The following is a 137,085-nucleotide window of genomic DNA, read 5'->3' as shown; positions in this document are numbered from 1 at the left end:
GTGTAAGGGGGCACAAAAAGGAGTGGAAGGAAGCTTTTCCTACCTAATGTTAATGTCATCCCTGGTAAGAGAGAAAAGAACAAAAGCTCAGAAGTGGAAAGGACTTCAGAGGACCTAGACCTGACCCAAACCTGTGTAGAAATCCCTTCTATAACATTTCCTAAAAAATGGTCATCTGGTCTCTTTTTGAAGAGCTCCAGGTCTGGAGATCTCACTACTTACAGAGGTAGCTCATTCCACTGTAGGACAGCTCCAATTGTTAGGAAGTTTTTCCTTTATACAGAGCCAAATTCTGCCTCTCTGGAATTTTCATCCATTTCAACCAAGAATGTTCTTGGTTCTGTCCCATGAAGCCAAGAAAAATATTTCCAATTCTAATTTCTCTCTCACATGAAGATTCTTTAGCTATTTGAAGACAGCTATCATGTTCTTCTAAAAAAAATCCCCCCACCCTTTTTTAATGGCCTAAATAGCTTTGGTTTTTTCACATAGAATGAAAATAGATGAGAAGGGGGGAAAGTCCTACATAAATAGAAAAGCATGAAACCCGGGAAAACAGCAAAACGGCTATTGAAGAGAATTGTTGATTGGAGCCATATTTGCTACAACTTTTACTTCAGATATGTTGTTTCTGAGATGTGATTCTTATTAAGCTTTTAATGTGTGTATGGGAGCATTTACAAAGTCTGACATGGCTTCTCAAAATTTGTTGCACAATGCGCAACCAGATTATTTGGCCAATGAAACAATAAGAAGACAAAATTTCCCAGTCCATTGTTAGAAATATACTTACATTGTCTAGGAATAAACAATACTCAATGGGAAGCCAGGGACATTTTAATTATAATTTACATTTATTCCCCCTGAATAAATGGGTACCTCCCCTGTACAGGGTACAGGAGAAAGTACAAAGGACTCAGATGGATGCCAATCCTTTTATAGACTCTCACTTTGAATCTCCCGCCAGGCTCTTCATTGGCCAAATACAACCCCTGACTGCCTAGTCATGCTCTCCTCAAATGGCTCATTTAAATCACACATACAAGCCTCTGACCTTTCACCCGACTGATCTGAGGCCTGGTTTCTGCTAAAGCTGGTGTGGGGGAGGGGGAAAGGGATACCTTTAATTCTGTGGAAACAAAACCCCTCCCCCCCACCCATTTCTTACAATTACTTCTTTCATGCCTTGATTTTTACATTCTGAAGTCCAAGTGAGTGCTGTATTTCCCCATGTATAAGACGCACCTTAATTTTGGGGCCCAAAATTTGAAAAAAAATGTATTACATAAAGTTATTGAACTCAAGTTTTATTCATCATAAAATTCATACAACTCCTCATCACTGTCAAAACTCCCATCCATTAGCTGGCCCTCCTCTGCGTTTGAGGACGAATCACCGTCTTCATATATTGCCTCATCCTCGGTTCCATCTATGGCATTTGAAATGCCACACTTCTTAAATGACTTGACAACGATCTCAATCTTGGTATCATCCCTGGATCTTTTCACCCGGGTACAAACTTCTCCTCTAGTTGGTTTCTTCACTCTTGCCTCTCACGGCCTTCTTCAGCCGTGGTGTTTTCAGTAAGGCTTCTTCTTCCCGTAGCCAGTCTCAGATTGTTTTCTCAGTTGGAGGAGGACCAAACTTTTGTTCAGCAGCATGATTTCCATTCACTTTTGCAAACTGGATCACTTTTAACTTGAATTCAACGCTGTACAAAAATCTTTTCTGAGCCGTTTCTGGGCAGAACATAGCAAAATGTAACCCAATATACCGGTAACAAATGAGAAACAATGAGCACAAAGACAAGCGCAAAAAGGCGGAAAATTCAAGTAAAAAAATCTACAATAGTACGTGCAAAAACAAGCGCAAAAAAGAGGAAAATTCAAGTAAAAAAATCTACAGCCACTGGATAAGACCCCAAATTTTTCAGAAAGGTTGGCAGGGGGGAAATATGGTAATTCTAAAGGACTACTACTAAGCTGCTCTGTTAACGTCTTTAGGACATACAACAAGGTTGAGTCTTTGTTGCACACGTATCACGTGCAAATCTAGTTTTAACAAAAACCCCTTTTATTTTGTTAGTTATCTAGCACTGCTTCTAATAGATCTATAATTGAATCCAGTACAATAGCTATAAGTACCCAACTTTCTTATTCTTGGAAGATGGTTGTTAATCCTCATTTATTAGATCTGTATGTGTGTGTTTGTGTTAATAACATTAAATGTTATGTTTTTAAATGAAGATTTATCTTCTCCCCCTTTCCCACTCTCATTGTGAAAACAAGAAAAGAAAAATCCCGTTACAAACATGCATAGTTAAACAAACAAATTTCCTCAATTGACCGTGTCCAACACGCACACACACATACACACACACACGCATACATACACAAAATTTTATATATACATATATATGTATATATACACACATTTATATATATATGTAAATTTTGAATGCTCAGACCATTATCAGGAACTGAGCAGTCTGTTTCATCATGAGTTCTCTGGATTTGTGGTTAGTCATTGTGTCGATCAGAATTCCCAAGACTTTCAGAGTTATTCATTTTCATATTCTGTTGTTATTGTAAAAATTGTTCTCCTGGTTGTACTTACTTCACTCTGCATCAGTTCATACACATCTTCCCAGGTTTTTCCTAAACCATCCCTTCAACATTTCTTACAATGCAATGGTATTCTACCACATTCATATACCGTTGTTCAGCCAGTCTTCAATAGGCACCCCCACAGATTCCAATTCTTTGCTATGGAAACAGAGCTTAGATGCATCTTTTATACCACATAATTCAGCACTATGTATGAGAAATGTAAACTACAAAAAATGAAAGAGAATTGAGATTAAATAATGTATTATTCTATGCAAAACTAAGGCACGTAGAGAATTTCATTTATCCAAATGTGAATTTTTAAAATCATTGGATAGGACTTATTGAAATTCTCTAATAATAATGTTTACATGCTGATTCATTCTGATATAGATTTATTAAAGGACAGCTCATTAAAGGGAGTACAGCAATTCCCAAGAATAAAGAGGAATGTTATCAATATAATTTTCTGTGGTATTTCATCTTTTTGGTCTTCTACTATTAATTTTATTCATTTTTCTCTCACAACAAACCAACACATGAAATAGATTGGTGGTCCTGCCCCCATTTTTACAAATATGAAAGATTGAGTTAATTGTGAATCATTTTTAGAAAGAAAGTTAGCATCACATCCCAAGAAACTAACATAGTAATTAATTCCATGAACTGTAATTCCTCCTGACGTAGACTTATAGATTATAGGTCCACAAACTATAATTACAGCAATATCTGAACAGCCTTCTGGATAGCTGTAAGGGCAAGCAAAGCGGGACTTTTTGCTGTTTTTTGTTTTGGAGCGCTTCTCAGCACTAAGGCAATCAAGTACCTTTGACTGAGTCTTGCCTTTGTTTGAATCAAGATTCTTTGATTGAATCCAGAGTCATTGATTGGAAACAGTACATGTACTCTGAGGTGAGGTTTTGCTTTGGGAGCGCATTCATTTGAAGAGTGTTCATGTGATGTAGCCGGATGAGACTCTGGGTAGCCATTAAGGAGCCTCCCCACCTCAGCTTTGAAAATCCAGATGATGGTGCTTCTCTCTCTCTCTGGTAACTATGTATGTATTGCTATGGTCAGACAGTTAGAAGCCTGTCTATTGATTTGTGTTATTTCCTCTGTTTGAAATTTCTGTTTGTATTTGCTCTTAAATTCAGGGTGCTCATTTTTTCCCCTGAACTAAATGAGTGATATCTGTATGTTTAATTAAAGCAAGATTGCTAACCCCTTACAGTTACTTTCCTTTAGAAAAGCAGGTCAAAGAACTTGTGCTAGCAGCCCTTCTATGTGCTGGTGTTATTGGCTTTACACCGGAACAGCAGCTGCTAGCAATATTGTTGTTAAAAATAGCTATGGCATGATCCTTTTTATAATGAATGTTTGTGCTTTAATGAATGAATGAACTTTGTGCTTTAAAAACCACTGGCTAGCTATTTTTTTTAATTAGATTTTTTTCAATCAGCAAAGTTTCATTTTCTCTTCCTCCCATATTCATCACAATTGAGAATGAGAGTAAAATTAAGCCCCAGTTATAAACATATATAGTCAAATAAAACAAATTTCTATATGTCTGAAATGGAAATGTCTGAAAGGAAGAAATTTTTTACACACACATATATAATCACTGTTCAAAAGACATATGCATTTATGCACATACATGTATATATGTGTATACTTATATTTATAGACTAGAAAGACTTGGAGTGCAGAATGAAACTATATATATATATATACATATATACTTATATACACACATATACATATCTCTAGATAGTCATAGATTGGAAATGAAAAAACTTACAGACTATGTATATGTGTGTATATATATATGTACATATATGTACATATATATATATATATATATATATATATATATATATATATATATATATATATATATATATATATATATTATTGTTGTTCGGTCATGTCCGGCTCCACATGATCCCATGAATTTTTGGCAGAGAACCTGGAGTGGTTTGCCATTTCCTTCTCCATTGTGTTTCCATTTTGCATATGAGGAACTGAAGTAGGGGTAAGTGACTTCCCCAGGGTCACATAGCTAGCAAGTGTCTGAGGCTGGATTTCAACTCAGATTTTCCTGATTCGAGGCCCAGTGCTCTATCCACTGAACCATCTAGCTGCCTCACATTATATACACACATTCTGCACATGCATACACATCCACACACCCACACCCACACGTACACATATGCACATTCTGCATTCTGAGTCCTCTGCCTCTCCATCAGGAGGTGAGTAGCATGTTTCATTGCTAGTCCTTTGGAGTCATGGTTGGTCATTACGCTGATCATAGTTCCTAAGCTTTCCAAAGTTCTCTTTTACAAGTATTGTTGTCCTTGTATAAATTGTTTCCCTGGTTCTGCTCACTTTCCTCTACATTAACTGATTTGAGCCTTTCTAGGCTTCTCTGAAGCCATCCCTTCATAATCCCTTACAGCATAACAGTATTTCACAGTATTTATATACCATAACTCACTCAGCCATTCCCTGATGGATGGACAGGTCCTCAGATTCTCATTCTTTGCCACATCAAAAAGGGCTATAAATATATTTGTATCTCTTTAGTTAAAGTTTGTTTTGCTTAGGACTAAACCCTCCCTAGAGCTACTCCCCCCCCCCCCCCGTTATATTCCCTTTTCTTTTCCATTTTCCTGTTGAGTGAAATGTATTTCTGTACTTGACTGTGTGTTTGTGTGCTCCTTCCTCCTTTGGCCAGTTTAGATGAGAGTTCAAGTATAAGCTGTTCCCCACCATTCCTCCTTGCTTGTATGTGTTTCTACCTGCACACCACAAATATGTGAGATATTTTTCCCTAACATTCCTTTCCCTTACCCCTAGTGTATTCCTCTTCCCCTCCCTTTCCATTCTTCTTAACACTATCAAGGCATAAAAGAACCACCACCAGGCCTTTTGTTTAATTTGACTCTATGGCCTATGATGATTATAGGGTTCAGAGGGGACACATGTATCATTTCCCCATATTTAAATGGAAGCAGCTTATCCTTGTTCAGTCCCTTATGACTAAACATGTTTATTTTTTATGTTTCTCTTAACTCATATTTGAGCTTCAAAGTTCCTATACCACTCTGGTCTTTTCATCAGGAATGATTGGAAGTCTTTTTAAAGGTTCCTCCCCTTCCCCTATTCCTCCATATGACTATTCTCATTTTTCCTGGGTAAGTTATTCTTGGCTGTAAGCCTACATCTTTTGACTTCTGTATTCCAAGCTCTCCTGTCACTTATGGTAGGATATTTTTCTCATTCTTCTTGCCTACTTTCTGACTTGCCGACTTTCTGAGCACTTGTGGAGAGAGGTCTAGGCAAGTCCTGTTGCTGCTTTCTTGGAGTGTTGAGTGTTGTATTATTGAGTTGTTGAGTGTTGGATCCCAGGAACTGCTCAATCTAGGTACTTGCGAACTATCAAGTGCTCCCAAAGTGTCTAATCCAGGGGCTAAGTCTAATTGCTGTCTCGTGATCTGAGCTCCTCAAGTTCCTGACCTTGGGTCTGAGCAGCAGAAGATTGCTGCTCAACTCAGACCCTGTTAACTAACTGTGAAACTCTGTTGGCTCAGTGACAAAACTACAGGCTCCTTCTGGGTTTGTTATTCCTCTGCAGGCTTCAGACTGAGATAAAGGTTGGAAATGAGACCTCACTCTACTCCTGGAGTCTGAGACACCTCTGCTACTTGTTTGTGAATTTAGTTCTTTATGGGTGTCACACTTAGGCCATTAAACTGCTCCTTACCCCAGGACACTACCCCTGGGTGCAGGTCCTCTCCTCAGAATTCCCTTGGATTTGTGACCCAGAACTGGGTAGTGAGCGACAAAGCTTCCAAATGGCATCTGCATGAGTCTGGGACCTCATCTTGGGCCAGCACACAACCTCTCCCTGTGCTGGAGCACTCTGTGTAGGCATGCTCCAGGTCACACCCATCTGGGGACCTCTTTCTCTATCTCCCTTTGCCAACTTGGTCCTTAAAAATGACTCACTGTGGTTTTCTTTACTTGAATTTCCCCATCAGGATTTGGTCTGCTATGTTTTTTAGATTTGTTTGGGAAAGTTTGGCTAAGGGTGGAGAGGCGGTAACCTTTACTGTACTTTTCCCTTATTACTCCACCATCTTGGCTCTGCCCTCCACAGATTAGCTATAAACTGTGGGCATAGGTTTTGATTACTGATTAATATCAATTGCCTATGAAAATGACATGAAACCAAATCCAAACAGGTTGAATAGTTACAAGGAGGATGTAGGTAATACAAACAGTCCTCTGCCATGCTCCATGTCCCAGAGTAGTCTGTCTATATGCCAAACCTGACTTTTAGGATTTAAGGCCAGACTGCAGGTCTAGGTATAGTCAGTTCTGCTAGAACACTTGTTTTGAAAATTCAATTTTTTTCCAGCACTATTGATATATTAGATAATGGTTTTGCATTTTCCATCACAACTTTCCATTTGATTTCAGGGAACCCTTCTTCCATTACTTCCCAATAACTCACAAGCATCAACCCTTACATGGCTCAATTCCACAAGCAAACTTCAGGTATTTTTCAAAGTAAAATGTGATATTTATTATCTGATACAGCGGGAACTATGAGCAGAGGAGGGCTGGTTCAAACCCATGCATCTTATCCCCCTACCCCACTCCTAGTTACATCTGCCTCACCCCCTCCCCATGGCCTGCTGGCCCAGGCTGTGGACTTTGCCAGCCTATCCTGGTAGGAACCAAGGCACAGGCCCAGCAGGAGCTCTGGGCCATGGAGGTGACCACTATTTGTTATGTCTTAATCACATAACAGGTATAAAACCGTACTACCATTTTCATTTGGTTCCTATCTTTTCTTACATGGCACTGACAAAGTTTTTGAGTGCTGTGCCTCTAATCTCATTTCTCCATAAGCCCTATGGTTTTCACTGTGTAATTCTGCATAGTGATTTTTAAGAAAGTATATTATAGCAGAATTGTCTATTCTCTGACCCTCTTAGTTCTTAGATGTAAACTATAAAGAAACCTTATCTTAAATCAGGCAAGATCTAGTCTGTCCTTTTATGTACACTAGAGATAGCAACAGCAAGTGTTTTGACCGTAGTAGGAGCAGAAAGCAAATTCAATAATATTTTCTTTTTCACCACTAAAATGCTTAGTATGAAAAAGTGATGAGGCGCTCTTTCCTATTTTTCCATCCAAAAATGTTTTCATTTTTTATTTCATGATCATCTTTAATCAAATTATAAGACCGTAGCTTCATAAATTTAGATGTAAGAGGGACCTTCGAGGCAATTATTAAAATTTTATCAAATAGTCTATAATCTGTTGTGCATTTCTCAATGTCAGGACATTAAATGAGAGCAGGAATATTTCTTTACACAGAGAGATATACTTAAGCTTTTAACAGAGTGGTAGGTAATGACTTTTTGCTGATTTTTATAAAGAATTTTGTCCATATTCATTTCTCTCTGAAAGTTCCTAGAGTTCCTTCAAGTCTTCAGAGCATTTGAATCAGCAAGCTAAGCATAACCCACTACCTGATTTTATTTACAGTGATGACAAATATCGCTGAACTTTATATATTTAGTATGATGCTGATGTGTGAATTACTTCATATATTGAACATTGTACATGAAAATCGTACGTGAAAAAAAAAAAACTATACCATACTCTAGGTCCTTTGACTGAATCCAGACTTCACAAAACAAATCCCCTTAATAAAATGATTTGTTCTATAAAATTTGGACTCAGTCAAAAGGCTGCACCCAAGGATCTAGAAGGCCACATGTGGCCTCAAGGGCACAGGTTACCTACCTGTGAGACCATATTTGGTGTGGCTACTCTCTCTTTTTGTACTTAATTTTAAAATGTAACAACTATTCTTTGCTTGTGGATATCCAAAAAAAATGTGGTGGGCAATATTCACTGATCTCTGTTCTAGATTTCAAGTTGAAATTCGTTTAAAAATTTTTTTTTCCAGAAAGTGTATTATGTAATCAATAGTGTATTTTACCATCAACCCTGATTCTCAAAGAAGTTCTAATCCATTTCATCCATTTAATATCATTGCTGTAGCAACAAATTAATTATCATAAAGTTTGAGTTGTAATGGAGCTGTGGTTTATTTGTATAGTATAAATGCATGTAGACCATGAAATGTTATCTTAAAAGGAACCAATAATTAAGTTCCAGAAAAGAAATAAAAATGCAATAAGAAATGTTCACTTGCGAAAAGCTTGGTTTTCATGAGGTTTAAAAAAAAAAAGGTATGACTGAGTACACCAAAATTAGTAGTATTTGGAAATACAGAAACCAGTGTTCTTGTTTCTATGACCTTCCCCAACAAGTACAATTACAAAACAGGAATGAGTTATATCCTTTATACAATGAGCAAATAGTAATTCAGGAAGTTAAGAGCATTACCAATCTGTATTGGCATCTAAGGAACCAGATCATTGTCCCACAGTCTCCTTACTCCTTGGTCCAGAGACCCATGTTGCTTGTCTTAACAAAACTCTCTCAAGGCTCATCACCATAAAAGTCATAGATTATCAGGGAGCAGTAGCATAGGTCCCGGAGCAGGAGGAGAAGAATGTCTCTGAATGTTGTTGCTAGTTTTGTCAGCTATTGCTCATTACCTGAAATTTACCTGAGTTTCTCCAGTTGTCACTAGAAGTTTGAAATCCTATCTGCTCTGCTTCATAAGAGTTTTTCAGGTGTGGTCACATAGTTTTTCAGTTGAATTGGGAACTCCAATATTCATAACAGAAAAGTGTATTAGTGTGCATTATTACTGATGCTAAAATTTGGGACTATGTACAAGTGCTTCTATCAGACAACCGAACTTGGAAAATTTTATGCACATATATATAATATATCAATATCATAAATGTTATATATTAATATTATAGCATACTGTATAATACATAATTTTATTATAATACAATTATTAAATATATTATTATATTTTCATATATTATACATAAAACAATTAGAACTGCTGCTATATCCATGAGGTTAGGACTCTGCACCCTGCAAGGGAACTATTTGCTATAGATTTTTGCATGTGATTGAGACTGAGTTTAGTTCTAGGGGAGCCTGACCACCTAAAGGAAGGGTCAAAGTCCCTTTCTTGCATGCTTTGGCTTATTAAATCCCCACTCCAGCACTCCATGGGAAAATTACTTAAAGTTTAGCTTTGGGCTAATGTCTAGGCGCAAGGGATTTCTCCAAAGTCGATATGAATCAGGTATGGAACAATTATTTGTTTCTTCTACACAGTGAAATGCTTGATACATACCAGACATACAGGCAAGCAATGACAAAAAGACTTAAAACAGAATTCAATAGCTTATGATTATTATTATGCTTTCCCAAGAGGTTAAGACTTAAACATCAGACTGTGAAGCAGACTGCTGGATAGATATTTTGTATTACACCTCATCTCTGAACTGTACAAATAATATCCTTCAAGTCTGTGTCTTCTGGAAGGCAGGGTTGAGCTCCTTCCACAGTCAGTGGTTTCCTTTCCAGTGCAGTAACTACTGCCAGTCATCTCTGAGTAAGGGACCCAGGATCTATAACTCTCTGTTATATATAACACTCTGCTGAGGGTTTCTATTCAATCACTTATACTTAAGAAAAAAGATCACAAAAAGCATAAAATATGCCTAGGCTCAATTCTGCTAACCAAGTACCTGCTCTGTCATCACATGGGAGCAGTCATTATGCGTGGCCTGGGTGGGGAGAAAGGCACCAAACACGGGAAAAGATCAAATAATCTTGATACAATCTGCAGCCACAAAAAGATCTTTTTTTTAAGGTGGGGAAGGCAAGGCAATTGTGGTTAAGTGACTTGCCCAAGGTCACATAGCTAGCAAATATGTCAAGTGTCTGAGGCTGGATTTGAACTCAGGTCTTCCTGAATCCAGGGCCAATGCTCTACTCATTGCACCACCTAGCTGCCCCTAAAAAGAGATCTTTCAAAGATCTTCCTGCTCAGCAGCCAAGAGGGGGATTGCTCAATCATCCACAAAACTTCACTACTGGCCAGAAGCAGGCAGGGCTGCTCTACATGGAACTCCATTACCACTCTTACATACAAAATGGCTGCAATTATGTAAATACAAACAATACTAAAAAGCATCCACACTCAAAGTTAAATGCAATGATTAATCTCGGTTCCAGAAGAGAGAAGATAAAATACACTTCACTCCTTTCCATAGAGGTGAGAGATTATGGGTACAGAATGTCACGTGCACTGTCAAACTGAACTCTCTCTATTAGCTGTTTTTATTAGTTTTATTTGTTGCAATGGGCACTCTACTAGAAGTGACTGATAATAATAAAAATTCTAATGATGATTATTTTGATGACAGCTAACATTTATAAAATATGCCAGGCAATGTGATAGGTGCTACACAATTATTATCTTATCCGATTTTCACAACACCTCTCTGAACCTGTCTGCTCATTTGAGGAATGAGGAAGTAGGCCTACATTCTATAGCTATCCCTTCCATATCACAACTTCCCCACCACAATTTCAATATATCATGGGTCGGCATAAGAAATTAAACGAGAATTTTCTGGGAGGTTTGCAGAAGCCACAGAAGACGTGGGAAGGCCAGCAGATAAAACAGAGCCTCTGACCAAAGAATTAACCCAAATTTTACAATAAAGCTCTGCAAATACCCCATAAAAGTAAAAGAAAAAAATTCAGACTTCATCTCTGGGTAGAAAGGCCAAAAAATTTTACGCCGATTTTCCAGATTGAGGGGATGCCATGCCCCTGACCCCTGAGATGTGAAAGGGATAACTATATGATTAATCAGATTTACTACCAAAGAAAGTGCCCTTGACCAAGACATTTAACTTCAGTGCGCCCCAGTTTTCTTCTATAGATTAAGGGCTGGGTTAGATGATCTAAAAGGTCCCTTCTGGCTCTAAATCTTTTGTTTTATTATTTTAAAAGGTAGTAGAGATGGACCATGTCATTCATTAACTGTTGATGCTTGTGATTGGGAAACTGAGTTTTTCAAAGTTATTACTGGTGACTGTTATATGATGGGTCTCAAGCCCCTCATCTACTACAGGGTTTATCCGCCACCTTGGTCAAAAAATTGTCATGACTCAGCAGTACAGGATAAGGTCAGTATATTACAAACAGCTTATCCTATCATATAAAAGTTTGATCCGCTTTGAAACAAACTGCTCATCTGCACCTCCAGGCACTTTACAAAACTTTTTGTAAAAAATGACTGTGATTTAAAATGACCACAATATTGACTCTAACTGTCCCTTTCTTTCTCTTCTTCTGCCCATCATTAATTCAATGAAGTCTTCCTACTCTTCTCTCTCTCGGTCTATTTCCATTTAAGCTTGCTAACTCTCTTGGATTCCTCAACAAACTCCATTGGAAATGCTATGCTAAAGCCAGCAGGTTGGCTGGGAGCAGCTTCCACACAGAATCACTGTGCCATCTTGTGGCTTTATCTCAGCACTTCATCATCTCCTCCAGAATCTCAGTGTCTGGGCTTGGGAGAAATCTGATCTGGAAGTCAGGAAACCAAATTTGTAGTCCTGGCTAAACCAGTGATTTACTGTGTGACCTTGAGCAAGCTAATTTAAGTCTCATTCTAAATTATTTGGTAAAGACTCTGTAAGTTGTAGAAGTTCAGAGGCTTTTCCCTCATTCTTTCAATAAAGAAGTTGAATCAAATTATTTCTTGGATCTGTGAACAAATGAAATCCAACTTCTACTGATGGCGCCACAATCTTCCGTATCACAGAGGCCAGAAAACCTCTGGGCTATATTTGACTCTCCCCTCTCCCATGTCCTTCATTCTCAGTAAGTTGCTAACACTTGCACATGTATAACTTATATTAAATTGCTTGCCTTCTCTATGGCGGAGGGGGAGAAGGAGAGGAAAGAAAGAATTTAGAACTCAAAATTTCTTTAAAACAAATGCTAAAAATTGTTTTTACATGTAATTGGGGAGGAAATAACACATTAAAAAATAAAAGCAGCAAGATAAATAAAAAATAGTTGCTAAAACCTGTCAATTCTACTTCAAAAATATTTCTGTTTGACCGTCCTACTATGTATAGTTCCTTATCACTTCTCACTTATTCTTTCATATTCCCATCCTTCATTCTTGTTGTTCATTCTTTTTCACTTGTGTCCAACTCTTTGTGACCCCATTTGGGGATAAGTGAAGACCTCTCATAAAATCTGAGCCTCAGCCTTTCTGTAAATTGAGTGGGATGAAGAGAGGTGTGGACTTTTCAGCATGGCTTCTGATTGACAGCTAGGCTTAAGTTTTGAATCACCTGATCTGCCTGAACTGTAGGAATCCAAAACTTAGAGCAGCCTGACCCGCCCCCCCCCCCCCCGCCCCAGCATAAGCCCTGCCAAATAAGGATAAAAAGATAATGGCGAATATACATTGGCTAGTTCTATATTTCCTTGTTCCTTGTAATGGGGGTAGATTCCCACGTGTAGAATGTAAGGCCAACCCTCCAGCCAATGGAGGTGAAGGTCAGTGGTGGGAGGGGGGTGCATTGTGCTAGGGTATATGATTATGCTCTGCTTCCTGTTCTGCGCCTCTCCTACTAGCTCGCTGTTGGTGATGATGATGCCCTTTTTTGCAAGATTGTAATAAAGTTTTCTGTTTCTACCTTGAGAGACCTCTGAGTCTTTTAATTAATTGCTAGTGGGTGGTCTCGTCTCACCCCACACAGGGTTTCTTGGCAAAGACACTGGAGTGGTTTGTCATTTCTTTCTCTAGCTCATTTTACACATGAGGAAACTGAGGCAAACAGAGTTAAGTGTTAAGAGTTAAGCCCAGGGTCACACAGCTCCTGAGTGTCTGAGGCAGGATTTGAGCTCATGAAGATGAGTCTTCCTGATTCTAGTCCCAATGATCTATCCATTATACCACCTATGTGCCATCATCCCATTTTAGAATGCATTAATTAGCTTTTACAAGGAGATATTTATTGAGACAATATAGTAAGAATCAAAGGATAAAAACATCCCCCAAAGCAGGGCAGAAGTTCCCTTTTCATTTTTGTCCCTGGAGAAAGCAGACTTACGCTTAAAGTGGTGATTATAAAACATTCTTTCTGAACCAGAGATGTTTTCTCTGCCACCTCAGGCTCTGAGAAAAGTGGGCTCAAATCTAAAGGGGTAACTACAAAGCATTCTTCCCACCAGGTTCACTTCTGGGTGTGGCATAGCCAATAGACGAGTGGCTGCCATGTAGTGTTTCAGTTGTCGGGTAAATCCACTGCTGGGCTGAGTCAAATAGGTCCCTTTTTGGGTTTGTGCTGGGCTGGACTCAGGTACTATGTCCATAACAACAGAAGTCTGCAATAGACTTCCCTCCCTGGACCTCTGTGGTCTCTTGCAATCTTTCAGTGCTTGTGATGTCATTTTGTCTCCATTACTCGTTCACCTGGGACTGGGGAAGAATAAACACAGCATAAACAGAAGAAACAAAAGTACTGTATGTTATAGGCCACACCCACCATGGCTCAGGTAGGAAGATAAGGCAGAGCTATTGGCAACACTGCTATTACTTCTCACCTTGAAGCTTCAAGCAGCTTTTGCTTTACTCACCACTAGGGAAGAAAGAGAGGTGGGGTTCCTCCATTGTGCTTTAACAGCTGGTTAAAATGCTTTTCTTCACCATGAAATACATGAACAGGAAATGGTCTTCAAAGTCAAAAGCAGGACCCTCCATCATGCACCATCATGAATTTCTAGAAGCAGGCTCCCCAAGCCCTCTTTTCAGTTGACACTAGGCAGAGCAGATTGCATATACTTGAAGAACTAGCCTTGTGTACGTAACATTTGGCACTCATAACCCTCCACTTCTTGAACTAAGAAAGGAAATATATTTCATTATCTGTTCTCTAGGGTAGACCAGATGTTTGGGGCATGAAGGGAAGACTAGCACCTCTGTCTGAGTGCTTGCGGAGCCTTTATCAGAGCTGTTCATCCACCTTTGGTGTCCAACCTAGCTCCTACCTGCGGCTCCAAGAAGTTGTAGCATGCACCGTGGCTACACTCTGGTCAATCTGTCGCCGCAGGTGGTCTAAACCAGGTTTAGAATGTTCAATTGGGCCTCGAACCCATTGGTGAGTTAGGGGGATGTCTACCCTGAATATGAGAAGATTTTCTGTGGAATGGGCAGACAAGAACAATTTATTACAACGATCGTGAAAACAGCTGAAGCAGGTACTGTGGAGTGCTTAGAGCGTGGTCAGACACTGAAGATGCCAAGGTCATCCACTTCAGCCTAGGCCATCACCAGTCATCCTGACTTTTGTCCTGCTGCCGGGCTTCAATGGCTCTGGAAGAGAGAGTAAGCCCGATGACTTTGTGCAGCTCTGACTCACTTAAATCCAATTCACATGCAAGTTAAGACATCTCCGGTGATCTCCTTGGTCCTCTGAAAACGAAGGACAAACAGCAATATAGGGTAGAAACTGGTCATGATAATTAGTCACCGTGCAGCTGCCTTCTACAGTTGTAGTCATTGCAAATTATACTCTCCTGGTTCTGCCTTCATTCTGAATCAGTTCTTACAAATTTTCCCATGTTCCTTTCAATTCCTCATTTGTCCTTCATTTCAACACAATCATGTTCCATGACATTGATCTACTAAAATTGGTCCAACTCTTCCCCAATCAATTAGTGCTCACTTTCCATTTTTTTGCTACCACAAAAAAGAACTGCCATATACATACATACATACACACATATGCTTCTGTGTGTGTGTGTCCTTTCTTTCCATATTGGACTTCCTTGGGGTATACACCCAGTAGTAGGTTTGCTGGATCAAAGGATATGACCATTTCAATGATCTTTCTCCCCAAATTTCAAATTATTTTGACACAAAATAGTCTTCCTAACATACAGATTTGCTCACATCATTCTTTTTTTTTTAACTTTTTTTTTTTTGCAGGTGGGAAGGCAGGGCAATTGGGGTTAAGTGACTTGCCCAGGTCACACAGCTAGTAAGTGTGTCAAGTGTCTGAGGTCAGATTTGAACTTAGGTCCTCTTGAATTCAGGGCTGATGCTCTACTCACTGTGCCACCTAGCTGCCCCTCACATCGTTCTTTTGCCCAAACCCTTCAGCGATTCTGCCTTTTCTATAGAATAAAATAAAAACGTTTTATCTTGGCATCCAAACGCCCACAGTCTCTGCAAGCTTCCTTGCCAGCTTCTTTCACATCATTCTCACTTGCGTACTTTACTTTCTAGCCAAACTGAGCAGTTCCCTATTTTGTTCTGCCCTCTCCTTACTGCTTACATTCACGCCATTTATATCCCCATAAAAGGGACAATTTCCCTCTTACAGCCAAAGCCTTCTTTTCCTTCAGGAAGCCCTTTCTAATTCCTTTCAGGTGAAAGTGACCTCTCCTACTTCACTCTCAGGTATTGGCTGATTTCTTCACCATTGTCATATTCTTTCACTATTTGTGTAAAATTCTATCCCTCTCTTAGAACATAAGTTCCTCAAGGATAGATGGTATTTCAGGATTTGTTTTTTCCCCTACATTTATAATCCTAGAATCTAGCAAGATATCTTGCACATAATAGATGCCTTAAAAAGTATTTGTTGAATTCAGTGAAATACTTTCATGACCCCTCCCCAAGCCAAAGGTGAAAGAGCCATAGGGCTACTAACAGAAACAACCACTCCTCTCCCTTCCCATCAAGTATGTTAAGAGAGTAGCATAGAATTACAAATAATACGTAGAATTTTGAATATGTTGTATTACTGTTAAATCATCACAGTCAGTCAACAAATACTAAGTACTCACTATGTGCTAGCCATTGTAGAAATGCTGGGGATACAAAAATAAGACAAGAACAAACAAAAAACCCATTTTCTGCTCTCAGGAGATCATAACCTAATGGAGGAGTCAACATGCAAACAACTATGTACAAAGAAGACTCAGAGAGTAAGGCTGGGAAAGGTTTCTTACAGAAGGTGGGATTTTACCCAGCATTTGAAGGAAGCCAGGGAGACCAGGAGGTGGAGCTCAGGAGGGAGAGAATTCTAGGTGTGGGAGCAAGTCAGTAAAAATGCTCAAAGTGGGGAGATGCAATGTCTTGTTGAAGAGCTGGTGAGGAGGCTGGCGTCGCTGGATTGCAACTATTGCAATAGTTCGGGCACGAGGTGATAAAGGCCTGAACGAAGGAAGTGGCAGTGTCAGAAGAGACATGGAGGAGTATATAAGAGACATTGTGGAGGTAAAAGCAATAGGACTTGGCAACAAATATAACATGGGGGGAAGGGGTGAGAAAGTGAAGAGCTGTAGGTTTCCAACATCACTGACTAGGACAATGGCAGTGCCATACACAGTAATAGGAAGATTAGGGAGAAGGGAAGGCTTGAATGAGTTCAGTTTTGGATATGAGTTTAAGATGTACCAGAGACATCTAGTTTGAGATATCCAAAAGGGAGTTGGTGATTCAAGACTATAAGTCAGGAACAATCATACATATAACATTCCCAACAAAAAAAACTATTGACTCAGTACCTGCTGAAGCTATCCTGAGGATATTTTGCTATGGGCATTTGAGATTTCAGAAAACCTTTTAAAACCTACTAAGTGCTAAGAACTAAATGGGATGGGACATGGTCTACTTTCTCACTGTACTTCTATTTTATTAGGGAAGTGTGACACATACATAGATAATTATAGGTCAAAATAACAGGACCATTGACTTAGCACTACAAGAGATCGTAAAGGTCATTTAGTCCAACTTTCTCCTTTTACAAATAAGGAAACTGATGGTAGAGTTGTGAACTGATCCAACCACTCTGGGGAACAATTTGGAACTATGCCCAAAGGGCTATAAAATTGTGCATACTTTTTTATCCATCACTACCACCACTGGGTTTATATCCCAAAGAGATCATTAAAAAGGGAAGAGGACCTACATGTGCAAAAATATATATAGCAGCTCTTGTTGTAGAAGCAAAGCATTGGAAACTGAGGGAACGCCCATCAATTAGGGAATGGCTGAACAAGTTGTGGTATATGAATGTAATGGAATACTATTGTTCTTATAAGAAATGATGAGCAAGAGGACTTCAGAAAAAACCTGGAAAGACTTACATGAACTGATGCTGAATGAAGTGAGCACACGGAGGATGCTATACACAGTAACAGCAACATTGTGTGATAATCAACCGTGATAGACTTAGCCCTCCTCAGCAACACAATGATGCAAGACACCTCCAAAAGACTCATGATAGAAAATGCTGTCCACATCCAGAGAAAGAACTGTGGAGTTTGAATGCAGATTGAAGCATACTATTTTCACTTTTTTGTTGGTTTTTTTTTTGGGTGGTTTTTCCTTTTTGTTCTGTTTCTTCTTCCACAACATGACTAATGTGGAAATACGTTTAACATATTTGCACATGTATAACCTTTATTGGATTGCTTGCCATCTTGGGGAGGGAGGGAGAAAAATTTGGAATTCAAAATCTCATAAAAAAATGAATGTTGAAAACTATCTTTACATATAATTTACATATAATTGGAAAAAATAAAATACTATTTACAAAAATAAAAACAAATCAGGAAACTGAAATCCAGATAGATAAATTAATTTGCTCAAAATCACATGTGTAATAACTGGCAATATATCACTAGAGAAGAGTGATCAAAGTTCTATATGACTTCAGAAGGAGGAAAGGTGTTTTAGTGATTCAGGGAGTTGGGCTTTAAAGAAGGATTATGAATTTAACAAGTGGAGAGAGTAGAGGAAGAAGGGATTTTCCAAGTAGAGAAGAGAGAAAGTGTATTTGGGGTACAGAGAACAGTCTAGTTTGGTGTGATCACAGAGAAAATTAGTCATGTTTTAGAGGTGAGTTAGTTGGTAAAGTTGGTAAGTTTATTGAGTAAGGCAAAAATCTTAAATGTCAAAATGACCCTTGACACATGGTCAATACAAGAATTTGTTTTGCTTGACATACTTGTTTCAAAAGTTTTCTTGTTTTGTTTTGTTTTTTCTTTTTTGGTGGAAGAGCAAGAGAGTGGGAAGAGAGAAAATAAAATCTTATTCATTGAAAAAATATATGTATACATTTTTAAAATTACCCTTGAACATACCATAAATTAGATGGCTTTGAATTCCTTTTTCCCAACATGTTGTCCTCCTTTGGCAGGGTGTTTGTATGGTGAATAGAGGTTGAAAACCTCTTCTAGGGTAAAGGGATTTGACCAGTTATACTCATGGGTGCCTTCTAACTGATTAGGTTTTAGAGACTGAGGCTGTCTCTTGATTTTGGGATGGCTCTGGTTCAAGGGACCAGACTCTCATCAGAAGAATCTCCTTTCCCCAGTGGTATATAAAGTCAAGCTGTGACAGCTTATCCCTTTTCCTGAACATTCCCTTCCTTGGAGTGTCAGACCAGAATGTAGAAAGTGCTCCCCCTGCTCCAAGAGCAGTAACAGCAATTTGCAGGTTAAATGGGCAAGCTGGAGAACAGTAGCTCCTGGACCTCTCAGTCTTAGCTACCTTCTTCTGTCTTCTGGTTTCCTTTTCTGGGCATAGGTTGGAGACAAGATTTCCTGAGATGCCCAGTACAGGGAGGAAGTCGAGGCATTGATAACAATCTCTACAGAAGCAGAAAGGTAAATGTGAGCTTGCATGTGACCTTAAGAGGAAAGATAGCGAGAGTAGACTTTCTCAGCTTTGTGGGTAATCCCAAATTTGAGAATTTCCAAATCTGAGAGTTTTCTGAGTTTGAGCATTCAGGCACCAGACCTTCTAGAGCATGGAGTTCTTTTTTTTTAAACTTAAAAAAAATTATGCTAGCTTTAAAAAAAGGAACTAGGGGTTTAGAACCTTTATTCTAGAAGGAAGAGATTCCCCAAAAATATGGTCCTTGGAGAAGTAAGAGGACTGACTATTGGTCTGTTGGGGAAAAAACCCAGGGATTCAGGGATCCCAAACCAAAGTTCCCAGGGCAAGGTCACCTGGAATGAATTCGCAGACCCAAGCAATCTTTAAGTCAAGTTTGCAAAAGTTTATTTTTGCTTTTGTCTCGGGTCTTTGCTAGTGGCGCTGAGTGGGAGATAATTCTTGTGAAGACTTCACAGAGACAGAAAATATAAAAATTACCTTTTTTTTATTTCTGGAATAAGCAGGGGCAATGAGAGGATGGAATGGACTCAGAGTTTGACCTTGTAGGAATGTGATTTCCTAACTCTCAGGAATTCGAGGCCTGGGGCAATAAGTGCCTATGGGTTGTTCCTTCCCTGCTCTAAGAAGCCCCTTCCCTCTTTCCTCATTCCTCCCCTTTACCTTAGCCATATTATTGCCACATCAGCAACTAGTTACTAAATAAGGAGATATGTTTCAGATTGGCTATACTCAATTTCCTGGTTCTTTGTCTAGCTTTTCGTGCCTAGATTGTGAGTCCACCTCCCAGCCAATGGAGAGGAAGGATAGTTGTGGGTGGGAGTTCTTTTGCGATAGGATACATGTTGGTGCTTTGCCTTGGTGATTAGCCTTCTTCCACTAGTCCGTCCTAGTGGAGATGATGCCCAAATCTTGCAAGATTTGTAAAATAAAAATTAGTAACTTTTCTGTCCCTACTTGAGAAGCCTCTGTGAATTATTGGGGTACTTGGGTGGTCTCGCCACCCCACACAGCGCCATGGGTCACCAGCAGCTCTACTGGAGTCACCCTTGCAAATTCGGCCAGGGGTCTCGGGTTGTGCCACATCTGTTCGAACTGGCATGGCCTGATCCGCAAGTATGGCCTGAACATATGCCGCCAGTGCTTCTGGCAATATGCAAAAGACATCAGCTTCATCAAGTTGGACTAAGTTATATTTACGGATCTCACTTCAGTGATTACACTGACCATCAGTGACTATACAATTTTACTGGATTCTGGATGCCTATTTGATCTATCCTCCTGATCCTGTTGTACATTCTATGCTAATTTGCATAAATGATTAAAAAGGTCATCCTCAGTTACTTTAAAAAAAAGTTTATTTTCATGCTTTACAGCAGGCAAGGGTTCTTAGGGAATCTGCAACCATAGAGGGGTGCAGGGGGAGTTTTTATGAAAGGTTTTAGGGGATTAAAGGGGGGAAACATGTAAGTTAGGTGTTTAGGGTGGGATTAGAGAGTAGTTAAGGCATGGCTAAGGAGTGGTTCTTAAAGGAACATGCACATTTTTTTTTTTATTTTAAACAAGAAGTTTATTTAAACAACAAGATGTTTGACTTGAAGGGAAAACTATCTAGGATCAATTTCTTTATAGTAATTATCCCTACTGAGAGACAGAGATTGCCCTACATGTAACAGCTACGTACAAAAAAGTTATAAAATCGTCCTTGGTTTTACAATGATAAAAGAAAAACATTGAAATTATCCAATCAAACAAGGTATGCAAGGATTTTTTTGTGGGTTTTTTTTGTTGTTGTTAAACAGTGAGAGCAAAATAACTTACTGGAATATAAAGATAAAAGTTGAATGAGCATGCCACTAATGGAGAAAAGGGGTATTTTCACAGAACCAGTTTGTTTTTTCCCCTCCCCATCTCCATTTGATGTTGATCAAAACATACCATCGGCCATTTAGTTTAAAAAAAAATGCATTATGCCTGTGCATATACACCAGTTACTTTATGTACAATAAAGGAATGGGGGAAGGGAATCAAAGAAGAGAGAAAACTATACTGCGGTAGTCATGATGTGGATGAACCAAATCTTGGTTTCTAATTGTGAATGTATTGCTTTTCTTGGGAGCATAGCTCTGGAGAAGAGTTGTAGATTCTTTTTAGTAAGCACCTCCTGTCTGCTGCTGGAATACATCAATTGTATTTTCATCCTCCATTTCCAACTGTGCAGGTGTGTCTGTTTCATTGATTGGTTGCCCATCAAATCGGAATCTGATCTGCCTCATTGACAAACCCTGTCGTTCACAATAGGCTTTCATTAGTTTACTAAGTGGTGTGTGCCTCTTAATCTTAAATTGCACCACTGAACCATCTTGCCCTGCCACCTTCAAATTAATGTGGTTGTTGTTTTCAGTCTTGACTCCTTCCTTCGGCTTTTCGTTGGCCATGGTGAGTCCCGCGGTCTCCTCAGCCGCCACCCCACAGAAGAGGCACCAGGATGTTCTGCTCCAAGGGAACGGGGGGAGAAGCAGCAGCGGCAGGAGCAGGAGCAGGAGGAGGAGAAGGAAGATGATAGTGATGATGGTGAGGAAGAGAAGGAGAAGAAAAAGCGGAACATGCACATTTAGTAACTACTGCGCTTGTGTATCACCCAGAGTTCTCTAGGAAATACCCCACAGGGGGGTCATTAGGGGTGTGGTTTTTACTGTGAAACATCACTAAGTTCACTACTGGTGGGGGCTAAAGGGAAATCTCTATATAGTTTCTTGTCTAAAGTCTTGTTAGACAAAATACTATGTCTAGGATACATGTCAGAAAGGTCAGCAAATAGTAAATATGGTTATGACTCAGTGTTTTTTTGTTTGTTTTTTTTTGCAGGGTAACTGGGATTAAGTGACTTGCCCAAGGTCACACAGCTAGCACATGTGTCAAGTGTCTGAGGTCAGATTTGAACTCAGATCCTCCTGATTCCAGGGCCGGTGCTCTAATCACTGCACCACCTAGCTGCCCCCTGTTATGACTCGGTTATCAGTCAATTATCAGCATCTGGAAATCAATCTATAGTTAGGCATGGCTGCTTGCTAAGGAAGAAGCAGAGATAAGTTGGGGAATGCTGCCCTTTAGCTAGAGAGGGACTGCCTGTGACAGAATACGTTTTGAGAAATGAGTGTGTTTTGGAATTGGGGTTCAGGGACAGGCACCCAAGCAGAGGCAATTAGAATTATGGTCGAAGTACAAGCATCTCATCAGGTCCTTACTGCTGCAGGACTGGAGCCATCTTGGGGGGCCAGGAGATTGAGATCTTGCCAAGGATTCATATTATTCCCATGAGTTTCTCAGGAAGCATAAGTCAATGTGAAGAAGAATCCTTGTTCAGCAGCCCATCCAAAGTGTGTTTACCTCGTTGGAAGGTGATGGAGGAGAGAGGGGGGAGTCTAACTAGTCAAATGGGCTGCTTGGGCACTTCATGTTTGTACATCTGTTTGTGGACTCGTGGTCCTCTCCATCTTATGAATTTTCTGTTGGAATGAAATAATGGTAATGGTGGAGATGATACTAATAATAATAAGTAGTAGTTATAGAGTGCTTTAAGGTTTGCAGAGCACTTTGTAAATACCTCATTTGATCCTCACAGCAGCTGTGGGAGATAGGTGCTATTATTATCCCCTTTTTACAGTTGAGAAAACTGAGGCAGATAGCATTTAAATGATTTGCCCAGGTTTGAGTGTTTGTGGACAGATTTGAACTTGTATCTTCCTAACTTCAGGTCCAGTGCCCTATCCTCTGCATCATCTAGATGTCCCATACCCAATACTCATATTGTACATCAAATGCCTGTTACCAGCTTTGAAGGGAACATAAACATAAGTCAATACCTGAAGTTTGGGTGTTATTTGGAGTTTTTTTGAGGTTTCGCCAGAGTGAAGCTCCAGGATAGAGGCAACAAGCCAAGAAGAAAAATTAGACCTCTTGGAGTCAGGCCCTCAGGATCAAACTTGATCCATGAGAACCTAGAGCTTTGGAAGGCCCTGAGCCACTGGTTCTACTAGCAACAGGTTGCCATAAATAAACACATTTATGCTTTCACTGTCTTCATCACATTTAACTAGCTAGAAATGCTGCTATATTTTTATTCAGAAGAAACCTAAATATAGAAGGAGATTTCCCCTCCAAAACTTACTGGCCACACTGGGGAGGATGGAGAGCTGAGCAAGGGGTTAAACCTTGGGGAAGACTTTCTCTGCAAAGCTTACTTTCCAAACAAATAGGAATCCCCTGGCCTTTACACCCCTGCCCAGAGGAAGGAAGCCATAAACCAACTCGAGGAGGACTTGGTTTCCTGGTTTGCTAGTGCCCTGGGTGGGCATTTGCCTTTTCCACCAAGTCTCCAGCTGAAGCTTCTACAACAGGAGATGCCCAAGGACGTGATGTGCCCAACTGCTTATAATCACATCTAGAGATGAGGGATTGGGGAAAAAGTTGTTACCAAAAAGAAAGGTTAAGGGGCTGTGGAATAGTAAGCCCCAGGAACTTTCATCGACAGTTTGGGTTTGAAGACATGAGCTCTTGTGCCCAGCTCACCTGGTTAGGCTCTGTTCAGCAGCCACAGCATTGGCAGGCAATTGGCTAGGGGAGACTGAACCCTGTTGAAATTAAATATGCATAACAGCAATATACCAAATGATAACAATAATAAGCAATAATAAATAAACAAATAAAAGATAGTGATAATAATAGCTAGGCAGCACAATGGATACAGTACAGGGCCTGAAGACTCCTCTTTCTAAGTATAAATCTGGTCTCAGACACTTACTAGTGGTGTGACCCTGGGTGTGTCACTTAACCCTCTTTGCCTCAGTTTCCTCATCTGTAAAATGAGCTGGAGAATGAAGTGACAAAGCACTCTAGTGTCTTTGCCAAGAAAACCCTAAATGGGGTCACAAAGAGTTGGACATGACTGAACAACAAAATGATAGCTAGCTTTAAGTTTTGCAAAGTGCTTTACGTGTATCATTTTACATATAATATTACATATATTATCTTACTGGATTTTTACAACATCCCAGTGAGATAGGTGCAATCATTTATCCCCATTTTATAGATGTGAAAACTAAGATAACATGAGATAAGGATGGAAAATCTGGGAAGCATGTAATTGTGAAGAGTCCTAAATGCCTGCCAGAACTCAGTAGCAGTAGGGAGCCACAAAAGATTATGAGTAGAGGAAATGACATCTGTATTTGACATTTGTATTTGTGTTGATGTGTTTTTATATTGCTATATTTAATTTCCTTTGTAATCCTATGCATTTTCTTTTCTCCATTTAAAAACATGATTTTGACAAGGAGTCAATGTTTCCCTAGATTGCCAAAGGAGTCCATGGCCCAGATGGATTTATAAGGAAAGGTCTGTTGGCAGTGTGAGGAGTTGTTTGTCAAATAGTAGTAAGATTTATTCTTTCTTAGAAATTTTCCTTCCCTAAGGTTGCTCCTACCAGGTCAGACTTGATCAGGTGTAATAGAACAGGGATTATTCACATGGACACAGATATAGAAAAGAATTTTTACACGTTATTATTGATTCGTTTTGTTTTGACTGAGCAGACACTTTAACAAGCCCACTTCCCAGTTCACATACGAAGTACACACCCAAAACAGTTAAAAAACCAAAACTACCTAACAGAGTTTGGAAACAGAAAGGAAGGATGTTTGTTTTGACTTTGATACCTTGGAACCAGCATTGCCTGTTTGATTATTTGATGTGAGTTTGGTTGCTTTTTAGTGTGGTCTTCATTTACATTGTTATCATCACTGGGTATATTGTTTTGGGGCTCTGCTTTCTTTACTCTTTGTCATAAAAAACATACCATCTTTCTATGACTCCTTCATATGTGTTTATCTCAGCTAAAGGCCCCAAGCAGATTAGAGATATAGATCAGAGATGTACCAACTGTCATTCCTCTAACAAAATGAACTCTGCCTCTCTTAAACCCTCTAGTGCAGGGGTTCTTAATCATCTTAGAGATCTTGGACTTGTTTGATAGTCTGGTAAAGACTCAGGAGTCATTCTCAGAATCATCTCCATTTAAAAAAAACAAGTAAAATACATAGGATTACAAAAAAAACCAAAATATATTAAAATGCAGTTATCAAAATAAAAAAATGAACTCATAGACCTCAGGTTAAGAACATTCTCCATTAGTATCAATTAATAAGTGTTTTTTTTTCCCTTTCAGTATACATGAAGGGGGTGCCAGATTTTACTCTATGGTATCTACTTCCTCTCCTTGACCAGGTGAGATCCAAAGCACAAGGTGAGATTTGATCAACTCACCTTACCTTAAGTAAGGTTGCCTTGCCAAGATTAACACTTTATTGACCAAGGTAACTAGATGCTATATTTATTTTGTCAATAATTTGGGCTTTTTAAGGGGAAAGTTAGCTCTTCTTCTGTCCCCTTGTTCCCAGCTGTACCTGGCTTTAGCCTTATGCCAGTGTTGTGAGGATATAGTTCCTTCCAGAAGGAGTGAACAATCTAATTGGGAAGAGGATACATGAAATAGTGGTGAAGAATGCAGTGAAATGCTAGATTGTTTGGTAGAGATTATTCTTTGTAGAAGTTCAGAGTGGGGGTGAATTATTGTAGTTAGTAGTTGCTTCATGAAAGGTGGTTAGGTGGTCCAATGGGTAGAACACTGGGCCTGGAGTCAGGAAGATCTGACCTCAGATACTTACTAGCTGTATGATCCTGGGCACGTCACTTAACCCCTATTTGCCTCATTTCTTCATCTGTAAAATGGGGACACACTAGAGAAGGAAATGGCAAACCACTGCAGTGTCTTTGCCAAGAAAAGTTCATGGCCATCGGTCACGTAGAGTCCTATTCGACTGAACAACAGTTGCTTTGTTAAAAGGAAAGTTCTTTGGGCATTTGTTCTCATTAACAAGTCAAAATTCAGTACAAAAAATTAAAGGGAGTTTATTAAAATATGTCAAGGTGTTGAGGTTTAGGGGTGCTGGTGATGAGATAGAAAAGAGTGCTTGAGGCAGTTGGAACAAGCAGGATGTGAGATAGCAGATAAGACCAGGTTGTGACCAGCCAAAAAGAGATCAAAGAAGACAATGACCTCCACCCCTTTTCTGAGAGATTTCTCCTACCTAGTGGTGGAGTGGGGAAAAAATTCGGATACAAATAGTGCCCTCGGGGTTCAAAATAATATTAAGGGTTGCTTTTCCAGTACTTTTTGAAGCCCCTAGTTGATTCTGTAACCTGAAGGTGCCCTAAAGTTTTTTCCCCCTTATCTTGAACCAAAAGAATTGTTTGTCTGCCTTATCTTGTGTTCCCTGGGTCCTTTAATTTTTAAACTGTATCCTCCTGCCCTGTCTTTAAATCTTTAAACCATAAAGAATTCCCTTTGTCTCCCTCATCCTATGTCATCCTGTCTTTAACCTCCATAAAAACCTATAAAACTACATCATCGTTCTGAAACATCTATATAAGCATAACTCCCCCAAATATTGGAATCTCACTTAGCTTTCTTGCTAAGGAGGCTCGTGGTGCTTTTGTGCATAAAATAAAAAGCTCCCATTGGCTAAAAGAGAAGGTCTAAGTGAATTCTTTTACACCTGAACCAGCTCTCCCAACTTTAAACCTCAACATTGGGGCCCAGAAATAGCAACACACGGGTCTTGCCCGAATGAATTCGACCAAACCTTCTTTCAGCCGAAGAAAAGCAAAGTTTATTAAAAGTCTGCAATATTGGACAGGCTCTTAAGGAATCTGAGCATTTGCAACACTAATATAAGTGGACCAGATTGAGTTTGAGCATTTTCATGGAAATCAGAGAGACTGTGGGAAGGATCTAGGGTCGGCCAAGTCGTCTGCGGTGAATTGGAAGAGGGGTCTAGGGAGGATCCTGAGGCAAGTGTCCAGTAGGCTAGAGTGACTGGATGTCTGATGCCCAGAACCAAGAGAATGAGATTAAGGGTGGAAGTAGCTGAAGGCTATCCGGAGATAACAGACCACGAAGGGCTAGGCTAGGTTAAGGGTAATGGAGAATTGAGCCTAGAGGTAATAAAAGGTTTGTAGCCTTAGGTGAAGGCCAGATCAAGTGGGGAAATTCAAGGAGAGTTCAAGGTGGGGTTTTCCAGGGCCTATAGACAAATGGGACCCAAATTCTTTTGGGGCAAAGGGCAAAGGTTTCTGCTTGGACCCATACCCATCAAAGGTCGTCCGACTGAGTTGCTCACTGGAGAGCAGCGAAGGATTCAAGATGGACAAAGTTTTTACTGATAACTTTCATAATGAGATAAAGACAATTTCTGAAAGGCATAGGTCAGCAAAAGGGGGTGGGCCATTGCATCTCAGTATCTCCCCAATTGCCAGCGTGTGAGTACTGTGCGATGTTTAATGGGTACAAAATGGTACAAGCAGGTAATGGGTGACTTGGTACAGGATAAATAGCAGGTAATAACAAAGCTGCACACTGGGTGACACCCCTCCCCCAACACTGATTGATAAGAAATATTGGGAACAATAGGTTCCTGAGTCAGCAAAACTTCAATAGATTCATAAAGTCACTCAGTCAACAAGAACTTGTTAAACACCTACAATGTGCCAGACACCACACCAAGTGCTGAAGATACTAAGAAAGGCAAAAACAAAACAAAACAAAAACCCACCACCAAAAAAGTCTCTGAAAGGACCTTACAGTTTAATGGGAGGAGACAACACGCATACAACTATGTAAAAATGAGATATGCAGGATAAGCTAGAGATCATATCAGAGAGAAACCGCTAACATTAAGGAGGCAAAGGAAAGGGTTATTGCTCAGTTTGGGACTTTAGCTAAGGCTTGAAGGAAGCTGGATAGAAATAAGAGGGAAGAGGAATGAGAGCAATTGTTGTTTGTTCTTTGTTCTCAAAGAGGTCATGACATCATGGAGGTGATGCCATGACATATTACTGAATTGGATTTAAATGAGGGAAGACTGTACAAAGTTACTAGCCTCACTTTCTCCTCTGGAGCCATCTGGCTCCAGTGGCAAGATATATCGATCAGAACCACAGAAGATGGCCCTGGGTGCAGTGGGAGACCTTAGCTTTTTCAAGCTAAGGTCTTTAACAGGTCTCAGTTTGACTGAGGCAATGCCCATTCAGTGATTAAGACTAGATAAGAAAGGAGGCAAAGAATGGCCTCTTTTACCTAGTTAAAAAAAATCCAGTGAAAACGAATTCTCAAGGAGGACCAATGACATCAGGAGGGTGATGTATTGACTTGCAAGTGAATTGGATTTAAGTGAGGCAGGACTGTGCAAAATCATCAGCCTCACTCTCTCCTCCAGAGTTATCTGAGTCCTGTGTGTCAGAAACGTGGTTTGGGGGATCACTGGACTTCCTAGGCAGGGCCAAAGTCCTGAGGAAGAACCCTGTGATAATCCCTAAGGAAGGTTGTGCAGACCACAGGACTCCCAGAGGAAGGCCAAGTGGTAGCCCCCCTTTATCTGTGGGGATCACAGGGCTTCTTAGGGTCAGACCCTAAGGAGGACCCAAGTGATGGCCCCTTAGAACAGCAGTAAGATCACAAGGCTCCCGAGAAAGGGCCGGAAGACCCAAGTGACGGCCCCTTAAGAAGGCTGTGTAGACCACAGGGTTCCCCAGGTAAATCCTAAGTGGTAACCCTCTTAACATTGCAGTGGGGATCACAGGATTCCCCAAGGCAGGGTCAGGAAGTTAGCCCGAGACATGCTTCTGCAGCTCATTGCTTTCCTGGTAACATAACCTTAGGAAGATCCATGTGATTTGACCATTCTCACCCAAAGAACTCAGGATCAGAATGGGCAGAGGAAGGCATTTATTACACTCCTCAAGAGAGCAAGTGCAGTGCTCACTAGGAACACTCACACTGACACAGCAGCAGGAGTGAGGGTAACCATCACCTCCACTCCTGTTTGAGTTATGGTTAGTTTACATTCTTTACTTTTAACATGGTTTTCTTAGATTATATAGTTTATATAGGTAGGATAATAAGGATACAGAAGCAGAAGGGAAGTTAATTAGTTCTCTCTTCCTTGTCTGATTTATGATTAATCGACATTCTTTATTTCCTCTACCTTCCCTCTTTAACATATGCAAATTATGCAAATTAGTAGACCTGGACCCTTGACCAAGACCAGACCCTTGAACTGACCTGATAAGCTTGAACTGGTTCAACTGGTTTGGCCTCTCTAGTTTCCCTGACACTAGGATGGCCATTGTCTTGACAAGTAAGTGTTAACTCAGCTACATGGATAGCTTCTGTGGGAGCAAAACCAGGTACCATACTATCTTTTCTTAATGTGGCAAGACATAGGTGAGGAGGACTGGTGATTGCCCAGCCCCTAGAGGTAATAGAGACCCACTTGTTGAGGAAGAGACCAGCCTCATTCTTCTTTAGGCTGTACTCCAAACTTTCTCTACCATCCAGAATCCTCACCAGCCTCAGATCTTCATTCTAAGGCCTCAGGCAGGCTCTGGAATTTACACATTTAAAGTAACCTTGCCTTGGGTCTCTTCCTCTGATTGGATTGATAGCCTCTCCTCTAAATTGAATTGATTTCACTAGGATCCCCAGGCCTCCCAGTCTCATTTCTCTCTAGGCTTTCCTCTGAATTTCCTGTATGGAGCTCCAACTCTTTGTCCTGAAACCTCAGCTCTCCAGCTCCCCTTAAAGTGTGGTCTTCCCCCATTAGAATATAAATTCCCTGAAGGTAGGGACTTTCTTTCTATTTGTATTTGTATTACCAGCACTTATCTGCAAGGTTTAATCAGCATATACAGTAAGTAACTGTTAAACCTGAAAGTTTAGTGGAAGGAGTTAAGCAAGCTAGGTGATAGAAAAATCCATGTTGTTTATTATTTTCCCTTAAAGCATAGCTAAGCTAGCTTACTTGTACATACAAGGAGTCAGAGCACAAGCTCTGGCTGTCTGAACAAAGGATTGAGAAAACTTATATATGTTATTTTAGCAGACCCAGCAAGCCTATGTTACCTCACTTTTATGACCCCCATGTATGTTTAACCATGATACAAGAAGAGGATTTTCTTTAATGGAATAGGTTTGTAAAGACAAGAGTGTTGACAAAGGTCAGTTAAAGTATATACCTGTAGAATATTAAGTGAGGTGGTCTTCTCGGGATTAGGGTCTCATGCTTTAATGGCTAACAGGGGAAAGAATATCCTTAGGTCAGTCTGCTCTGGCCTTGTTCAGAGAGGTAACCGGTATTTCCTGAGCAAACTTTTAGAGAACAAAGAAGCCCAGGTCCTGGATCTTCTTCCAGTTACTCATTAATTCAGGCTCTGGGTCTGGTTGAAATTAAAAATGATATAAAATGGTATAAAATGTTCCACACACTTAATGCTAGGTGAGGCAACTTTTAATTTAGTATAATTTTATTGTTTATAATGTATCTTTTTTGTTTTGTTTTATGGGTATGGATTTCTTGATTTTTCTCATGAAAGTTTTATGTTCCACTACGGATATCTTTCAAATATCTTGATTTGGCCTGTAATATTTCAAGTGCTTCTATGCATAAAATCTAAGAATGACAACAAAACAAAATTTTATGTGGTTTTAAACATACAGCACAATAGTTATTATTAGGCTTTTTAAACACTCAAATGAAAATCCTCTAGGTTGGGATATATTCTGCTCAGGGATGTGAAAGCACCTGAGTGGGATGGTGAAGCCCTCCCATGGAATCTGGATCTCCGCCTTTCGTGAGTTGAGTGGAACTAATGGGGGTGGGGACCTTTCAGCATGGCTCAGGGCTTCTGATTGACAGCTAGGCCTAAGTTCCCAGTTACTAAAAATCACCTGAACTGCGTCCTCACCAAATAAGGGAAAGATACTTTAAGAGTTTGGCATTGGCTAAATTGTACCTGAGAGTAAAAGACCAGTGGTGGTGGGGCAGGGGGCTTGTTTACATTAGAGTATAAGGCTGGGTTTTGCCCTCTGGGCCCCACCTCTCCCTACCCATCAGCTATTGATTTGAAGACCAGGCTTTCCTGCAGGACCATAATAAAGAAGGTTTTCTGTTTCTGAATTTGAGAGCCCTCTGATTTTTTTTAATTAATTGCTGGTGGGTGGTCTCACCCCATACACACCCTTTCCCAATACTTTTTTCAAAAGGCCCTCTTTAGACTACTATTTTGTTTCTCCAGAAAGAGACCATTCTGAAGTACCATTTAATATCTATTCTCTCAAGTAAAGTGGTTAACTAACCAGTATTTTATCTCAGATGTTGACTGTGACTCCTAAAAAATCTAGTAAGATAATATGGAGAGCCCAAATAACAAACCAATATCTTTTGATATTCCTGCTTAAGATCTTAGTATCATATAATTTAGAGTTGGAAAGGACCATCTATTTCAGACCCCTCATTTTATCTTCTTTGTAACATTATATCTGTGCTGGGAGTTTTTTTTAAATGTTATTCCCAATCCCCCAACACCTCTCCAGAAACAAAGAGAAAAAGTTAAGGAAAATTAAAAAAGGCAAAGAATTGGCATCTGAAGGGCTCTCCATCAATAAGGAAGTGACTAAGCAAGCTATGGTATATTAATGTGATGGAATACTGTCATGCTGTAAGGAATGATGATGGGGGTGGTTTGAGAAAATTACAGGAAGACTTGTGTGAACTGATGTCAAGTGAAGGGAGTAAAACTAGGAGAAAAACATACAACAAGAACAACATTGTAAAGACAAACAACTTCAAGAGACTTGGCATAACAACAATGTTACTTGCAGCTCCTGTGGCTGTGTAAGGCCAATAACACCAGCCCACAAAAGGGCTGCTAGCACAAGTTCTTTGATCTGCTTTTCTAAGGAAAGCAACTTTAAGGGGTTTACAATCTTATTTCAATTAAACATACATATATCATTCACTTAGTTCAGGGGGAAAAGTCAGTACCCTGAACTTCAGAGCAAATATAAACAGAAATTACAAACAGAGAAAAAAACACAAATCAATAGACAGGCTTCTGTCTGACCATAGCAATACATACATAGTTATCAGAGACAGAAGCACCAACATCTGGGTTTCCAAAGTGGGGTGGGAGGGGGCTCCTTAATGGCTACCCAGAGTCTCCTGTGGCCAAATCACAGGAACAGTTTTCCAATGAGTGAGCCCCCAAAGCAAAATGCTAACCTCAGAGTATATATACACTTCTTCAGGGTCAGAGGGTGTCACAACCATGTGACTCAAACTCATGTGACTTAGGCTTTCTTGTGACTTAAGCAGGTCATCAAAGACTCTTGATTCAATCAAAGGTTTTTGAATGAAACAAAGGTAAGACTCAATCAAAGGCACTTGATTGCCTTAGTGCTGAGAAGCATTCCAAAAGAAAAAACAGCAAAAAGTCCCGTCCTTCTTGGGACTTGGGAACTTTGGTTAACACTGTGACCAACAATAATTCCAGAGAATAAATGATAAAATAAGCTACCTACTTCCAAAGAGATTAATTTAAATTATTTTGTCCAGTGCAAGTGTGTGTGTGTGTGTGTGTGTGTGTGTGTGTGTGTGTGTGTGTGTGTGTGTTGGGGCAACTCAGGCTCCTCCAAACACATTTTAGAGAGGTCCAGCCATAAGAGACCCCCAGAGTTGTGTAGGTTTGAACCATTGCAATTTTAAGAGACCCTAAAAGTGTTCATTTTATGATGAGGGAGAGAGAGGGCAGGGAAACATAGGAACAAGCTAAGCTCTGGAGCAAGATCATTGTCTCCCTTCTATCAAGCCCTGTTCCTGCCTTTACTTTGTGTATGTGGCCTAAAACTTTCCAGGCTTTGAGCCCATACTGATAAGGAAATGTAGGTCCAAACTGAGGAAGGTGCCTTTGCCCAGGGTCATAAAGCTAGTATTTGACAAAATCGTAGCCATTTCAAAACGAAAACACGTCATATAATGAGCATATTCTTATTACTGACACACCCTTAACTACTGCCCAATTCAAAACATGAAATGTATCACACAGTTGAGATGTTCCTTTTTTTCTCTTTTTTAAGCAGATACCAAGATTCCCTTAGTGGGGTCTGTCATCAACTAATTCAGTTACCTAGAAAAATGGTATGGTCCAGAAGACCTGGGTTCAAATTCTACCTCACACATTTATTAGCTCTGTGTCTTGGATCAAATTATTTAGTTCTCTGAATTTCAGGAGATTCCACTGTAAAATGTGGACCATCATAGGGCCTGCTTGGCAGATTTGTCATTGTAGTATATCTATCAATCAACCAATAAACATTTATTAAGTGCTCATTATATATTAGGCACCAAATTAAGCAGAGGTTAATTGGAGACCCTCTGTTTTTGAGTTCCCACCAAAAAATGTAGATGAAATTTACAGGAAATAAGGAACAGGAAACAGAGACAATAAGATGTTGAACTTGGCTTTAATGACAGCATTCTCAGCTCAGGTTCCATATTGGGATAAAACGTGGCACTCAAAAGCTATCGAACAGTTAAGAAAAGGAGGTTTACGTTGTCCTAGCAAAGCAAGGTTATGCAACAAGGATACGATAGCATATAGCCTTTAGTATACAGCCCCCTTGTCTCCATATGCAAATGTGTCTGTAGGGCAGGACATGGTGTTAAAGGATGTGGTGACTCAAGCGGTCTTCAGAAATCTATCAAGTCATAGGGGTCCCAACTGCCTGCCCATGAGTGGGACTTTTTATGCCTTAAGTAGCCAGAATATGAGAGTATGGCCCTTTCGAATTCTTAGCGGTTCATTTTCACCTTGATAGGGTTCTTAATAAGAGGAATCTAATCCACTAGGACTAGCAGGAGTCTAGGTTCTAGGGCTTGCCAGACTCTAGACTCCCCTCTATTTCCTTTCGATTTCTGTCAAAGGAAGGGAGGAAGGAAGGAGTATGGACCTGGGCCTATAGCATGTTGTGGGTGGTGGGAAGAAGTTGTACCAAGGAAACCCTGTTAATATTATTCTGATCACAACCTATCTTTCCAAAACTGATTATTCCCATCCTTCGTCATCTTTGCCAATTTGCTGACCACATACAGAAATTTCTAAGCCACCATCTTGTGAATGGTTTTTCATATTAAAAAAATCTAAGAGGAGTAAAGGAAAGGAATTGTTAATATCTGTTTCCAAGATAATCCTTGAAAGAACATTCAGTCCATTAGTATACTTTTACCTAGAGCAATAAGTTTAAATTTCATGCAGCCACCTATCCATTGCCTATAATGAAACTATAGGCCTAGACCAGAAAAAACAAAATTGTAAAAAGTAATATTTAAAAGTTTCCCCTTCCTAACTGCATCCATCTTCATAGTTTAGACTTGCTTATGTTTGTCTACCCCTGTCTAGCTGTTTTTGATCATCCCCTCAATTCAATTCAACTTAATTTAAAACACTTATTGAGACCTAATATATACAGGGCATCATGCTAGGCACCAGGAATATACTATATAGCTAGGTCTTGGTTAGTATGAATAAGGAATTCAGTGAGACAGCTACATTATTTGAATTCTGAGCTGTAGATTTCTATTAAGCTGGAACCAATTACTGTATTTTACAGAAACAGTGTGAATTTGAATGTATGTGACCATTTCACACATTAATGGTCTAGCTGTAATGCAAAAAAGACATTACTCATGAGTTCATGGAACTTGAATAGACAAATACACAAGTAGCTATGATTATTTCAATGGTTTAAGGAAGTACCGAATCATCAGAAAATTATTAACTGCATAGTAGATGCTAAACGGTATGTAGCACATGATCTGTTTCAGGGGATTGGGCTCATTTCTAGCTGGGGAGATCAACTAGGCTTTGAAGAAGGAAAGAAACAGAAGAAGGAGTGAAATAGAGAAGGAATTTATTTCTGTCTTGGGAGATGATGACCTGTGCCAGTGCACGGGCAGTGGGAGCCAACAGGATCTGGATTAATCTGACTCCATCTGCCTTTCTAGGTTCTAGGGTACCCTGAAGAGTTTCAGGTGTCTCTACTCACCATGTTCCCTCACTGCTCACAATACCAGTGATTAGTGCTCCAGTTCCATTGAGCCACTTAAAATGAATTATCTTTTACAAAGCCAATAAATATTTATTAAGCTTCTACTGTGTGCCAGGCACCATGGTAAGTGCTGGGGATACAAACAAAGAGAAAAGACAGTCAGTCCCCGCTCCCCAGGAGCTCATGGTCTAATTGGAGAGATAAAATGTACATATTTATGTACAAACAAGCTATATACAGGATCAATTAAAAATAATCAACAGAAGGAAGGTACTAGAACTAAAGGTAAGTGGGGAAAGGTCTCCTGTAGAAGGTGGAATTTTATCTGGGACTCTTCTGAGATAGAACAAGAGCAAAGTACAAACATTTTCCCCCCAAACCTGGGGTCATACTCTCCCCTACGGCACTTTGGTTTCTAGAAGAAGTAGGCTCACCCTCACCTCATTTCCTACATAGCACTGGTCCTGCGAAGTTCATCTCCAAAGGTGGTATCATGGCCAGATGGGTCCTTATCTCAGCTACCACAGGGCCAGGGGTCCTCAGTCACTTCTGGAGGTCTTTTCTTATTCCTTGGGACAAAGATGGTGTGCTGGCTCTGGTGCCCTTCTGACCTTCCAAAACTCACAAAATCAGAGACTCTCCTCCTTTCACTTAAAACAGAAAAGAACAAATGCAGAGACCAAGAACCAAAGTCTTTTTCACAGGGTCATGTGGCCTCAGAGGCGAGAGGTTCCCAGGCCTTCATTGTCTCTGGCCAGACAGTGGAAGAGGGAGTCATCTAGATCTGCCAAGAGTGCAGTTGAAAAAAATAGACTAGAGGACCTAGACCAAGGCTCCCAGGTCTTTCTGGATGACTATGAAGCCAATCAAAGAGCCTCTTCACTACATGGTCAGCTGACCCGAATCAGATACAGAATGTCCATACATGATTCAACATACCTCTGGGGCATTTCCATTTCACCACAACTCATTTGGAATTAGTCAATCAGTAAACTTTTATTCAGTGCCTACAACGTGCCAGGTACTGTAGTACTGGGGATAGGATGTACAAAAGGGAATAAGGGTAAAAAAATGTAGATTGTAGCTAGACCATGGAGGATCTTGAATTCTGAGCTAATTTTCTTTTATTTGGTAGGCAATGGAAAACCACTGGAAGTTTTTGCTTAAAGTATTAATATGATTGGATCCAAGTAGAGTACTAATATGATTAGATCTAACAAAATATTAATACAATTAGATATGAGCATTAGGAAGATTTCTTTGGCAGTCGTTATACAAGGAGGGAATGAATGAATCAATCAAGTATTTATTAAGAGTCTAAGAGAAGAGAAACAGAGACTCAGAACTGTTAGAAGGCTGCTAAAATAGTCCAGAAGATGGAGGTAGTTCAAGTGGAAGAAAGGGAACAGATAGAAGAAATGTGTCTGAGATAGAATTGAGAAGACTTGGTAAGTGATCAGATGTTGTGAAGAAAGGAGGAGGAGGAAATGCGAAGAATGACTTGGTGTTTCTAACCCTGGGTGACTTGCCTGACAAATACAAGGAGCTGTCTTCTCCCTTGATTGCCCTGACACAGCCTTTCTCTGGGCTTCAGGTTCCTTATCTATAAAGAGTTAAGGTCAGCTTAGATGCTCTCTGAAGTCCCTTACACCTCTATTATTCTGAGTTTATCCTATATCTTGGGTTTCTTTCTTCCTTGGCTCTCTGCTCCTTTGATTATATTTCTTCCTCTGCCAGCGTGCTAAATTTAAGTGTTTTCCAAAATTCTGTCCTTGGCCATTTCATTCACTACATTGATGTGAATGGCTCTTCAAATCTATTTCTCTGGCCTTGACCCTCTATCTACCCTTTAGACCCTGTATTTGTTACCTGCAAGCTATTTATCTCCACCTGGATGTTTTATGTTCTTGTCAAGAACTAAATTCATCCTTCCTTCAAACTGGGTTTTCTCCTGACTTTCCTATTCTGTTACTTGCATAACCACTCTCCAAGCTATCTAGACTCAAAAATCCAGTCAGCTTTGATTCCTTTCCATTCCCAAATCCAATCAGTCACCCAAACCTGTCATTGCTCCTTTATAATATCACTTCAATCCAAAGCCTCTTCACCATTCCCACTGCCACCTTTGGTTTTTCATTATCTTTTACATGGAGTACCGCAGTAGTCAACTTACTTGTGGTCTGCCCACATCCAGTTTTTCATCTCTCCAATCCATCATTATACATACTGCTGTCAAATGAACTTTGTACAGTACTAGTCTTGGTCTGTCCTACCTGTACTCAAAAATTTTCAATGACTCTCCACTACCTAAAAAGTCCATAGCACGACTTTCAAGTTCCTGCATTGTGAAATCATTGTGGGAGTCACGAGACAGCCCAAACCCTGCACTTGCCAAGAGCCTAGGGAATAGCATTGTTACCAATCCGGCGCCCAGAGCCATCATCCTGGAAGGCAACTCCAGTGAAGAGGCAGCCTGGCAGCTAATCCCATAGAGGCTACAGTCACAGCTGCTGAAGACCAGGAAAGAAGGCTCTTGGCACCAAAGTCCTTGGTACTGGCAAATGGTTCAACATCAGAAATGGATATGAATGACCTTAAAGAAGAGGGATTATGATGAATCTGCTTTTGCTTTGGCTCTGTACCCTAAAGACTTTTCCTTTTAATTTGCAGCTAAAACCTTCCATACGATCAGACCTGAGCATTAGGAAGATTATTTTGGAAGCATTCAGAAGAGCATTAGGAAGCTCTTTAGGCTGAGAATTAGGAACATTACTATTAGAATGGGAGCTCTTGGAGAGCTCACATTTGAATTCCCAGTGCTTACTTTGCACATAGTAAGAACTTAATAAATGCTTCATTCATTCATTCACAACCTGGCACCTACTTTTCCATCTCCCTCTCTCTCTGTCTCTGTCTCTCTGTCTCTGTCTCTCTTTCTCTCTGTCTCATGCTCTGGCCATAAAATACCAAATAGGGTAGAAGCAGCAATGATAGCTTAAGCTACTACTCTAAATTACTGAGATTTCTTTCCATCTATCCTTTACATTTAAAAGATGGCTAGTTCTTAAGGTTTTTGATTTTTTTTAAAATCTGTTCTTGGTGGAAGGAGTGCCTTTGATCTCATGTTAGCCCCTAAGAGTGGAGATACAGAGACTCAGAACTGTTAGAAAACTGCACCATGCCCTGAAAGGACCTAGAAGATGGGTAGGCTTCCCCTCTGGAAAACCAAGGAGTCCTGGATCTCTAGTTTCTCTCTCTACCACCTCTTTGTACTCTTCTTTCTAAATGTGGGTGTGTATGTATATATATATATATATATAGGCCCTTTACAAAGGGTCTATATTTATGAAATCTTGTGCATAGATTCCAAACACTGATTGCAAAGTTATGGGGAGGAGACAACCACATTGTTGCCAAACAGCCTGCATCACAATCACATGCCTTCCTTCTTTTGCTTTGTTTGTTCATTCCTTTTCATACCACACCTACCTCTCAGGGAATCCATGAAGGGTGACTGAAGAACAAATTAAAAAAAAAACATTCTTACTTCCTTAGAAGTGGCACATGGTACAAATATTAATAAACAAATGTACTACTTATTTCCTAAAGAGTATCCTAGATAACAAGTAGGAGGAAAGGGAGGAATTAGTCATAATAGTGCAATATTACACTACTAAAGAGATTCTGTAAATACAAGCTATAATGACTGGGTGATGTATTATCAAGAATGCGCTTAAGAGATGATAAATCAGAGACCTACACTCACAGAATTTCACCTCAGACATGGTGTGCTAATGGGCTTTTAAGTATCCACTTACAATGTATGTTTTGCTACATTGTGGGCACTCTCAGATTATCCTACACAAATAAGGATTTGCTCAGGTACTTTATTTAGTAATATAGTAAATGATGAAGCACATAGAGTTATTTGGTGATAGGGTAAACAGCATTTTTCATCCTGGAGTTCATTATTTGTAGACAGGATAGTAGTCAGGCAGGGCTTCCAAATGATTCTATTCAGAGAAAGCAGTCGATAAAAATCCTATTTCAACATCTTAAAAGTAATGAAGCTTTTGCTTAATAGAAATCTTAAGACTTCAGAATTGTGGTATATAAGAAACGAGTTTAATTCCCACTTTGGGAATTTCAGACAAGAGATCTTTTTAAAGCTATGTGATATGTGAATATATTATCTCAGCAAAACAACCTTCACATTGAGAGCAGCAGTTGTGTTTCAGAAATACCCATTTGTCCTTGACTCCTTTAACTACAGACATTTTTTTTAATCATTGCCTGTGACACATTCAGGGTGAGGATGAGGAGACTAGGAAAACAGACAAGGAGGAACCACCTGGTATGTCTATAAATTCTTGGTAATTACTCATTCTGTAACCTGCTTGCTCAGAATGGAATTAGGTGTTAACCGCTGGCCCAGGGCTTCACTGACTCCTCCATTGCTTATGGGTGTGGCCATTTCTGAGGCCATGTGTTTCCTTCTCTCCTACTAGCACCATTCCCTGAAGGGACCCAGAAGATGGCTAGGCTTCCTCTCTGGAAAACCAAGCAGTTCTGGAACTCTAGTTTCTCCCTCTACCATCTCTTTGTATTCTTCTTTATAAAGGCCAGGCTAAAGGTGTGGCTGAGGCATAGGCTAGCCACCACTCAATCAATCACCCTCAAGGAGGGAGTAGTATCATCATATCTCATTATAAAAGTCCCAAGTATGGTGTGGCAGAGTACTTGTAGACTCTATCTATATCTTTGACCAGACTCTCTCCCTGCTCACTACATCTATGTACCTATGTATACATGTATATGTATATATGTGTATGTATGTGCATGTATGTATATGTGTGTATATGTATGTGTGTGTATATGCACATGCTTATATTATTCAGAATTTGGGCTAGTTTGAAGATAAAAGTCAGGACCAACGGTATAAATTCCCTTGAATGTGGAGTAGCAATACCTTCGCAGCATATCTTACACCTGTCTCCTTTTCTCTACTCAATATGACCAACTATCCTGCCTCTATGAGGCAGTTAACTGGCACGTCGGACGGAGCGCTGGCCTGGGATCAGTAAGACTTTGAGTTCAAACCTAGCCTCAGACTAACTTCGTGATCCTGGGCAAGTTGCTTAACGTTGTCCTGTCTCAGATTCTTTAACTGTGGAATGGGGATGATAATAGTGCCTAGTTCTCAGGATTGCTGTGGGGGTTAAATGAGGTAATGTTTTTAAATCCCTCAGCGCAGTACCTGGTCCATAACAGGCACCTACTCAATGTTTATATCTCGTCTGCCTACTCATCGGCATAAACCAGAATGGCCTGCTCATTGGACTCCTGGGATTCCAGTCTCTCTCTGCTCCAATCCTTCCTTTATACTTTCCAAAATACTCTTTCTAAAGAACAAGTCTGAACATGTACTCCCCAGAGTTTCAGATTACTTCTAGGATAATATATGAGCTCCTTAGCTGGGCATTTAAAGCACTTCCTTTGCAATCTGGCTCCATCCTACCTTGCTGAGCTTATTCCGCGTTATTCCTCTCTGTGCGCTCTGGTCCATACAAATCGACCTATTAATTGTTTCTTTCCAGAACTGTTTCCTGCCCCCATGACTTGGCACAGATTGTCCCGCAGCCCTGGAATGTACTCTGACCTCACGTCTCCTTCTAAGAGTCCCTGTTTTCACTCAGACATATGCCCCTTTCCATGTATAATGCATATCCTTATCTTTACATTACATTCCATCTGACTGGCAGAATAGAAGCTCTTCTAGGACAAGTATACCTTCCCTCCTCTGTATCCCTAAGGCTTAGGAGAGCGCTGTCAACAAGCAATCACAGCAACATCTGATACTTATGTGAAAACCAGTTTTATTACAAGCGAAATAAATATCCATGTGGAAACCAAAGACTTCACAGTCCTTACAGAAGTTTGCATATTTATGACAGTCTAACAAAAGGAGGAGAAGAAAATAGGAAGGGGCATGACATGGGAGGAGAAAGGTGAAGCAGAGGTGAGTACACCGAATTAGCAAATATTCAACCATTGTGCCTAGGGGAAATACAGGGTTGGTCTCCCTTAAGCCTGTGGTCACGACATTTTTGACAACTCATCAATGCATAACATTGTTTTATGTGTGTTTCTGTTTAAAGACCGCATTACATAACTCATGCCTGAACAAAGCTTATCTAACACATGTATTTTCTCCATAAGGCACACCACAGCCTTCTTACGCTTAGGAACAACACAAGACGGCACTTCAGCAATTTTCTTGGGGACCATTTTAAAGTAAGATCACCAACAAAAAGCACGAAAATGTGGCACTAAATAAACCATGAAAAGGATACTTATTTAACGTACCAGAGCTGGAACAAGAAGACAAAGTGTCAGCTGGGAAGTATACGTCTGCAAATGATCATGAAAGTGCTGCTTGTATTGATTTTGGTATTTTAGTGAGTAAGTGAGTAAATATGGATTCTGGGAATAAGACACATTTTATCATCTGAAAAATGAGGGTTTGGGGAGGGTAACCTCCTATTCCATTTGACTCTGATAGTCTGTAATTTGTGCATGGTGTTAAAGTACTTTCTGCTTTGCATATCACTACTCCCAAACACTTGACCTTTAACTGCACAGCCTATACTAGATTCTTGCCAATTTGAGGATCTTTGGAACTAGTCCCAGGAACCACCGAGTTAGAGTCACTCTGGTCTTAATCTAAGAGCACAGGAGCCCCGATTGCTTTTAAATTGCCTCAGTCAACTTATGGCATACCAAATGACCTAATGATCATTCAGACATTCACTAGAGTCAATGTTAATTATCCATCTTTTTCTTTACCTCGATGATCCTTTATTTACGAAAACTGCACAGAGACACAATGCTGGGATGATTGAGGGAGGAGGTAAATTTTTAGTCAAGTTTTGAAATAGATAGTATCTATGTATTGGAAGGGTGGAGGAACAAGGATCAAATCAGAAGTGTGGTATAATGGAGAGAAATACTGTCTTTGATGCTTATTACCCATGTGACCTTGAGGGAGTCACCAATCTCTCCTGGCTGCAGGCTCCTGCAAAATGAAGGGGTTAGACTACACGGCCTCTGAGGTCCTTCCAACTTTAGATTAATGATGACATGATACAAATGAACGTGGCAGAAGTTGATATCTCTAGATCGATTAGTAATATGAGATGATGACAGAGAAGGAATGAGGAGAGGGCCTAGAACGTCTGACTGAGAAGTTTGATTTTGACCAAATAAGCAGTCTGTAGATTCTGCAGCAGAAAAGGACATGGAACATTGGACTAGAGATTTTAAGAACTGGTCTGTTGTCCTGGCTGCATCAACCACGTGACTGTGGGCAAACAGCATAACTTTGCTTCAGCCTATTTTCTCCACTGCAAAAATAATATTTACCTTTCTAGATTGAGGGATATTATGAGAGATAGCTGAGACATGTACTAAAGTGTTTTTTTAATAGTTAATTAACATAGCACTTTAAGGTTTGCAAAATGCTTTACAAACATTATCTCATTTTATCTTTATAACTTGGGGTGGTTGGTGCTATTACCATCCCCATTTTTACTGATGAGGAAACTGAGACAGACAACTAAGTGTCTGAGGCTGGATTTGAACTCCAGGCCCAGCATTCTATTTATTGTACAACCTAAACTATAAAGTATTCTATAAATGTAAAGCATCGCTATTATGAAAATGACGTTTAAGAAGATACTTGTCAGTAAACGCAGCGAGGGTGGACGTGACCCCGTACCCTACTCATTCTTTAAGAGCCAGCACAAACAGTACCGCTTCCATGATCTCAATTGAAAATGATCTTCTATTTTTCCTGAAATGTACTTATCATGTTCCATTTTGTTTTGTTTCTCCACTTCAGTGTTTTTTTGTTCCAAATTGGCAAACCTCTCTCATAGCTTCTACTTCTTAAAGAGATTTTCCATCAGGGATTCAAATTTTTTCTATACTTCTAATTTTATACATAGACACGTCTATGTATGTTTATATATGTATATTATTATATATACTAAACATATGTATGCATATATATATGTACGTACTAAACTTCTCTATGTACATTTATTTATTTCTGCTTCGGAAGTTCCATGTTATCTGTTGACAGCTCTAATTTGTGATTTAAATTCACGCCTAATTTCTTATTTTACTAATTTATTTCTCTTTTGAATCATTCTGGAGTTTCTTCTTGTTATTGGAGTTGGGGGCGGGGTCCATAAGATTCTGTTTTTTTATTAGGAACTATTGGTTCAATTACTTTCATATTATCATATTTGCTAAGCATATTTTGATTTCTCTTTGTATGGATTTCTTCCTTCTGTTGTTTTAGTATTCTCTATTAGTTTGTCTGCGGACTGGGCTTTTATTGAAACTTTTTCTCTTGATGCTGAGTGTTTCAGCATCTTTCTGGTATTCTTGTATCACTCTCTGGCCACTTTATTGTGAGAAGACCTTCAGGTTTGGTCTACAAGGATACTCTAACCTTGGGTTAGAGGGGGTGACATGGGGCTGAGAAGGTTGACTTGTGTATTTGACTTGAGTAACATCCAGGGTTACTTACTCCAGCTGGTTTTCAAATTCTTCTCTATCATGATGTTTGGGCAGAGGCACTCCAGCTTTGAGGGATCTCAAGACAAGACTCAAGGCATAAGCCCGAAAGTTTTCTTTGAAAATTTTCTTGTGTTATCACCAAAGGATCATAGAAAGTGATGGGAAAGGGGCAATGAATGAGACTGTTGGCGATTAAATTTCTCCAGTATTAATTTATAACATTTTTACCCTGTTTGAGTGTTCTATCTTCTCTTGTAGATTTAGCTATAATCACATCTGATGCATAATTCCCTTATTTTGAGATCAAGGGGTTAAAGAGACATGCAAAAAGAACCTAATCCATCATCTTGCTAGTTGTAAGATTCCAAAATACTCTTAACTAATCATGTTCCTCCCCTGTTCAAAAATCTTCAGCGTCTCTCTAACACTTACAGTATACAATGCGAACTCCTTCCCACTAGCCTTCAACAATCTGATTCCCATCTACCTTTCCAGTTTTATTTAATGCTATTTCCCTTTGTATTCCAGCCAAGTTGGACCACTAATTAGTCCTTAAAGTTGACATTCTGTGTATTCATATACAGTTCCCAGGGCCCATCTCCATGAAACCTCTTAGAATCTTTACCTTTCCTCAAAGCCGAATTCAGGTGTCACCACTTCAGTGAAGTCTTCCCTGATCCTCTCTCCCTCAGTTGTTTAAATGTTCTCTCCTTCCTCCCTTTTCTTTTGAATTATACTTATTTGCGTACTGATTGCATTTCTCACCTCCCTGTGGAATGTAGGCTCCTAAGGGAAGGAACTTCACACAACAAATGAATTTACTTTTGACGGTTTGGATGCGGACATTGAGGAGGGGGCTGTAGCTATTAACTAAGGTAGTGGAGGAGAGGGGATGGGGGCAAGTGGAGGGGTGAAAAGGAGAAAGTATTGAATTATCAATTCAATTATTATATCAGTCTAGACCCATTCTTGAATGGGGCAAGGGATTGTAAATGAGGAGTTCAAACATTTATAAAGCAACAGAAAGTATCTTCAGTTGCCCTCACTGTGAAGTAATCACATCAGCCTCATGACACTGTCCATGCTGCTATGACCTAGCCCAGGCTTGCAGCTAGAATGATTCTTTCATTATTCTTGACCCCTCTCCCTCTGGGAGTTACAATTATATTCAAGGTAACTGAGTCTTTGACTTATTGACCCCAAAGGCATAATAAGATACTCATTTGGTCATTCATTCAACAAGCATTTATTAAGTGCCTAGTGTGTACCAGATGTCATGTTAGATGCTTGGAAGATCACCTAAACCAAGCTCTGTATTTTATCAACGAACAACTGAGGCCCAGAGTCAAAATGACTTGTTTAATTGAAGTCAGGAATGGATTTAAGGGTTGTGATCAGAACTAGGATTTTCCTAAATCTGAGCTTAGTACTCTTTCAAAACTACCCACAGTTGCTGTAAGAATGGGACTGAGAGGCACCTTCAAGAAAGAGTTATCAGAACTTGATAAGTGACTGGATGGCAGGGAACCAGCAAGAATTCTGTAATTTTAGAGCCATAAAGGACTTTAAGATCATTTAGTTCAATCACCCCATTTTACAGGTAACCTGGAGCCCCTAGTTAAGTGACTCACCCAAGGTCACACAACAAGTTAGCTGTTGAGCTTACACTACAATCTAAGTCTCCTGATGTCCTACTCCACTGGCTTTTCCACATTTTCACCTCAGCTACAAAAGTTTTAATGAAATTCACTGTATTACAGACTGGAGAGAGCTTCAGACTAGGGTTCAAAAAAATGCCCCACCCAAGAGGGTGGGTGACTTAAGGATTCCTGAACTTGATGTGTTGACAGACCTTCATCAAAAGATGTAAAAATGAGTCAGTCAGAAGGAAATGGGATGAGCTTTTAACATACAGCTGGAGAGTTTTTAACCATGCTCGTTTTATATGCTCTACCTTTTTAGCAGTACAGTCATATTTCTAAGTAATAAATGATTATTTTGCTGCCAACAGCCTCGTAACAAATCCAGTCTATGGTGGCCGCATGGGTATTCTTTGATGGTATTTCAGCATTATAGGTTATACATGAAATAATGTCATGGAAAAGACTATGTTGCTAGTATAAGACTTTAAAGAAGCTATAATTTATCCCTCTTGTTAAGTTGGCTTTAAAATAAAACTGCTTTGTCAGGATATGATGCAGATATGTAGCAATAGGTTTTATGAAGAGATTATATTTTAAGATGTTCAGGATAGTCAAGAAAAGCACTCCCCTATAATAACAAAAGTCATCACAGCAAAATAAATCAACAAACTCCCTTCAAAGGTACTCAGCTCCACAATCTGAGAGTGATCTGAAGCACTGGAATGATTTTCTTCTCTGGCCAGTTGTTGCACACATGCTGCTTTCTGCTATGAGGGAGAAGCTTCCATTTCTGTTGCTGAGTGAGTGGCTTCCTTTTAATTGTCACTATCTGTCACTTTTTCATATGAACTCACTCTCAAGGTGATAACATATAAGCGCAGTATTTTTTGTTGTTGTTGAAATAAGATTCCATTCACATCATTTTTTTTACAGGGCCTAAATTTCTTCCTGTATCCCACATAACAAAAAAATTTTTAAAAGAAAAATATGAAGAAAAAAACAGTAAAACTGATTAATACACTTATAAAAAATCTGAAAATATATACAATATTCCATACTTGTGAACTCTCTACCTCTCCAAAAGGAGTTGGGGGAGGAAAGGGGATCTGGGAGGGAGGTGTCTTCTTGGACAACATAATTTCTTTTTAAAAAAATTATTTATTTATTTTTAGTGTTCAACATTCACTTCCATAAGATTTCGAGTTCGGAATTTTCTCCCCCTCCTTTCCCTCCCCTTCTCCAAGACAGTGTGTAATCTGATATAAGCTATACATACACATTGATATTAAACATATTTTCATACTAGTCATGTTGCAAAGAAGAATTAGAAACAATGGGAGAAACCATGAGAAAGAAGAAATAAACAAAAAAAAGAGAGCAAATAGTTTGCTTCGATCTGCATTCAGACTCCATAGTTCTCTTTCTGGATGTGGATAGCATTTTCCATATTTAGTCTTGGAATTGTCTTAGATCATTACATTGCTGAGAAGAACTAAGTCTATCAAAGCAGGTCATTACTCAGTGTTGCTATTACTGTGTACAATGTTCTCCTGCTTCTGCTCAATTCACTCAGCATCAGCTCATGTAAGTTTTTCTGAAGGCCTCCTGTTCATCATTTCTTATAGCACAATAGTATTCCATTACATTCATATACCACAACTTGTTCAGTCGTTCCCCAACTGATGGGCATCCCTTCAATTTCTAATTCTTGGCCACCACAAGAAGAGCTGTTAGAAATATTTTTGTACATGTGGGTCTTTTCCCAATTTTAACAATCTCTTTGAGATACAGACCTAGAAGTGGTATTGCTGGGTCAAAGGGTATGCACAGTTTTATAGCCCTTTGGGGATAGTTCTAAATCTCTCTCCAGAATAGTTGGATCAGTTTACAACTCCACCAACAATGCATTTAGTGTTCCAATTTTCCCACATCTCCAAAATTTATCATTTTCCTGTTTTGTCATGTTAGCCAATCTATCATGTCTTTTTTAAAAATAAGATTTTATTTTCCCCTCCCCAATCAAGTGGAAAAAACAATGTTTAACATTATTATTATTTTTTTTAATTTTGAGTTCTATATTTTCTCTCTTCTGCTCTCCTCTTTCCCCTCCCAGAGATGGTAAATAATCTGACATACATTATACACGTGCAATCATCTAAAACATATTTCTATAATAGTCATTTTGTGGAAGAAAACTTGAACCAAAAAAAAAAAAGAAAATGAAAAATAGTATGCTCTGGTCTGTATGTAGACTCTGTCAGTTCTTTCTCTGCGGGTGGATAGCATTTTTCATTACGAGTCCTTCAGGATTGGATAACATCATTTCTGAGAAATGACAAGCTTGTTTTCTGGATGGTGCAAGACAGGATTTGCTAAACTGCAGCAAACATCCCCTATTTTACACAATCCCCTTTGGTTTAAGCAATATCACTTCTTTAAAAATTCTGAAGAATAAGATGGCTTGTCATTTCCTTTATCTAATTTTACAGGATTGTATCAATTTCTTGGTGTATGTTCTGTCTGACTTGTGATTTGATTGGTACAGGGAGGAAACCTCTTCCACCAAAGCAAATCAAAACTGTTCCAAAATTTAGTCACAGATGGAGGCCTTGAGAAGTTAAATGACTTCCTTAGGGTCACTAAAAACTCATAGGAAGTGGGGGCTTCAACCTCTTCCTAACTCAGAGGCAAGCCCTTGGATACTATGCCAATTATGCACGCCAGTTAAAAATCTACCTTGGTTGGATTCTGCTAAGATTACCGCTAAAAGAATAATTTTAAATAAAAATTTTATTGATGCTTTTAGTTTTTAACAGCACAGTACCTGGCACATAGTAGGAGTTTAAAGATGCTTGTAGATTGAATCTGATACCCCTTTTCTTGTAATAAAGAAAAAGTTAATTAAAAAAAAAACTTGGATACTTTTTTTTAGAAAAATTATCTACTTTGTTGCCTCTGGAAGAGTTTTACATGGTCACTAATTGGCTCTTTATCCGTCCTTGCGCAAAATTTGATCATTTATTCACTCAATAAACATTTGGTAACTATCACCCAGAGAATTGTGTGTGGTGCTAATGGGGAATCCCAAGATAAGTCACACACTCGTACACCCACAAACACACACACATCACCATCCGTCTGCCTTCTTTTTCCTATGAACTTATTATTGAAGTCATAACATACACATACATGTCCATCTGTCTGCCTATCTGCCTATCTATCTGCGTTTCTATCTGTCCATCATATCCCCCTTCTAGATGGTAAGCTCAATAAGGGCAGGGCTCCTGTATTATTTAATATTTGTAGCTCCCCTAACTAGATCACATTTCTCTTCACTCAGTAGATGCTTAAATCATATCTGTGCAATTCGGTTGAATTAAAACATCAAAATTAAAACTTCAAGCAACTTGTCCACTTCTCTCAGTGCTGTTGATCTTATTTGCAAAGTCCGTCAGTCCTAAGGTCCTTTTCATTTCTAACATTCTACGATGCTAGAATTTAATCCTAGATTCAATTTGCCTACTAAATAGAAGGCTCTTCCCCACCTTTAACAGGAGTGTAAGTTCTATGACCCATACTTAGATGTAAATATGGGAGAGGTCATTGACTCTTCTGCTCCGGAACACAATTTTCTAAGACTTTTAAGGTATAGAGATGAGTTACAAATCTGCTTTGGTAGAGGGAGTTTCTACACTGGGAGTTTCTGAATTTGAGGAAATTGTCCTTTCCCCGCAAAAAAAAAAAAAAAGTTTTTCAGAGATTCTTAACGTGGGGTCTATGCATATATTTTTTACAATTATTTCAACACAATTGGTTTCCTTTGCAGTCCTTTGTATTTTATTTAATGCGTGTATGTATGTATGCACGCATGAATGAATGAACGAACGCATTTGTTAAGTGCTTACGAAGTGCAAAAGACTGCAGCTCACCGCCCTAGGGATACAAGTAGAATACTTGTACTGAATACAAATACAAACAGCCCATGCTCCGCAGGAGCTCACGATCTACTGGGAGAGACCACCCCAGGTCTTAACTGCAAGTAAGATGGATTTTAAAATATTATTCTGAGAGACCTAGAGGCTTCACCAGATTTCTAAGAGAGTCCAGGACACACAAAAAGGCTAAGTAAGACGAGAATTAGACTAACGCTAGGACTTCCCAAAACAAGAGGGAGGTGGAAACGCAGCCCGCAGGCGCAGTCCAGAGAACCTTTGGTCCCTTCCCACCACCTCCTCCCAGGCTCAGGTCATCGGGCCCCCCCCACCCCTCCACTCCCCGCCGGAGTCGGCCCTCATTGGGCAGAGAGAGCGCGCGCCGAAGCACACCCCCTCAGGCCCCGCCCACCTCCATGCCCACGAATCCCAGACGCTCTCGAGGCTTGGCTCCACCCCCTGCGCCTTCCCCGCCCTCCCCCTCCTCTCCCTTTCACCCTGGGCCTCCCGACCTAAGCTCGCCATTGCCGGGGTCTGGCCGGAGGCTCCGGGTAGCCGACGTCTCGTCGCCCCCTCCTCACTCACTCCTCCTCCCCGCCCCCTTCCGCCTCCTTGGGGCGTGCGCTCCTCCTCCCGGGCCTCGCGCTCTGGGCTCCCTCCGGGGGGGGGCCAAGCCCCCTCCCAGTCGTGCCCGCGGCCCAGCCGCCGCCGCCGCCGCCGCCTCCTCGGCTTCCTCCTCCTCAGTTCGGCGCAGCGCGGCCATGGTGCGGCGGCGGCGGCGGCGGGGCGGCGGCGGCGGCGGCGGCCTCGGAGGCGCCGTGGTCCTCTTGGCCCTGGCCCTGTGCGAGCTGCCGGGGGCCCGGGGCCGGGCGCTCGAGTGGTACTCGGCCTTGGTGAGCACGGTGTACGTGGACCCGCTGACGAACGCGACGGTGCAGGGCGCTACCGAGAGCGGCCGCTACGGCGACAACTCGCCCAAGGAGAGCCTGCAGGGTCTGGTGGGCATCCCCCGCGCCCCGGGCCGCGACCGGAAGGGCTGCGCGCCCGACACCCACTACTACGTGCCGCAGCTTGGGGGACGGGCGGCTGCGAGGCGCGAGCCCTGGATCGCCCTGGTGGCCCGCGGGGACTGCACCTTCAAGGACAAGGTGCTCAACGCCGCCCGCAGAAACGCCTCGGCCGTGGTCATCTACAACGAGGAGCACTACGGCAACGGCACCAACTCCATGTCCCACCTGGGTGAGGGGAGGCGGTGGGGGGAGGGGAGCGCTCGTTCAGGGAGGAGGCCCCCCAACCCCGGGCCTTGGGCCGCGCTTGCGGTCTGCGGACCGTGGGAAACTTGTTTCTGTCCATCTGCGAACATGTATTTAGTGCTTTCGGTGTAGGTTGTGGGCATACTTAGAATAACGCTATTGCTATTGGCTTAGAATCCCCCCTCCTCACCCTGTCCTCCCCTCCCCCCCCCCCCCCCCCCCCCGGCTCCCTTCCACATCTCCACTCCATCCTTTCCGCTCTCCTCCTCCTCCTTTCATCTCCCCTTCTTACCTCTATTCTGAGCACCGAGCGAAGGACTGCTTTTGTCTTTTAAAATTCCTGTCTCTGGGGCTTAGCACTTAGTAGGAGCTTAATAAATGCTTGCTGATTGGTCTGGGATACGTGAATTAGAGATCTGGCCTTTGGCACAAAACTCCTGGAATAACCTGGGGCCGACTCTTCAAGACCTCTCTGTTCTAGGCAACTTTCTTTAGACTTGGAGCGTTTTAAGCCAGGATTGGGGGGCGGGCTAGGTGATGCCGTGTTGTGGAAGTTCGGAAGACCCGAGGTTAGATTCTTTTCTTTTTTCTTTTATTTTTGGGGGGCGGGGGAAAGGCAGGACAGTTGGGGTTAAGTGACTTGGCCAAGGTCACACAGTGTGTCAAGTGTCTGAGGTCGCATTTGAACTCAGGTCCTCTTGACTCCAGCACCGGTGCTCTACTCACTAGAATGGGCCTCATCACAACTGTGAGGTAGGTACTATCATGATCATTTTACAGATGAGGAAACTGCCTCTTTTTGTATCCCCAGCCTGGAGCTTTCCACGTAAATATTGACTGAGGCAAGTCGTTATAATCGTTCAGCCTCATTTGTATTTGTTCAGTCGTGCCTGACTCTTTGTAAACCTGTTTGTTTTTTTTTGCCAAAGATACTGGAGTTTTTTTTTTTTTTTTTGCCATTTCCTTCTCCACCTCATTGGAAACTGAGGCAAACAGGCTTAAGTGACTTGCCCAGGATCACACAGCTCCTGAGTGTCTGAGACCAGATTTGAACTTAGGAAGATGAGTCTTAAGGCCCTGCACTCTGTCCACTGAGCCACCTAGATGCCCAGATATTAAGTGCCTTCTAAGTACCAAGTTCAGGGTAAGCTCTGAGGATACACAAAAGAGGCAGTTTCCTTATCTGTCAAATGGTAATACTTGTGTAGCGTGGCAAATAATAGCTACAATGTATCCTTTAGTTTGATCCTTACAACCACCCTAGGAGCTAGGTGCTTATATTATCTAAATTGAAATGACTCACCTAGGTCAGATGACTAGTAAGTATCCAACATTTTGGGATTTTGGTCTTCTGGCTTCAAGTCCAGTGCTGTATGGGCTGGGCCACCTAACTGCTGACTTCTAAGTTACTGATTCTTACCTGGAATCCATGAACTTACTCAAAAATTTTTTTGGGTAACTTTAGTTATCATTGTTTTCCTTTGTAAATCATTGTATTTTATTTTGTGCATTTAAAACTATTGAGAAAGGGACTGTACTTTTCATATAGGGCCATAGGACTGCCAGAGGGGTCTGACACATGAAAGGTAAGAGCTTCTGCCTTATGCCGGTAATGGTCTTATCAGTAAAGGTTAAAATCCAAAAGGAAATGGATACGAAGCACCAAACTAAATATAAGCTGCTATTATTCCTGCTTGGAATCCTGCTGTAAAATTCGGTCTCAAGCTTCCTGAAGAGGAGAGAAGGGATTTAGAAAAGGCAGGATAGCATTAAACCTCAAGACTCCCACCTTTTAGAAAGCATCCTTTCATTGCTCCATAAGGTTTTCCATCGGTGGTTGATCTTTCAGCTAGCTGATTTGGTTGAGAAAGTTGAGGAAGAAGGAGAAGGGAGAGAAAAGGAGCATAGGTAAACAAAGGATTAAGAAAAATCACTGTTAGTATGTTATGTATAAATTGTTCTGAGTTCTGCATCAGTTTATACAAACTAATACTTCCCAGGTTTGTTTATACCATTTCTTCTGTCACTTCTTACAGTATACTAATATTCTGTTCCATTCACATAAAATAATTTGTTCAGCTATTGTCTAAGACATCCCCTTTAGGTTCCAATTCTTTGCCACCTCTAAAAGAACTGCTATTTGTGTGTGTGTGTGTGTGTGTGTGTGTGTGTATAAAGTGTTGGGTCAAAGAGTATTCACAGTTTTGTGATTTTTAGGCATAAAGATCTGACTTGATGAGTATAGGAGGCCAGTATGTAAACCATGTAGTTGCGTAACCATTCAGTTCATTGAATAGCCATCATATATGCTTGGCATAATAGAGGATGTAGACTGTGAGAAAACATTTGGCCCTTGTGGGTTTTACTCTTTAGTAGGAAGAATAAGGCATTCATAAATAAACATCATATGAGGTATGCCCAGCGAAACCTATTAAGTATAAACAATGGAATTTATAGGAAGGAAAGAATTTTTTTAAAAAAAGTGATCTTTTTATTGTAAATTTAAATATGAACATTTCAGTCTGTAGGCTTGCATATGAAACAGCTGTTATATCCGTGTTTTTTAAAGTGCATAGTAAATTTAACAAAGTAGTAATAAAATTATCCTGCTTGTCTGTGTCCCCTTCTGAATTTTTTCTCGTGTGTGTGTATGTGTGTGTGTATAAATTCTCTGATTTCATTCATATTTTTATATAGCAAGGCAGTCAGGTTAAGTGACTTGCCCAGGGTCACACAGGTAATGTCAAGTGTCTGAGGCTGCATTTGAACTCAGGTCCTCCTGACACCTAGTGTAATAGCGATTTAGATTTGAAGATCTTTCCCACCCATCAATAGGCCATGTGACCTGCTTACATCACAGGAAGCCTAAGTCACTTGTGGTGGGAGGAGTTTCCTGACAGGAAAAGGAAGTTATGTCACAGGAAATGCTGAGGGGGGGAAAGCAGTTATGGCTGCTAATGGCTGCCACCGTGATAGAGCTGGACAGACTGTCATAGCTGTACTGTGAGTTTGTTTTGGGGAAGACCCCAGCAGGGGGTCGGAGAGGTTTTGGGATGGTGAGGCTCCAGGTTGTGATACTATGTATCGAATGCTTTACTGTTCTGATAAGATAAATGGCTGGTGGGATCTGGTCCCTTGGTGTCTGAATAAATGATTTACTTCTTCTACCTTCTATGCGGAGAGTCTTGTATACTTTGTAATACAGAACCACAGAGGCATTTTGACAGTTATCATCTACGTTGTTGTTACTGCCTTAGTGATACACCTAGCTGCCCCTCTTGTGTATATTTTTTAATGTTTTATTGACTTTTCTTTTTCCATTTCTAGTATTACCCACTAACTTCTCCCATCTATACAAGGACTCTCTTGTAGCCATGAAAAGATCCTTTTCTGATGGGATGGTAATTCTTAGAGGAGATGGTATTTGAACTGGGCCTTGAATGCCGAATTAAAGAGTTTTGGTTCTTCATGCTCTGGGAGGTGACTGGCAATTGGAAGCTTGAAGGTCAGTTGCCAGTAGTCTAAACATGAAGTGGTAATAGCATCTAAGGTAGTGGAGGTAGGAATTAAATGGGAAAGGAAAAAAAAGAATGAACAGGAATTAATATTGATTTGAATGTAATTTGTCTGAAGGAAGTACCAAACCCAGTTTTTGAGACTGGTTGACTTTGAGAATGAAAAGTGGGAGAATCAGGAGGAAGAAGCAGTTTGGGTAGAAGGATCCGGGAGAGAAGATGACTATAATTACAAATATGTTGAGTGAAGCAATGGCCAAAGGTCAAGGTGGAAATTGCCTGGTTGGAAATAGGGGACTGGAATTTCCTGGCTTTCTGCTCTGCTGTTTAATTATAATATGGATGGAGACAGTAAAAAACATCAGCTGGCCTAGTTGAGATGGGGCAGCAGTGTAATGACTACTGGATGGGAGAGTTAAGCTACCTGGGTTCTAATCCTGACTTTTCTACTAACCAGCTAGACTCTAGCTTCCTTCAAAGTTCAGTTAAAGCACCACCTCCTAAATGAGACTGTTTCTGATTCTTCTAACAAGTTGCTAGGGCTCCCTCTGGGTAAAAAAAAAAAATTACGTTGTGTGGTAGTAGCACTAGCTTAACTCTCCTCCTTCCCCTATGCACATTGGGCTGGTTTTTCCTCAAAAGGTATTGAGGCATACCTTGAGACTTGCTTTGCTCTGGGGACTAAGATTTCAGATTGTTGACTTCACTTCGTCATCCCCGGAGTACAAAGCAGCCTCTAGGAACTGGAGGAGGGCTCAGATGCTTGACTGGTGGATTGAAGTGGGGCTTGGCTTAGCAGATTCAATTTAGGAGGTTCTCAGTGCCTTTGTGCTTACTGGTGTCTCATTTTGTTCCAATATCAGCCTAAACAACTAGCCTAGTCTAGGACACCTTGTATTTACAGAAGCATGGAATTAGGTCTTAGAAGGGACCTTAGAGGTTGTAGTACCCACACCCTTTTGCTGAGAGAAGTTAGATGATTTGCCCAAGATCATAACAGCTAGTTAGTATCTGAAGAAATATTCAAGCCTGCCATTCTGATTCCAAGTCTGCCATTCTTATCACTATACCATATCACACTGTCTGCCTTTATATTTACTTTGTAAATATTTACTTAACTGTGAACATTGTGTAGCTCCAAGTAGAATGTAAGTTCCTTTAGATGAGGGACTGTCTTTTGCCTGCCACATAGGGAATTGAACTAGTTTTGTAGCCTTGAGCAAGAAGTTTCCTAACTTCTCAGGGTCTCCTAGTCCCTCAACCCCAACCCCACCTGTATAATTAGGAGGTTGGATTACATGACTTTTTAAAGTGATTTAGGAGGACATTTTAGGATTATAGGATTCTGTGAGTAAAAGTATTGCCCAGTGATATTGTGCACCCACAAGATGATTTAGCATGAAGACTTCATCTCGTCTTCCATTCCTTTCTCCTAGTTTTAATGCTCTCTTACAAATAGCTCACTTTTAAACATTATCTGACTTAGTTCCTCTTTACAACAATCCTATAAATCAGATAGTGTTATTTTTAATTAATCTCCATGTTACAGATAAAGAAACTGGCCCAGATGGCAGCATCAGATAGATCTTAATACTCTGACCACCAAGTTCAGTATTCTTTCCACTTCTCTCTACATTTGGCCACTAAACCCAGTGTCTTACAGCTGCCTACCAAATTCTGTTCAGAGCTTGTGGCCTTACAGGAGAATTCAGATTTGTTCTGTTAAGTGGTATTGATTATCTAGTATATACAAACCATAATTCTAGCTCTGGCAGGCACTTGTTAACTGTGTCATCTTGGGCAACTCATATGACCTCTCTGGGCCCTGGTTTCCTCATCTGTAAAACAGTGGGGTTGGGATTGGCTGATCTTCTAGGCCCATTTCAGCTTTTAAATTTAGGTACTATGGGAACATAAAAATTTCTAAAGTTTGGTACCTGCTTTCAAGATTTAAATGCCAAATCTCCATTTAAGGAGGAGACCCAGCATAGACATCTCATTTCCCATATGGCTGCACTACTTCGGGACTACGCTGAAATGCCCCCTTTTTTGGTACAACATCCCCCCCCCTTCCTGCATTGTCTTTATTTAGACAGGGATCCTGTTTCTTTTTTTTTTTTTTTTATATTTGTATCCCCAGGGTCAAACTTTGGTGCTTAATGCTTGTTAACTATTGACTAGTAGAATTTATAGACTGAAAGAGCTATATTTTGTTTTGAATAAAAGGTGAAAATAATTTTCTAATGTGTGTACAGGACGTTTTTTCCTGTTAACAAGCATTTATTTTCTCTTCCTCACACCTCCCCCTGTCAAGGAAAAACAACACCTTTGTAACATGCATAAGCAAAACAAGTCCCTATGTTGCCTACATCTAAAAACATGCCTCATTCTTCATCTTAAATCCATTACCCTCTTTGTCAGGAAATGGGTAGCATTTTCTGAGTACCAAATGGGTACCATATTCTGAGACTTAGTTTCCTCATATGTAAAATTAGGGCGGTTGAACTAGAAGTTCTTAATCTGGGGTCCATGAATCTTATAAAAAATGTTTTGATAGGGGCAGTTAGGTGGTGGTGTAGTGAATAGTGGCCCTGGAGTCAGGAGAATCTGAGTTCAAATGTGGCTTCAGACACTTGACCCTTAATAGCTGTGTGACGTGGGCATACTTAACCCTGATCGCCTTGCCAAAAGAAAAATTAGGATAACTCTACAGTATAATTAGTTTTCTTTGTAATTCTATGTGTTTTTATCATATGCATTTACAGATAGTATTTTAAGAGTTTCACCTGACTACCAAAAGGGTACATATCATAAAAAGGGTTAAGTTTTGGTCTAGAACAACTTCCTCAGGTGCCATTTCCCTCTGATCTGTGATCCTGTGAAGTGCATACGCTGTGCTTTTCCCACTTCCTTCCCCTCAATAGAGGTTCTTGTTTTATGGCCAGTCCGATATTTTAGTTCTTTTAAAATTTGTAATTTTCTAAGTTAAAACTCTTTTCTGCCTCTTAGTTCACAAATGAAAAATGATGTACAATGAAAACAAACTTTTGCATTTAGGGAATAATGAAAGTATCATAGTTTTAGTAGCAGACTTCATTTTTTCCTTTTTAAGTCTTTTATTCATGTGCTCTTAAAAAATATCACTATCTCCCAGTCATTCTGACTTCACTCCTAATAGACCCTTCCTTTGTAACCAGAACAATAAAAAAAATCCTAACAGTGGCCACATCTGAAAGTACATCTGTCATTCCTGACCTAAAGTTACGGTTCTGTTTAGAAGGGAAGTCTTTCATGTTCACCCCGACTGTGGAGAGTTTGTTCACTTCAGGAAACAAGATGCAGTATCTTGATGTTGTTTCTCGTATTGAACACTTAGGGTGGTTTTCAAGCCCTCATTAAAATTGGCAGCCTTTCTGGCTTACTAGATGTTATTCACTGTCTTAGTTATATCCACGAAGCACTGAAATAGGTTTTTACTGAAGACGCAGATTTAGTGACAAGTCATTGTCAGGTCTGAAATCTTCCTCAGCCACAGTGATGATTGTAATAGCTAACATTTAAGTAGTCCTTCCTACGTACCAGGCACTGTGCTAAGCACTTCACAGATCTTATCTGATCCTCACAACCAGTGCTGGCAAGTAGGCGCTATTCTTCTTATTTTACAGATGAGAGAACTGAGACAGACTTGCTCAAAGTCACACAGCTAGTAAGTGTCTGAGGTCTCATTTGAACTCAGATCTTCCTGATTACAGGGCCAGGGTACATTGTGACATCTAATTGGTAAAAAAAATTGTTAATAAGTAACACATTTTAAACTAGGTAGGATTGTACTCAGTTTGGGAAAATAAAGAAGTTTCAGGATTTCTCCCTAACTGAACTGAAACATAATGAATCCACTGTGCTCACAAAATCTGAGTTATTCAAAATTATAATTATGTAAAATATGGTCATTGGTTCCAGCCACAGTGTGCTTTCTCAGTAGCGTGATCACTTCAGCAGAATTATTCTTCTCACTAACTAGGCCCTAGCTTTGCAAACTTATTACCAATTCCTCAGTTGTTAAGAGGAGAATTGATTTGCTGTATCATTCTGCTCATTTGTTTCAAACTTTCTCCTCCCTCTGCTTCTGGTCTCTCTTGTATTAAAAAACAACAAAAACTGTGCCTTAGGTCCTTCAGTAGAAGAATAAAGTGAGGTGAATAAAGGAGAATTTTAAATTTACCATCTTGCAAATTTCTTTCCTCCTTCCCCACCCCTCAGCTATTTTGAATTAATTCTTAATAAATTGGTTGTGTTTTGGATGTTTTGAGAACTGTAACAATAGGAATAAACCCAGAACCAAGAAAACGTCTGAAATTGGCAATTATAGGCTTTTTTTTAAAAAACAATTTAATGTACTTGGCTTCCCTACCCGTTTTAGTGGACTGAGCCAAGTCAGATAGATTCAACTCATTTCCTTAAGTCTTTCTAGATTCTTTGAGATCTCTTTTAAGAATTGGCCTCAAATTAAATATGAACCTTTATTTTCCTTGAAATTTGAAATTTAGTTTGGTTTCTAAATTTTAAGTTGCCTTCTAGATCCAAATTTAATTCGTCAAGATTTGGCCTAAGTGGTAGTCATAAAATTTTAGAGGTGTTAGGGTTCTTGGGGTCTTTTCTCTCAGTGGAGAAAGATGTTTTCTTTTTATGAATAAGAAAATTCAAATACCCAAGGTCTGAGGCAACTTGGTAGCCTAGTGGCTAGAGTGCTGGATTTGGAGTGAGAAGACATGATTTCAGTGCAGCTTTAGACTTATTACTACCTGTGTGACCACAGGCAAGTCATGTGAAGTTTAAATTCTCTCAGCTTCAGTTTCCTTACCTCATAGAGTTGTTTTGAGGGTCAAATGAGATTATATATGCAAATCTTTGATTTGATTACATTGTATTTTTGTATATTTGTATATTTTATATGTTTGATTTGATTATATATGTAAAACTTTGCAATATTTGCTATCATAGTTATGTCTGTAAGTACCTTACCTCATTTAAAGTGACCCAAAATGGGATAGAAGTATTATAAAGGGTCACTGAGAATAAAAATGTTAATATTAGGTCAGAGATATGAAATGCCCAGAATATTCTTTTGGACTCAGTATGGTGCATATTTCCATTTTCCCCAGAATATCTATTGTGCTTTATTAGCTCTTTGCAGGTCTAAAGTTTATATATATATATTAGTTTCTTTATAAAATTATATATAGTATTTTTAAATATTTAACATCTGGAGAAGTATGGAAAATATTTCAGAGCAAAATTTAGGGATTTTTCCCCCCTTTTTTCCTTGTATGTCAGATATGTGGAAGAGCTTTTACTTTAGGAGTAAATGGTGTTTTCCTTCTATCCGCTGATTAGGGTAGGGACAGAGTATAAGGTGAGTTAAACCAGCCTGGCTCCTATGTGTTGTCATACTGTAAAGAGAACATAAGGATGCATAAGAGGTTAAAGATAAGACATTATAAAAATTGAATAGCCTGTACTTTTATGTTTCAAGAAAAAGTCAAACCACCCAACTGCTTCCAAAGTTCTTTGTATGAAATCATGTATTATTGTAGCCTGGTTTATTGGAAAAGAAGATCACAGGATAGACAGAGAAATGAAATGATTTGCTACTCAAGGTCATGCACCTAGCTAAGGCAGAGGTAGAAATACAAATCAGTCCCCCAAACTCATAGCACTGTTATATTGTGTTGTCAATAGCAGTTTCAATATAACATTCATATCCCTATCAGATATTTATGGTTTTCAGTGGCTCCCAATTATAGTACAACAAAACTGGACTAATTGCCCCAGCACCCCTTCTTTTCTACCTTGATTCATGCTGTTCCCACTTCTTGTATTGCTCTCCCAACTCCCATGGCCAATTCATTTTCTACTTGTCAAGGCACAGCTCAAATGCTAACTTCTGTGATGCTTTATACATATATATGTATGTATATGTATGTATATATATATGTATATATGTGTGTGTATGTGTGTGTGTGTATACGTATATACACACACACACACATATGATTCTCCCTCCCCCCATGCCTGCAAATGTGATAGCATTTTAGACCTTTCCTAGGGCCTTTATCACATTCTCTATATTATACAGTATTTTCCATATTTCTTATGCTCATACACTTGCTTGTCAGGAATTGTCTTAATCATCTTTGTATTTCCCTACTCAATGAATGTATTGAATTTTGAGTAATTATAATCTGGTTTTGGATGCCGTAATAAGGGATAAGCCTATAGATAAAAGATCTTATACTTTTATATTTATATCAAAGCACTTTACATACATTTTTGTTTACATTGACAGCACTTTGTCATGAAAATAGTATTATCCTCATCTTCTGTAAGTGATGGAGTGACTTACCTAAGGTCACCTGGGCAGTAAGTGGCAGAGCTACAACTTAACTCCTTGTAACTTTGTTCATAGTTGTTGGATTGAATTTAAGCCTAAGCTACACCATGTGTATTTAATATTGAGCCATGTCTTCTTGTTTTTGTTTTTCCCCAACAGGGACAGGAAATACAGTGGTAATTATGGTTAGCTATCCAAAAGGAATAGAAATTTTGGGGCCAGTGCAAAGAGGAATTCCAGTTAAAATGACCATAGAAGTTGGTACACGTCACGTGCAAGAGTTCATCAGTGGTCAGTCTGTTGTGTTTGTAGCCATTGCTTTCATCACCATGATGATCATATCATTAGCCTGGCTAATATTTTACTACATACAGCGTTTCCTATATGCTGGTTCACAGTTTGGAAATCAGGTAATTTTGGGTAATAACCTTTTAAAAAATTTTTAGTAAGACATTTAGTATTTGGAAGTCATTTCAGAAACAAAATTCACTATAATAATGCTATTACTATTTGACCTTTTGGGGAACTATTTTTGAGTTATTTGTTAATTTGTATATACTCATATGCAGTATAGAAAGAAAGTTCAGCCTTAATTACTCAAGTTTGGTGGAAGATGAAGTAATTTTTAGTTGTGGATCATAATTTCATCTGATTTTGATGTTTTGATTTGGTTTGTCCCTTGATGACATTTAAATTGTTTTTAGTGAAGTCTTTTCTGTTCAAGTTATTCTAAGATACAGATAAAAAGACTAAAATCAGAAAGTTTTCTGATCTATATTGGTGGAAGAGTTTCTTGCATTCATAAAATTTATTACATTTAGATCCTTTAAAACATTTTAACTAATATTTTCACTAAAGTTAATTTTAAAGTTAAGTAATTACAAATATGTTCTCTTCTGAAGAACCATAGAAAAGAAGCAAAGAAAGCTATTGGACAACTTCAGCTTCATACTGTAAAGCGTGGAGACAAGGTAATGTTTAATGCTTTTGGTTTATTTATGTTTGTGTGTAAAAAAATATGTCTGAGGGTTTTGGCTCATTTTAACATTAATCTTTTAAACAGGAAATGTGTGTAGGAGAAGTTAGGATAGAAAGAAGTAAGTTGCAGGAGAAAATGTAAGTCTATAAACAAGTCTCTAAAGATTCTGGCAGCTTTCACATATACGTATATAAATACATACCCATATACATATACACACATATACGCATTTATACATACACACACACACATATATTTTCCCCCCTTAACTTTGGGAAAGGAGTATTGGTATTCCTTGTGTTTTGTTTTGTTTTTTTTTTCATTTTAAAACTTAAAAATTGACGTTTACATGACCAGTGTAAGTTCAGAATAATATAAGCTTTAAAAATTATTTTGAGAAACGGCATTCTGTAAACTCTTATTTCTCTTAGTACTTCAGCTTACTGGGAGATACTTTCTTTTAAAAAGTTAATGGATTCCTGTGCACATAAAAAACAAACAAATCATACAACTATGGCAGTTTTTTTTGTTCTTGGTACATTTGTGCTATGTATTACATTCTACAGATTTGTGCAGCAATAATTTTATTTATTGTTATGACTTTCTAGTTTTATCATCTTGCAACAAGTTATTAGTTTCCCCTGCATCTTTTCCTCCCTACCCCTATATCAGAATAACTGAGCCAGAGTAAGATTGCCCTAAAAAAGCATGCTCATGGATCTCTACTGATCTGCTTAAGGGATTAAAGCATAATAGAGACTCAGTGGGTGATGGTTGGGTGATGTCCTGAATTAGATATTGATAGTAGGAAATATATTTAAAATAAAGATATTTAAAAACAATTTTCAGTGTTATTGCTATTGGCAATTTTACTCCATTATGCTTTTTGTAAGCAAACCTAAAAAACAAATTCGATCAATATTTTTTAGATGGCATGTAGAAAACATTTTCTCGATACATTTGTTTTTCTAACAAGAACGACTGTGCCCAGTGTTCTTCCTGCCCTTAAGACGCTGGTGGTGTTTGTCTCTTGGTATGAAGAGATCAAGGAAGACAGTTTAAGGAGTTGTGTCTTAGTGTGCTGAAAAGGAGGCCAAGTTGATTGGGGTGTGTGGGAATTGATTAAAATAAAACTTTGTGGAATTTTATAATGTTTTTACCTTGTTTGGTCACATTTTAAAAGTAGATGTAAAGATATAAGTGAGCTAGACTTGGTCATTCATGGCGCCTGTGGAGCATGAAAGTTGGTTAGAGCATTTACACAGCTCTGGTGGGCTGACATGGATTTTTTCTTTTCGCCCATTTTCTTTGTGTCACTTGTGATTATAAACATTGGCAGAAGGATTTCATCCTCAGTATTTTAGCTCACATGACATACATTTGTGATTTGTTATTATTGTTTTATTAAGAATATATTTATAATCACTTCTCCTCCTGTAGGGAATTGATGTTGATGCTGAAAATTGTGCAGTGTGCATTGAAAATTATAAACCAAAGGATATTGTTAGAATTCTGCCATGCAAGTATGTGTCTTATTTCACTGTCAGTTTTCCCTCTTGAGAACTATTACTTGACAAGTTTGCGTATTAATAATAATTTTAATGAACTTAATTTCTTTAAATTCCTCTGTCTTTCATATATTCCTTTAGCTTGTTGTAATGATATCTTTAACTTGCAATATCACTTTAAAAGTGTTTTCCTTAGCATGAAAATTTGAGTGTTATTAATACTTAAGGCCAGTACATAGCATAATATATAGGTATAGAGTGTTTTGATGGCCAAGGGATCATTGTAACCTATTTAGAATTGTGGGTTCTTAAAGTTATCAATGATCTTTTGTCCATATACAGTCATGCATGCATATACATGCAACATATATACGTTGTGTATTTGAACTGACCCTGTTTCCCATCCTCTTCTTCGACTTAAAGAACCAAATGACCTAGAAATGTAGAGATAGGAGTTTATTGCTGCTGGGGAGCACGTCCATTGAATCCTACCCCCTGAAGACCATACTGAACCTTCTACCTTAATACTACTACTTTAATAGGCAGCTAAGAAAAAGTGTTCCAAAAGAGATATTACAGCAAGAGTGAGTGTTATTAGAAACACAGAAAGAAAGGATTTAAGGAGAAGACGAGTGAATGTGTAGTGGTAAATGTCAGAACATTGCAAAAGAAAGAGCCAGCAAGGCTGGTGATAAGAAACTTTTGCACCATTATACTAGATTCTAGAAACTACTGTGGTGTTGTTTTTTCCCTAACTATAAAATTCCTCTGTCATTACACCCATAACAACTGTCAGTGTTGGAAAATCATGATGATTTTGAAAGAGGAGTTAATTATGCCCTTCTTTAAAAGAACTTTTTGTTCAGCAAAAGGTGTTATCTTAGAAAGAAATTATAGCCTGGTAGAAGTCTTTTTCCTGTTTAATTATACTTTCAAGGCATATTGCAGATTATTTTATAATTATATTTTACTTTGCATTCTCAAAGTGCTTCATAGTCATTTATTGAAATAAGAATTAAGCATCCTTGAGTGAGAGGGGAGCAAGTATTACCAAAACCAAACTGATGTGTAGTTACTTGAATACAACTGAGCTTAAATCTATAGTTCTTGATTTGTATTTTGTAGATTTGAATTAGTTGAAATTTTAAAGAGTAATAATTTGGAGGGCTACATGGGATTTTTTTTTTTTGGGCAAGGGGAGGAGTTGAGGTGGAGAAGAGTTTCCCAGACTGAAAATACAGTGATTGCTCTCAGCCTTTATCCTTGATAGTGGAAGTTTTCACCTATTCTGTTTTTCCGATGTGGGCCAGTTTACCACTCCTTAGGCTTATTGGTCACTCTCTCTTCTTAGGGGCTCACCATATGAACGCCAGACTTAGTGCATAGGTCTTTAGCTTTAGTTCCAGTGCAGCTGAGGATTCTCAAATTCCAGTGATTGACCTTCAGCCTCTCTTGCAGAAAGTGACTACAAGCAGGTAGCACTGTGGCCTGCTAAGATTTTTCTTTGATGGATTTGAGTGGCCCTTTCAAAAGGCACTGGGAAAAATCAAAATGTCTTTTCAATCTAATTTCCCAACTGGAAAATAGGAAATCAATTAAATACTCAGAATTATGTAGCAAGCTCTTGAGTGGGGATTTGAATCAATTCCTAAAGTAGGCGTGTCTGTACCTAGTCACCAGTTCATACCATGTTTATAATACACATTCTTATTTATTCTTTATGTCTAGAGGAATATTTAAATTTAAACTTTTTCCTTCCTAGCATAATTTTTCTACCTTATCTCATCTTTCATAAAGTAATGAAACAAATGAGAAAAATGAAATTGTTTTCTCCTTTATACTTGAGCAAATAACTTTATAAGGTACTTTAGTCTTTTTAGTCTAAAGGTACTTTACTCTTTCAGTTCTGCAGCATTACATTTATTACATTTCTTTTATTGCCCTATATCAGAAATGAAGGTAATATATTTATAGTGGAATTTATATATGACTGTTTTGACATAATGTATAAATTAAGTAGCAAAAGTGACCTAAGATATGTTCTTTTACAGAGTATTTAATCCCATTATTTTCCATTATTAATTAAATAAGTATTCTTTTTAATGTATTTGGGAATGGGAAAGGATATCAAGAGCTCAATTGTGCTAAAACATGTTATAATTAAATATACATTGAGTTATTAGATTTTCTGAAATGGTTTTTGATGATTTTTTAAAAATAAAAATTTTATCAAATAAGGAAAATATATCGTAAAAAGGAAAGAATTCATTTGACCAATACAGATAGAGAGGTAGATTTTTTTTTTTTTGCTATTACCCGAAGTGGAAGCTTCTCCTTAAGTATTTGAATAAAATTGTAGTATGAAGGACTTCCTTTTATTTCTGCATTGTACTTTCTAACATGTGCTCCAAGATTTAGAATGGTTTAATAGGTCGATGATTGAATTTATTTTAACTGTCAGTAACTTTGGTAGGATGATGAGCAAATAGCACAATCTTCATTCATTTAAAAAGTGTTTTTCTTTTGAAATGTTAACATATACTTGGTGTTTTTTAGGCATATTTTTCATAGAACATGCATTGACCCCTGGCTTTTGGACCATCGAACTTGTCCAATGTGTAAACTTGATGTCATCAAAGCCCTGGGATACTGGGTTAGTTAAATTTTTAAGTTCAAATTTCTATCCAATTATTACCTACTAGTTATTTATTTTAGTCCTAAATGGAGGGAGAAGTGTATGAGATCTCTTTAAATCACTATGATTGACAAGAAGAAAGACTACTTACATTCAAAATTACAATAAATTACTTTGGGCAAAGGTGAGGAGGTAATCCTCAACTACTATTATTTGTAATGATCAAACAGTTCCTTAAGTATGTTTAACTTATCTGACTTATGGTGAGTGTTTTTAATTCAGTGAGTATACTAAGCACCATGTGCAAAACACCATCCAAGGCATAGGAACTCAATACGAATCACTTGTTTTCAAGAAATTTAAGCAGACCAATGTGGTGGGGATGACGCGTGTACATACGTGGGTATGACACAAAGTATACGGTGACAAGAGGTGATTAATCAGCAAGCATATACTCAAATACCTATCATGTGCCGAGAACTGTCCTAGATCCTGGGATGGAAATAAATTAATGATGTAATTGCTTATCTCAAAGAGCTACATTCAAACAAGGAAGACATTAGGTAATGTGTAGGTACATAGAGAATAAAAGAAAACAAATACAAAATCTGCCTTTTCGCTATTTGGTGGTGGGATACACAACATATATAAGTAAATTATAATGTAAATATAAGATAATTGGGTAGGGGAGCTATAGCAGGTAGCTGGAGGGGTTGGGTGAAGAAAAACTTCATGTAAAACTTGATAGGAACTGAGTTTTGAAGGAAATCTGGGATTCTGAGATCTGACGTGAGGAAAGAATGAATTCGGGTCATGACTGACAGCCAGTGCAGAGGAACAAAGATGAGATATGGAATGCTTTATGTGAGCAATAGGAAGAAAGCTAGTTGGGCTAGATAGTGAAAGGGAGTCATTTATAGGGTGAGTGTTCCAAAGGTTTAGTGCTGTTATGAACTATCAAAGTCCTTAAAATTTAATGCCGCACTAAGATTTTTGGGATACCTTGTATAATTAGACTGGAAAAGTAAATTGGGAACAAGCTTTAAATACCAAAGAAATTTTAAATATGAATTACTAGGGAGCCACCACAGTTTGAGTAGGAGAGTGATATGGTCAGACTTTATCCCTTATAATCTTGTTTATTCCCTATATAATTCCTTATGAACGTTTCTTTTTGGTCTGTAACTGGTCATTGATTCTGTCGCTTTGGGTAGTTTTGCTTCAGAGTCCAACTCAAGTGTCACCTTGTACTTGAGACCTTTTCTGATTTTGCTCCTTTTCTCCTCTCTTCTGCTTGATGGGCTCTCTCCCCCAAATTATTTTGTTATTTATATATTCATTTTCTATATAATTATATACATACATGTTGTCTGCAGTAAAATGTAAGCTCTGCCATTGAAGACTGCCTTATCTGAATTCCTATGTTTTTAGTATGTTTTACTGTTGTGACCACAGTTATTTAATGTTTCTGTGATTTGTTCATTGATCTACTCATTCGGGACATCATTACTTATTCTTTTCTATTGGCTCTTGGCTCTCGTACTCACATTTCCTTTTTTTTTTTTAAATTATTAGTGGTTTGTAAAAGTTGCATTTATTATACCTTCTTTTTATATTTATTATTCTTTTACATCCTAGCAATGAGAAATTTTTGAAAACTTAAAATGGGATACTGAGAAATATGTGTTCTTTAATCTTTACAATTAGAAGTTGCGATAATAAAAATAAAATTTTGGCAAGCTTGATTCCTTGTATTGTGGGGAAAAGTTTTGTTTTATGCGATTACTTAGGAAATTCATCTTTTGCCATTTAAGGGAAATCTTGAGGATGTACAGGATATGACAACTCCAGAATCCATACCTGGTAGTGTTTCAATTGTGAATTTGAGTGTCACTTTACAAGATGAAGACAGAAATGAAGTAAACAATTTGCCATCATCTTCTACGGATGGATCTGGGCTACAGTGTAACAGCTTTAAAGATGATACAGGGGAAAATACAGCATTACTAGGTTAGTAGTTACACTTTGTGTAAGATGCTGCCGTATCATTGTGGCACCTTGAAAATATTAGAAGTCAATTCTTAGGAGGAAAGGGAGCATGTTTTTATCGTGAGGAAAGAACATATAAAAATATGTCAAGAAAATATATATAAGATAATGTATTTTATGAACTATCACATATATATAGAAAGTAAGTTAAATAGAAACTTACATGAAAAAAATACATAAATATAAATATGCTAAATATTTAAGCAACGGTTGTGGTAAAGAAAAATAATTACTATTTAATAAACCCCAGAGTAGAGAAAAAGGAAGAAAATTCAAGAGATCATTTAGTTCAGCCTCTCACGCTATTGGATAATTCACCTCTCCAATCTCCACTTGAACACTTAAGCGAGGGAATCTCGTAAGGTACAGAGATGAAGATTTCTGGAAGGTTTTAATGACTACTTTAAAAGTTTTTTCTTTATATGGAATGACATATGTGAAATAATGTAAAGTGAGACTACAAGAACCAGAAAAGAGTTCACACTGATTTATATTTAATTTTTGTCTTAATTACATGAAAACAAAAATTAACATTTTTAAAAAAATTTTGAGTTCCGTATTCTTCTCTCACTCTCATATCCCCTCCTTGAGAAGGCAAGCAAGTTGATAGAGATTATACATGTGCAGTCATGTTAAACATTTCCATATTAGTCATCACATTAATTTATTAAAACTTCACTGTACCGTGTGTGTGTGTGTGTGTGTGTGTGTGTGTGTGTGTAAGTGTGTAAAACAACTTTTGAAATATTTGTTGCCTGTTAATTTAGTTCTACATAAATGCTAAGGATAAGTGTAAGATTTTTATGGCTCTGTGTATATTTGATTATTTGTCTGTAGTGGCTGTAAGTTTGAGGATATGATATAGGATATATACTTTTTTTTTTTAGAAAAAAAGCTATTTTAAGAACTGGATTTAGATGACCTCACCATTTAGTCTGACTTTATTTTGCAGAGAAGGAAATTGAGGCCCAGAGAGGTTAAGTGACTTAACCAGGGTTATATATAGGTAGTAAGTAATAGCACTATGGTTCATACTCAAGTCCTCTGCTTCCAAATTTAACTGAAATCTGCTTTTCGTGCTTTCCACTTTTGGAGTAACCGAGAATAAATTTTTCTTCCTTCAATTCTTTTGAGTCCTCTTTGTTCTGTACGGTTTAGCTTGAGTTTTTGGTGTATAGTTGTTTCCATTCCCATTGTTGTAGTTGTCATGTCTGTTGTTTTCTTGGCTCTGCTCACTCTGCTTTCTGCATCAATTCACCCCTGTCTTTCCTTGCTTCACTGTATTCGTGTGATAGTTTTTAAAGGGTTAGATAATAGTATATGTGAGGATAAGATATAAATTATTTTTGATGGAGAACATTTCTCTAATCTAATTTCCACAAACTCAGGAGTTCGATACAGAAAATCTGTAATTTTTCTCCAGAAGTAGTCGCATAGTGAATAGTTAAATAATGGTTGTGTTCTTGAGACTAGTAAGTGTGCTGGTGCTTATTTTCTAGGAAATATGGACTGATGTGGTATTACTTTTTTTAACTTTGTTTTTAGAGAGAGATGACAACGATGCTCCGCAGGAAGAGCCTGGCTCCTAATGGACGTTTCCATTCAGTAGCTTCACAGCAGCTTTTTGGACTGCATTAGAGAACATTTTATTTTTTTATCTTATTAGCACACACTTTGTACATTGGGAGAATTATGTATGTTCTCTTATCTTTCAGACTTTTCTCGTTCTTATCGTAAAAGGGCTAAGATATTTTGTTCAGAAAGGAATGGTTTTTAATTAGTCTTCATGTTGACCTGCTGAAAATGCATTTTCTGTTTGGAAGAATTTTGTTATGTCAGACTGTTACAGAAACTGTAACTTAAGAAAGAAACTGTAATGCAAAATATTGGTGTCATCGTTTCTAAAAAAGACCGCAACAGCTAAAGTATAAGAAATATTTTTCTGAAAGTTGATTTAAGAATAAGCACAATTTATTTTGATATATATCTTGATGGTGGCATTGTGTAATTAAGTGTTTTCCCTGGAGGAAACATTTTAAAAGTTTAGGGAATCTTGTTCAAAGATGAGAAGTTCATAACACTATTGTCTGTGTGTGTCTTGTATGTAAATACTTCAGAACTTAACTAGAAATAGGTTATTTTCTTTTACTATTTGAGACTGTAAAAAACACTAGCTACAATATATATTTTTTCCTGTTCCTTGTGACTTCTTGCAGTGGGAAAAAGAAGGTTGTTGACAAAATTTTCTATAAATAAAAATAAACACTTTAGATTCTCTTCTACCTCACTACTGAGTTTCTCTGTGCTCCATGAAGGAAATTAAGCAAAAATACCTGTCATGTTGGTTTTTGAGACTGGATCACTCGCAAGACACAGAATCTTTAACCTACTCTGCTTTTCTCACACAGGCTGGTTCTTCTCCTCCCTTGGCATCCTAGTGGTCCTCTAATCATGGGGGCTCACCGTATGGTTGTCAGACTTGGTCTAATACCTGTTCAGCTTTAGCCGTGCTATAGCTCAGAATTTCTGACCAGTCTTATTCTCCCATCCGCAGGGATTACCAATGCTTGCCACCATGCCTTGCCCATCTATCTATCATAATCAGGATCTTCATAATTCTTACACTAGCTTGCCTTCATTTAAAACCAGACATAAGCATGAAGGCAAAGGGGTAACAGAAATGGGAGGGGGAGTAGATTGAGGTAAAAAATTTCTCTCTGTGTGTGTATGTATGTGTGATCTTTGAGGGATGAGAATGAGAAAAAGTACCAAGCAGTTAGTTTTCCTGGTTCTTTTAGTTATTTAATGTTAATCTTAACAAATTTGTTTTTCTCAATATGATAGACAATTTAGGTCAGGAATAGGCATATATGAACCTTCAGAGCACTTCTTTTGAATTTACTCAGAAGACGAGAGAATGCAACTATGGTTTTATGTATCTACTTTTTTCCTGCTGCCAGTTAGTGGAGTGTTAGGGTAGATGGATAGGTGGAAGGAAAAGCATGCTGCCTGATAATTCTTTAGAGAATAACACCTCCTAAATCGTTCCTTTGTCACTTTATGTCTTAAAGTATATAGCACACATCTGTGGAGATTAGCCAAGATACTTTAAAACTAAAAATAAAACCCTGTTTTCCCCCAACAGTTGAGTTGTAGGGTTTTTAACAACCTAATTTAATAGTATATCCTTATAGAAATCTCATTGTGTGAAATAGATTTGCTTCTTAACCATGTGTATGTAAAGAATATATGTGACTCTTAGTAGTGATTAATACCTCACTTTCAGTGATATAACAATTCAAAATGTTGAGAGGGATATTTATGTATTTTAATGGTTTGGTTTGCTTTGAGCATCTTTATTTGAATGATTTAGCACTGAAGTAAGCACCCTTTTGTAATAGAAAAATGTCCCTGCTTTTTTTTTTTAATCTATGAAAAATACCTTGTTCCAAAGAAATTTTTATAATTCCCAGATTTTTAATTTCTAGCAGCAGTTGCCACCTACCTGGCTCAAAAGTTTAAATGTGAGATTTACAAATAAGGAGGATAGAATGATTGCAGGCCCTTTTCCAGAAACCCAGAGGTCTGTGACAGCCATGGAGATTCAGAAGCCTGAGAAATCTGTCATGTGATAATATGGTAAGTGATGCTTTATAAAGTCATTGTAAATACTTAGGAGAAATAAAAGGTGAATCTTTTTTCTTCATTGTACATGCTTTCATACAAAGAAGAAATTTGATGATTAAAGATGAAATACTACCTGAAAATTCTTGCCATAACTTAAAATTTAAAAATTACTAAAACAAGAAAGCAGATAATGAGCATTATATTAAAAAATTAAAACAACTAGGAGTATTGTCTATATTAGCTCACAATTCTAGGGCTTTAACAACTATCACCATAATAGTCAAGAATAGTATAGAAATTATACACATAACAGTATTAATGCTTGTGGCTTACTGCCTTATAAGTCACTGGTTGCTTATCATGCTTAATAATCTGAATTGTTTTCCTCTGTTTCCTTGTGTAGAATATCTGGCATTCTTACACCTGGGAAATCAGAAGAAATAATTGAAGAGACATAAGCTGCATCACTTGACAGCAAGGTAACAACTTTTATCAATAAGAGTCCTGCCATTTTGGGGATTGTCATCATTGGAACAATTTGTTCATTTTTGATGCTAATAACATTTCTCAGTATAAATGTAAAGAAAATGTGTAACTCATTATTAGCAATAGTAGCTATACTTGCACTGATATTGCACTTCAGAATGTTTGACAGATGAAATTTTAATAGTTGGTTCACTTTAAGTGAATTCAGTGCTACCAATTATATTCAGGTTGAGATGTCTTAAAAATCTTTTTTATTGGCCTATTAGCATTTCTGCAAATGTGTAATTGATATTTTTTTCATTTTGGAAAAAAAAGTGAACCTTTAAAAACAATTCCCATGAAACCATCCCCACAGAGTTTTATTTGGTAGTAGCCACCATGTGAAACAGAATACAAATTAGTAGAAACTTCTAAGTAGTAAAACAATATTTATGTAAAAGGTAAATTTCTGTAACTGAGGAATGATGACAGTAAAAGGCCGAATTGCAGTGCCATCCATAAGCAGTTGGCTCTCTGTATGGCGCACAATGACAAAATCTCCTGAAGCGAACTATTAGTCTGACCTCAGTAACCAATTGCAGTGTGTTTATGTGAGTGAATACTCTCCTAAACTATGATATTTACAGATCTACTAGTTTTTAAAGTGTACTAATACTTATTTTTCAGCTGAACTGTACAGCTGTTTTTGCTCAACTTTGCTCAATAAAATCTAGTGTTGATAGACATGCTTAATTTGTAAATGGTGTAATAGACAATTTCCTAAAGCAGTCATATTGATAGCAAGTAGAAATGGATCCCAGATTTAGCATTGGCAGGGACTCAATAATCAGATTATTTAGTCCAATACCCCCCACTCCCTTACCCCTGTCCTGGCCTCATTTTATATAGATGATGAATTTGAAGCCCAAGGTCACAATAAATTCAAACCTAGCTCTTTTGACTTTAGGTCTCTACCTCACTAGGATGAAGTGAGCAGTACCAGGGAACAATTTACATCATTATTAGAACAACGTAAAGGAAAACAGCTTTGAAAGACTTTGTAGTGACCAGTCAAGATTTCATCATTTGTGAAAGGAGAGAGTTAAATTAAATGGCTTTTGATGTGTTTATTTATTTTGCATGACTATACTTTTTCATTATAAGGGCTTCTGTGTGTCACTTAGGTAGTGAGAGGAAAGGGCATTAATCAAAGATTTTTTAACACACAGAAAAAACATCAGAAGAGGATACATTTTGGTATTATTAGATTTAAGACTTTAAAAACATTATTTTTAACATTTTTTTTATATTTTGAATTCCAACTTCTCCCTCCCACTCCCTCTCCAACCGATTGGAGAAGTCAAGCAATAAAATGATTATACATGTGAAATCATGTAAAACATTTCCATATTAGCCATATTATAAAACAAGAAAAATAAAGTGAGAAAATGATACTTAATTTTGCACTCAGAATTCATCAGTTCTCTCTCTCTGGAGGTGGATAGCATTTTTTTCATCATGAATCCTTTGGATTGTCTTGGATCACTGCATTGATAAGAATAGCCAAGTTGATCATCATTACAACATTGCTGTTATTGTGCACAATTATCTCCTGGCTCTGCTCATTTCATTTGGTGTCAGTTCGTAGAGGTCTTAAATTTTTCTGAAACCACTTCTCTCATCATTTCTTGTAGCACACTAGCATTCCATTGCAATCATATGCCACTACTTGTTTAGCCATTCCCCAATTCTAGTACTTTGCCACCACAGAAAGAGGTGCTATAAATATTTTTGTATGTGTAAATCCTTTTTCTTTGATGTCTTTGGGATGCAGACCTAATAGTGGTATTGCTGGATCAAAGGGTATGCACAGTTTTAATAGTCTTTTGGCCATAGTTCCAAGTTGTTTTCCATAATGGTTGGACCATTTCACAGCTCTACCAACAGTTCATTTTAGTACCTATTTTTCCCTCACTCCCTCCAGCATTTGTCATTTTTGATAGGTGTGAGGTGGTACCTCAGAGTTGTTTTAGTTTGCATTTCTTTAGTCAGTATTGATTTAGAGCAGTTTTTCATATGATTATAGATAGCATTGATTTTTTCTTCTGAAAACTGCCTGTTCATATCTTTTGACCATTTATCACTTGGGAAATGGCTCTTATTTTTATAAGTTTGACCCAGTTCTGTACTCAGTATATGATGGAGAAATGAGATCTTTATCTAAGAAACTTTCTGTAAAAATTTTGATATTACTTCATTGTCTATGGTACCTTTTAGCAAAATGTAGTTGTCCTGATTATCTCTTTTAATTGGGTCTCTTTTTGCTTTTGCCTTATTTGAGTTCATGATTTCTTTTTTACTTCAGCTGAAGCATATTAGATTCAGCTCCATCCTTTTATTTTCATTGTATGTCTTTCTGTTTCAAATGTGTTTCTTGTAAACAACATATTGTTAGATTCTGGTTTCTAATTGATTCTGCTATCTGCTTTTGTTTTACGGGTGAGCTCATCCCATTCACATTCCGTTATGATTACTGCTTGTATATTTCCGTCTATCTTATTATCTTCTGTTTCTTCTTTTCTCTGTCCTTTTAACTTGTTCCTTCTCAAGAGTCTTTACTTCTGACCACTGCCTCCCTTAATCTGCCCTCCCCGGTATCATTCACCTGCTTCCCTCCGCCCGCCTCCCCCCCCCCCATTTCTGTATTGGGTAGGTTACATTTCTGTACACAACTGAGTGTGAGTATATACATACACATATACGTGTGTGTGTTTACGTATTTTTTATTTTGGAGATTTTGACTCATACCCATGCTCTCAACTGTATAAACCCCTTTTAACTTCCTTAATAATGATAAAGTTTTTAGGAGTTAAATCTTACATGTAGGAATGTAAATAATTTTTTATTGAGCCCCTTATGATTACTCTTTAATATTTACCTTTTTATGTTTCTCTACAGTGTTCTGTTTGAATGTCAGGTTTTCTATTCAGCTCTGGTCTTTTTGTCAGGAAGGCATGAAAGTTCTCTTTTTCATTAAATATTCATTTTCCCCCTGAAGGATTACACTCAGTTTTGTGGGGTAGGTGATTCTTGTTATAGTCCTAGCTCTTTGACTTCTGGGATATCATATTCCATGCTCTCTGTTCCTTTAACATTGAAATTGCTAAATCTTGTGTGATCCAGACTATGGCTCAATATTTGAATTGTTTCTTTCTGGTAAAACTCTTTCACCTGGGTGTTCCGGAGTTTAGTTGTAAAATTCTTGGGAGTTTTCATTTTGGGATCTCAGGTGATTGGTGGATTTTTCAATTTCTATTTTATCTTCTCTTGAAATATAATGTTCTTTACTCATGGTTTTCAGGTAGTCCAATAATTTAAATGATCTCTTCTTGATCTATTTTCCAGGTCATTTGTGTTTCTGATGAGATATTTCACACTTTCTTCTTTTTTTTTCATTCTTTTGACTTTATTGTATTGTTTCTTGATGTTTCATGGAGTTAATAAGCTTCCATTTGCCCAATTCTGATTTTTAAGGAATTATTTTTTTCAATGAGATTTTGTACCTCATTTTCCATTTGGCCAGTTATGCTGGAGTTTTTTTATTCGGTTAGTTTTTGGACTTCCTTTTCTATTTGACTTATTTTATTTTTTAAGGAGTTCTTTTTTCAGTAAATTTTCATGCCTCTTTTACCATTAAGCCAACTCTGATTTTAAGTGTTATTTTTTTCAATTTTTGTGTTGCTTTGCCAGGCTATTTTTCGTGTGTGTACTTTTTTTTTTTTTACCAAGCTCTTTTCATAATTTTCTTGCATCACTTAAATTTCTTTTCTCAGTTTTTCCCTTATTACTCTTAACCCAACTTTCTTTAATTTCTAGGAATTCTTATTGGGCTTATGTTCAATTAGCATTTTTTTTTGGAGGCTTTGGTTGTAGCCCTTTTCACATTGTTGTCTCCTGAGTTTATGTCTTGGTCTTCCCTGCCACCATAGTAGTTTTTTATGGTCAGATTTTTTTTTGTTGGTTGCTCATTGTTCCAGCCAGTTTCTTGACTTTGAACTTTATGTTAAAGTTGGGCTCTGCTCCTTGTGGTTTGGGGGGTACTGTTCCAAACTTTAGGCTTTTTTTGTGCTGTTGTTTTCAGTTAGTTCTGGGGGTCTGCAAGTTAATGCTTCTAAGGTGTTTTCCTGGGAACGGTATGATCACTGTTCTCCTAATCTACATTCTGGAAGGGCTTCTGGTTCCCAGCAGCTGCACACAGTAGCAGCCCTCTTTGCTTTGGTACTGTGACCAGGGTCCCTGCTCCCTTGTGACCAAACCTCAGCACTCCTTTCTGTCCTGGAACTGTGACTTATCAGTGCCAGCTGTACCCATTGCCAACAGAGAGTCCCCTTGTAATCTCTGACCCGTTGTCCCACCTTCTCACTGCCTTTGGGCTGAGAGCTCCTGAAGTTGCCGCTTTGCCACTGCCACATATGTGGACTCCAAATAGAGCTCCACTTTGATTATGCAAACTTCTCCTGCCTATCTCTTAAGTTTTCTTAGGCTGATTTTTCATTGGTTCTGCCACTCCAAAATTTGATTTGAAGTGTCATTTTAAAGTTTGGAGGGCAATGTTGGGAGAGTTCAGCTGGGTGGTTCCCCCTAATCTGACATCTTCAAATTTAGTACTTTAAAAAAAGCTTGCAGAGCAAAAGTCCAGTTTCGTGGGTTTTCTTTTTGCTTGTTTGCAATATATTGAAATGTTTTAGGATTAAATTAATAAGAGAAAAAAAAGCCTTTAAAAAAACTAAGCTTGAGAAAAGGCTTTATATTATCTCAGACATAATTGGATCTGTGATTTTATTGATGTGGGTTCTCCTGCAAAAGTATATTTTGCAGCCCATCTGCTTTCTGTTAGGAGTATGTTTCCTCCAGTAAGAAATAAGAATGTGTAGTGGGCTCTTGAAAATCTGGGCAGATCTTCTTGAAGTTATCTATGAGTTTTTCAAGTCTTGTCTTCCAAGAGCCTATGTACCTCAAAAAGTGTCTAGTTTTTAGACTAATATTGGATAGTAATCTTTATAACCTTTTAAAACCAAACCTGTCAGCAAAATGTTAAATGCTTTAAGATAAATAGTAACAATTTCTACCATGCATTAGTTTACCACATAGAAGCTTTTAAAAGTTTATGTATATTGTATTCTACAAGACATCACTTACAGGAGGCATATTTTAGACCCCTTAACTAATTTTTTAGGATGTGAGTATTCATTCTTTAGACTGATATTTATTATGTCTTTCATAGGTGCTTTGAAGATGCTAAAGTTGCATTAGTGGCTTCAAAAAATGTTGAAGCATGACTACACAATTCTTGGCAAAAGTGATAAGCTAGAGATGCAGAGTGAGATATGCATTCTCAGACATAGCCAATGGACTGAGTTATGGTAGATTCTCTGTGTGTTACAAGGGAGGGTTTCTGGGGGAGGTGGCAGGTTAATGTATAAAGAAAACAAATAGGCAAATGGAGCAATTTTGTATATGTATACATATCCACTGTTCAAAGAGAAATGTATGTAGAACAACTTGATACATGGTGTGGGTATGTATGTGAATGTGTGTGTATGTGTATATATATGTACAGTGTGTATATACACACACACACACACACACACATACACACATGTATATACACATATACATAGTGCTTGTGTTGGTAATTTCACAGTAAAAATATTTAAAGACAAAATCACATCCAAAGAATTCAGGATCCTTTTTGGGTTGTTAAATCATGTGAAAACTAAAAATTGTCCACAGTAAATTTCTTTTGCAAGTTGACTGCATTCATATTTTGGATGGGGATTAAACTAGGAATTAAAGATAAAATTTTTGGCTTAGCTAAGATTATCCCATTTAACCATGAGGAATCAAGAATCAGAAAGTACATTTTAAAAGAAATAAAGGGATGGGGAAACTATTCTTCAAGTTATTTTGATCAGATGTTTTGCCCTATTCATGAATTTTAGAATTCAACTCAATTATATATGTGTATGTGAGAAATAAAAATAGCACATAAGTTGTTTCATATAAATTTCTCAATGAATAGTGAATATGTATACGCATTAATTTAACAAAATAATAAAGTAGAAAAACCTCAAAGCCATTATTTTAAGGACATTTTTTGTTTATAAAGTAGAACTCATGTGGTGACCTTTAACAACACCTCAGTGATGGGCAACTTTGGAATGTTTGTAGTCTAATGGAGGGAGATTTTATAAAAGCAACTTGCTGGCCAAGTCAAGCTAATTAATTCAGTAAACATCTGATAAATGTCTCTAAGAATGAGAAAATTAAGTAAAGTTGGATACAGTGTTAGATAATGAGTTATTTATTGAAGCATTAGATATTATATAGACATACAGGATGGATCCCCAGACATCTAGAACATACTCTTTTGACTGATACTGGTGATGTCATTTCCTAATTCATGGTAAGAAATTAAGCTCCCCTTTATTTTGTTTATATGTTTGAGTATACATTTAACTATTTAAGAAGTTGAACTGAATTGATGAAATTCACCAAATAATTGTTATTTTGTATGCTCCCAGCAGGAAATATCTTGACCTTTACATTTAGTTGGCGAAGAGGGAATCATCCAATCTAGCATAGTCTTGACTTTATCTTTGTTGTTCCAGCATAAGGTATCTGCATGCCATCTCATTGGCTCTTGATGTACTTTATTTGGGGTGTGAAAGAATTAAGATCTTAAGAAATAATGCTGAAATTGCTTTTCTTGAGGTCTCAATGAAAAGTGCTGCCAAGAGAATAGAAAAAGATTTTTTTCAATGATCTGGTAGAAGGGAAAATAGAGAACTCAGCTCATAAATAAAAATAAAACTTTCTAAGAGGCAGAGCTCATACTGGTTCTAGAGATTGGATTAGATATCCTCTGAAGTTCCTTTCAGTTTCACAATTTTGTACTGGTCTGATGACCTCTAGGATTGTTTCCTCATTTCAAAATGATGGAGTTGGACTAGGTTATTAATTGATGCCTCTTCCAGTCTTAATTTAAGGTCCCATTTTGTTATGTCTTATAGTGGATTCAGCCTCTTTCCACTGTCACAGCTATCATTATAGCTCAGGATTCTTTCTCCATAGGTATTAGTGTAATAGTGTAACTGATCTTTCTGCCTCGAGCATCTCCTTCTCCACTTCATCCTTCACTCAGCTACCAGAACAATTTTTCTAATGCACATATCGCAGCCTAGTCTCTGCCCAGTCAGAAATTAACAATGCCTTCCTGTTCACAGGAAAATGGCTTTGCTTGGCAGGTAAAGTCCTCTTCATGAGGGTCTAGTTCATAGCATTCCTCTTCTTGCAGATACACTTCATGCAACGAATGTTCTTGTCTTGTCCTGTCCCCTTCATTTCTGCATTTAAATAAGCCATCTTCCGACTGCCTCATCTCTGCTTACTACTTTAATTGTAGTAATTGTCACTGTAATTGTTTACCTCAACGAAGTGAACCCTGCCTTGTTCCCTCCTAGCTAAAAGTAATCACTCCTTAAATTTTCCTAGATCATTAGCTGATCTCTCCTTTGCCACACTGAATGCTGAATTTGGTCACAAAGATCTGAGTTCAGGGCCTGCCTTGCTTATTGCTGTGACCCTGGAATTAACCTGAGGATCCAATTTCTAAACTTCTGCATATATAAAATGAGAATAGTTCCTAACTCCATGTTGTGAAGATCGAATGAGATAAAGTAAATCATAGTGTTCCATGTCTGCTCTCTTCTCCCTTGCCCCTGTTAGATTTAAAATTCCTTAAGAGCAGGGACTGTTTATTTTTGTTTCTCCATTAGCTAGCGCAATATTTTGCATATATTAAGTGCCCTACTAATTGCCCAAATCACAAATTAAGGCTAGAATTTGGCTTATCAGAAAATGAGTTTCATCTTTCTTTAAAGGCTATCTCCAGTGCTAAGCAATGTCCTTCCTGAATAACCTTTAAAAGGTATTTGGCCATATTCCTATAATGTTTAGATTTAAAAAACTTGTCAGCATGACAGAACATAGTGCTGGAAGGGATCCTAGAGAACAGGTGTGAGGGACCAGGTCACATTGCTACTGATTGGCAAAGCCCAGATTAATATCAGGTTCTGACTCCCTGTCCAGCACTCGGAATCTCACATCATTGAGTCCAATAGATCATATGGCAAAACAGATCATATGGCAAATGAGATTATATATATATATGAGATCTCATTTGGGCTATATATAGCCCTAAAGAATTCTAGTGAAAGATGAGTCTACTGCTTAACAGTCAGTATGATTTTAACATTTTATACAAAAGCTTTGTGCTTTGCTGTTAGAGATGTTAATATAATTGAGCATTAATAATACAATATTAAGGAATTTTAAAAATCCACTTCTTTCATATAGTAGAAAGAACACTGAACTTGAGATTTAAAAAAACTAGGTTTTAGTTTTATTTAACCTTGGCACTTTAAAGTTACTACCGTAAGTAAATCACTGATTCAGAGCCAGATATGAAAAGTCACTCCATATTACTAAAGGAGAACTAGAAGTCTAATTAACTTGAGATTTTACCTAGCATCTAAATTGTCAGCGAAGACAAAAGATAGAAATGATATTTTAAGTGCTGGAAGGAGACAGCTGAATGAATACACTGTAGTTGAAGCTGCAAATTGGTCCAACTTTTGTAGAAAGCAATTCGGAAATACGCTTTAAAAGTTACTAAAACCTCCATCCATTTTGATTCAGCAGTCTCACTAATATGCGTATCAGAGACAAAAAAGTCTCAAAGTAATTGCCTATCAGTTGTGAAATGGCTAAACAAATTGTGTGTATATAAATAAAATGCTAGGGCTGTGTGTCAGAAGAAATGGTACAAAGAATTGAAGCATAAGACCAATAAACTGATGAGTGAAGTTAAATCAAGGACCATGTAAGTGGAATGAAGAACAAAACAACACTGTCTGATTACCAAGGGGGGGGCGGGGCTGAAGAGTTGAGAAAATCTGTTTACATTGGTAGAGGTGGGGGAGAAACTCTGTAGAATATGCATGTGCTCATCAATGTATCTGAAATGTGGTGGTTTATTGGGCAAAAGAGGAAGGGAGTTATGGTTAAACAAAAGGCACAGTGAAACCAAGGTAGAACAGTGGCTAGGGTGGGGGCACCTTAATAAGACCAATCAAGCAAAATTATCAACAGCTACTGTAAAGAGTGGACCTGCCTCTCAAAAGTAGGTTGGTTCCAGGGATAGAGCTGCCCTCCATAGATGAAGTTCCCAGTTTCAGCTCAGATTCTTTTTAGGGCAGTCTCTATTCCTTAAGAGTAAACTAGAATTGATTTTCTTTGAACTTTAAATTTGTTTTTCATTTAAGCAATACAGTGCATCCCTATCTTACTATATATTACTATTCTGTGGATATTTTTCAATAGCAACAATATACATCTATAAGCTTACTGTGAACACTTTCTTGGAAATGCTGAACAAAGGTCACACAAGTCTCTTCTCTTAGTGATACTTTTATTAATACAAGTTAAGTTCCTATCCAGGAGAGAAGAGAAATGGCTATGGGATTTCTGAGTTGAAAGGATAGGAGTTCTATTTGAAAATATTAAGGAATCTAGTAACTTTTATTCCACACCAAATTTTAATTTCCTTAATTTCTTAAAATGTTGGAAAAAAAAAGCAAACTAGAAAACTAATAGAAAGGTATGGAAATAATTTTCAGCCATGGTAACACAAAGCCATTGTACCACAAGTCTATGTTCTTAGAAGTTGTTAGCCTTCGGGTTAAACCACTTTATTTTTTTTTAAAAAGGTATTTAAAACCTTTTAGTTCTTTTCCTCCAAGCAAAAACACTGTTAAGAACTCATAAATCCCCCACCTCATAAGAACAGGCTGTTTATTCAACAAATCCATATAGAATATAAACCACCCCACCCCCAATTAAATTATAGGAATGAAACAACATAGCTGCCTTAGGTTTGCTTTGATTTCCTTCTGATAAAGGAAAGGCAGTCAAGGTAGGATTTCCTAATAAAAGTACTACCTACTTTGCTGAAAAGGGATATACAAATCAAATTACATGTAAAAAAATGATTTTTTTTGAGGTAAGGCACTGTTGCCCAAAAGGTGAGATAGATTAGGGCTTAAATATCAGCTTGCAGTTAGTTGTATTTTTCCATTCTTTTCAAAGAGGATGTAACTTGCTTTTCTCCTTTTTTCTGATGACACTTAACACAAGCTCTGATAACCCTGGTAGGTACGATGATCCCAACCACACCTAGGAACTCTACTTTTCCTTAGTTGAAACATCCTTTTGATAATCACCTCTTATAAAACCTACTAATGGAAAATGTGAACAACAAAAAAAAAATAGAACCAGGTCTAGAAACTAGTAACATTTTTATGAGAATACCCACGTTGGAAAGTCAGAATGGAGCAGGTTGAAAAGTCCCAGCATCTTAAAGGGTAGAAGATCAAAGTTTTTCTTTAGCAAGTTCATAGTGTGCTTAATTAAAACTTTTAAGGAAAGTTATATTTTCCTTTAATTTGTTATTCTGAGAATTCAATCACAAATTAAAGCTTGTAGGATCTAAAGCAAAATTCAGTTCATGAATTCTGTAATCTTTTGTTTATTCCCATTTAAATAATTCCTTAAAAGTTTGCCTGAGTTTTGGGAAGCTTGAGTCATGATTTATTTTTAAGGAGTTGCTGTTTTTATAAACCAAAACAGGAAGCTTGCTCTCTAGTGCCTACTTGGGTTTGTAGTTCAGGATAGTTCTTTCCATGGAAAGGCAGCCAAAGACAAAACCTTCTATTTCATCCATTAGATTCATTTAAAGGAAAATCAGTAGCAAAAAAGGGCAAAGTTTTGTTTAAAATGGGCAAAATGTATTAGTCCAGGCCATCCATCCATTCAGGGTTCTAACAGTTTAAAAAATTAAAACATAGTATACAAGTGAGCGGCAGAACTGGTGAGGCCTTATTTTGATGTCTTAGTCTCAGAAGGATTTTCCCCTGTATCCAGTGTCTTCAATAGTCGGAAAAGGCCTGCTGCTTCTCGTATCCGACTGAATTCAATACAGAATGCTTGCACTTCTATGAATAAATCTTGTACATTAATTATTTTGTTGCGGATCAAAGACTGGAGAAAGACACATACAAGCCGCACCAAACGATTCTGAAAACAGAAACAGAAAGCTTAATTTTTTTTTTTAAAGCACACCCTATTTTCCAGGAGAACTTTTTGTAAATTTTTATTATTCACCTGCATGTATTTGTCCTTAATCTGCTCACAGGTAGAGATACAATTTGATATATAAAGGTGAATAAACTCAGGAGGTAGATCAACAGCGGTTGTAAGTCTGTTGGAAAACAGAATATGAAAAGCAAGATAATCATAGATTAAAATTTTTTCTTTGGGTCATTCTATGAAAAGATTTTCCAGTATTTGACTAATTTGTTTATTTTTACTACATCTGTGCAAATTTTCTTAAGACATGACATTAAACCAATTTAATGTCACTTTATTTTGTTCACCTAACAAATGTACCTTGTGCAAGGCTGCATAAAGGGAAATAAATGTTAAATACTCAGAAAGCATATTAGGTAAGGTTTTGTAAGGATTATAAAGGAAACATTTTGAGTGGGGAGGGAATGAAGATGGAAATTAGAGTGCAGCATGGAAAAAGGCACATTTGAACTGAGTCATAAAGATTTGAGCAGTGGCTGAGCAATGGCAGAAGACAAAGTGTCATTTGTGGAATTGTAAGTGTAGTTATTGGCATTATGACTTGTCAATCTGCATCCAAGAATCCACTTCCTGGCTACTCGTTCATCCAACAAACTTATCAAGGATTTATTAGACCCTGCTTCTAGAACTCCATGGTGCAAGCGCTCTCAGGCTTCCATCTCCTATTCCTTTGCATTGGCCATTCTTTGATTGCTTCATTCAAGATGCACCTTCTAACAAGAAGACTTTTCTGATCCCTCAATTGCTTAAAATGCCAAGATGATAATCATTTCAGACCCTCCTGCTAAAATAGAGAAAGAGGAAGGAGAGAGAGTACATAGTATTTATGTTGTTTTCCCTCATTAGAACTCCTTGAAGAGTGGGGCACTTTGCTAGCACTTTCCCTAGAATACAGCAAATAATAAAATAAATGCTTGTTGATGATTATGACTTTATATTTGCTCTTTATACTTATGTGCATGTCTCTCCCCTGATAGTAGATTGTTTTGTTTATTTTTTCTTTGCAACTTGTTTCTAGCACAATAGAATAGATAATGATAGATGCTTAAAATAAATGCTTGCTACTGGTACTGAGGGAATTCAGTAAATAAATTGCGGGTGGAGGCACACAGATAAACATTACACAAGCAAAAGGAGAAATCCAAGGAAAATATGATTCTTAAGAAATAAGTTAGGGGTGGGAAGATGTAGGGAGGAGTGGAAAGGGGCATTCTTAAATGGACACCAGCAGATACAAAGGAAGAGTTCATCAGTAAGGAAATAGTCATGACCACAAAAGTCACAAGGCATCCTGGAAGAATGGTGATATGGTGTAAAGGGAGGGGCAGATTTTGGGGAAAAGATAATTCTGTTTTCATCATGGTTGCAGAATGAAGAGCAAATGAAGTAAATGGTTAACTATGTAAAATTCTCAGTGTCACAGAAGAAGAGACAAGTCTCCAGTTTTGTTCAGCTTCCATTTGTTTCTCTCTGTTGGTTCCATTCAGCTACCAGTTGTGAAAAGGTGAGGACTTTTTCTGCCAAATCTCTTAAAATGCTATCTGCACCTAATGCCTAAAGTCTCTCACAATCAACTTTTAATCTTTCAAGTCACCTACAATTAACTTTCCCCCTCAAGTTCTATCTTTGGCGCCATTCTAACTTTAATACTTTTAGTTTGATTGCACCTCATGGCCTCAGCCTCTGCAGGGATGAGTTCCAAATCTCTCTTTTTAGCCGTAACTTCTCTCCTGAGCATTGACCAGACCTACATCTCTGACTGCCTATATAAGCACCTTCATTTACTTGCCTCATCAAGTCCCCAAACTTAACATATCCCAAACCAAACATGTCTTTCATCTTTTAAAACTGTTCCTCTTTTTGACTTACGTCATTGGCATTACTTACAGTCTCCCCCTGGCCAAAATTTTGTATTTTATTCTTTTACTCTTGTCTCTCCTTTACCTCATCAACTGCCAACATTGATACTGCTTCCAAAACACCAGCACTATTCCTTTGTATGCTGTACCTCCTGCCACCATCTTTTTCTTGGAAAATAGCCACCCAATTAATCTTGTTTTCATTTGTTCTCCTCTTCCAACCTACCCTCTCTATCAATTGGTAAATTTAATCTTTCATATGTGGAGATCTGAAGCAATCCTCTGCTACAAAGATTTCATTGATTCCCTCTTGTTTATGATGTTACATGATGTTTAAACGTCTTAGCCTGGCATTAAAGGAATGTCATAATCTGATAACTAGCACGCTTTTCTAATTTTCCTTCTGCATAATCTATTTGCTCACTCTTCTCCATGCTATGTGTGTTCCCCTTCCTTCTCTTTGCCCACTGAACCATTTTAAAGGCCATCTCTTCCATAAGGCCTTATATGATCCAACCAGTTGGTCATGATTTCCTACGCTCAAAAATCATACAGCACTTTCTAGTACATATTGTATTTATATCTTGGCTTCAGTCTCAATATTTTACACATAGTAGATGCTCATTGTCACTGAACACATTAATGTAATGGATGAAGTATTTGTTCTCCAATAGAATTTTAGATGCCTTTGAATTAAATAATTTAAATGTAAATTTGTTAAAACAATGTGAAATAGGTTGTTCAAGTATTCTACCTCTTTATAAATAAGAAAACTAGGTTCAGAGAGTTTAAATAACTTGCCCAAGATTATAACTATCAAGTGCATGGGATTACAGCTCTAGACATAGGCTATTCTTCACCTTACCCCAGCCCTGAAACAGTTACACTAATTTACTAAAGAAAGGCTAGAGGAGGGGGGTTGTGAAACTTGTTTTTTAAAAACATTTTGATAAATCTATTTCAGTATAGTTGCTTTCTTTTATAGTCCTTTGATTTTTATTAAATGAGTCTATAGGCTTCAGACTTGCAACAAAACAAAGGTCAAGAATCCCTGGGCTACAAGATATGGTAGTCAATGACTACAGTAATCTATTGTTGGATAAACACAAAGACTCCAGGTTCTGGGATAAGAACTCAAAATTCAACAAATACTGCTGGGAAAACTGGAAAATGGCATGGCAGAAACTAGGCATAGAACAACATCTTACACTCATAGCAAGATAAAGTGAAAATGGGTACAGGCTCATACTATTATTAGCACGCTAGGAGAGCAAGGAATTGTAGTTTACCTGTCAGATTTATGAGAATGGAAGGATTTATGACCAAACAAGAGATGGAGAACATTATGAAATGCAAAATGGATAATTCTAATTACAAAGAATACAGGTCATTTCCCCAATTGATATATGGTCAAAAGATATGAACAGGCAGTTTTCAGATGAAGAAATTAAAGCTATCTATAGTCATGTGAAAAGATGTTCTAAATCACTATTGATTACAGAAATGTGAGGTACCACATCACACCTATCAGATTGGCTAACATGACAAAACAGGAAAATGAAAAGTGTTGGAGAAGATGTGGGAAAATTGGAACACTAATGCATTGTTGGTGGAGTTGTGAACTGATCCAACCATTCCGGAGAGCAATTTGGAACTATGCCTAAAGGGCTATAAAACTGCATACCCAGCAATACCACTTCTAGGTCCGTATCCCAGAGAGATCATAAAAATGGGAAAAGGACCTACATGTACAAAAATACTTATAGCAGCTCTTTTTGTGGTGAAAAGAATTGTGCTATATGAATGTAATGGAATACTATTGTTCTGTAAGAAAAGATGAGCAGGCAGACTTCAGAAAAACCTGGTAAGACTTGTAAGAACTAATGCTGAGTGAAATGAACAGAATCAGAACATAGTACACAGTAACAGCAACACTGTGTGATGATTAACTTTGATAGACTTAGATCCTTGCTAAGACAACGCCAAAAGACTCATGACAGAAAATGCTATCCACATCTAGAAGAAAACAACTACGGTGTCTGAATGCAGATCGGAGCGTACTATTTTGTTTCTTCTTTCTCATGATGGTTCCTTCCATTGGTTCTAATTCTTCTTTACAACACAACTAATGTGAAAATATGTTCAATATGAATGTATGTATAGCCTATGTCAAATTGCATGCTGTAGGGGAAGGAGTGGGGGAAGAAAATTTAGAACTCAAAATCAAAAAAGGGAATGTTAAAAACTTAAAAAAAAAATCCCTGGGCTAGAAGAACCTTTTGCTTTAAAGTAAACATACTGGAGGAAACAAAAGCCCCGTTCTTTACAGATAAGAATTTCACTTCAAAGCTAGCTAAAGGTGTAGTACAAAGCAGTGAAGGAGGTAAGGGGTTGCTCTAGGAATGGATTGGGGAGTGGGGGTGAGGAGAAAGAAAAGTGAAGGTCTTCTCTTCAGTTACCCAAAAAAGGTCTTTTACTTTTACTTAGTATAAGTGTTTTTTTGTTTACATGGAGTACATCTAATTTCCCTCTCAGACCTCAATTTTAGGGAGTTATTTTAGTCTGTTATTTAGGCCAATAAACTCCATTCCTACGAAAAGATTCTGGGAGCATCAGCTGATAGCTATTTACAATGATAAAGGATTTAGAGGGGAAGGGATAGTGTGAGGCAATAACAGATAAGGCTACCCAAAAAACTATAGGAATAATGAACTAAGTCCTGTATCCATAGGTCATAGGAGCTAGTCTCTGATAGAAAACAGGCTCAGAGATTAGTAACACTGATAGAACAGCAGATGTGGGATCTGGATGTAGGCCCTCTTATTCTAAATCCACTACATCATGCTGTCTCTACAACAAGAAGAACTATAAATTTATGTACTCTGTCCTGGCCAGACCACCAAAATTGGGTTTACAAAGTATAGTGTGTGCGAGACAAGGTTCATAAGGTAGGGCTAAAAATGGTATCATATACAAGTTGGTTTAAGGAATTAGGGGTGTTCATCAGCAAAGGGGGCTGATAAAGTAGGTGGTAATCTGAAGGGCTGTCACACAGCTAATGGCTCAGGCTTATTCTGTTGGAATCAAAAGAAAAATGAGTTAAAGTTAACTAGAATCAGATTTTGGTTTAGTAAAAAAAAAGAACTTCCTAATCATCTGAGCTATCTGAAAAGAGGTCTGTCAGTGAAGATGCTCAAGCAGAAAAGCTAGATCACTTTTCAGTGATTCTGTAAAACGGATAGTCTTTAAGATCCCTTCCAACTTCACTAAGAACCAGTGTGCTAGCTCAAGTGTAGTGTTCAAGTACTTTGGTTTAATGGAGTCCGCATTCTGCTGGGGATATATAGGCTTAAGTGGCAGAGCTAAAATATGAACATAAGCCTAGTCTTTCTAAAATGTAATAATCCTGGAATAACTTCATGAAAGGAGATGGGGTTTGAACAAGACCTTGAAAGATTTAGAGGTGGGGGTTGGGGAAGCATGTTCTAGTCAGGAGTAATAGTATGAATTGTGTTCATGGGACAGTAAGGCAACCAGCTGGGCAAGAAGAAAAAGACTAGACAGGAAGTCATAACCACCTAGGGCCTTAATAGGGAAGAAGTTCCTTCTAATACTATGTGTGATTCTGTCATTGCCTGGGCTTAAGAATTAAGTGAATCTATTGTCTTTAGGATAAACATAAACTTTTTTCCTTTGTAACTGAAGCCTAGTCAAGCTCATCTACTTTTCCTCACTTGTTTTTTATTATTCCTCTACATATTTTATGCACCAGTCAAAATGGTCTACTTGACATTCTGTCTTTCACCTGGATGACTTTGTACAAGCTCTCTTACATACCCAGAACAAAATTTCCTTACCTCCATGTCTTGTAAAATTCTTAGCTTCTTTTAAGGCACAAGTCACGTATCACTTCCTATAGGAAGCCTTTCCTGATACCCACTACTTATTTGTGCTCTTGCCCTACTGAAGTTATCTTGTATTGTGTTGGTAAATATTACATTCTTGTTACCTCCAGTAGAAAAGAAGTTCCTAAAAGGCAGGAACTGTGATTCATTTTATCTTTGCGTCTCCATTAGCACAGTGCCTTGTACCTTGCAAGCATTTAGAAAAACTTAATGGAATGAACTGAATTTATATGATAAAACAGATGAAAACTACTGATGGCTTCTGATCATTATCAACCCTTAATAAAAAACAAATGGTTGACTGATTTGCTGAGCTACTGTAATACCCAGGACACAGTTACAGATGCCTGAAATACCACTCAGTCCAAGACAATGGGTTGAAAGAAGATTCAGACCAAAAAAGTTACAACAATGTAGTAAAGTACTTTAAGAGTTAAGAGAGAGGGATGTTCCAAAGCTGAGTAGATTAGAAGAGGCTGAATGAAGTGGTACTCAATTTGGCTCTTACAGTTTATTGGTTTGTTTTTGTCCTGATTTGTGTCTTTACACATGTTCACATTTAGGGACAGAAAGGGCAAATAGGCGTTTTAAGGGAAATTGTTTTCTAAACAGTGTTTAAATAGAGACGTAATGTGAAAAGAAAAAAAAAATCTAGATTTTGGATTACAAAAGTATAGAGCCAGTCTTTGAAGTGCTAACAATGTCTTAGGTGGATGCTGTTGGTAAAAGTGAGGAACCTTGCCCATATTTATAACAGCTTGAACAGAATTAAGAAAGTGGAGGTACTCTATTAAAATCCACAATACATTCCAAAGCCAAAAATAAATTATATGTCGATCATCAGTATTGTATTATGCATTATCTCTGCTGCTGTACTACCTCCAAAGGAATCCAGGTATGCAAATATTCTAATTGGGAAGACCTTTAGCTACACACCAAACCTCTTTTTGAGGAGTCCCTTAGTTCTACCCAGAGTCCCTGGTTGATCTTAGTCAGTGTTTTCAAGTAAATGGACAAGTGGGTTACCATATGTAAATCAGTCCTCTGGAGAGCTGTCTATTGAATAAATTCAGCATAAGACGATGAGCATATGCTAAGTTTTCTCTTGCACAATCTAAGAAAGATTCAATTACGTTCAAAAGTGTTTAAGTATGAAGGGTATTGTCTTTACTTCTTTTGAAATATGGAACCTAGGCTATAATTACTTCTGAATTTTCATTCAGAATATTTCATTCCTTGACCATGTTAAACATGAGTTTACTGCATGTAGGTAAGGAAAGCCTATTAGCATATTCTTCAGCTAGAATTCTACTTAACTTGGTGTCAACTGTTAATAAATAAAAACCTTTTTAGCACTGATGATTTCACACCAAACCTGTGAAATCTATCCTTTTAAATCTATAATAAATTCAGCATATAACTTCCAATATTATACTGCTTGTCTGTGCAACTGTGTCAACTGTCTGAAATAAAGTCTTTTGGGTCATTAGTGCTTGCTAATGAAGGATGTGTTTGAAGTTCAACAAGTCAGTAAGTAAGCATTTATTAAGTGTTTTACTATTTGCCATAATATTTTTACTAACTTACTAAGTGCTAGGAATACAGAAAAAAAACCCAAAACCAATAAGTACCACAGTATTAAGTTAACACTTTTCCTTGCTGGTATTTACATGGTATACCTAAGGGGGCTGTAATATCCTTAGTAAAAAAAAATTTAAAAAGTAGCTAAGCCTGAATGGAGCACAAAGAAATGACCAGCCACTCTCAGCAGGATCCGAACTTAAGTTTTGGCGACTCCAAGCCTACTACTTCATCACCAACTGGAGCTGCCTCCAGAAGGTACAGAATACAATCGAGCCCATCGACATCTTAATTCCTCTATGAAATATAACTTGGCTTCATAATTGTGCTGATTTTTCCCTTTTAGACATTAAGGAAGCATCTATAGAAAAATATGAATGAGTCACCCATCCACACAGGAAATTCACGTCCCAAGTTAGTAAAGAAGAAACACTCACCGATTTACAACTTCCATCGAATGTAAAGACATATCCATGTTGACCAGGACGGAAAAATACTCTGTTATCTGGCTTGACTGCATTAATTTCAATAACATTTCTATAGCAACTAGAGGATTATTTTCCACGAGGTCGGGCAGTTTGGCAGGAGAGAGGCCGATGTGATAAACGAGCTTGGGATCTTTTTCTAATTCCCCAAGGAGCTACAACACAGCCAAATACAAAAGAATAGAAGTCATATTTTAATCATAACGTTTAGATCGTCACTTTACACGCATAAGACATAAGTCTAGAGCACATCTTTACGAAATATGTTCTCAATAAACGAGATTTCTTTCACTTCCCATGAAATTCATAATCTTTTTTTTTTTTTTGCCAAGATCTGTAATATCATTTTGTAGACTTCCCCATGAGGAAACTAACAATGTAGATAAGTTCTTCAACTTCTAGTCTTTGAGGATCGCCTTGGGGCTCTGAGAGTTCACATGACTTGCCAAGGGTTATGAGGACAGTATGTCAGAAAAAAAAAAAGACTTGAACCTAGTTCTTCCTGTTGTGAGGCTAGCTCACTGACTTCTATGCCACTACTCCATCTGCCTTAGCTAAACCATCAGAACAGGCCTGTACAACCTGTGGCTCAAAGGCTGCTACATTTTTTGCCCAAAATCCTTTGGCATGTTGCAAGTGGCCTGCCGGGGGCAGGTTGTACAGGCCTGCATTAGAATATATATTTGAATTTTCAATATGCTCAAATCTGAATTATCTCATCTCCTGAGGCAATTTATGCTTAAAAATTCACAACAATATTATCACCTACTCTGCTTGCATTTTGCAAATGTAAACTGAATTTTGGGGCTAAAACAAAATAAGTAAGTCAATTCCATACTTCAAGAAAAGTGTAAACCATAAAAATGGATGCTATACTAGGTTGGTGCTTTGGTTGAGTGGCAATAGCCAGTCACTGAATTCACAGAGTGGAGGAAGGAAGCCCGCAGAAGAAAAAAATTGAACCCAACTCTTGGCTGCCATATTAAAACAAAAATAAATGATTTAGAGAGTGCTTGCACAATTGCTCCCATTCATAATATGGGGGTGAGGGGCTGTGAAAATATGACCTAACGCTATAAATATGACACACTAATCTCATCATTTTACTGACCAGGGTAGTATGAGTTTGAAAAGAACATTTTAGGAACAAAAAATAACTAGAGATCACATCTACTTTCTCTTTAACCAGTGAGGGCTCAAGCTATGTAACCTTTGCTTATTTAGTGCTACTCTAAGTTTACTTGGTTTATAATCCGACACTATATCTAGGACTTTAAAGACCTAAAGGCCAAGACAGAGCAGCAAATATGGAAAACAAAACGGCATGCTGGCAATTGAACACCTACCTGTGTTTGTTGTGGAGAAGACAAGGGACTTTTAAAAGCTTTAGCCATTATACGTTTGATCTCAACACCAGTGCTATTTTTAACACACATGGATTTGTCCCACTGAATTGCATGATCAGGCTCTGTTGGGTTTAACCAAGCAAGTTCATCTTCACAAATATGGAGCGGAGGTGGTGGGCGGATAAATTCTGGTCGAAAGTGACCTGTAAGATGGAAGACTTTTTTTTTCCCCACTTCTGAATAAAGTACAGGGTTGGGCTCATAAAAAAGTGTGTTTATTCTACCATTACATTTACACGTGCAACTTAATACAGTAATACCTTTTGTAATAAAGATATATATTCTACTGATAGATTTATCAGAAATTTTATAATCAGAGGTAGAAAGAAGAATTCATTTTCCTCTAATAAATTTCTGCCAGTCTGAGAACCACTGTTATCTGCAGAGATCTTTTTTGAACCCTAATTCTATCATACACTATATTGGGATCCATCCCAGCTCTATACGTTGCACAAATTTGGTAAATATGCCTTGTATGTCTTTATTCGATTAGTAAAATTAGTGAATGGGGCACAGCTGAGAAGAGAGATCAATACAATCAGAGATCTTCCTCCAGGTTAATACTGATCAGCTACATGGGGCCCATCTCCAGTCATCCTGATCTAAATCTTGCCACTGGACCCAGATCCAGTTCGCTTGCAAGTCATAGCATCAGGTATCAGACCAAAAGGTTTATTAAAGCCACCATTTATGAACTAATAGCACTTTCCAAGTTTTAAAAAAGAACCATAAAACAAACATACTCAGTTACTAAATACAACAAAATATTTTGGAAAAATAAGTTGAATTATATTAAGAATCTCATGTTACATTTAAATATTACAACACTATAACATTGGCATAGCAACAGTTATCTTCCAAGGCACTGTGCTAATTCTGTAATAGTATTCCCAAATCTGTAATTTTCAATTTGTTAGGATAGTACAATGTCTGAACACTCTAAAAATTCTCATATTTTTTAAAGTTACTTCCATGTCAAAACTGGCATTCCACCAAAAGTCCCAAAGCTTTTTTTTTTTCCAAGAACTCCTCTTACTTGACTACACCTGTATAAATTTTTTTTTAAAAGAATTCACATTAATTCATGTTAAATTTCATCTTACTATATAGACCACAACTCAGCTGTCTAGTCAGCCAAGTCAACAAGCATTTATTATGTACCTAATACATTCCAGGTCCTATGCTAAATCTAGTCAGCCAAGTGAACAAGCATTTATTATGTACCTAATACATTCCAGGTCCTACGCTAAGTGCTGATGACACAAAGAAAGGTAAAAAGTAATCCCTGCTCCCCAGAAGTTAACAGTCTAATGGGGGAGACAACATGCAAACAACTACATATAAACAGGACATATACAGAATGAATTGGAGATAATCTCAGAGGGAAGATGTTAAGTTAGGAAGGACTAGAGGGTTCTTGCAAAGGTGAGACTGTAGCTGAGACCCGAAGAAAGCCAGGAGGTGGAAACAAGGAATGGAGGACAGCTAATAAAAATATCTGGATACAGGAGATGAAATGTCATGTCTCAGGGATAGATACTGAACAGGGAGATGACGTGTTAAGACCTGAGCTGAAGGTAACAGCTGAACGGAGAACTGAATGCAATGGGGAGTGATGAGGCAGAAAGACCAACTATGAGGCTAATGCCAAAATCTAGGCGTGAGGCAAGGAAGGTCTGAGTCAAGATGGTGGACACATCAGAGGGAAGAACAGGGTATATATGAGACATGTTACTAAAGTAAAGTTGACAGGACTTGGCACAGAATGGATACGGGGCTGGTGGTTAAGAAGAGGGAGGAGTTACACCTAAGTTGTAACTGGGAAGCTAGTAGTACTCTCAAAAGTAAAAGGGAAGTCAGGAAGAGGGGAGGGTTTGTGGAAAAAGATTATGAATTCTATTTTGGATGTGCTAAAAGACCTAGAGGTTAGGGCTGGACAAAGAGATGTGATGATCATTTGTCTTTTATTATATGGGACTGTACTCTGGGAGAAGAATGGAAAAGGATACTGAGTAGATGGGGGAGAAAACCATGGTACAGTAAAAAATAAAACGTAATTTTTTAAAAAAGGGAACAAAAAGATCACTGCTAACTTTGGAGAGAGCAGTTTCAGTTGGAGGAGATCAGAAGCCAGAGTACAGAGAGTTAAGGAAGGGAGTGAGAAGAAAGGAAGCAGAGGCACCAAATACAGATGAACTTCTTAAGGAGCTTATCCACAAAAGAAAGCAGGGATATAGGATGATAGTGTATAAATTACAAACCTAGTAAATATGCCATCGATGCTTTCAATCAAGTCTGTGATAAAAATGTTGGACAGCACAGGGCCAAGGATCCCTGGGGCATTCCATTTATCAGGATCCCATGCCAAGATCACCCCTCTTTTTACTATTAGGAGACTCTGTTTTCCAGAGATAAGGCCCAGGAAGGAAGCTGTGCCCTGAGCTTGGCATAACAACAATCCTTTGCACTCACCCTCTGGATGAACTTAGTCACAGGAAAATCCCAGAATTTTTTCACACCAGCACCAGGTGGTCTCTGAGCTCGGACAAGTACCCGCTGTACCCATGTTCTGGTCATGAAGTCCTGCTATGAATCAAACCTGTCTCACTGCTGCTGTTATTCCTCAGTGTCAGGGCTACAGCTCACTGCTTAGCCACTAGCATATGTATTGAGACTTGCCCACTCTAAAGTGAATCTCCTACTAGAGGGGGCCCCCGGCACGTGTCTGGTTTCTCTCCTCCAATGGAATAAAGAAAGCTTTTTGTTTATCACCACTGTTATCTCTTTGGTTTTATTTTATTTTTCAGAGTTAACTGTAGTTGTGATAACCTGTGAAAGTTCTTTGGTATTTGTAGAGTTAACAGTGGAGGCAAAGCCTTTGTGACTCCAGTAGTTTGTTTTCAGGGTTGACACACAAGATATCTCCTTCCTTCAGGTAGTTATGAACAGTCACTATTCTTTGGGTCCTGTCTTTCAGCCAGTTCTGGATCCACTTAATGTTAATTATCATCTATAACTCATGTCTGTTTAGCCAACAAGAATGACTGAAGTATTGTTAAATGTCTTGCTGAAAACATTTTCTGATTTATTGATCATACATGTGTAGAAACCCTCTCAAAATTAAAATGAGGTTAGTCTGGAACAACCTATTCCTGAAGAAACTATACTGTCTCTTAGGAAGCTAAGTTTACAAGTTCTCTGATACGTTCTAGAATTTTGCAAGGATTGAAGTAAAACTCATCCATATAAAGTTTTATGCGTACATGAGTGAGTATCATTTTCTTAGAATACCATTGTGACAGAAAACTATTTACCACTACATAATTTCAATCACTAGTCACTAGTTTGGGCTCAACCATGTAGTATATTTACTTAAATGGAAGGAAGCTTTCTTAAAAAAACAAAATCACCCCCCACCCCTCCCAGAATACCAAAAATCATCTTAAGTTTGTCAGCTATTGCTGCCTAGTGATGAAAACAAGTAACCACATGGCAAATCAGCCCTGCTAAACCAACTCAAAAAGAAGACTGGAATGTGTTCACACTCTTTTACACAAGTGTGGTTACTTACACTCCATTGTGATTGCTGGTAATTTAATATGTCTTCCACATGCTTATAAATGAATTATGAAAAAAGGAAAACAAGACGAGAACAAAATGGAATGTATCGAAAAGTGTAAGGTGAACAATAGTTACTTGAAACTCATAGTAGTACCAAAAAGAAGACTAACTGTAAGATTAGTGCAGCACTGTTTTGTCACTGAATTAAGACAGCAGTAGCATCAGATAAATCCAGAAATTATATTATTTAAGAAACATCATATTTCAGTCTTGGCTAAAATTCAAGATGCAACTACTTATTAGAAGTTTACATCTTGAATAATAATTATAGGTACATGATAAACTGTATAAAGTCCTTTCTGAGGGGAAGGTCATTTTCCTTATAGGCTAATATTTTATAATAACTGCACATTTGGGCTTATAAAGCACTCATACATTTGATCATATCTAATTTTCAAAAGATCCCTATAATAACAGGGTCATTATCTCATATTACAGCCATTACAGAAACTCTGACATTCATATAACAGCACCACAAAATCCAACAAAATGATTATTATTTAATTTGTATACATACTTTCAATAGGTGGCTTTGGTCCACTGACTAAAGCTTCTGTGATCTGTGAGGCAACAGAACTATCAAAACCAGAATTTGAAGAATCTGGATCTGGGTCACTGAGAATGCTAGGGAAGCTAGCTTTGCTTTGTGTTGGTAATTCAGATTGCCGTTCTGGGGAAAAAAAAAAAAGAGGCCTTTTAAATAATATAAAGTTAACAGTTTATTATTCATAGTGTAGTCAGAACACAGTCTAAGCCTGAGCAGGCAGAAATGAAACATTTATAGCCTTCCAAGGATATGATGTTCCTCCTAGGGTACTGGCAAACAGGGGCAATGCTGTCCTAAAATAATTCTTACTGGTAGAATAAGAGGAAAGAAAAAACAAGTTAGCGAATTATAGACTAATGAAGTAGATAGCATGTATTTGACAGTAATTTCTGACAAAACCCAACCCATAAAATGAATATGGTCAGTTTCATGAGGGAAAAGCCTGTTCCTACTGGGAGTACCACCATTTTTTATTTCTTCCAGTTTTTATGAAAAAAAATTAAGAACACATGCATCGCACGATTCATAAATAAAAGTAATTGGTACGTCAAATTTTTTGCCTACCAGCCTGGAAAATGTTGCTTGAAGCTAATCAATCCCACTGCAATACATCTGAATTTTAGACCTCCAGAGAGATGTTTTGTGTAGCTAGTTCCAAAGCAGACAGCTGCACTTTTTTGCACTTGTGAAAATGAATGGATTGGGAAATCTTCAGTCTAGGTAAAGGAAGACTACAAGCTCAGTTACAGTGCCTTGCCAAATTTCTCAATCTTTTATTCACATTTTCATTGCTGTGCTAGATGTATTGTAAACCTTTCTTGGAAGCTAACAAATCATAATATATTAGAAGCTGTTTTGGATTTGATTTCCAGTCTATTAAATAGTAACCACAAGATACATTCATGAAGTTTAAGTGCCCTGAGATAATCCACATATTCTGATGTTCTATGTTCTTTTACTAGCTTCTATTAAAGTAATACCAAAAAATACATATATTTCCCTTTCCATGAACAGTTTGTGCATATACCAATATGCAGCTATGGGAATACACTAACTCATTCAGCCTCAAACTGTTCAGAATCATTCTCTCATAGCGATTAAAAATATGCCTTTAGATAACACTAACCTAGCTCCCAAAATCAAAGTAAAGTCAAAAGAATTACAGGAGGAAAGAGTTTATGCAAATGAATAAAAATATCAAAAGCACCAAGATTAACAAAACTGTTTTACTGCAATATTGTAATAGTTTATGGGTAATATGTTCTGTTGCCGTTCAGTCGTTTCAGTCGTGTCCAACTCTTCATGACCCCATTTGGAGCTTTCTTGGCAAAGATATTGGAGGGGTTTGCTATTTCCTTCTCCAGCTCATTTCACAGATGAGGAAACTGAGGCAAACAGGGTGAAGTGACTTGCCCAGGGTCACACTGCTATTAAGTGTCTGAAGCTACATTTGAACTTATGTCTTCCCAATTCCAGGCCTGGCTCTCTATTCACTAGCTGTCCGGGAATGTCCTAGAATCAATTATTCCAAAATAATAAGACCATCTAATCAGACAGTATAATGGGCAATACAAAAGTTTAAACCATCAACAAACAACTCCTTACGGGTTTTGAACAACTTTTGATCATTAAAGAGATCATTAATCACTTAAACAATAACAACATGAGAAATTGCCTTGAGAAATAAGAGGAAAACATTGTACACACCAAGTGCTCCATCCAAGGCCTAAAAAGTCACTCAGTAAACAAGGACTGTGGAAACTGACAACATCAATTCTTTTCCTCACTTGTAGGCCACTAAAGGGTTGATGCAACACTGGAGGATGACATTAACAACACTGTCTCCTGCTGTTTCTAAAAAGCACTGATTTGTATACACAGCCTGGATAAATGCAAGGACTTTCTCTCGGTCACAGATACTCCTTTTTTCAAAGAGAATCGAAAGTCAGCAGGATCAGTTCTCCAAACAGACAAAAATTTGGACAAATAAAGAAAAACCAATATGGATCATCGAAGGGATTTGAAAACTCACAAAAAGCTAGCCGTCACTTGTGGATGACAGGTCCAACTGACAGGTGGCATTGGGCCTGTACTATAGGCAATCAACACTTTGTGCTCTGATCTGAATAAAGGTATCCAGGACAATGTTACATCTAGGAGCAGGCACAGCCTACCTGGTAATATTTCACTTTTGGAGATATTATTTAGCCAATAGCCTATACATGGAGAGATCCTAGAAGGGGGAAAAAAAAGGCCCCAAGCATTTCAGGACCTCACTTATACTATATTTGCACTTAATTTACACATTACTGTCACAGGTCTAAGAAGTGTGCTTATCTGGTTTCCCAGCTCTGTGGCAGATATGGAAGCTGGACACAGAGATGGCCCCTGTCTGTACTCTAGATTCTTAGGCTGATTTTTGTCATTTCCTGCTACTATCAATGTACTTGCCTCTAGCAGTGGCTGACACTTGACACCAGCTTAAAAGGCCTGAGGGCCATCACAATTCAAAGGGTGGATATCAAGATGATTACCGTGTCATTAACGCTGAATTAATTTAAGTCAAGGAACGTATAACATGCCAAGAAGGTTTACATAAAAAACTATTTTCAAAATACTGCAAAAGTTTAGGTACTAAAAAACTCAGTTATTTGGTGGGAAATTCACTCACGTTAACATTTTGTTCCCCACTTCACTAACAGATATAGTCAACTCTGTCAAAATAGTGGCAAAGTAGAAGCTGAAAAAGATGAAATCTAGGACACCTTAGGATGGAAGAGGGAAGAGCTAAATATTTCAGATAAAGAGAGGATACCACAGGAGGAAAAAAACAACCCTTTACCTTGTTTTGCTGCTATAGACCCAAGAGTGTAATCTGTGATGCTGGGGAAGGGGAAGGGGCACAGTCAGTTCTCTCCAAGCATGGTCTCTTTTCCTAAGTCTATTCCCTAAGACCAGATCCCAGCTTAAATCATAACTCAACTACTAGGATAGTCTTTTCTGTCAAAGAGTGAGGCTGTCACTCAAATATCCATCAGCACCCCAAACTAGGTGAACCATCACAAGCACCTCTACATTAGAAGAAAGACACGAAGATCTGATAAGATTCAACAAAATAACAGCAATTATAAAAATATATTTCTAAGAAGGCCTATCTTTGGTCAGTCTTCCTTTTGTGATAGGTTTATGTTACTCCACTTAATTGCTTTCTGTATGGGAAAAAGATCAGTGAGAAGATAAATATATCCTTCTAATAAGTCAAATATGTCAACAACTCAATTATTTTCTCAGTGAACATATCAGACTACGATTCTTATTTTTTCTTTCAAGAGGCAAGTCCCTTCGAACACTATCGTTTAACTATAGTCACATTCTGGGGAAAGTAATCCATTTAACTTAGTAAATAATTCAGCATAGAAGAGATGACAGAGAAGAACTAAGGCCCGAGTTCGAAGGTCAATTCCTGGATCAGATCTTAAGAATACAATTTCATCATTTAGTTTGAGGTAAATTTCCTTATTTAAAGTTAAATACAAACACTGTACGGCAACACTCATAAGTATTTGCAAAAAAGACCTACAAGAAAGTAATCAGTTTTTGATAGAGGGTAACATGGTAGAGAAATCTAGGAACCTGACTCCCCTGCCCAAATCAGCTGCCACAGTAATCTTCCCTAAATCAATTATGACCATGTTATTTCCTGCTCAAGTTTTTCCAGTGGCCTAACTCACTCTAGGATAAATACAAACTTCTTAGCTTGGCCTTTATGTATCTTCTGTTGGCCCACTGCCTTACTTTTCCGACATGTCAAACAGGCTAAAAATGTAGTGTGAAAAGAAGCAAACTGACCAACCTGAACTTGGCATTCCCTCTCCTGTACCCTATGTCTGGGATAGACTTCCTCCTTACTCCTGCCTCTTAGATCCCTTACTTTCTTTCATAGCTCAGCTCAGGTGTCACTTTCTAGATAATACCTTTTCTTATTTTTTTATTCTCTTCTTATCCCCTTTATTCCCCCCCTCTCAAATGATCTCATGCTTACTTAGTGGTACCAATGTTGTAATAACATATGCCTTTCAAGGTGGGGACTCTTTTAATTCTGTTGATGTACTGTCAACACCTAGCACAGTGCCTTGGAAACAGTAGTTGCTTAATTAATACTTGATGAGCTGAAGCAATTGACATTTATAGTATATTTCACATAACTGACTAGTGACTAGATTTTCATAATACAAACTCAGCAAACAATTTTTCCAAGATTTTTAAGGCATTTTCTTTTCAAACCTTGGTACAGTGCCTCAAGAAATATTATTTCTATGACAAACTATTATTGACTTCATTAAAGATGTAAAATATTTTGTTTTAAGAAAAAAAGAATGCATTAGAAAAAAGGAGAGATTTAAGTGTATATGTCTAATGCAAAATAACAAGTTATGACAGCAAGAAGTTTTTACCTTATAGTTGAAGAAAGTTCCTATTACCAAAGAAAGGCTTTAAATTACATCCAGTTTTCCTCTAAGGCAATTAAAAAAACAAATCATTTAGTCAAAATGTAAAAAGGTTCATATGACATGCTGTTAAAACAGAAAGATTTAAAGACACAGAATTAAAGAATTTCTTTTCCACAGGTTATTTGTGCTCCCAGTACACATACAGATAAATTCCTTTTTTCAAGATTCAATAAAGAAGTGATTATATGCTGGTTCTTTTCTTACCAGCCAATGCTAGCTGAAGCCCACTGATGTCCACTGACTGGGCCATGTTTCCTACATCCATTAAGGCAATCTGTCGAGGTGTCTTTTTGAAGAGTTCTCTTGGTGGGGCCAGCATTAGCTGGGAAAGAAAAAACTTTTCTGGTGGAGTTATAGGAGGCAAAAATCCTGGAAAAAAAAAAGGCTTCAATAAAATTACTGGAAAAAAAATCTCAAGTTTCTTAAAATTACTATTGTCACACTCAACAAACATTTGGCAAAATACTTAACATGTATAAGATAAGACTATACACAGGAATACAAGTATAAATGAGAAAACAGCCTCTACTCTCAAAGAGCTTACAATCCAATGAGATGACCTGTACATAAATACCTGAAAGGGATAGTATGCCAAAGGGAAAGTCCAGGTAAAGGGCTATTAGAAATTTAAGAAGGAAGAGGTCACTTTCAGTTGGAGTGTGGGAAATGGGACTTTGAGGAAGGTCTGAAGGAAGATGCCCTTAAACCTTTAATGAAGGGAGAATATTTGACAGATGTAGATTTTGAGATGGAGGCGGGAAGGAGCACAAAGAGAATGGGGAAAAGTAGTTCAGTTTGGTTCAAATAAGGCTAGAAAAGCAGGATAGAGCCAAATCATGGAGAGCTTTGAATAAAGGATGTGACAAATTTTATTTGGTAAGCTACAGAAAGCCACTCAGGTTTTGAGTGGAAAGAGCTGATGTAGTCAGAGGGCTGTACTAGGAAAAGTACACAGAAAGTACTATAAAGGATAATTCATTAGAATATCCTTAAGGCCAGACATCACGGAAACCCACCACCTTCATCAAAGTCTGTTCTCAATGTAAAATTTTAAAAATGAATTCTTGTTCTCATCTGTCCCTGCTGATTCTGAATTCTATACTATTTAAAGTCCTTGTCCTTTAAAAATCTCATCTTTGAATTTGAGAATATAGCTATTACTTTGGTGTCAACTGTGGGATATATACTTCTATTTCCCACTACAGTGATGGTGCTCAAAGTCAGAGAACCAGTGACTTGTAAAAGATATCCTAGTTGACTGAAGTACCCTGTCAGGGAAAAAAAAAGTGAGAGGAGGGCTACATAGTGTGAGACTAGTACTGAACTTCACCAACCACAGTTCAAGAGCATTAGGCAGATCACTGGCAGCCCAGGAAAGATTCCAAAAAGCAAAAGGTGAGTTGTCCACACTGATGTCACAATTTCTAGGAAGGTAAGGAGTGAAAGAAGAGTAAGGGAATATAACATATAAAATGTTTTACTTGTTTCCAGTCCCTCTGAATAAATTAAAAACATGTATTAAGTGCTTTCTATAACATGTATGAAGCACTTTAAGGTTTCCAAAGCCCTTGTGTATATGATCATTGATTCTCACAACAAAACTGTAAAGTTACAGGTATATCCCTCTCATTTTATAGATTTAGAACCTGAGGTTCAATGAGATTAAGTGACTTAGCTATTACGGCTCACAAGTGTCAGACAGAAAGTGAATCTAGAGCTTTCTGACTCTAAATCCAGGACTCAGTCCGCTTGACCACACTGCTTCCAATAATTCATATATGCTTGGAGGGAGAAGCCACCACTCCTACCATCCCTTCTCCTACAAAAGGATAGAAGCTTTTAGTCCGAGAAAAGTAATCTGTGGACTATAATTTGATTGCATACTATTAGGGGTCCAAACGTCATAGGTGCCAAAGTCCCCAAATCTTAAATATGAGGCCCAGATCTTGAGCTGCTTTCCTTAAAGAACAAACTTGACCCTGGCCCCAGGTGATCAATCCTTATCCTTGCTGCAGTTGTTCATTTTATATATGGCATGCAGTAATCTACTTTAGAAAAGACATGGCTATGAACTTGAGTATGATCCCTACCTTCTCACCATATAATGCTTAGAATGAAGATTAGACTTAAGACTACATATAATGAAGATGATTTGAAAATTTTCTATCAAATCATAAAACTTAAAAGTCCTAGGAAGAAACTTGAAGCCTTAATATTTAGGGTTGGAAGGTACTTTAGAGGTCTCTTGGTCTAAATCATTTTGGAGATTATTTGAAAATCGAGGCCCAGAGTGGTGAAGCAGCTCGGCCAAAGGTGCCAAAGGTAAGCAACAGAGCTTGGATTGGAATACCAGTCTAATTCCTAGTCCAGGTCTATTTCCACTAGAAAACACAACTAGGAAAAGTACACTTTTAAAAGAATCCTCCTGAAATCCTCTAACTTCTGTTTACCCATTCATGGCCAATCTGTTTTATGTGAACCCAAACAAAGGTTATTCTTCACTCCAACTTCCACACAGCTTCGAAAGTGAAATTCCTAAAACACAGACCTGACAATGTCGCTCCCTGGCTCAAAAAGCTCTAGTAGCCACAGTTAGTACCTCCCGTTTGTAGCCTCCAACAGAAACTCCTCCCTTGGCACTAAAATCCCTCACGAGCTACTTTCCAGATATTACACATTACTCCTTTTCACGAACTGTGTTCTAGCTCTCCTGACTTCCTCCTACTTCTCTTCTGGCCTTCACACCCAGACTGGCCATTGAGAAGCCTGGAATACACCCCCTCCTCACTCCCACTCTTCTCTTAGAATCTCTAGTCTCCTTCTAAGTTCAACTGAAGCCCACTTCCAACAAGAAGCCCTTCTTGATCCTTCTGAATGCTAGTGCTCACTCTCCTGGAAATTACTTTGTAAAAGTTTTATATTTATGCTTGCACTTGTTAATTCCCCAAGCAGAATACAAGCTCCCTGAAAGCAGGAACTGTTTAATTTTTATCTCTGGATCCTCAGTGCTAAGCTCAGTGCCTGCTTACTAACAGGTAATTAATAAATAGGTACATAATAAACGCTTACAGACAAATCCTAAAACTATAGAGCAGTGCTTTTTGAGGCATGTATAATTAATAAATGAATGCTTATTAACTGATTAATCCTAAAACTATAAAGCAGTGATTTCTGAGGCATTCATTTTTTTCAATGATGAATCTTCGGTTAGAACACCTAGATAAGCTGATCAATCTACTCCAACCAACAAGCAGACATGAAGGGGCCACCAAGTGCAAAACATAGGACTGGGCGCTAGGGCTCTTAAAGACAAAATGAAAATCAGTCCCTGCCCAAGTGTATACACCGGGCCCTGAAGAAAGCCGGGGAGGTGGAAGTGAGGACAGCGTTATATCCCAGACAGAGGGAGCATCACGAGATAAGTAAATAGAAATGGGCTAAGGAAGGCCCAGTCCAGGAACAGCAAGCACTATTGGGCTGGCACATGTGAAGGAGAGTGCTCTGAAATAAAAGGGAAAGGCAGGCCACTCGGGGGAAAGTTTTAAAATGCTCAGCACCTGTACTTCGTCTGAAAGCGACAATAAAGCCCCGGCAGATTGTGAATAGGGGTCTACAGTGGCAATACTTATGCTGGAGGTGACGGACTAGAGCAGGGAGGGAGCACTATTTTAGGAGGTGGTGGTGATGATGAGGACTGAATCAGACAGACACGAGAGGCGAAAAAGGGGGAAAGAGGCGAATTATGTTGTGAAAACAACTGACTGGAAATATGAGGGAGCATCACGTGACTGTGCACACCCCCTCGCGGTTCCCCTGGGGTCGCGGGCCAGAAACGACGGGGTCAAAGTCACGGAGAGCTGAGCCAACACTACAAGCTAGACGCCGGCACCGCCGGACACACGGCCTGCTCCCCCCGGGGGCCGGCGGCCGGCGCAGCTCCCTACCTGAGAGCGGGGGCCGGTCGGGCTCCTGGCTGCCGCGGCCCGGGGACGCCGGGTTGAGCAGGTGGGCGAAGCTGGCCGCGAAGGGATTGGCGGCGAGGGGCTCGGTGCGGTACATCTCCCAGAGTAGGTAGAGCGCGGTGAGGCGCTGCGCCGCGCTGGGCAGCAGGTCCGGCTGCTGGAGCAGCATCACGAGCACCGAGCCCAGGCGGAAGTGGTCCGCCTTGCTGAAGTAGTGATGGAAGGCGCTGGACAGGCCCTCGAAGGTGCTGCCGCCGCCGGCCTCCTCCGAGATGATGCCCAGCAGGCTAGACAGCTCCTTCGGAGACAGACTCATCCTGCCCCCGGGGCCGCCGCCGCCGGGCCCGGGGCCCCCGACCCCGCCGCAGGAGGAGCCCCCGGGGCCGCCGGACCCGGGCCCCGCCGCCGCTGCCTCCTCGCCCCCCCGCGGCTCCGAGGCGGCCAGGAGACTGCAGGGCGCCGGGCTCCCCCCGCCGCCGGGCATCAACCCCCCCGCCGCCGCCGCCTCCTGCCCCGCGTCCTGGCCCCGGCCCGGCCTAAGCGCCCGGATCCGTCGCCCCCGGCGCTTCCGCCCGGCACCGCCACCGCCGCTGAAGCTCAAGCTCCCGCTCCCGCTGCCACGGCCGCGGCTGTCCTGCCGCTTCTCGCTGCCGTAAAGACCCGCCGTTAGACGACAGTGTCGTAAAGCACAACTTGCAGGGCAGGGAAGAGAAGGGAGCCTGGAAACGAGGATGTGGAGAGGCGGAGGGTAGGAGGAACCGGGGGAAATTACGTAACGGGAGGGGCGTGGCTAGGGGGAACGGATGGAACCGAGGGGATAAGGTTGGTTGGGAAAAGAGGAAGTAGAGAATGGGGCGGGGCCAGAAAGAAAAGGCCCAGGGACTGGGAAAAGAGGCGAAGGAGTGGGACTTGGGAAAGAATGGAGAGGAGTTCTGAACCTGGGGGCGAGGTCTCGCGAAGAAGCGGGGCCTCTAAGGCCCCGTGGTATCGACGACTTCTTCCATGGTGGGGGGGGGAACCTGAAGGAGAGCGGCTGCGCGATTGGACGGGCCGGCGGAGCGGCGGTGGAGCGCCCCTGTTGGCTGGAGGAATGACTTGTCACTTTTTTCCTGTCATTCTTCAAGTCGTTTGGAATTGTCCCACTCTTCTTGGCCCCATTTGGGGTTTTCTTGGCAAAAATACTGGAGTGGTTTGCCATTTCCTTCTCCAGCTCATTGGAAACCGAGGCAAACTGGGTTAAGTGACTTGCCCAGGGTCACACAACTAATAAGAGTCTGAGGCCAGACTGGAATTTGGGAAGATGCGTCTTCCTCACTCCAGGCCCAGCGCTCTGTCCGCTCTGCTACTTAGGGGGAAAATGCGGTAACGTTGAAGGAATCGGGTCACAGCCGGAGCTAATCACAGCGTCCTAGCTCGCTGTTACACGCCGCTGTAAGGCTTGCCGGTGGCCCTGTGGTGCAGGCTTCGTGTCACTAATGATAGTTCAGTGCCCGGCCCACAGCGGGACTCCCCTTCTCCGGCCTTTTGGGTCCCGTAGCTAGTTCTGCTCAGCGCCCAGACCAGCGTCGGGGGCTGGGGGTGCAAAGACCGAGGAATAGATGGGGGGAGGCAGGGAAGCAAGAAGGCCTCAGACACTTAGTAGCTGTGTGACCCTGGGTAAGTCACTTCACCGTATTTGGCTCAGTTTCCTCACCTGTAAAATGAGCTGGAGAAGGAAGCGGCGAACCGTTCCTGAACTACAACCAAGTAGGTAATGCAGAGAAGGCACTAGAATTAAGGGGCTTTAGGAGAGACTCCCAGACAAGATGGATTTTAGTTGGGACTCCAAGGAAGCGGGAAGCAGGTAGGTGGAGATGAGGAGGGAGAGCCTTCCAGACAGCCAGAGAAAAGGCCTCAAGCCGGGAGATGGAGGATCATAAAGTACGGGCAGAGGGTGGGGTTGGAGAGGACCGAAATTTGGGGAAGGGCTTTGAACACCACACACGGGATTTTACACTTGATCTGAACCGTCGGAGGTTATCCGGGGGTCTGTGTGGAGCGGGAGTCTTAGCACGGTGAGATGCGATCTTTAGGAAAATAGCTTTGACGGCTGTCTGCCGGACGGATTGGAACGCGACAGCCTCGAGGCCTCGACCCGCTAGCTGGCCATGGGAATAGTGCAGGCCCGAGGAGATGAGGGCCTGCACCAGAGCAGTGGTGGTGTCTGGAGAGAAGGGGGCGTATTCTGAAGAGAGGTCACCAAGGTGAGATCAGTAGGCCTTTCTAACAGATGGTGTGTGGGGAGGCTGGGAAGATGATGCTGCCCTGGGTAATAAGAGGGAACTCGGGAGGGGAGGGAGGGTTTAGAGGGAAAGATAATGAGTTCGGTTTGGGACGTGTGAATTTAAAATGTCTACTGGATGTCCAGCTGGAGGCGTCTGAACGTCAATTGGAGATGAAAGACTGGAAGCCATTGATGTCTTGATTGAAATTTAAGAAAGGGTAAACTGAGGCAACTCTCTGAGCAAGACATCACTTATTAATAGGGTGCAGAACTGTCAATAAAGGGCCCTTATGATCTGCCTCCGGTTGTGCCAAAAGAGCCAGCGCGCGCGGGCCATAGGGCTTTTTAAACCTGGGTGTGCCTTCCTTCTGATTGGCCTTACGGTACATCGTCTGGCCCTCACCGATGATATTGCCATCTCATCACATCTGACATCATGGACATTTTAATGAAGAGGTGGTTAATTGTTCCCAGTGCCTTCCTATTAGTTCATTCCTCCCTCTTCCCAATGGGATGGCTAATCCTCAGGTGAAAGGATTCAGGTGAAGCTGGGGAGAGTGGATTGGCTTTCAGATGGGGCTGATTACTCCCTCTCTGAAGCTTAAAGAATACTAGCTGTTTTATGAAATCCAGCTGCCTGCAAAAACATAAACCATCTCAGTCGGGTCTGTCTGGTTTGTCTCTGTCAGGTAGACCGGGTCATCCTTAACTTTGGTTAGGAAAAGCCAGGACACAAGAGCCATCCTCTGGGCAGGGCCTAGCTCAAGCTGGCTTCTGTGCTTGTGAGGTAAACTGAAGCAAGGTGCCCAGTCCAACTTGGTTACTGAGCACGTGCTTTGGGGCTGGGATCATGATCATACCCTTCAGAAACTGCCCGCCTTTCTGAAAGGGGTCTGTCAAAATGAGGAAAAGGATGGCTCACAGAGAAACATTGGTTGTTAAATAATACAGTACAATATTAATTTTCCTCAACAGAGAGGTTGGGCAAGATAAGTAGATCTGAGAATTATCTGCTAGCGATCACACAGGAGACAAGAGCAGCAAAGGATGGAAGGCACACAATTAGATGGTAAGATGGGAGGTCTCCTTTCACTCCTCCTTTGGCTCCAAAGGCTAGGCAGGAGACGATACGGCAGGTGACAGAAGGGTCGTCAATGGGAATGCTGCTACTTTTCATACCCAAGGCTGGAGATCATGTGAAGCAGGAGGTGGAAGTCTCAGGCAGGGGGAAATCAAGTTGGTACCAATAAAAAGCCGAGCTGGCCTCTGGGCCTCTGGGCCTTTGTTCAGGGTATAGCAGGAAATAGAAGGCACAAAAGACCAGAGGATTTCTCACCTGAGACTTAAGATCAGATAGGCATGGCGAGAGCACAGCTTATAAATATCAGAACCAAGATTAGAACCCAAATTTCCTGACTTGAAATCCTTCAAGAGAAATGTAAGAAGCTGGTATTTATAAAACATTTTAAGTTTTGCAAAGCACTTTCCTCCCTTAACGTATAAATAGCATAAATATTATTCTCTTGTACTACCCCCCCACCCTGTTGGGATTTGGGTGGGGGTGGGACGCCGCTTAGGGCTGGGTGGAGGGTGGGGCAGGGACTACAGCTTTCCGGGTATAACGCTTTTCCGGGTATATCGCTGGGCGGTGCCGGCTTAGGATGAAGCCCGTCCATATAAGGCAATGTTATAGCTCTCGCCACTGGATTGGCTGCAATAGGTTATATAATGTACGGGGATAGGGGAGGAGTCGGAGTCGAGCAGTCGCCGTGGAAGATGTACCAATAAAGACCGTGAGCGAGATCCTCTGGCGTTCTGTCTGGTGAATTCCGGTCTGGGTGGAGGCCAGGCCGGCCGGTGACGACCGAAGGCTCGGTGTAGGAGCAGAAGAGGTCCCCCGGGGAGGACTGCCCGCGACCCCCGGCCCAGGAAGAGGCCTAGGGGGAACGCGGCAGGTTGGCGCCCGAACAGGGACCGGCCTAGGACGGCTGGACCGTTGCAGAGTTCCGGAAGAGCCCCGGTGATAGGGGGGACTAGCCCGACTAGGGCGGACCAGACGGCTTCTCCGTGCAGGTAACGGGGGAAAGGCCCGGAGATGGGGCAAGCGCGCAGCCTCCCTTTGCTGCGGCCAGAGGATCGGGACTTATTAACTTTACAGGTCAGAACTGCTTTGTCTAAACGGGGGTTGTCCGCCTCCACGGAGCAGCTAAAGCGGCTCGTGGAAAAGTTGCTGGTGGTGGCTCCGTGGCTCATACACTCGGGGTTTCAGCCGGACCGTTTTCCGGTCTTACAGCAGCAAATGCTGTCTTATCAAAAACAGTGCCCGGGTTTTCTTCTTCCGGAGGACTTTGGCTTGATGGCCGCCATTAAGGGGTTGCTCGACCCCAGGCCTCCTCCGGACACCAGCACGGCAGAGACTCAGACGGAGACCCGGCCGCTCGGTGGGGGCCCGGGAGGGGAGACTGATCTGACTGAGGTGGTGGTAACTGGGCCAAGGCCCGCGGCCTCTGCTCCCCCGTTGTACCCTTGGGAGGATATGCAGGAGGCGGGAAATGAGCGGCCTCAGGCGGAACATACAGGACAATGGCCCCTTTTAGAGACGAAAAGACTAGTCTCGGAGAACTGCTACCACGCTTCAGGCGCAGTTCGACTTTTTGGAGCGATGGGCGCACCCAGCAAAGATGGCGCCGGTTTCCGGCCGAGGGAGGAGTCGCGGGCGATTCCCTCCTGCGGGGAAGGGGAGGCGCGAGGGAGGGGTGGTGTGCCAGAGGGCCGCCCACTGCCCCGCCCTCCAGAACAGGAACGCAGATCTACTTCCTCTTTTCCCCACTCTGACGGCGAAAGCGAAAGCCGCTATGAGCGGCTCAGCCCGGGGGATAGATCAGGCGGGTACCTTCCTCTGATACCTCGCGCGATCCGCGAAGCTATGCGGTCCGGAGAGGTGGTGGACTCAGAAATCTCTGAGGCATTTCCATTATTTCTGGATAATGGTACCCGAGTTTTTCAGCCCCTGCCGCTGAAGACCATTAGGGAATTTAAGCAGGCGGTGCAGGAGAATGGCCCCGCTTCCCCGTTGGCACAGCGCCTTCTTTCTAATATGACTGTCTCCACAGTCTGGACCCCGCGTGATTTCGATGACCTCGCGTTGGGGGTCCTGAGCCCTGTGGACTACACGGCGTTCCAGGCTATCAAAGAATCGGAGGCTAGAGCGCTCCAAGCGCGCACCGAGGGGCCCCCGGGGCGGGTAGACCTGTTGTTGGGCCGGGGACAATACAGTGATCCCCGGGTACAGGCCACTTTTAGTAACCAGGAGCTGGAGGATGTGCGGGTAGTGCATCAACAGGCATGGCAAAGGCTGGGGCGTACCTCTGCAGGAACCCCAGCTGGCCTGGCCGATATGCGCCAGAAGCCAGGGGAGAGCGCACTTGAGTTTGCCACGCGAGTGCGGAGATACGTGGACAGCACGTTTGCAGGGCCGGGCCGGGAACTCATCATTAAGCAGATCCTCCGAGAGGGGTTCCGGGGGGAGGCGAAGACAGCTCTGGCGGCCTTGCCCCCCGACGCCACCCCGGACCAAATGATAGAAAAGGTGATGTCCCTCGCTCCTCCCTGTCCCATGGAAGTCTTGGCGACGGCCATAGAACGGGACCGGAGGGATCGCTTGAAAGAGGAGGCCGCGAGAAATGACGCCCTGGTAGAGGCTTTGAACCGCCTCGCGGTCTCCCGGGACTCCGGATCCGACCGTCGGTGCTTTAAATGTGGTCAGCTGGGTCACTTTCGGGCCCAGTGTCCACAAAGCTGCGGGTCGGGACGAGGCACCCCAAATTGCTTCCGCTGCGGAAAGCCTGGCCATATGGCGAAATTTTGCCGCTCTGACCAAAGGAACCCCACCCAGGAGTCGGGAAACGAGCACGGGGGGCCAAGAAAGCGGGCAACTCGCCCCCCCCGGGTCCAGTCCTTACGGCCCGAGACTCAACCACCCTTCCCTCGTGGGGGGCAATAGAAATCCCGGTCCAAGGGCCAGCAGGAGTGCTCCTGGCCACGGGGAACCCTTTTCAGTCTCGCTATACCGTTCCCACCCAGGTGCTGGCCCCCGGTGACCCGTTACTGGTAGTTAACCCACACCCTATTCTAGTTGATATTTTCCCAGGTGAGGTCCTCGCTCAGGCAGTGCCGTTCCAGGACACAGAGGCTGATTCTTGCCTTTGGATGGAGAAGATCACAATGGACCGCCCCATGATGATCCTCCTGGTGGAGGGACAGCCAGTGCGGGGTCTCGTAGACACGGGAGCCGATCGCTCCGCGCTGCCCCGCAACCAGTGGCCTCCTCAAATTCCACGCCGACGAGCTGGCAAGCCAGTAAAGGGAGTGGGAGGAGTAGTGGAGGCATGGGAGGCCGCCAGGCCTATGACTTGGAGACGGGACGCGCTTGAGGGCCAGTTTAGCCCTTTGTGCGTTCCCGGTCTCACCTATGCACTATGGGGTCGTGACATCCTTGCACAGCTCGAGGTTACCTTGTCCGGCCCGGATACTTTAAACTCTTGAGGGCCACTGATCGTGACACGGGCACCCCCACACCCCGAATCACTTGGACATCTACCACGCCAGTGTGGGTAGACCAGTGGCCCCTCCCGTTGCAAAAGCTCGTCGTAATGGAGGAGATTGTCCAGAGTCTGCTCCTTCAGGGCCAAATTAGGCCCTCCACTAGCCCTTACAATTCTCCTGCCTTTGTCATTAAAAAACGCGGTGGAAAAGGCCGCTGGAGACTCCTGGTGGACTTGCGGGCCATCAACCGTATTATGTTACATGATTTTCAAAAACTTGTGGGCTCGGTGCAGTGGGTCCGCTCTTATCTTCTTCATTATATGGATGATATCCTGGTGGCGGCGCCTACTCAGCAATTGTTGGACCCTTGCTTGAGAGATGTTCGGAGGACGCTACACCGTGCGGGCCTGTTCCTGGATCCTGAGAAGGTCCAACTTACGGTCCCGGCTAAGTATCTTGGCTCGGTGGTGGGGGAGACCTCCGTGCGGCGCCCCTTTCCTGTGCTACAGGAGGCGCGCTGCAAGACTCTTAATGATTTTCAAAAACTTGTGGGCTCGGTGCAGTGGGTCCGCTCTTATCTTCCTATTCCCCCCGGGGATATGCAACCCCTTTATGACCTTCTCAGAGGACCCACGGACCTTAAATCTCCTCGAGCTTGGACCCCTGCAGCCCGCGATGCACTGCATCGCATCATTGCTCGAGCCACGTCCGCGCTGACACGATATGAGCCAAATAAGACAGTTTATTTTAGGCCCCTGCAAGACGGCCTATTACCATGGGGTGCCTTGTATCAGGCCCATGGAGTAATTGAGTGGATCTATGTTTCAGGCGCGGCCTCCTCGCTGGAGGGGCGCTTGGACGCTTTGGCTCGCCTTGTAATAGCAGCCCGGCGTCGCTGCCTAGCGTTGCTAGGCTGTGTGCCCACCCTGGACGCACCGTACCTTGTTCCCGTCCTTCCTGAACTGATGCAGGCGTCCTGGGCGTGGGCGGTGACACTGCTTGACGTCCCGGTGGGCGGCGGCCCTTTGCCCAAACTCTTGGAGACCATCCCCCTTTTCCCCATCTCCCTCGCCCCGTCCCCGGTGAGCCCGCAACCGGTACAGGGGCCCCAGATTTTTACCGATGCTTCTAAGGACCACAGAGTGGCGCTGTATATCCCCCATTTGCAACAGTGCCTGCGACTGCTCTCTCCATATCCCTCGGTGCAGCCCAGTGAGTTGTGGGCAATCCTTCAGGCGCTCCAGTTGTTCCCTGATACGCCTATTAATGTGATTTCAGATAGCAAATATGCCGTGGAGCTTGTTTCTGGCCTCCCAGACTCCTTTATTTCTCCCGGTGTACCGCTCCACCCACTCTTTTCACAGGTCCAACAGGCTCTGCAGACTCGTTCGGCCCGCGTTTACCTCCTCCATGTCCACTCTCACCGGACGACCGCGGGCCCCATCTATTCGGGGAATGCTGTTGTGGACGCCGCCCTCCGGTCGCCGCCTGAGACTTTCCTTGCTGTCGCGGATGAGGTTTCCGAAGATCCGGCCCAATTGGCCCATTCCCGTTGGCACCTCTCCGCCCGATCTCTCCGTCATCTGTACGGAATATCTCGACAGCAGGCCAGAGACATTGTCAAAGCTTGTGCCTCTTGCGCCCCCTTTCAGCCCCGCATCCCGGAAAGAGCTCGCAACCCCAGAGGGGACAGTTCTAACGCTCTCTGGCAGATGGACATGACGCACATTGGCTCCCGGGTTCTCCACGTCTCAGTGGACACGTTTTCGGGATTTGTCAGCGCCTCCTTTCAGCCTGGGGAGACGGCCCGCTGTGTTATTGCTCACCTCTACCAGGCGTTCGCACACATCGGCGTTCCTACGGAGATCAAGACGGACAATGGCCCTGCCTATGTCGCAAAGGCCTTCAAGGACTTCTGCCGTGAGTTCGGCATCCTACATACCACGGGCATCGCTTATAATCCGCAGGGACAGGCGGTGGTCGAGCGCACCAACCGCAGCCTGAAGGATTGTTTTACTAAAATGTTCGGCAAACTCCCTCGTCGACCGTCGACCCCAGACCTCGCTCGCGTGCTCTTCGCCCTAAACTTTTGTCTGTTCGCGCAGACGGGACGACACCGGCGGCCCGTTTTTACGCCGGTCTCGTCGGACACTCAGACCCCACCTCCATACTTCCGCCTCCGGTTCGCGCCCGGGAGGGGTCTTCAGTTCTTTGGAGAGACCCCCAAGGACAATGGCACGGCCCAAGTCGGGTTGTGGCCCGACGCCGCGGGTGCCTGGCTGTACAGGGCCCCCAGGCCGGGGACGGACCCTTTTGGGTCCCTCTCCGTCAGGTTCGGGACGTCCTCGTCAGGACGGACCCTAGTGACTCTGAAGAGGTAGAGCAGCCCTGACTAATTCCTTTTCTTTCCTTTTTCAGCCATGTGCCCGACACCTGGACTTCGCCTGCTCGGGGGGTTCCTCATCGTTCACCGGGAGCGGCGGTTCTCTCTTGGGAGAAAGAGGGAAAAAATTGGACCTTGACTCCTCAGACTGTTCCCCCCCAGGACGTTTGCGTCCAACCCCCTTTCTTCTGGCTCCTCATCAACGCATCTCTCTCCGACCCCCTTCTCAACTGTTCAAAGGTTGAATGTTACCTCTCCCCTTGCTGGAATGGCTCCTTTGCGCCGACTGCGGTGGTGGTCTGCGCCCCCGAATTCGTCCCCATCCCTCTGTCCTCTCAGAATCCGGCTGCGCCCCCCCGTTCCCCGTTACCGCCAGGGAGGAGAAAACAGCGTAAGCCGCGGGCGGTGGGGGTGATTCTTCTCGTGGTGGGACTCCTTATCAGCTTAGTGGCTTCTCTCGCCTCCCTTGGCCTTACCGCGACGGCCATGGCTGGCTCTGCGGTCACGGCCGAGGCCCTCAACAACGCCACCGCCCAGACAGCGCAGGCCCTGCAGACTGTGGAGACATCCCTCCTCCATCTTCGGGGAGGACTGCTCACCCTGAACACGCGCCTCGATCTGGTCGTGGAGCGGTTGGACTCCTTTGTAGATCACTCTTGTCGTCGTCGCGTGGGCGAAGGCCTCTGTGTGACGAATGCCCCTTATTCTAACTCCTCTATCGCGGCCGAGCTCAGCCGCAACCTTTCCCGGGCCCTGACCGGGACCTGGGATGAGGATTTTTGGGACACGCCGCACAACCTTCGGCGGGAGTACCAGGCCATCAATGGCACTAGGGTCTCCCCATGGGTCCCGCCCAACCTCTCCTCCTGGTGGCCTTCTTGGCTTTCAGGTCCGTGGTTCTCCTGGTGGCCCTACCTGGCTGCTGCGGCGGCCTTCCTCGCCCTGCTTATTGCGGTCCGCGTTCTTTGCGCCCGCATCTCCCTGCTTTCTCGCCGCCAGCGGGTTGGTTACCGCGCCCTGCGGGCCGTAGGTGTGGGGGAGGACCCCTCAGGTTGGTTGGATCTTGATTCCGCTTTGTGAGCACTGCCCTATGTTTCCCCTTCTTCCTTTTAATTTTAGTTTAAGGGGTGAATTGTTGGGATTTGGGTGGGGGTGGGACGCCGCTTAGGGCTGGGTGGAGGGTGGGGCAGGGACTACAGCTTTCCGGGTATAACGCTTTTCCGGGTATATCGCTGGGCGGTGCCGGCTTAGGATGAAGCCCGTCCATATAAGGCAATGTTATAGCTCTCGCCACTGGATTGGCTGCAATAGGTTATATAATGTACGGGGATAGGGGGGGAGTCGGAGTCGAGCAGTCGCCGTGGAAGATGTACCAATAAAGACCGTGAGCGAGATCCTCTGGCGTTCTGTCTGGTGAATTCCGGTCTGGGTGGAGGCCAGGCCGGCCGGTGACGACCGAAGGCTCGGTGTAGGAGCAGAAGAGGTCCCCCGGGGAGGACTGCCCGCGACCCCCGGCCCAGGAAGAGGCCTAGGGGGAACGCGGCACCACCCCCAATATATTAGATTATAAACTCCTTGAGAACATGAATTGTTCTGCATCTAGTAGTACTCTAATACTGATCCTGTGAACAAGCAAGCAGTTTTAAGCCTAGGAAAAAATGTATACCTCTACTGGGGTGAATAGCCACCATGGCTCTCCAGTTTTTGAAGAACTGGACCGCAGTGATTGGTGTAATCTAAAGATTATTTATTTTGGGTTAAATGACAAAGAATATTGTGTTGTCAGCTCTTTGGGAAGGGAATATAACTAAATGGAATGGCAATAAAAAAATTAAGACAATAAAGCTGCTATTTTGGGCCAATTACCTAAAAACTTCTCAGTTCCCTAGAGCTATCTGGAAAACAGGGTACTTGGAAATTAAGTTATTAACTCCCTCCTGTACTTCTGATAAGTAGTCACTAATAAGATAATTATAGAGAAAGCAGGATGGATTTTAGAATATGCAAGGGGACTTTTGGGGAGTGAGTATCCCTTCACCTTAACTGTCAACACAATGTCAACAGAAGCATGAACTTGGCCTGTGAGATAGGGTGCAGCCAGGTAAGAACCACCGTGGATAATTATTGTTATTTTCAGAGGGGCATATACCTTTACTTGGTGGAGAAACTTTTGACACCAGGTCCATTAGCATGATGGACCAGAGTGACTTGTGTTGAAGTTTGCATTACAAGATAAGGAAATTACAACCAATGAAAGATTTCTGGTTATAAGCCTAAAGGTATTTCTGCTAGTTGTAGGCTATTTCTCCTGTTTGCAAAGTGGAAGTCCTCAATACGACTAGCCCTAAGCCCCATGTCCTGAACTCAGGTCTGCAATTAGATACAGGAGGAATTCTGGAAAATTTCTCTTTATCGCAATGTAGAACTTCAGGAAATATGTAAAGCAGAAATTAATCAAACAGTATCATCTATCTGTTTCTGTTCTAGGTTTGTAGAGCTAATTACAAGGGTTGGAGATGTGATCAGGCTCTTTGGCTTATTCCTCAACATATATCAGCAAATGTATTCTAGACGAATATTTAAGGGTAAGCATTACCTCCAACCCAGCATAGCTTTCATGTAGGTTCAGGGGGTGTGCTGGCAAATACTAAACAACTGGCTTTCAAAAATGAGTGGAAGACACACTTTTAAATTAATCTGTTATTAATGTTTTTCTCCATTACTTTCTTAAGTTGAATAGTCAACAAAACCATAAATCAAACAAATAAACAAACTGATCCCTGATTTGTAGCATCTACAGATTTCCAAGGTATAAAAGCTCACAGTGAAAATTTAACAATCAGTCCTTTCAGACTAGTACAAGCTGGTTCTAGCATGCCCCTGCACATGTTCCAATAGGGTTTATTGAAAGATATGAATGACAGGTAGCTAAGTTGTGGATGAAAAGCAGAGAATTCCAGTGCTGCTAAACTTCCAGATGAGGGGCACGCTTTTCTAGGTTTGTAAAGATCTGTTCCTATGCCAGCCTTTTCCATGGTCGTACAAGCAGTAGTATTCATGTAAGGGCAGTTTAAGAAGTCTTCAACAACAATGCCATTTCAAATCAGATTGCTCTTTTTTAAATAGAGAGAAAGCTCTGATTTTGATGTCCTAATCAGTAAGGCTTCCTCTACTCAAAGTGTCTTCGAAGGTTTAAGAACACCAATTGGGCAGGGCACTTGTGCCCAGGTCTGGGACAGTCTTTTTTGAATGCTAATCAGCTGGTACAGATGAGCCTCACTCTGTGTTGGGGTCCTTCTTGGGGTCTGTTATCCCCCCAACACCCAGGCCTTTGTCCAACAAAGACCTGATCTCGCGGACGATGAATGGGGTGGGAGCCGAGGTGGTTAGTAACTCCGCTTTATTCAGGTTAGCAGCAAACTTTTATATCTTTGGTGATATAGGTACTATCTTTGGTTACGTAGGCACTAGGACCGCCCTGGTTCTGCCTACTCTCCTCCCCTTCTTCCCTCACTAACCCGAAGTTCCCTGCGGTCAGGCAGTCCAGACAAAGAACCGGAAGTTCCATGTGCTCTGGCAAACCCAGACAAAGGAACCGGAAGTGCCATGTGGGCAACAAAGGCGGGACCCCTCCTCCTGTTTCCCAGAGCCCTAAGTTTACCTCGGCAGGCCCTGGACGCAGAGGTCCGAGGAGGGCAGGGATCGGCTTTAACTAGCGCCGTAACAACTCCCCCTTTTTGTTTTTGCGCCAAGAGTCAACGAGTACTGAATCAATGGCTGTATACAGGGCCCCAAGACACATCCTTAGCACTAAAGGAGTGCAACAACATAGCAAAAAGGGCAAAGCCCTCACAATGGTCACAGTCTCTAAAACAAGAGTAAGTCAATTGGGGGCTAAAAAGGTCTTAATATGACTCAGAAAGTCGTCTATAACACTGTCAGGTTGTAAGTTCTCATGTGCTGCTTTTTCTTCCTCAGTGGCCAATTGCAACAACTGGGTAATTTCTGCTGTAATGTTCTGATTATGAACTAAGGCTTAAACATAGCATTCATTATCCTAAGGACACAAGGTAGACAAAAACTTATTATGACCAAACAAAGAACATAAGGTACTGTATGGAAAATAGTCAAGAATACATTAGAAAATGGGTAAATGTTTTGAAAATATCAATAATTTTTTTGCCAAACTATCAATAATCAATAATTGTTTTGCTACTTCAATATTCCACTCAATCAGTATTCCACTCAATGACTCCCCCTTTTGGTTTTTTGCAGACACCTCACCACTATAGGTACATCTGAATTTTTTCCTTTAACTATCCCCTTGTAAGTAAACATGGGAAGGATTGATCGCCGCATTGACAAATCAAAGGGGGAAGTCCCCTTTGTGAATATAGATACATAGACTCAAAAAAGAAATAAAAATTTAACTGTCTCTTTAAGATTCGAAAAGTTCTTTTCATATGCAGCTGTCTGGCAGAGGACATCGTTAATGAAATCTTCTGGTTCTTGGTATCTATTCCAGTCATCTCCAGCACAGAGGCTTCTTCTTCTTCTCTTCTTGCAGGAACCAGCTTTCTGTCCATTCTCCTACAAGAGTAATCTTAGCACAATTTTAAGTTACCATTTCTAATCCTTATAACCCTGGTCATTTTACAAATTCAAATTTGGAACCTTGACCAATTGTTCTGTTTAAGAAATTCACATCAGAACCCAGTTTCTTATATTTTACATTCACTCATTATTAATTTCCTTACCAGGAGGATGATATCTCACTTAAGGAATTAACAGGCTTCAGCACATACATAAACACATTAAATTATCACAGTACATACAATGTCATAAACTTTTGTCATGCCATGTTTTTTTGATGGCATTTACAGGATAATACACAAGCCATTCTTCTTTCAACATTACTAATTGTAACAAAGCTTTAGACAAGCTTGATATTAACCAAATAGCAAAATATTCTCACAAGCCCTTGACCTAATTGTCTCCACACCATTGCCTAGAAAAAAAAATCTAACTTATACCTACGCAAAAACACTGCTCCCAGTCCTATGGTAATCTAAGATGTTCCATAATTAATATTAATAGATTTTCACTGTACTTACAAAACCTTCTGATAATAGAAATTTGCCACCAAGAGAGTAGGGACTTAGTGTAAGGGGACCATATTTTCCCCAGCTTCCTGTCAACTCCAGGCAGAGGCCGTGTCAAACTGCAAGTTGCATTGAGTCAGGCCTAGTCTGCCAGGTTTCAATTAAGGCATCCGGTCAAAAGGGTCCCACCTCAGCACAGGCTGAACAGTTGCCCTCTCAACTCTGCCAAGAAATCATACCTGCAGCTCATGCTTGCCCTCTCACAGGGCTGCTGGCATCTTGGGTCAGCCTTGCTTGATACTCACACCTGGAGTTAGACTCAGAAAAACAGTCAGTTAACAGTCCCATTAAGTCTTTGAATGGCAAGTTCCAACTATCAGTGACTATTGCCTAAGGAACATCCTCAAAGCTAGCTCTAAATAGCTTGCATGCATTTCCTCCCTTGTTCATAAAATCTTCCCATTAAGATCATAAGTTACTGCTCTAACACATTTGCATCAGTTTCTCCTCTATTTTCTATTCTTCTCTAATTATGCCTGATCTGAAAGAATTGAACCACATAACTTTATGTTTTAGACGATGGAATGAATTCAAATCCACATTTAACCTTTTCCATAAATATTCTGTAACTTCTCTCCTAAAGAGACTTACATTGAAATTCTTTTTCCTAAACTAAAGATGTCTCTGATTTAGTTCCAGTGATTAATTACACTATTTGTATTAATACCTAATTGCTCTTATATCACTTTAAAACATCTAGGGACTCTATCTCACATAGATACAATGTAACTTTAAAATCCCAGCCTTAGTCTATGGGATAATGATTCAACCTTACATTTGTAAACAATATTGTCTCATAAAACTTCTTTTCCCTTTTTCCCAAATTATTCCCATTAATACTTTAGAAGCCGTATTATCTTTCATTTGGCTATACAAGAGTACCAATGTTACCAGTCATTTGATTAAAACAAGATTTCACATATTTGTATTTATCCAATTTTCTATTTTTCCCACAAAACCAACTTCTTTCACAATGGTAACAGATTCTGGCAGATACCTTTCCTTTTGTCACTACTGGCTTATTTCTGATTACAGAGATCTGCCATTAAAAAAAAGCATCATATCATCTCACCCGGAACTTGGAAAACTCACAGAAAACTGCAGCCAATTAGCTTACAGGTGGAAATTCAGCAGGCCTTCTGAAAAGCATACAAAAAGAGTTTACAGAGCATTTTTCAAAAGTATTTTCCCTTCTTTAAAACAGTTTAAAATTTTTTCCTGATGTTAAAAGGAATACTCACTAAACCTTTCTGAAGCGAATTATTTAGAAGGTTTTAGAATGAAAGACATCTATCTCCTTCTCTTTCCTTAAAGCAAATTAACCCTTAAACACTGGAATTCATTAGCTAAGTTAGTGGAGAATGTCCTCATTCTCAAATATAGCACAGAATTCCTGGACATTACAAAGTTCCCTAGTCAAAAGGTGTTGTAATGTAGAGGACACTTAATTTCTATAATTACATACCCAATTAAATTTACATTTATCACAATAACAAAGTTTACCAGGACTTAAAAGCTTTGTACATAAGAATTCCTTAACAATGAAAACTTTTAAACAAGATTGAATATCCAAAAGTTCTTGGTTCAGTTAAGAACCTCAATTTCTTAATTAAGTACAATTCTTAATCTAACAACATCCAGATTATAAGAGGAATTATTTTTCTAACAGCATAGGTAATGCGATGTTAACCAATTTGCATAATATAACAAATTTAGAAATATAAGTGCACCACAAGAAATTATCATGTATTTAAAAACTTGAAACAGAATGTAATTAATTACCAATCTAGTGATCATAACTGAGTTGGATAAGCAAATCAAATCTGATTCATAAACATTAGTGGTAACATTTTAATTTCTAAGGCCCAATACTCTTAGCATTGTAAAAGAAAAGATTACTGTTTATAAAACCACATTTTAACAGTTCACAATGTATCCTGAATTGACAGAAATTACAAAAGGACCCAACAAGGCCTTTCTATAAATAGTTGATTTATAGCAAAAACAATTTCAACTGAACTTCCAGACAAAACTTGAAAGTTATAATTTCTTAGGTTACAGCAATTGCCCAACTTCTTAAACTAATACAACTCTAACAAAATTTATACTATAGAAATGTAATGCCCTAAACATTATTATGTATGTAAAATTTGAACTACTCATTTCAGCTTAGGTAAATACATTTCTAAACCAAATATGACAGTTGAAAATTACCAAATTTTCATCATATCCCTTAAAAGCACCCAATTCACATATATCAAACTCAGATTAAAATCACATAATGGTTTTCTCAAATTACACAATCTAAGAGAATTTTAGAAATACAATATAATTTTAGAAATGCATAAACAATAAATTTCAGATGACATCAATTGCATTTTTAGGTTATCACATATAGGAATTGTTGATCCTGTTACTTCTGGTATTTCTATATTAACACATTAATATACAAATACATGCATAACATATATCAATATATTAATATCTTAAATACACCTTATTTATTTAGCTGTATATTCTTCAGCACCCACCATCTCTGGCCCAAGCATCAGGAATACTTGCCTGGCCATGAATGAACTTATAAAAGAAAAGAAAAACTTTATTTGCACCCCGCTTTCTCCAAGCTTCATCTTATGCATTCCAATCCCTGACTCTAATTCTTCCGTATTTACAAAAGGGTTTGAATTAACAAAAGGCCTAAGGAATTTGAAAAAGGTGAGCCACTTCCTTTCAAGCAAAAGAAGCAAGCTAAAACAATTTTAGTTTCCCCTCCCTTCTGTCTATCGCAGCATGAGAAGAGGGGGATCCTTTTCACTTGCTGAGGAGGACTGACAAAGGTGAGTTAAAGAGGAACTCCAGATTATCCATAATAAAGATCTCAGCCACAGGTAAATTACTTTGGGCCAGGAAGTCCCTTTGAGAACAAAAGAGGTTGCCTATGTTAATTTCCAGGCGGGGAGCTTCCCCAACCAACAGTAAGATTTCATATTTTTAATACAATCATACCTTACATAGATAAAACTTAATGATTATACAAATCGAAATCTTTCTTATAGTAAACACCCAGATATTCAATAAAGCCTTTCATCACTAACTACAGGTTACAAGTTTCTTTTAGTTAGTGGTCTTTTTGTGGATTCTGTTTTTCCGGCATTCTTTTAGAGGCTTGATTTAATGTTGTTTCCTAGGGAAGCTGGGGAGAGCTCAAGCAACTTCTTGGCTCCTCTCTGCCATATTACCTCGCTTCCCCCCCTCCCCCATTGTTTTTTAAACTGGGTTAATTAATTCTTTTGTCCCCTGTAACTAAGTCATTCACAGCTGATCATCTTCCAGTAGTGCTATTTGTACCACATTCTCCTCATTCCACTTTGCACCAGTTCATGTAAGTCCAGGTTTTTCCCAAGAGCAGCTTGCCTGTCATTCCTTATAGCACAATACTATTCCAACCATCACATACGACAACTTGTTCAGCCATTTCCCAATTGACGGACGTCACTTCAATGTCCGATTCCTCACCACCACTAAAAGTGCTGCTACAAATATTTCTTTGGGGGGCAGGGCAATTGAGGTTAAGTGACTTGCCCAAGGTCACACAGCTAGTACATGTGTCAAGTGTCTGAGGTCAGATTTGAACTCAGGTCCTCCTGACTCCAGGGCTGGTGCTCTACTCACTGTGCCACCTAGCTGCCCCTAAATATTTTTCTTTTTAAATCTCTTTTGGGCATAGATTTAGTAGAGGTCAAGACCTAGTAGTTGGGTCAAAGGTTGCGCATGGTTTTATAGGCCTTTGGACATAGTTCCAAATTGCTCTGCACCAGGACTTTTTAAACATTTTTCCCTTTCAGCCCCTTCAGCCCTTCTTTAACTGTGGGTTGAGATCCCTCATGGAATCTCAGTTTAAGAAGCGCCGCTCTACACAATGGTTGAATCAGCTCACAACTCCACCAGTAATGCATTAGTGTCTCAATGTTTCTACATCCCCTCCAACATTTGTCATTTTCCTTTTCTTTCACATTAGCCAATCTAATAAATGTGAGGTAGTATCTCGGAATTGTTTCAATTGCCATTTCTCCAATCAATAGTGATTCTGAGCATTTTTTCATATGGCAGTAAGCATAAGCAAAGTGGATTTTTGTTAGTACTTTTTGGAATTTGGTTTTCCAGGATCCATGGCCATAATAATCTCTTGTTCCCAGTATTGGATATGAGTTCTATGGTTCAAAACATCTCTGCCATGACCCATGTTGATTGTAAGGACCATGAGTTGTCTGTTTAGATTGTAAAGGTCAGGACCCTGGAGGGGTAGAGTGTAAGTATGAAGCGGTGGGCACTGGTCAGTGAGTGGGGAACCTGTAGGGTTGAAATGCACAAGCTAGGAGACTGTGTGTGTGCCTTGACTGGCCCCATCAAGGCTTGGGGGAATCTGTGTTTGCCTCAGCTGGCCCCCTTTCAGGCTTGAGGGGATTTAGAAGAATTCACAAGTTGTGCCTGTCTTGATTGACTCCATTGATTCATAGCGGGTGTTGCACTCCACCCCTTCTCTCCAGCCCATGCAAGGAGGGTGATTAGGGAATGCTGTAAGAGTTGGTGCTGAGCAACCCTTGTAAGAAGGTTAGATGGAATAAAGTCTGCATTGTTTAATTAAAGCAGTGTTGTTAACCCCTTTGAAGTTGTTTCCTTTATAAAAGCAGATCAAAGAGCCTGTGCTAGAAGGCCATCCTGGTTGTGCTAGGGTGCTTGCTAATACAATGCCTATCGATAACTTTGATTACTTCATCAGAAAACTGACTGTTCATATCTTTTGATCATTTATCAGTTAAGAAATGGCTCTTTTTCGTTTTGTTTTATTTTTCCATTTTATTTTTTTTACATAAATCCATATTTATGGAATAAAACAAACATTTTCATAGCATAATACAATGAAAAAGATTGTACATGAAACTGCAAATCTACTAAGCACAACTTACTGTTCCTTTCAAATATAAAACAAAATTATCATGTAAATTTCTTTTTTTTCTTCTTTTCTACCCTCACCCCACAGATGGTAGACATGCAAATACATACATATATAGGTATATATGTATGTGTGCATATATATGTATGTATATACATACATATAAATAAAATTACTCTATACATTTTTCAGTTCTTTTTCAGGGTGCTGTAATGGTAATCAGGGCAGGATTTTTTGCTCTACTTCTCTTTTGGGATGCTAAGACAACCAAGTGGCTTTAATGAGTTTGGCCTTTGTTTCAATGGGGCAGGTAAAGTAGGATCTTTTGTCTTGGAATGTTTCTCAGTACTAAGACAATTGAGAGTCGTTGATTTGTATATGATGTGGTGTTGGTGATTGGAGCTTTCCCACACTCGGGTTTTCCACACTTTAAATGCTAAGTTGGCCCCAGCCCACAGAGTCCTGAATAGGGTGCATGTGTTGGAAAGTTAGTGTTTAACTTTTAGGGGTACACTCATTGAAAGAGTGACAGGACTCTGGAAAAGCCATTGAAACAGCCCCCCTGGCTTTGACAATCCAGACAGATATTGGTGCTTCTTTGGTAACTATGTATTACTATGGATAGACTGGTTTGTGTTATTTGCTCTGTTTATAACGTGTGCTTGTAATTTCTCTTTGTATTTGCCCTGAAGTTCAGGGGGCTGATCTTTTCCCCCTGAACTAAGTGAATGATATGTGTGAGGTAAATAAAATGTGAAGACTTCACAGGGAAGATATGTATAAATATCTATATCTATATCTATATCTATACTAAGAAATGTTTAAAAAATCAAGAAATAGGGAAATAGGGAAGTGGAAAATCCTGAGGCTGTGAGGGTCTGATGGCTGAGCCTCTGGGAAAGCTTACCCTGAAACTTTTTGTTCTTTCTTCTGGTTGTGGTTTAAAGATTTGCTCAGTAAGAATAAGGTCACTGTGACCTGCTTTCCTTTACTGTAAAAGTACTGTAAGAGAATGGAGAGGGTCTCCCCCTCCCCTTATCCTATTCTCTTTCTTTAGATTTATAGATGTCACCTCAGTTGTAATCATTAACTAAGGGAATGGGAATTGGAGTTTCTGTGCCTCAATTTCCTGGTTCTTTGTCTAGCTTTCATGCTCAGATTGTAAGCCTACCTCACAGCCAATGGTGAGAAGGGTCAGAGGTGGGCGGGAATTCTCTTGTGTTAGGTATAATTATCAGTGCTTTGCCCCTTGTAAAGCACCTTCTTTGCTGGTTCTGCTTTGTGCTAGCAGAGGACACCCTATTCTTGAGAATGGAATAAAATGTATTTCTGTTCCACCCTGAGATGGTTCCTTATTATAAATTAACTTTTAATTGGTGAGGGTCTTTCATCCCACACAGATATATGTGTGTTTAATTAAACTGAGATTGTTAACACCTTAAAGTTGCTTTCCTTAGAAAAGCAGATCAAAGAACCTGTGCTAGCAGCCCTTCTGTGTGGTCTTGTTATTGGTCTTACACAGCGACTGTAGCTGCTAGCCACATTGTTGTTACAGATCTTTCTTCATATGTCATTTGTAGTTAATTTGGGTATTTATGGTAGTTGAAATAACTTACTCAAAGTTGTTCTTAAAAAATACTGTTGTTACCATGCACAATATTCTTAGTTCTGCTCATTTCATTCTTCATTATTTCATGCAAGCTTTTCCATGTTTTTCTAAGATCATCAAGCTCATAATTTCCTATAACACATAGGATTCCATCATGATCATATAACACAACTTTTTTAGTCATTCCTGAATTAATGGTTATCCCTGCAATTTCCACTTCTTTGCCACTATGAAGAGAGCTGAATGTATAGCCTCTTTTCCTTTTTTCCTAATCATCTTTTGAAATAGACTTAGTAGTGGTATTACTGGGTCAAAGGAAATAGGTAGTTTAATAACTCTTTGAGTCTAATTACAGATTGCTCTCCAAAATGGTTGGATCAGTTCACAATTCTACCAACAATGAATTAGCATCCCAATTTCCCTACATCCCCTCCAACATTTGTTGCTTTCCCCTTCAATCATTTTAGCCAATCTTTTGGTGTAAAGTAATATCTCAAAGTTGTTTTAATTTGTGTTTCTCTAATTTAATGCACTTTTTATGTGACTAAAATTGTTTTAATTTTTTTCATTGAAAAACTGCCAGTTTGTATCCTTTGACCATTTAGCAAGTGGGGAATGACTCATATTCTTATAGATTTGACAAAGTTCTTTATATATTTGAGAGACGAGACCTTAATCTGATAAACTCTACACATTTTTGCCCCAATTTTCCCCTTTCCTTCTTATCCATTTTACACCTGACTTTGTTTCTATCTCTCGTTTGTTCACAAATTCTTCACCTATCTATTAGTCTGGTAAGTAATATATTCCATGTTTTTCTAATTTTCTTATAAATGTTTCTTTATATTTAGGTCATGCATCCATTTTGACCTTATCTTGGTAAATGGCGTGAGATATTGGTCCAAGTCCAATTTTTGCCATACTGCTTTCCAATTTTCCAACAATTTTTACCAAATAATGAATTCTTACCCCCAAATCTTAAGTCTTTATGCTTGGCAAATACAAGGTTATTTGCATGTAAATTGTATGTGTATTCTATTCCATTGATCTACCTTCCTATTTCTTAACCAGTGCTAGTTTTTGATAATTAATGCCTTATAGTTTCAGATCTGGTACTGCTAAACCTTCTTCCTTCACATTTTTTTCATTGTTTCCTTTGATATTCTTGACTTTTTGTTTTTCCAAATGAATTTTGTTATTTTTTTCTAATCCAGTAAAATAAATTTTTCATAATTTAATTAGGATAGTGTTGAAAATATAAATTAGTTTGGGCAAAATTACCATTTTTCATATTTTATTATTTAATATTATAGTGTACAATTGAGTGTGTACTTTATTCCCTCCTCAAGTCAAATCCAATGAGGGCAAGATTCACTTATTCCCCCTCATCTGCCCCCTCTTCCCTTCCAACAGAACTTCTTTTTCTTGCCACCTTTATGTGAGATAATTTACCCCATTCTATCTGTCTCTTTCTCCCTCTCTCAATATATTCCTCTCTCAACCCTTAATTTGATTTTTTTTTTAGATATCATCCCTTCATATTCAACTTACCCTGTGCCCTCTGTCTATATATATGTATATTCCTTTCAACTACCCTAATACTGAGAAAGGTCTCATGAATTACACACATCATCTTTCCATGTAGGAATGTAAACAAAACAGTTCAACTTTAGTAAGTCCCTTATAATTTTTCTTTCTTGTTTACTTTTTTGTCCTTCTTTTGATTCTTGTGTTTGAAAGTCAAATTTTCTATTCAGCTCTGGTCCTTTCACTGAGAAAGCTTGAAAGTTCTCTGTTTTATTGAAAATCCATATTTTGCCTTGGAGAATGATACTTAGTTTTGCTGGGTAGGTGATTCTTGGTTTTAATCCTAGCTCAATTGACCTCTGGAATATCATATTCCAAGCCCTTTGATCCCTCAAGGTAGAAGCTGCTAGATCTTGTGTTGTCTTGATTGTATTTCCACAATACTCAAGTTTCTTTCTGGCTGCATTCAGTATTTTCTCCTTGACCTGGGAACTCTGGAATTTGGTGACAATATTCCTAGGAGTTTTCTTTTTGGGATCTTTTTCAGGAGGTGATCTGTGGATTCTTTCAATTTCTATTTTACCCTCTGGCTCTAGAATATTAGGGCAGTTTTCATTGATAATTTCTTGAAAGAAGATGTCTAGGCTCTTTTTTTGATCATGGCTTTTGGGTAGCCCAATAATTTTTAAGTTGTCTCTCCTGGATCTATTCTCCAGGTCAGTAGTTTTCCAATGAGATATTTCACATTGTCTTCCATTTTTTCATTCCTTCAGTTCTGTTTTATGATATCTCGATTTCTCATAAAGTCACTAGCTTCCACTTGCTCTAATCTCATTTTTTAGGTGGTATTTTCTTCAATGGTCTTTTGGACCTCCTTTTCCATTTGGCTAATTCTGCCTTTCAAGGCATTCTTTTCCTCATTGGCTTTTTGGAGCTCTTTTGCCATTTGGGTTAGTCTATTTTTAAAGGTTTTATTTTCTTCAGTATTTTTTTGGGTCTCCTTTAGCAAGTCATTGACTTGTTTTTCATGGTTTTCTAGCATCACTCTCATTTCTCTTCCCAATTTTTCCTCTACTTGTCTTACTTGGTTTTCCAAATCTTTTTTGAGCTCTTCCATGGCCTGAGACCAATTCATATTTTTCTTGGAGGTTTTTGATGTAGTTCTCTTTGACTTTTTTGATTTCTTATGACTGTATGTTTTGATCTTCTTTGTCACCAAAAAAGATTCTACAGTCTGAGTCTGAGTCCGAGTCCGAGTCCTTTTTCACTGCTTGTTCATGTTCCCAGTCAACTGCTTGACCCTTGAGCTTTTCGTGGGGGTATGACTACTTGTAGAGTAGAGAGAACTTTGTCCTAAGCTTTAGGGGCTGCACTGCTGTTTTCAGAGCTACTTGTACTCCACTGTCTCTGCAAGCTCTGCCACAGCAGGGCTTTTCTTCCCCTAAGAACTGCTAACTGGGGTCATGACCCAGATCCAAGCAGGGCAAAACAAGAGAACCTGTGTCTACACCAGCAACATGCTCCTTGCACTCTTGCTCTGATCTGCCACTGGATTCCTCTCACCGTGTGAGCCAGGGACTCTGGAAGCAGCTGATACTGGAGCTCTGGAAGCAGCTGCAGGAGCTTCCTGCTGCTGCCTCCACCACTGCACACTACCTCTGCCACCCCCAGGGCTGGAGCCACACCACTTTCACCCCTATATAGCAGTTTTCCCACTGACCTGCTCCGTGGTCTTTGGCGTTTGTGGGTTGAGAATTCTGGTAACTGCCACAGCTCAATGATTCATGGCCCTCAGGCCTGATCCATCCGATTCCTGATCTGGTTGGTCCTGGCACAGCCCATGCTGGGCTATGCTCTGCTCCTAGCACCATGAAATAGATCCTTCCCAGTGACCATCCAGGCTTTCCTGGACTGGAGACCTGCTTCCCTCTGCTATTTTGTGGGTTCTGCAGCTCTAGAATTTGTTCAGAGCCATTTTTACAGGTGTTTGGAGGGATTTGGGGGAGAGCTTAACCAAGTCCCTGCTTTCCAGCCACCATCTTGGCTCTGCCCCACCCACAAATTGCCATTTTTATTGTATTGGCCCTTCCTATCCATGAACAATCAATATCTCTGCAATTACATAAATCTGATTTTATTTGTGCAAAAAGATTTTTAAAAAATAATTTTGTTTACATAGTTCATGGGTTTGTTTTGGCAGGTATACTCTCAGATATGTTACACTGTCTAGAGCAGACCTGCACAACTTGGCAATAGATAGGGGCCAAAATTAAAAGAGGCTAAGCTTTTTGGGGTTGCAGATAGGTTTTTAGCAGCTCACTTTCCAAGTAAAGGTATAATTTATGATTAAACTACTTTTCAAATAAATCATATTTAAAAAAAGGACATTTTAGTTAACATCAATTAATTAAAGTTATTTAGATTTTTATTCATCATGAAATCTCATTATTGTTAAAAAATTACTAAGTGGTACAAATTTTAATACATTTTTTTCAGGTTTTCTTACATTTAGTTACTGCGATGTATGACACTTCTTGTCAGCAATCAGTTTATCTTACCCTGAATATTTCTTTAGAAATCTGAAAACCAATCTTAGTAGCTGCCTTATTTTCTAAGTTTACTCTCTTGAAAAATCATTGTTCCCCACTAGATTTTTTCTTCCTTGGCATTTTCCCCTTTAGTTCTGATTCTTCTTTCACAACACGACTGATGTGGAAATATATTTAACATGATTATATATGTATAACCTTTATAAGATTGTTTGCAGTTTTGGGGAGGGGGGAAAGGAAGGATGGAGGGAGAAAAATTTGAAACTCAAAATACTATAAAAATTAATGTCAAGAAGTATTTTTTCATGTAGTTGGAAAAAATAAAATACTCTTAAGTGGGAAAAAAGACCAGAACTTAATGGAAAATTTGATATAAAAGATCCTGCAGAAATATAAGGAACACATTAAGGACTAATTATAAGGTGCTCATTAAGGTCCAGTTGTTTACTTGTGATATGATATGAAAAAATTATCAGTATTCTTAAAACTGTCATCCTAAGGTGATCTGAAAGAAAGGTTGGCACTGAGTTGTGTATAATGGGGTGATTCTCAAAAACTGAGTTGGGTAGAAAAAGGTAAAAAGGAGCAATTTTCTCAAAAAAGGTGCGTGAAAGAAAGAACTGATACAGATGGAGCAGGAGTTGGTAATGTTGGCACTTTACTGTCATCTGGGTTGAAGAGTAAACAACACATACATCTGGAAAGGTTTACAAGTCTTTTGAATTTCTAAAGAGGTGAGAAAACTAGGGGATGGAGTGGTACAGTGACTTTTAGAGAATGTGATATAATGAGGAACAAGAGGGTAAGAAGATAAGGTTACAGCGATAGGACAAAAAGAAAGGCTGAGAAGGAAAATAGTTTGTAGAAGTAAGATGGAGGGAAATTCAAATAGTAATTATAACTTTGAATGTGAATTGGATGAACTCACCCATAAAACAGAAATGTATAGCAGAATGGATTTAAAATCAAAATTCAACAATATGTTGTTTACAAGGTATGTATTTAAGAATGAGAGATACTATATTAGGAAGGCAGAATTTATGATTTCAAAGAGAATCTCATATGTGCCTAAAAGGTCCGGAACCGCAGGATATAAGGAATTCTCTAGGCGGAAGGCAGGAGAACTAAAGCATGTATTTACACTCCACAATAACAAGCCCACAAACCAGCGTCCCCATTTTGATATTTTCATCAAAAGCTTCCAGGCCCAATAAGTCTGCCTTACAAGGGTAATCAGAAGGCCACAGAGAAGCGAGATGGTATAAGGCAAAATCGTATACATGCTTCCCCTCTACGGTAAGAAGATTACCCACTAGCCTCTAGTCAGCTCTGCTACCGGCAGCTCAACTTCGGCTGTAGGTGTCTCTGGCTCCAACTGGAAAAGGAAAGGAGGATCTTCAAGCTGTCCTCTCCCCTCTTATAGAGTTTTTAACATCATCAAGCGCTGCCTGAATGACCAGGGCCGATTGGCCCCTCCCCCAGCGTAGACCACGTTAACACACCTCCCCTCAGCCAGCGCCATGACTCATCACACAGGAAGCTCTGGTCCTGCCCCGGAAGAGCAAGCCCCAGCGTCCAGGGAAGCTCAATGAGGCGAGCTGAGTCATTCAAAGAAAACAAAGTCCATTCTGGCTACAGATACACACAGAGTTAAAATGAAGCCCTCTAGTAGAATTTTATTATGCTTCAGCTAATGTAAAAAAGGCAGCAAAAATATGACCTTGAACAAAGTTATGGCTAAAATAGATTTAATTTAAAAAAGATAAACAGGGTAACTACATTTTGATAAAAGGTACCACAGAAAATGAAACAATATGAGTACGAAACTTAAATGAACCAAATACTATAGCACCTAAATTTTAAAAAGACAAGTTAAGTGAATTACAGGTGGAGATAGATAGTAGTACTATAATAGTAGGGACTTTAATTTTCCCCTCTTAGAACTAGATAAATCTAACCAAAAAAAAAAAATAAGAAAAAGTTAAAGAACTGAATAGAATTTAAGATAAACTATATATGATAGATAATCTGAAGAAAATTGAATAGAAATAGAAACGAATACACCTTTTCCTCAGTGGTTCATGGTACCTTTATGAAAAGTGACCATGTATTAATACAGATAAATTTTATAGTTAAAAGCAGAAATAATAAAAGTATCCTTTTCAGATAAGACTGCAATAGGAATTATATTTAATAAGGGATCAAGGAAACAGACATTAAAAACTAATTGGAGATGAAACAACCTAATCTTATAGAATGAGTGGGTTAAAGACAAATAATAGAAACAATAATTTCATTAAAGAGAGTGACAATAATGAGACATCATATCAAAATCTGTGGGATACAGCAAGAAGAGTGGTCAGAGGAAAATTTGTGTCTCTAGATGCTTACATCAATAAAATAGAGAAAAAGCAGACTAATGAATTGGGTATGCCATTTAAAATACTAGAAAAAGAACAAATTAAAAATCGCCAATTAAACATCAAATTGGAAATCCTAAAAACTAATGGTGACATTAATAAAGCTGAGAGTAAGAAATCATTGAATAATAAATAAAACTAGAAGTTGGTTTTATGAAAAAGCAAATTAAAATAGATATACAATTTGTTAATTTGATTATTTGATTAAAAAAGAGAAGAAATTAAAATCACTAGTATAAAAAATGAAAAGGGTGAATATACCACTAGCAAAGATGAAATTAAAGCAATAATAATGAGTTATTTTGCCCAATTTTATGCCAATAAATTTAACAATTTAAGTGAAATGGAAGGATATTTACAAAAATGTAGAGAAATGAGGCCTTTATAGGAGAAACTTGCTTCAAAATTTTCTTTGCAGTTATAATTGCTAACTGTAATTCCCTCTGTCCTGTTTTCCCATTTTATTCTATTAAAATCTCTCTATTTGCATCCTGTATTTCCTCAAAAGTGTTTTGCTTTTGACTCCCACCTCCCACAATCTACCTTACCTTTATTAGGACCCCACTTTTCATCCCATTCTCCTCCTACTTTCCTTTAGGGTAAGATAGATTTCTATACACAGTTGAGTGATGTTATTCCCTTTTTGAGCCAGTTCCAATGAGATTAAAGTTCAAGCATTGCCTTGTACCTCTCCCATCTTTCCCTCCAGTGTAAAAGCCCTTTCTTCCCTCTTTTATGAGATAGTCTACCTCATTCTATCTTTCCCTTTCCCTTTTTCCCAGTGCATCCTTTTTCTCATCTCTTTATTTTTTTTAGATATCCCATCGTATTAAAATCGTACCCGTGCCCTCTGCCTATATGTTCTCCTTCTAGCTGCTCTAATAAGAAAGGTCTTATAAATTACAAGTATCATCTCTCTATGTAGGAATGTAAACAGTTCAACCTTGTTAAGTTTCATAGAATTTCCCTTTCTGTTTACCTTTTTAATGTTTCTCTTGAGTCTTATATTTGAAAGTCAAATTTTCTATTCAGCTCTAGTCTTTTCATGAGGAATGTTTGAAAGTCCTCTATTTCATTGAATATTTATTATTTTTCCTCCTGAAGGATTATACTCAGTTTTGCTGGGGAGGTGATTCCTGAATTGTAACGCTAGCTCCTTTGCTGTTTGGAATATCATATTCCAAGCCTTCTGCTCCTTTAATATAGAAACTGTTAAATCTTATGATATTCTGACTATGGCTCTATGATACTTGAATTGTTTCTTTCTGGCTGCTTGCAGTATTTTCTCCTTGACCTGGGAGGTCTGGAATTTGACTACAATATTCCTGGGAGTTTTTGTTTTGGGATCTCTTTTAGAAGATGATTGGTGAAATCTTTTTCCCCGCTCTGGTTCTAGGATATCTGGGTAGTTTTCCTTGATAATTTCTTGAAAGATGATGTCTAGGCTCTTTTTTTGATCATGACTTTTGGGTAGTCTAATAATTCTTAAATTGTTTCTCCTGAATCTATTTTCCAGATCAGTTTTTTTCCACATTGTCTTCTACTTTTTCATTGTTTTGTTTTTGTTTTATTGTTTCTTGATTTCTTATAAGGTCATTAGCTTCCACTTGCTCAATTCTAATTTTTAAGGAATTGTTTCATTCAGTGGACTTTTGTACCTCCTTTTCCATTTGGCCCATTCTACATTTTGAGGGATTCTTCTCTTCAGTGAATTTTTGTAAATATTTTTCCATTTCTATTTTCCATTTCCATTTCTGATTCTGCTTTTCAAGGCATTCTTTTTCTCATCAGATTTTCTCCCCTAGACCATTTGACCTATTATGTTTTTAAGGTGTTGTTTTCTTCAGTATTTTTTTATGCCTCCCTTACCAAGCTGTTGACTCTTTTTTGATGATTTTCTTGCATCACTCTCATTTCTTTTCCACTTTTTACTCTACCTCTCTTATTTGATTTTTGAAATCCCTTTTGAGCTCTTCTATGGCCTGAAACCAATTCATATTTTTCTTTGAGACTTTGGATGTAGGGGGCCTTTGTTGTCTTCTTCTAAGTATGTGTTTTTATCTTCCTTGTCACCACAGTAACTTTCTATAGTCAGAATTTTTTTCTCTTGTTTGGTCATCTTCCAGCCTATTTCTTGACTTTTAAGTCTTTGCTAAAGTGGGACTCAGCTTCCGGGGTAGAGGGCACACTGTCCCAAGCTTCAGGCATTTTGTGCAGCTGTTTTTAGAGATAGTTCTGGGAATCTGTAAGTTTTCAGTTCTTCCAAGGTGGTATGATCTAGGGAGAGGTGTGTTTACTACTCTCTTGTACTGTGCACTGCTCCATGAGTGACCACAAGCACTCTTTCCTTACCTGGAACTGATCAGGGTTTTGGTGTAAGCTCTGGTGTGCTAGTGCTCCTCTTTGCCCTGGGGACTGCCACCCAGGACTGTGATGCACATCTGAGTATGGGCAAAGCAACAGTCCTGCCTTTAGTATCAATAAAGGACCCCTTTAACCTCCTGACCAATTGTCTGACCCCTTTACTGTCTGTGGGCTGAAAGCTCTGGAATCAGCCACTTCTACTGCTGATTCAGGTGCTCCAAAGGCCTGCTTCTAGTTTGCTGGGACTTGGTTTACATTGGTACAGACTGCACTAGACTGCTCAACTCTCACCCCAGTGACTTAAAGCTTTCCTGCTGACCTTCTAAATTGTCTTGGGCTCAAAAATTGTTTCACTCCATCCTTTTGTGTGGGTCCTCCTGCTCTAGAATTTGTTTTGAGGCATATTTAAAGGTGTTCAGAGGGGTTTTGTGGAGAGGTGAAGCCATCTTGGCTCCATGTCCCCTCATGATCATTCCTTGAAGAGTGAATCTTATCTATGGAGTTCTTATTCTTCAGTCCAGTTGAAATGAATCTTTGAGTTCCATGTCAATTAATTTGTTCCAGTTTGAATGTGCTTATCTGTTTAAGAATGATTTCTTCAGTAAAAACATAGATTTGCTATGGTTCTACTGGGTAAACAATCTTGAATACCCATGTGAATTTCTCTTTGCTTTCTCTGTAATGACTATAATCCATTGAATAGAAGTGCATCACAAGCAATATGTTCTCAACTATAAGGATTATACCAAAGATCCCTTTGTCAATGAATATTCCAAGGAGCTAAAGCCATTCCTTGGTTCCAGCAGATTATATGGGGATCTTGAAAACTTTCCAGCACTATTCTTATAGGCTGTGTTTTGATATCTAGCAAAGGACTTAAATGTCCCAGTGTTATCTTTCTTCAATGTAAGTGAATGGCAGTTCATTATCTTGCTTTCTTCTGAAGCTGGGCCAGGGATTTATAGGGAGAGAATGTTTCTGCGTAAATGGAAACTATCCTACAAAAACACAGAAAATCTGCTTTCATTTGGGGTATTTATTTGATATCCTGGATCCTCACTCTTGTTATCAATGCATCAAGTCCATTAAAATTCCAGTAGGGATTTCTTTCTCCAAGGTAGAATTCTTGACTTTCAGTTCATGTTCTACTCAAGTGTATTGGCAACCAAAAATGGGCTCCTTAGCACTTAGTCAACAAGTGCCCTTGACTAGTTTGGCTTTTCCCCCTGAACTGAATGCTGTTTGTATGTTGGACTGGAGTAAGCTTGTCGGCCCCTTCACCTTGCTTCCCTTGCTTAAGCTGATGGAAAGAACCTGTGCTTTCCCAGTCAACCCCTTCACCTTGCTTAAGCAGATTGAAAGAACCTGTGCTTTCCCTGGCGTACCTTACACCCCCGCAGAAGCTGGATGGTTAAAAGCAGCTCCCGTTGGAGCCAGAGGCTGCTACAGCTACAGCTACAGCTACGGCTACAGCCATAGCCGCAGCCGCAGCCACAGCTGAAGCAGGAGCTGCCAGTAGCAGAGCTGACCTACGGGAGGAAGCTGAACAAAGACTTCAGGCCAGTGGGTAATCTTTTTACCATAGAGGGGGAAGCATGATTTTGCTTTACGCAATCATGCTTCTCTGTAGCCTCCTGGTTACTCTTGTAAGGCGTACTTATTGGGCCTGGAAACTTTTCATTAATATGTCAAAATGGGGATGCTGGTTCATGGGTTGGTTACTGTGGAGCCTAAATATATGTTTTGATTCTTCTGCCTTCTACTTTGAGAGTTTCTTATATCTGGCGGTTCCGAACCTTTTAGACATGTTTATGATCCTCTTTGAGATTATAAACTCTGCCCTCCTAATACATTTGGCGACGAGGATGGGATCGCTAGGTATAAGATCTCTATTTAGAAGCAGAACAATTTCAGAGGAAGAGATGAATATCCCAGGATGGGAGGATCCATTTTATTCCTCCCTAGCAAAAGAATTGGCTAAAAAAGCTGGACCCTGTGAAAACTGGGAACCAAGGCTACGGAGAGGGGATCCTAGGGATTTGGAAAAGTGTTTACAAGAAGTTGGGATTCAGTCAGGGGCATCACTATCTAGGCAAAGCTGGATAGTGTTATCAGCCTACCGGCTAGTATACGAAAGATTGAGATTAAGTGAAAGACATGGGGGCACTCCTACCCCACAGCAAGAAGGGGAATCTCAGATAGCAGGAGACCAAACTGACTCAAATGAGAACTTTTCTATTAATGTGGCTAAGAGCAACAGGAGACCAAAAAAGCCCAGAGTGCATTTC

The 137,085-nt window shown here is 39.7% G+C and overlaps 3 protein-coding genes, 1 long non-coding RNA gene, 1 other non-coding gene and 1 pseudogene across 7 annotated transcripts; 4 read left to right on the top strand and 2 right to left on the bottom strand.

Annotated features, from left to right (window-relative positions):
- The first annotated feature begins 20,307 nt into the window (after positions 1-20,307).
- LOC118845339 lies at positions 20,308-20,479 on the top strand (annotated as a pseudogene).
- A 961-nt stretch (positions 20,480-21,440) lies between these two features.
- Positions 21,441-21,728, bottom strand: LOC118848056 (small ubiquitin-related modifier 2-like). Its single transcript, XM_036756791.1, has 2 exons — positions 21,575-21,728; positions 21,441-21,517 (listed from the first exon to the last, which is right to left on the bottom strand). The coding sequence occupies exons 1-2, from the start codon at positions 21,726-21,728 to the stop codon at positions 21,441-21,443; spliced, it is 231 nt and encodes a 76-aa protein (XP_036612686.1).
- A 28,472-nt stretch (positions 21,729-50,200) lies between these two features.
- Positions 50,201-70,071, top strand: RNF149 (ring finger protein 149). Its single transcript, XM_036756817.1, has 7 exons — positions 50,201-50,693; positions 60,773-61,023; positions 61,516-61,584; positions 63,033-63,115; positions 65,657-65,753; positions 67,550-67,745; positions 69,330-70,071. Exons 1-7 carry the CDS (start codon positions 50,216-50,218, stop codon positions 69,371-69,373), a joined length of 1,218 nt encoding a protein of 405 aa, XP_036612712.1. The 5' UTR covers positions 50,201-50,215; the 3' UTR covers positions 69,374-70,071.
- Positions 70,072-71,190: 1,119 nt separating this feature from the next.
- On the top strand, positions 71,191-85,628 carry LOC118845588. 2 transcript variants are annotated; one of them, XR_005010125.1, is made up of 3 exons: positions 71,191-71,423; positions 71,815-71,890; positions 84,514-85,628. It is a non-coding gene; the product is annotated as an uncharacterized LOC118845588 (long non-coding RNA). The 2 variants fall into 2 exon arrangements; XR_005010126.1 differs by lacking the exon at positions 84,514-85,628 and adding an exon at positions 72,844-72,945.
- LOC118849339 lies at positions 72,351-72,466 on the top strand. Its single transcript, XR_005010388.1, has one exon. It is a non-coding gene; the product is annotated as a small nucleolar RNA SNORD89 (small nucleolar RNA).
- On the bottom strand, positions 78,225-105,520 carry CNOT11 (CCR4-NOT transcription complex subunit 11). 2 transcript variants are annotated; one of them, XR_005010124.1, is made up of 8 exons: positions 105,004-105,505; positions 101,264-101,428; positions 96,519-96,671; positions 92,321-92,523; positions 90,927-91,129; positions 83,160-83,256; positions 82,312-83,072; positions 78,225-78,666 (listed from the first exon to the last, which is right to left on the bottom strand). XR_005010124.1 is itself a non-coding variant. In XM_036753567.1 (7 exons), the coding sequence occupies exons 1-7, from the start codon at positions 105,503-105,505 to the stop codon at positions 82,875-82,877; spliced, it is 1,521 nt and encodes a 506-aa protein (XP_036609462.1). In that variant the 5' UTR covers positions 105,506-105,520; the 3' UTR covers positions 81,392-82,874. The 2 variants fall into 2 exon arrangements, 1 of the variants encoding a protein (XP_036609462.1); XM_036753567.1 differs by lacking the exon at positions 78,225-78,666 and having other exon boundaries at positions 81,392-83,072; positions 105,004-105,520.
- Between the last annotated feature and the right edge of the window lie 31,565 nt (positions 105,521-137,085).

This window comes from Trichosurus vulpecula, chromosome 4 (assembly GCF_011100635.1).
Source record: "Trichosurus vulpecula isolate mTriVul1 chromosome 4, mTriVul1.pri, whole genome shotgun sequence".
NCBI classification, from domain to species: domain Eukaryota; kingdom Metazoa; phylum Chordata; class Mammalia; order Diprotodontia; family Phalangeridae; genus Trichosurus; species Trichosurus vulpecula.
This window is presented reverse-complemented; position numbering and strand designations above follow the sequence as displayed.

What these genes read in the sequence shown, in the direction of transcription:
- LOC118848056 (XM_036756791.1), bottom strand. Translation starts at nt 21,728, where the DNA reads ATGGCCAACGAAAAGCCGAAGGAAGGAGTCAAGACTGAAAACAACAAC. An exon ending in AGCCTATTGTGAACGACAGG is followed by an intron (nt 21,518 to 21,574) that starts GTTTGTCAATGA and finishes TCAATGAAACAG; the next exon opens with ACACACCTGCACAGTTGGAA.
- RNF149 (XM_036756817.1), top strand. Translation starts at nt 50,216, where the DNA reads ATGGTGCGGCGGCGGCGGCGGCGGGGCGGCGGCGGCGGCGGCGGCCTC. An exon ending in CAACTCCATGTCCCACCTGG is followed by an intron (nt 50,694 to 60,772) that starts GTGAGGGGAGGC and finishes TTTCCCCAACAG; the next exon opens with GGACAGGAAATACAGTGGTA. An exon ending in GGAAAATACAGCATTACTAG is followed by an intron (nt 67,746 to 69,329) that starts GTTAGTAGTTAC and finishes CTTTGTTTTTAG; the next exon opens with AGAGAGATGACAACGATGCT.
- CNOT11 (XM_036753567.1), bottom strand. Translation starts at nt 105,505, where the DNA reads ATGCCCGGCGGCGGGGGGAGCCCGGCGCCCTGCAGTCTCCTGGCCGCC. An exon ending in TCGATGGAAGTTGTAAATCG is followed by an intron (nt 83,257 to 90,926) that starts GTGAGTGTTTCT and finishes GTTTTCCAACAG; the next exon opens with ACTTACAACCGCTGTTGATC. An exon ending in TTAAGGACAAATACATGCAG is followed by an intron (nt 83,073 to 83,159) that starts GTGAATAATAAA and finishes TTCTGTTTTCAG; the next exon opens with AATCGTTTGGTGCGGCTTGT.